Genomic DNA, 144,179 nt, shown 5'->3' with positions numbered 1-144,179 from the left:
AATTAAGCACAATTATCACAGAATGGTTCCATGTGACATATAGTCCAAGTGTTCTGGTGTAAAACAGAGTTGGTGAAACATAAACATAAACTGAATGTATTTAAAAAATACACAAATCTAGACCTTGGCTGATTGTCTTCTTAAAATTTGAGTAGCTCTGATTACATTCAAATACGATAAATCAAAATAAATAAAACATGAAACACAACACCTACAAATATTTATCTAAGAAATCAAAATACATGCGTTTTGGATATATTGTGTCACACTGATATTCATTTTGATTTTCATTTACTTTTTCCTAGAACGTCTGAGTGATCTGCTGTGCTACTAACAGAGTATCAAAAACTCAAGACTTTTATTTGTTAAATAATACATTACATTTTAGTTTGTTTTCCACCAAACCAAATCATAAGGGGATTATTTTGTGATACTTCTAGGTCCTTTAAAAAAGCTGTTTGCTATTCACTGCCACAATATGAATGAGGAAAAGTAGGACACTGAATTTTTCCTTTTCTGTAGTAAAAAGAAAAGAAGGGCATACAGCACTAGAGCGACCCCGGGATTAGTTAAAGCTGACTCAACATTTATTTTTGGATGAATTTTCATTTTAATTCAAGATAAGCAAAATCCACCCAAGTTCTCCCCATTAACATGAGCCAATTGGCCTCTCATAAATTAAACAGACATCAATTACATCAATCATTTACAATAACATGCATATTCAAACTGTACTGCCACCCACTCTAATATCTATATTCAAAGAGCACTGAGTACCTTTTAAATTTTCACAGGGGATCAGAGGAATTAAATTGCTATGCATTGCATCCAGTTCCAGGCACGTTAGCTGGTGTTGATTTTAATATCAAAGCCTCTTCGCCATCAAGAGCAGTGCTCGAGGTCTCATTACCGGGCCCTGATAGAGGAGAGGCAGAGCCCACCTGCTCACAGACCCTCTGAGGGACAGCGGAGACGAGCAAAGCCTCTCTACTGGAGGCTTGTAACCTGTTTGTGAGGAAAAACTAAAACAAACGCAAAATGCACATCATAAAATGCTATTAAGCATATGGATGTGCAATGATGAATACTAGAAATAAAAAAGATGAAACCTTTTCTCATATTGATTGATGTGGGTGTCAAAGAAAAATGTCCAAACCAACTGTGCTATGCTATTTTGTCATCAAATGGATATTTCCTCTCAACCTTTGCAGGGCTCGAAATTAATTTTTTTACTTGGTAGCACCGGTGCTCCCAACTTCAAATATTTAGGAGCACCAAAAAAAAATTTAGGAGCACCCACCAAAATGAATGAGCACCGCTGCAAATAGTTTTTTAAGGTATTTATTGTATTTTAAAACAACATCAATAGGACTAACAAAAACCAGAAACAACTATCTAACTAATGCTGTGATGACTTGATATTTGTGTGCAATAATTCCAAAATGAATGTCTGATAATTATAGAATATTAATGATAATAAAAATGACAATAATAGTAACAATGAACTGCCTTGAACGTGCATGAATATCTGCTATAAAAAGTCTGTTACTTTATGAAAAATAAATGTATAGTTTGCATCAAACAAAAATGAAGCATTGCAGTAAGAAATATTTATTTTGTACTGCTGTTTTATATGAATGTCAATTTAATAAATCATTCAATTCAATGCTGAAAGCTGCAAAGCAGTCATCAGTAAATAAATAAAAAATAATATACACCTCAAAAAAGAATAGACGAAAAAAAAAGTAAGTAAAGTCTCACTTCTATCACTCTTTAAAAGTTTTGGTTTCAGTTTGTGTCAATTTAAAGGTTCAGTCTGAGCTGATCTTCATTTTTCTGTTAGTGGAAAGCAGGCGATTCAGCTGACCCAATTTATGAGCAGGTTGAGCAGGATTCTTGCTGTAACCACCGGCGCAAAACCGCTGTTTGTTATGATGAGCCGCAGTTTCAGTGTAAACTTAGTAAAGGCGAGCTTCTTTGGCGATGATATGTACAGTATTAGATTTGACTTTTAGCGGACATTTGCGCTGAACACGCAGTGAAAGCAACGCATCGAGATTCGGGCGCTTTCTCCGAAAAGCACATACTCGATTGATCTCAGCTGGCAGATATCCATCACGTGTCATGATCGCTCTCATCTGCGCCTCAACTTTAGGTGGAGTTTTCGAACCTGTGTGCTTTAAGTTTTTACTCTTCAGCCGTTTGCATTTCCCGTGGTCATAAAAGCTCCTTCCCTGTCATCTGACAGCGGAATACCTTGAGTGATTGACAGCTAATATGAACCAATATAGCGGCAGGGAAGAGCGATTCAGCACGTTTTTACAAAAAATCAAAACAGGTCGCACTACAACCATTATCTGCAGTCGCACTAATGCGCCAAAATATATTATGAGGTCGCATAGATTAATTTTCGGGCGCATATGCGACCAAAATGGTCGCAATTTCGAGCCCTGCTTTGAAAAAACTACATAGCAAGATGATTTTCACGCTTTCAGCATGATATTAATAAAGGGTAAATATAGCAAATGAAAAGAAACTTCAACAATAAATTAAAGAGTTCATCCAAAAGTTAAAATTTTGTCATCATTTGGTCACTCATCACTTGATAAATACCAGGTTGAGTTTCTCACTTGTGTTGAACACAAAAGTCAATATTTTGAAAAATGTTCACCACTATAAGAATCATAAGAACCACTAGTTATTGACTTCCACAGTATTATGCAACTATAGCCATAAATTAATACTGACTTCCAACATTCTTTAAAATATATATTTGCATTAAACAGAACAAAAAATTGTAAAGTCATGGAATCACTCGATGGCGTGTGATTTTTTTTCCGATCACTGTTTTTTCAGTAAATATAAAGGCATTATATGAATTAATACAATATTTAAAAATGAATAAAGTGTTTGATTTAAAATACTTCCAGTATTCCTATCACTCTCAATAAACTTATTAGAGAAGTTGTATGTTGGTATCCACCTCACAGAATGCATATTAAATACAAGCCTTCTATAATCTTTCTTAAAAACTAAGTAAAAATAAAATGTCAAGATAAATGTCAAAATGTCATTCAGAGTAACATTTACATATATGTAGTTATTCTGACCTGTACTGAGTAAAATATATAAAAATTTAAGTGGATTTGCTAAAATTTAAAATAATTTTGAAATAAAAATGAAAATTATTACATATTATAATTCCAGCTTTATGGATGTGACATTTGCAGTAAAAACTCAAAACATAAATTCACATAGAAAGCATATTTTAACATTATATTGAAACTTTTGTTTATATTTTCCCAAACAACTGAATACAGAGTTATGGGAGCAGAAAATATCAATCTGTAAACATGTTTTATGCTTTAATGTGGAAAATAAACATGATTTGATGTGACAAAAAAGTTTGCGAGATTACAGTATACAGCAAACTTTGCAGAATTTATGTGATATGAACTGCACAACCCAAAACAAACAATGCTAATCAAAACGATAAGAGTTTGCTCTCGATAGAAAAAAAATATGGATGTAGGATGTGACACATTTCCGTTATGGATATGAAATATGAAATTGTCATATTTCATATTTTGAAATTGTATATATATGTGTGTGTGTGTGTGTGTGTGTGTGTGTGTTATAAGTTGTATTTGTTTTAATCCAGGTAGAATACAAGCAGTTTTATTTTTATTTATTTTTTTATTATTCAAGGTCAATCATCAGATTTTGCACTCCTATTGGTTCTTGGATTGACGCTCATCGCAGCTGTTGTCACACTGCAGGAAAGTGTCTGAAATCTTCTGACACTAGCAGAACTTCATCGGAGGGAAAATCTGATTGCAACAGGCAATAAGTGGCTGTCTGTGAACATGTCAAACCAATAATTAAAGACCACAGATTTTAGCCTAGGATTTTAGGAATCTTTTAGGATTTCCAAAATTTGTTTCAGATAAAAAATTTGTGGCTGAAATCTTAGTTTGAGCAGGGCTTAACTTACTCAACTTTTTAAGTTAGTTTTACAAACTAATTTCGAGAGGAGCACGTGATTTGATTGATCATGGCTGGTGTCTTATCAGTAATCAGCAATAATCCAACTTGATTGATCCACGCCTACAATAAAAAGACCACTGCCTTATCTTCGTTTTGGAAGAATCCCTGCTACCACCCTATCTCCTTTTCAACCTCCTTTTACAAGGGGGAGCTCTCGAGACCTACCTGATCTCAGACCCCCTCATATGCTTATGGACCAGGCAGGAGCCCTGAGCTCAACTTTCTCGTGTATATGTATGTGCATATAATGTATATAGCGGAACATGTTTTTATCAAAGAAAGAAGTCAAGTCATTCAAAGAAAAGATGCCCTTGACTTTGATCTTCCTCTCAGGTTGAGATAAACAGTCTCACTTAATGAGTGCAACTTTTCTTTCAATATTGCATATATGATTAACACCAGGGGCTCAATTTGGCTAGGTGTCATGATTTGCCATGGACCAGCAATGTCTTTGAGGCATGTGGTCACTGCTGATGAGAGAGAGGCAGATTAAGCCTGTTAAAATAATTAACATAAAAAAGCAAAACGGCATTAAAAGCGAAAGACATTCCAACCCTCCTTTACCCTTGACATTCCCTCAGTCGGGCGCAAGATGAGTTGCAAAAGGATTTAATTTGAAAAATTACAAAACAGCAGGACTCTGGAGCCCCACAGGTAGCGCAGACTCAATCTCTCCCTTGCCAATTTAAAACATACACGTTAAACAAAGAGGGTGTGAGCCTTGAAGGGATAATTCAGTCTTGCGCTGCGCCTACAATGGGATTTGGTTCAGCGTTCTATTTGGCTTCCTGCGGAGGGTTTTCGAATGAAAGGACACCACCATGTGCCTTTGCAAAAAATCAGAGTCTTATTTTACACAAGGATCGGCCTCATCAACACATCAAAGCCTGCTTAATGCATTAGCATTCGACAGAAGTGAGCTGCAGATTCTGCCGCACTACACGGACGCAAACAAATGATCACCAGTTAATGGCCCCAGCTAGACAGACAAACACATGAAGCCGTGCTGAAAAGCCTCCAGCCAATAGTTCATAAACCGTTGGATGTTCTGATATAAATCTAGCAATTATGCAGAATCTGCAGAGCTTCTTGCAAATTCCAAAGGATCGCAACAATGTAAAACTCCTGAGAAAATCTTCCATCTTGCTTTGGTGGCTGAGACAAGAAATTCAAGGTGAAGTTTCTCATTTTATCCATTCCTATGCTGGCTAAAACTGAAGAGACGAATGTAAGTAGGGCATTATGGCTTGAATGTTGCATATATGAGTATTGTCGTTTGTTCTTTGCTCCAAACTAAAAACGCTGTTTAGAAATTAGCATTTAGATTGTTGGTGTGGCTGGGGTTTTAACAACCAATTTTAAGGGCTAATTCAAAAAGCATTACAGAGCCAAAAAAAAAACCTAATGAAATAAATAAATTAATTCAATAAATATTTAAAAATATCAAACATATTCTGAAAATTACACATGTAATATGCTTGATAATCTGATATAAGTTTAGGCCTCTAATTTAGGGTGACTAGATGTCCTTTTATATTTTTATTTGGACTTCAAAGCAACACAGAGCAATGCAAAAAGCAACAACTATTACGACAGAAAAGAAAAAAGGTAAACAAAACAAAAAGAAAAGAAAAGACAAAAGACAGAAAAAATTACATAATGTTATGTATAAACAATGTTATACATATATTTCTAGGCCTGTGCACAAGCAATATGGTGATCATGCAAACAATGACAGGGTCATACTTTCAAACTGTTTTACTTGACATTTGACAGATAATTGAAAAAGGGTTTCCAGGTGGCTTCGAAGCCAACAATGCTACAAACCCATTGTTGTCTTGTCCCAGACTGGAGCTGTTAAAATATTTATTTTTTTCTTTATTTATTTTTATTAAAAATAAAGATATACAAAACATATTGTGCCTAATTTTTAAACTCTCTGATAACTAGGCATGGGACAATAAACCACAAGTCAAAAAAGTTATAAAACTGCCAAATTTTTCTGTTCTGTAAGATATTTTATTTATTTATTTTTTTGTTTTTTTTAGGACAACAGTATCTCCACCAAAAAAGATATCCAAAGATGCCATTTTAAATTGTAATGAAATCTTTGTTTTTAAAACTAAAAAAGACAGCAGAAGTCAACGATTTATTTTAACAATTTAGCCTAACCTGTTTTCTGTTCCAAAATATTATAAGAGTTTATAAATATGTTCAAAGGGGGAAAAAAGTTTTATAGTTTTTTTACCCAGACATTTAAAAAGAACATATATTAGAGCAGCAATCACGATACCAAGAAACTGTGATATTTTTATCCAAGGTTATCATACCGTCAGAAGCTTATACCGGCCCATGCCAACTGATAACCATCGGTGAGAATTTAAAGCTACATATTTTTGCATCTTAAAAAGAAATCTAGTGACCATACAATACAACAGCTGGTTATATTTTTAACTTTCTTTTTCTCATTCAAATTAGAAAAAAAATAGCCATGGACCAAATTAAAAGTAAATTAGCAGTTTTCCATATTGTCCATATTGTCCATATCATCCATATCGATGAATTTGCTCTTCAGTGTTTGGACTCTCAATAATGACTTCAAACCAAACTGAACTGAGCTAAACTGAACTGAACTTAAACACTAAAGACTGAACTACCCTGATCCAGTTACTAGGACCATTTATGTGAAGCAGCTTTGACACAATATACATTGTAAAAGCGCTATACAAATAAAGCTGAATTGAATTGAATTTAATATTTTTTCATTTTTATATTTTATGTTTCCCTGTTTATTTGTGCATTTGAAATGCACTGTGGAACCTTGATCTTTCTTCCGACAACGTTTAACCTTAAAAAGTTTGAAAAAGTGACTTTATTAACATTTCTAATAGTTTAAAGTAATATATTATCCAAGTTGATGTTGTATATCACAGTACAAATTCCTTGTAATAAACTGATATAATAAATAATAAACTGTAATAAACTGTTATTTTACAATTTTCTTTCTTTATATATTACTTTTTATACATTATATAGAGCTTTTTTCACATTTACAAGTTGATCAGTAGCAGCAGGCGTCATAGAGTGCAGTGAATGGGAGTGCACAGCAAATACAGTTTTTACTACTGTATTTTCTGAAATAATAAAAGAAAAACTTCACAATGGTGTTATCAAGACTTTTAGAAAAAGGAAAATAATTGTGTGAGACTGATGACGACCTTACTCTCAGCCCCATAGACGCTGCATTACAAACATCTCGCATAAGCAATAATTTATTTTTTTGATGCAAAGATGATATGATAAATTAACTAATATAATATAAATAAATTTATATAATGAATAAATGTTCATACATTTAAAAAAAATCTAAATATTAAAAACTTTCAAAGATTTAAGATTATGATGACCGTTAAACACGTCATAACAGGTTTGTGAAGAGGGTCCATTATTTCAAGCAACCAAAATGTCAATAAAAGTCAAAGTTTGTTAAACTGTTGAATTTTCAAAAATCAAAAGTCGACAGAGCAGAGATCAAGATCCCATCATGCAATTCACAACCGTAAATAAACAGAAAACAATTGTGCATCACAAAATACAGAAACTGTTAATTAACAGATATTTTCTACAGAATTTGAGAGGGATCTCAACATTACAAATAAATAATACAAGTATAGTTCAAAACAATTTGATAGATTTGTGATTTTTGATTTTTTGATGTTTGCCTCAGGCTACAGTAAGCAGGACAGGATCACATGCACCAAATAGATTTAAATAAATAAATACAAATAAAAATTATTCCTCTGCATCCCCTCAATAACCCTTCTTCTCCACTTCTCCTCCCTTTGTTTACCACAGCTACAATGTGTCTTGGGTTTGCAGAAGGACTGCTATGCTCACTACTTCAAATAAAAAATACAGTTCTGGAGTCCTGCACTGGCACCTATTACCAGTCTCATTAGGAAGCAGAAGCTGTGGCTCAATTTATTTCTCAGTCATTAAAACAGATACGTTGAGGAATCGATTTGACCAGTGAAAGAACTGAGACTCAATAATGCCATTCTTATTTTACATACGCACTAGTGAGAGTATTGACACGGGTGCAAAAAGCAAAGACAGCACATGCCTTAAACAACACACCAGATTGTTCTGCAGATGATCAATCAAAGAAACCTGAAAATATATATTCAGTGCTCAGCATATACAAGTTCAACACTTACAAATCTGTTAAATTCATATGCTTAATAGGAAGCTATACTAAATTATATTTGTGCCTATACATTAGATTAAACAGTACTGAAGCTAAATCTAGTACTTATCTAAATAATTGATAATAATACAACAAAATGACTTAGGACCCGGATGCAACCTTGAGTACATCCAAGTCATGGTCTTAGGAGAAAAAGAAAAGTCAAATTGTAATAAACAGGCAAAATGAGGCCATAATTACAAACATATTGTTTATTTGATGTTGTAATTATTTTTTGCAGCACCTGTGTCTTTACTATTATGTTAGGGTTAGATTTTTTTACTACATTGTAAAAACAAATCAGCAATTTATAGTTAATATTTATCAAAAAATTTTATAAAAAGAAATAAGAAAGATGGTGTACTCATTTATGCAGGGCACTGTAGATTTCAAATCTATTTGTTAATACAACCCAATGTGCCATGTTTTTAGCTCTGTGCAGGAGATCGCTGGCCTGTTAAATGGTTAAATGGCTGCACTGAGCGGGTTTAATCTCTGAGAGCATGAGTACCGCACGACAGACCCCCGGAGGCCGATCCACGTGTATCGATTAACCTGCATGTGGATGCAGAGGAGACGATTAACCTCTGCGGTCATTTTACAGTCTGCTTCCCTGCATTGCCAAATGCAACACACCCCTGCTCATTCTGCTCCGCGATAATACCAAAATCCCACTCTCTGGCCCTCTCCACAACGCTGAGCCCAGAAAATTACTCCATTTCTCCGGCACAGGCTGATCGATACGCTGCATATCTCACCAAGTATGGCAAGCCATTTTAGCTTTAATCTATTCAGTTTATGGATTTCTGGCAGCAACAATTCAATTTTAGTAGTTCAATTTCAACTGCTAATTCTATTCTTTTTTTAACCAGGATTGAGATTTTTGTGCAGACAGTTACTGATATGAAGAGTTATATTTACACTGGGCTTTAGAATTTACAGGAACAATTGGTCTCAAAGATTTGGAAGAGTCTCCTAACACTTTTGGCAATATTTCTTTTATCAATAAATACATTGTTACTATTAAATGCAAATTCCAGATACACTGAAACATATGATTCAAAAATTATTCTTTGTATTTACATTTTTTTTACTTTAAGTTGCTGTAAACAATTTATTTGGGTTTAATTCAAACAAACAAATTAAGTTAAACATTACTAAATTTAATTTGTTTGTTTAAATTGAACACATATGAGTTTTTTTGCAACAATTTTGCAGAGATCATTTTATTCAGAGTGTCGAGAATTCACTTGTCATTTTTTGAAAGGTTAATTATTGATAACTATTTTTTTTCATCATAGCAACTTCAGATATCTAAAATGGCTTGTTAACAATATTTCTATGTAATATTCACTTTTATCGTACCAGAAATGAACACTAGTACTGATATAAAAAAATGAAATTCTTTGTAGCAATTCTATTGCTGATATTGAAAATTGCACTACACTGTAAAAATTTTAGAATTTTTACAAATTTACGTGGATTGAACATAAAACAATTAAGTTGTCCTAAAAATACCCTTAAGAATTGTATTGTGTCAACTCACTTTAAATGAGTAGTTCAAACAAGCAGCAAATATATTTTTTGAGTGTAGTAAGCACATATTTGCTGACATTACAAAACAGGTTTATACTAATAGGGATTGTACTTCTGATATGGCCATTGTTTGCTTAGATCCCCATCCCCTACTCTTCATTGGGTCCGATGAATAAAAAGACAAATTCACATTAAATCGTAACATTCGAAATCAATATCAAAACTAAAAGACACATTTACATTAAACTAAAACAATCAAAACCAATACCAAACCCAAATAACAAAGGCAAATTAACATTAACCCATGACAACAGACACTAATACCACAGCCAAATAAAAAGTTCATTCATTCTGATTACTTTGGCTTAGTCCTTATTTATTAATTGGGAAACATCCATTCACACTCATACACTACGGACAATTTAGCCTACCCAATTCACCTGTACCGCATGTCTTTGGACTTGTGGGGGATACCGGAGCCCCTAGAGGAAACCCACGTGAACGCGGGGAGAACATGCAAACTCCACAGAGAAGCTAACTGATCCAGCCAAGGCTTGAACCAGCAACCTTCTTGCTGTGAACGCAACAGCACTACCTACCGTGCCACCGCGTCACCAAAGACAAATTCATATCAAAGAAAAACAGCATGTCGGTATCTTGATTTCAAAGTCATAGACACCAAACAAAACCAGGTCATTTGTAAGAGCTGTCACAGAATTGTTGCCACAGAACAAGGAAATGCAACAACCAGCACCCAAAAAAGCACCACAAGTGGATATGAGGAGCATCTTGCTATAAAGTCAACAAAAAGTATCGGCAGTGACACTCACTGCATTTTAGCAGTAAAAAAGTTACAATACAGACTATTGAGCTGAAGCTTGACTACACAAATAAATCGCAAATCAAATCAAAATCGCAATGTCTGTCAAAAAAAAAAAATTGCAATTAGATATTTTCCCCAAATCGCACAGCCATACAGAAAACTCTCAATGAATAAAAGTCAAAACGGCTTGCCATAACCCCTCAGATTCAAGTCCAGCACATCTTCATTCCACAGAGGCCTGACGAAACTTCTCAATTCTGACCCGCAGACGCTTTCACACTGCAAACACGAGGGTTCACAGAGGGTCAGTGCTGAAGAGGCTGCAAATAGGTTATCATGCTCGGAATAAAGCTCACCGCTGGGTATGTTTGGCAGGGAATTCTCCTGAAAATATTCCCTAATGGCAAAAGAGAATCATGGCTGAATAGCTCAGAGGAGGAATGTTGAAAGCAATCTCCAGGGAGAAAATATGCCCACGAACGCTGGCATCGATCACATTGAAGATGACACAGCAGTACGAAAATGAGACAAAACTCAATTCCAACAGTTCATATTCCATTTTTCTCCTTCGCAGCTGAGGACTAAAAGGGCAATTACCTAGCACTTCAGAAATGCCTCTTTCTTTACAAAGAGATAAAGAGAGCCGTAGCTCCGGCTTGTTGTTTTATTCTGCGGGGATTTGTCATATCTGGGACATTTAGCCATTTTCTCAACTGTCAACTCATCCTTTCAGTCAGCTCCATCATTCTGCGGGGACATTTATCATATCCAGATATCAGCGGGATCGTGGCAAGGTATTTGGACTTTTACTAATTTGCAGGATTGCAGGTCTTTATAACAAGGATATAAAGGATTCTTTATATCAGGAAACTGATTTTTGCTAGTTATCAGCAGTATCATTACAACTAATAAACACTTTCATTCTTGATACTAGTAATGAGGTCATCACTCAGAGAAAGTGAATTATTAATATCAGGAATTTCATTTCAATTATTAAAAATACATCACTAATATATATCAAGCAAAATGTCATGGAAATCATATCGATAATTAATTTTGCATAACTTTGGTTTCTAAACTGATTTTTACTTATTACTTGATATTTCAGGAGATTTTCAGATATAAACAGGTGCGCTTCTGGCCAGTACAGGCCCTATGACAACATTTCAGGGGTGTCGGGATGAAAGGGAAGAGGGGGTTATGAGCCGGAGAGGTATTGCAAACGAAATTGAAAGGGCTAGGAGGTAAAGTCGAAGACAAAAGTGAAGAGAGTGGGGGTGGGGTTGATTGTGGCATCTGATGGCCCACTAATACTATCTCTTGGGGCCCCAAAATGATGTAGACCCTTAGGGCCTACTCACTTGGCAGGCCCTGGCCCAGTTGGAAAAAGTGTGCATGGTTTACTTGGGCTTTGGCACGGTACGCTTGTGTGTGAGTGCAAAACGTGCCTGAGCCCGAAACTGAAAGCGAGACATGACTTTTAAGCCACTGCTTGATCCGGATTAATTAATAATTTTTACTGTTCAATGAACGCAAACTGTCGTAGTTTATTAAAGAAGCAAACCCCTCACTGCACGACAGCTGCGCACCTTCAGCAAACCGTCAAAAGGGGCTGATCTGTTCAGTGAAATATTTAACTGCGTGTCACTGCATCTCATTCATTTTCTTTTCGGCTTAGTCCCTTTATTAAACCAGAGTCGCCACAGCAGAATGAACCGCCAACTTATCCAGCATATTTTTACGCATTTTTACTTTCAGCTGCAACCCATCTCTGGGAAACATCCACACACACTCATTCACACACACACACTACAGATAATTTAGGCGTCCCAATTCACCTGTACCGCATGTCTTTGGACTGTGGGGAAAACCGGAGCACCCAGAGGAAACCCACACAAACGCAGGGAGAACATGCAAACTCCACACAGAAACGCCAACTGAACTAACCCAGCCGAGGCTCAAACCAGCAACCTTCTTGCTGTGTGTGAGGTGACACCACTACCTACTGCACAACTGTGTCGCCTGTCACTGCATCTCAAACGACATAAACGATCAAACTAGAGAAATCTCCACTGTGCTGAGCGAGAGCGCTTCTGACCAGCGCATCATCGATGATGTAATCGTGCCCGAATGTAATGTGAGTGCGGGCCGTCGGAGGAGACAGGAGGGGGGACAACCGTGCTTTAGCCCGGTTTAAGGCAACTGTACATAGTGTGAGTACGCCCTTAAAATCGTCCTAACTTCCAAAATACAAGACCAATTTTTCACGATCATTCCCGAGGGCAGGGATGGGCACACTTGATTGGCACACCAGGGCCGGTGTCCTGCATAGCTTTGCTCCAACCCTAATCAAACACACCTGCCTGTAGTTTTCTAGTGATCTTGAAGACACTGATTAATGTTCAGGTGTGTTTGATTAGCATTGGAGCAAAACTCTGCAGGGACACCAGCCCTCCAGGCTCAAGTCTGCTCATCCCTGCTCTAGAGCATTGTTTAAGAACTTTTTGTTTTGTTTTTAAAAGAGGGACATAGGAGAGATTAACACTTCTTATTTTGATGGGTTATCTCTGTTTTTCTAGAGTATCATTTTATTTGTTTCTTTGGTAGGTTAATTATATAAATTTATTTCTAGATCTGTGTGTTTATTATTTGCAGTTGTCTCTGTAAATTAGTACTGGGTAAATCGAGGCTTCATGAAACACTGAAACAGTCGAAGCAAATGTGTCGAAGCTTTGAAATGTTTCGCAACCTGTCTCTACCGTGACACCTAGTAAGCATTTTTTTATGTATTGCTCTGGAACAGCAAAAAAAGCTAAGTAAAAAGAGGAGTTAAACCCCATGTTGTAGATTTGAGGTTTCAAGTGATTTAGTGAAGTGGTGAGTTCCTGACTAGTGTGCTAAGACAATGGGTTCGAATGCAGAGTGATGCATAGACATTAGTTTTTAAATGCTCTGTTCTTGAAATTTAATTTTTTACATCAGTCTGAAATCCGAAAAAACTTTGCTTTGGTCATAAAAAAGTAACATTACCAAAATACATCAGGTCATAAATTCAAAGTATTTGTACAAGTCGGGGTTCGAACACAGGATAATTGCAGCACACTTACTCTGTGTGCACACACAGTCCATTAGGCTACATGAGATTTCTGATCCTGCCAGTCAATCGTAGATTTGCCAGGTCTCGAAATGCTTCTGAAATGACCCAGACTCAACTTTATTATCCCATTTAGGAAACTAAAATTGCAGCAAGATGCCATGACACAGGTGAAGTTCCATGTACACATTCCCAAAATAGTCACACAACATACAACACATCACTTTTTAGATGCATCTCCCTCCCCACTAGACTCATTTAATGACCTAAGGGCCACAATTAAAAAATAATTTCTAAATAATTTCTTGGTTTGACGGCTTAACATAATTTTAATGTTTAATTATTACATTATTTTATTGCGTGTCACTACAAGTAGATACAATAATTATTAAATTTTTATTCGATTTTATTAAAACTGGAAATGTGATCCCTGATATCAAAAACTGTCATTGCTACTACAGTAGAAATTCAATTCCTCAATTCAAGAATCATCATTTCAACTAGTGAAAAATCTACTGCTGACATCAAGAAATCATATCCTTCAAATGAATAAAAGCCAAAGTGGCTTGCCAAAGCAGGTCGGAATGTGTGTGTGTGTGTGTGTGTGAAAAACACTCAATCTGATGTGCTATATTTAACGCGGATTCCTGCTCTCACCTCCTTGAGTTTAGTATTCCACTGTAAATCTGCAAAAAAAAGGACAGTAAAAGTGCAAACGCCAGTCTTGCATGTTTTGGAGTAGGAGCGGAGTGGCAGGGTGAGGGGTAGGTCACAGTAGAGGTTAGTGCTGAATTACGGACTGTCAGTGGTGGGACAGGGAGCGCAGACGCCCCAGGGACCCTGTCACTGCTTCAGGCTGACAGACATAGTGTCCAGACGAAGAACAAACCAGAGTCAGACTGGACGTTCTTTCTGGAAAACTGTATTTGACTTTGACTTTCCTGCTGTCACTGATGGACACAAGGCAGCTTTATATAAATTGCGCTTGTTACCAATACAAAGTTTAGTGTAAGCATATTTGGACTATTAGATCTTTAATCCAGGGACATCATGTCAGATTACTGTTTCTTACACCTGAACTAGGGCTGGGCGATATGGCAAAAATGCTATCTCAATTAATTATTCTCCATATTGAACGATAACGATGTATATTTCCATATCAGTTTTTAATGCTTACAGATTTAGGAGTATCCCAACAATGACTGAAGCCACAAAATAAGAGGGTCCATTAAATAGCATAACCTATTTTCGGTGGCTGAAAATTTGGTGCATCTCTAATACCAACACATTTCTACATTCCCATTGTACATTTCTGCTGTGTGATTTGGCTCTTAGATCAATATATCAGCGTTCAACAATAGCCGCGTTTCCACTATCGCGCCTAAAGCGGACGAGCCAGGGCGAGCCAAGGCTACTGGCGTTTCCACTGTCACTTCCGGGGCCTAATCGGGCCAAAGCGGGGCTTTCTTGGGGCCAGCGGCCGGCCTTTTTCGGCCCGCCGAATACCTTGGGCCAAGGAGGGCCAGCTGCCTGTATGTGTGTGTAAGACCGGGCAAGAGCAGTCCCTTCACAACTCTGTTGATGCCGCGAGCGGGCAGATTTTGAGATAATACACAATATAAATACAACAGAAAGACATAAAACTTAAATTACATGCCCACTTTCGTAGACTTTAAACAATATAGTGTCATATCTTGATAAAATAGCCTAAGCTGTATTGAAATTAAAGAATTACAAATATCGGATATATATAAAATCGCATTAAATAAATAAACCAATATAAAATAAACAAAAGCTAGCTATAACAATGTAGGTAGCCTATATACAATACATAAATCAAACCGTTTTAAAGCCACTTATAGCCTAACTTTCATTTTACAAAGACCTAGGCCCTGTCTGAAAAAAAAAGATTTTAGATATTTTCTAAAAACAATAAACACCGGAGAAGGTTTGAAATATTATTTATAAAGTATTTGGATACGATGATATTAATCAAATCGCGCAAACAGAGCATTATTTGGGTGAGTGAATGCAGAATCTAGCCAACCTTTTTTTCTGTCACTCAGTCCTGCGCAGCACTCGCTTTAACGCATTGGGGGAAAGCCCAAACACAAAATGTGTTCTATATCCTCAAACAAGAGTTTATGTTGTTATATGATGTGGTAAAATTTATAAATGAAACTTTAAATGAAGAGCTTTAGTGAATAGCTGCCGAGCGAAACAAATATGGCTATATTTTATTAGGCTACTCGCTCTTATGCCGGAAACACTTAACACGACGTCTATCAAAACGAGGATGTTATAAAATACATGCCATATCGAGTTATAAAGGAAAATAAAATTTCAAATTTAAAATATAAAAAAAATATAATTATATTATTATTTTATATTAGAAATTTTATATTAGAAATATAAAATTTCTGTGGCTTTATATTATGGACGGGTGCGTTCTCTGACAGTGGAAACGCGACATGATTTCGGCCTCATTTCTCAACCTCCTGGGCTATTGGCCCGGCCCGGCCCGATTAAAGCCCTGGCTCGCACTGGCCCGATAGTGGAACTGCGGCTAATAAGGACTGCCCGATGGCCCAGGGCCAATGTGCGAGACCCTCAGTAGACAAGATCGTTACAGGCCCGATCAGACTAATGCTGCCTTGTCACTTAAGTTTTTTTGTTTGTCTGTAACTATTTGTCAATTGCGTGCAAATACAGTGTTAGAATCAATAACAGTTTGTGCTTTTAAGCCTTTAAATACCATCTTCTCTGTAAAGTAATAATCCCCATCGCAAGAAGGTCGCTGGTTCAAGCCTCAGCTGGGTCAGTTGGCATTTCTGTGTGGCATTTCATTTAGTGAGTTTCACTGGTTTTACAGTGCAGTTATCCGTGGTAGCGGGGGTTTCCTCCAGGTGCTCCGGTTTCCCCCACAGTCCAAAGACATGCGGTTTAAGTAAATTGAATAAACTAAATAGGCCATAGTTTATGTGTGTGAATGATTGTGTATGGTTGTTTCCCAGTACTGGGTTGCAGCGGGAATGGCATCGCTGCATAAAATATATGCTGGATAAGTTGGCGGTTCATTCCGATGTGGCAACCCTGATTAATAAAGGGACTAAGCCGAAAAGAAAATGAATGAATGAATAAATATGTCTCCTTTGTTTATTTATGTAGTATATTACACAACAAGTCATATAAATGTAATTATAAAGTATGCTACAATATAAAATACTAGCTAGCCTAATGTAATATAATACAAATAACATGAAGAGTGATTGCCTTTTACTTGCAGGAATACTAAACGATATCCAGAATATTTCTTTTCAAGGTGACCGGGGTGTTAATATGGTAATTCAGGTAATTCATTAAGTCTGATTAGCTCACTATTCGCGGCCCCCTGATAACGGCCTCACAAACACACACACACAGATGAAGAGAATTGAAAGAATGTTATATTACCTCAGGGGGTCCCGTTGGACCGGTCATCTGCGTGTCCCTGTTTGAGCAAACTTAAAAGGTAAAGATGCTGATGCTCTTCAGCTTCAACTTCACACTTTTTCCCCAGGAGTGAGGGCTTTTTCAGCAGGCCTCGTGCCGCTTCACACACCTCCGAGCCCTGACTCCACATCCTTTCAAAATCCACACTTTCATCACATTTCCAACACTTCGGAGAGATACTTCCTGCTTTCTTTCGTCCACAAGGACCCGCCGGTTTGTTAAAGTTGTCGTCTGTAAGTTTTGCTTGTTTGTCACCACCTTTGTGTTAAAACCTGAAATTGAATTTATACTGAAATAATAGGATTACAAAGACTCGGCGCGGCTCCTCACCTCAGGAAATGTTAGGAGGAACAGGTGTGGCTGTTGGTGAATAGGATGTATATTCGAACATGTAAGTAAAATGTCTGCCGCTTCTGTTCTGACCCACCGAGAGAACAACAAAACGTTGCCAGTGGTGATTACATTTACATAACTGCTTTGATAATATAGGCTACCGTCAAATCATTCAAATTATTATCATTGTTAAAGTTTGTTCTCAATATTTATATTTTAACATCATTGCAGCAGCAGCATTGTGACTTTGTATTACCCTACAAATGTGTAATGTTGCCCTAATGTTAGTTGGTAATTTTTTTAAAGAATCCAAATTAAGACCCCCGACATTAACACGGTAATTAAAGATTAAATGTAATTGATATTTACTATTCATAATCTTTAATGTTTTTAACAATGTGCTCAAACTAATATTTGACAACAAAGCTATAATCAGGATTATGCATTTGTTTCTAATATAAGAACAAAGTTACTTTATAATAACTTTTTATTTATGCATTACCAGCTAAATTACATTTTGCTTTCATGTGCATTTGTCCCTCTGTGTTCGGTTGTTCTGTCATAGGTTAGTGTTTTTTTATGTATTGTATTTTATATGTATTACTATTGTATTGTATTTCTATATTTTGTTGTAATTTTGTTGTAGTTTTGTTGTTTTATAAAATGCAAAAAGCACATAAATAAACATTTAAAAAATAATCCAATTTCAATAACTTTATTTAATGCTATTTTTAGGTTTTATTTTTGACTATTAATTTATTTATTTGGCAATAGCTTATACACCTTATAGTTCCTTTTAGATTATTTTTGCAACCATAAAACAGCATAACCAGAACGTTGCTAGATGGTTATTTTAAATAACATACAAATAACCTATCCAGGGCAACCATAAAAAAAGGAATCAGAGCTTTGCAGAAACAAAAATGTTTCTAATTGTCATCCTATTTAAATTTCACATAAACAAATGAAAAAGTTTAATTATCCCAGCTGCTATGAGAGGAGGTTATAAATGATCCTATTTATAACCTTACTAATTTACACAGACATTACATATGCAAAGAATAGTGGCAAGCAAGCACATATTTCCCACCAAAACCGACCAGACCCCTCAAATGATTATTATTACAAGCTTATCATAGAGTATCATGCATAAAGGTAAACCAATTTGAACACTTTTGACTCCCTTTTAACCAAAACAAGGAACAGGCTGCATCTTTAAGTTGAATAAACAATTGAGCGAGACAAGCTAAGAAATGATAGTAATGCTAAACCCAATAACACTCCTGACCTGTACTTTTTAATCTGATCGTAATAAAGCCCATTACAGTTATCTGATATGTTCCTAATACCTCTTAGCAAGATGACATGCATAAGGAGTCATATCATTACAGGGGAACTTTTGTTTTTCCGCTGATGCCATCAAGAGCAATGGGCCAGGCAGCAGGAAGGTATATAAGCAGCACAATTCAGGCCCAATCCTGGCCACTCTTCACAGACTCTGCTCACTCAGGAAAAGGTAAGTGGGAAAACAGACAGGTCTGGGCTGCTTTTTTAAATGATAATGAGATAACAAAGGAAGCAGGAAACTAATGTTAGGTGTTTTTATTCTGTTTAAATGATGATGGTCGTTTTACATTTATATGTAGAGCACTTTTCACAATACACATTTACAGTCTGCTGTGTTAATGGTTATAAAAACAATTGTAATAATGATAACAAGTACAAACTTTCTTCGAATATTTGGTGCAGTTTATTTACAAGAGTACAAGGGTTTTCGTTTAAAAAAAGAACACGATATTTTCATTTTATAAAAGAGAATTCAAAAATTTACTTGACTGTTTAATTCTAATGCTGTTTTAATAAAGTTAATAATATTTAATTGTTATTTTGATTATACATTTTATATAAAACTTAATATTTTATATATGTATATATTCATTTTATAAAATATCAAGAACATAATAATAATAATAATAGGAATAATATTGTATTTAAATAATTTATTCTAACTGGAATTATTGATGTTACAAAGCATATCAAATCTTGAATTGCAGGGTGTGCATGTCCTCAGTCTGTGTCCACCATGGTCCTGTTGCTGCAGGCGTCAGTATTAATCCTGCTGCTGGCGTCTCTGCCTGGATCACAGTCTTCTCCATCCCAGCATCTGTGTGGTTCAAGCCTGGTGGATGCGCTTTACCTAGTGTGTGGGCCTAGAGGTTTCTTCTACACAAACAGAGGCAGGAGAGACCTGGAGACCTTGCTGGGTGAGCAACGTCTCCAACTTATACGTGCACAGTAGGACACTTTAACCATGAAACCGACGATTTGAAGATTTTATAGTAATTTTTTAAAAATAAATAAATAAATAAATATATATATATATATATATATATATATATATATATATATATATATATATATAATAAAGCAGTGGCTCAAACTGGATTCCTAGAGGGCCGCAGCTCTGCAGTTTACCTCAAAACTCACACCTGCTTAATAGTCCCTAGTAGTCTTGAACACCTTGATTAGCTGCATCAGCTGTATTTGATTAGGGCTGGAGCAAAACAGAGTGTAGAGTTGCGGCCCTCCAGGAATCCAGTTTGAGATGGAAGGAGAGCATTCAAAATACACAAAGTCATAGGTCTCCAACTGGATTCCTGGAGGGCCGAAGCTCTACAGTTTTGCTCCAACCCTCATCAAACACAGCTGATCCAACTAATCAAGGTGTTCAAGACTACTAGAGACTATTAAGCAGGTGTGAGATGGAGCTGGTTGGAGCTGAACTATGCAGAGCTGCAGCCCTCCCGGACTTGACTTTGAGGCCATTGCACCAAGTGTTTCTTTAAGCACTTCCAGTTTTTCTCTAAAAGTTTTATTTTACAAAACATTTAAGCGGTATTCTGCACTGCACTGAGCTGTAAATTCTCCTCTCCTCTAAGCAGCTCATACACCAAACTTTAGTTGTGTGTATCTGGATTCTGTAGGTTATTACAAAAAGAGATATATTCTTCTTATAATAATAATAATAATAAAGTCCCACCATTTTTTTCTGAATTGTGAAGTAAAACACACAACCCCTCTGTAAAAACAATTGACTCTTATACTCAAGCTAAGAAGCCAGGATTTTAGACTTCTGAACAGGATTTTGAAGATTTTAGATATATAAATGTATGCAAATTAGCACATATTTGATTAAATAATGTCTCACTTGCATATTTAATGATAATATATTAGATCTATGATACAAAAATATTTACTTAAGAGTTAGTTCACCCAAAAAAAAACTGTTATTAATGTTCAAGTTAAAGTTCAGAAAGGACTATTAAAATAATATTAAAAAGCCACGCTTAACACAACATTTCAGTCTGGACTGAGGAACTAAAAGAAGATTTTGATCACTTGATTTAAGAGATCGTACGGGAGTGTGAAAATGCAGCAGCTCTGAGGGATAGGTTGGGGCTAGATTATGAAGGGATTTACATACCAGTAAAAGCACTTTAAAAGCCAATGGAGACCCCTTAGAAGAGGGGTAATGTGGTCAAGTCTCCTACTATTACAAATGAATCCAGCATTAGCATTTTGGACCAACTGAAGGAGAGAAATTTGTGTTTTTTGGAAAAAGATTTTTAATTACACATGTCGTTTCAAGCTCTGAAGACCCCTGTTCATCTTCAGAGCACAAATGTTTTTTTTGGATGCACACTCTTATCCTCTTTAGACAACAAACTCCAGAAAAGGAACCAAAAACATTATCAACATTACACAGGACTGCAGTGGTTCTACTGTAATCATACGAATTCAATGAAAATAGTTGTGCAAATAAATAATAATAAATAACTATGTCTTTGTCAAGGTGGGCATTTACTATTTGCTTTGCCAGACGAGCAAACAAACTTGTTTTGCATTTTTTTTGGTGCACAAAATTGTTCATGGTCACAGTTGAACCACTGAAAACACATGGAATGCTTTTGGTTCCTTTGAATGTCTCTGGAGCATTGCGGTCTACAGAGGGCCGGAAAGCTCTAAAATATCTTTATTTGTGTTCCGAATAACAAAGGTCTCAGGGAATTGAAATGACATGAGGGTGAGTAATTGACAACGATTTACATTACTGGGTGAACTGACCTTTCAATGTAATCAATCAACTGGTGATAAATGATAATTAATTGTTTGCCCATTTTCACCTTAATGGTCTCGTCTTAACTAACTCCTTCCTCTTCTCCTCCCAGCTTTGCTCTCAAATTTAGCAGGTTATGAGGCAGCAGATGCGGATCCGCTGAAAGAGAAGGTGATGAAGATGAAGAGGGGGATTGTGGAGCAATGCTGCCACAGGCCCTGCACCATCTACCACCTGGAGGACTACTGCAGCTGAACAGCCAGCGCAAAGCATGTTCAGCTTAGCAATAAATGACCATTACACGCAAGAAAAGTCATTGTTTGCTTGACATTTCAAATGGAAGCTTGTAGTAAAGATCCACCGAAAGCAACAAATAAATTGACTGAAATACATGGTGCTTTTCCTTGGCTTGTAGCACCATCTGCTGGAACATTTGATCTTTAACAGATGAGAAATCGTGATCAATGAATAAAATATCAGTGTTATGATGAGATTGGAATAAGGGAGAAAAATCAATTATTTTATTTAAAAACAAGTCAAATGATACTTTCATACAAAGACAAAATGAATGGTGCAACATACTGTTAATTGGAAAACTAAAACAAATATGTAACAAACAGTGGGCTAACTTTTGAAATTAAGGAAAGTTAAGACAAAAGCTGAACAAAACCAGTAAACAGAAAATACTAAGTGATGCCAAGCCCTTATATTTACATTTTCACCAATAAAGTCAAATCCAAACCAACATCTAAAAAGAACAGGTTGTCCCATAATATACATTAACAACACTATTAAATTCATGTGCACACACAAAAAAACAGAACATACATAAATAATATCCACAATTTGACATATAGTGGAGCCACAGTTAAGACGTTTGAGTGTCAGACAATCACCTGTCAGTGTCCATGTTGACCAGTCACCCAGAAGCCTGGGTTATTCCACAAAACAAGTCCACCAATGGCTGCTCAATGCGGATATCGGTTGCCTTTAAAAAGAAGAGTTAAATAAGAAACAAAATCAAAGATAATGAGACAACATATTGTTCATAGTTTGCATAAAATGCATCTTTTCTTCTCATCTGCTCTCAGATACTGTAGCAGTGGTTTCGTAAACATTTTACATTGTCCAAAATGATATATCCCCAGTAGGCATGGAACAGTATGATAACCTTGGATAAAATACCATAGTTTCACAGTTCACGAAAATGAACTATGTGAAAGTAGTGGAAGACTGCTGCCATCTACTGGAAAATAATTAGCCTCAGTCTAAAGATGGATGAAGATTATAAATATTTTTCCTTTTTTTCCAAAATTCATCTATTCACATTTTAAATGTAGAATTATACATCAAGAACAATTTTAAAAGAACAAAAGATTTTTTCGTTATTGTTGTATCAGTCAAACCTGCAGGTTATGTTTAGGGTGTTATACGTGTATGTTTGTATTTGCTACTGTATTATTAGTTTAGAATTATTTTTATTCTGATAATACAGACCATGTAATGTCAATGTCTGTATGTAAGATCATTAAAAACTACTGGCATAAAAAAGCAATATTAAATCATGTCAGGCCTAGTCTACTGTGTGCTGTTCTCCTGGCCTCTCGTTAACTCACCTTGTGTAAGAGCAGAGCTGGGCTTTTGATTCTCTTTAAGCTCGTGTTTGAAAGCCTTGCTGGGGTCGAACCTCCGTGTTGTCTTGCTGGACTTAAGTCGATCCAGCTCTTGCTTCTGTTTCCCAACTTGTGACCTTAGTTTAGACACTTCCTACAGAACATGTGGACAAGGTCAGCTGTGCACCTGCAAACGTTGACAGCTTACTTATGATTAATTAATCCCTTACTTGTTTGAGCTCCAAGTTCTCCTCTTTGAGTTTGACCATGTGTTTGATCTTCTGCCGCTGGTTTTGATGGCCCATCAGATTGGCGTAGGCATCGGCTAACTTGTTCAGCTCGGCCTGTGTGGCTCCCTTCTCATTCAACAAAGCGCTTCTCTCTGCTGCAAAACGGTCCAGCTGTTCCTGAGGACCAGAACAAGCAGACAAACAAGATTATAGACCATTTCAATATGCTTATGTCATTGGCTCATGAACATTTCCTGCTTCTTATCATGCTATTTTATAACCGTAACCAGCAGCAATTCAATCATATCTTCACGTTAAAACAGCTGTCATAACATCATCAATTTATGGACCGTTTTGGATTATCAAAAGCTATCAGAATGAAAAATGTAAAAAAGGGAAATACAATAGAACCATTGTTATGGTTTACAGTCCTCAAAATGGTCTATAGTAGCATATTTACTATTCAACTCTTATCCATTTAGAAGAAATCTCTACAATTTTGTATATGTATACAAAAAATAAATCAATAAATCTGCTCATCCTTTACAATGCCTGTAAATTGAGGCCGGTGTTTCTATGTATTAATTATTATTTTAAAAAGTGCTGTTAGGTATTTAATAGATGAGCCTTAATTTTTTTATACAAATGATGATTTGTACATGATGATTCTGTGTACAAAAAATGAGTTTATAAATCCAAATAACAATTGGACAACAATAAAAATAGATGTTAATATGTTTTGAAATGTAAAGGTTTTTCACTTAAAACCCCGTCCAAAAGTAATCAAAAACTCACTCAGCTGGACTGCTGTCATTGTGTAAATGCTCATATGTACATTGGCTAAGAGAGCTTAACATGCTGCAGTTTAAGGAAACGCATGCGATTACAAAAAAATAAAAAAAAATAAAAAATTACAGCCAAGTAAGAGGAAAATCTTCATCTGTTTGACAGCACGTGCTTTAAATTCACACAACGCAAACACATTTTTAAAAATGTGGTGCATTTTCTCACAATGTAAACAGTTTAAGAAAGCGCACTAAATTCTCACAACACTTTCAAACAGCATGGAATGTTAAAGGAAAGAGGATCCTAAAATGTGACAGATCCATCAATTTAGGTTATGGTTATTTAGGCTAATAAAATACAAAAGACAAGGAAATCAGGATGTTAAACATACTAAATATGTTTACAAAATACAATATATAATATGAATACAAAATATGCATACAAAATAAATAAAAATAAAAAAACTCACCTTTCAAGGATCATTTACAATTTCACGGAGCACGTTTTTGGGTCCACTTGTTTTGATGTTTTTGAAAGTATTGTGAGAAAATACAGATAATTTTCGTAAATTGTTTTGTTGTGAGAAAATGTAGCACGTTTTTTCAATTTGTTTACGTTGTGGGAAAATGCAGTGTTTTTTTTTTTTAAATGCGTTTACGTTGTAAAGATTTACAGCACGTGTACGGTAAAATAAATGAAGAGCTTTTCTTAATTTGCAGGTATTTTTTTTTAACTGCCTGTGTCTTAAATTGTAGCACGTTAAGCTCTCTCTGCCACCATGCATATGCCCAAATGCATTAAATCAAAGTTGCAGCAAACCAGAAGAATGACACTAAAATATATTGATCAACCCCTGATGGCTGACAGCAGTATAGTAAGTAAATAAAACAAACAAGAAAAAGCATATTACATTTAAAATAAAAATAATAAGTTTTGGAAGTGGAATTTGTCTGCATACACACACGCACACATACTGGGTTTGAAAAAAAAAAAAAAAAAAGTAATAAAACTCAGATGCAAATCACGTGCGTTTCCATTAAATTGTCAAAGTAGCCGACTATAGTATTGGGAATCTAGTAACCAACAGTAATGTTCACCAAGTCCTAGTTACTTCCATCTATCATAATTCACAATCCTTTCACACAAGTCTGAAACCACCTAAAGAAGCATAAAAACCTTATTGGAAATTAATTTTTTGGATTTTAAAATTAAAAATTTGGCATTTCCACCACTGGTTTCTCATGTGATACTCAAAATGTGGATCAACACAGAGAATGAGAGTGATGGGAACTGCTAAAAACTACTGTCTGTGGTTTGATCAGAAAAGACTACTTCCTCTCTGCCAAAACAGAAACAAAAATTATTCATATTTGTGTTTTACACAACCTCAAATTTTAGTATTTTTTTTTGTACAACAGAAAAAAGGCTGAAATCACACAAGTAAAATATGTTAGTTAGCTCTTTGTCCCTCCCCAAAAATTCTGTTTTAGATTACCTGAAATGGTTTAACTTTAGCATAGAGCTCCTCATACAAGTTTCTCCAGTGTTCAGTCTCAGAATCACTTGTGCTGGGTGTAAATGAATAAAAAGACGAATTAAACACAACAACAAAAGACAAACTGATACACACACAAAGTATGCTGCATGACAGACTCTATGATAGGAACCACACACCCGTTGAGTGCATTCATACTCTCTCACCTCTGCAGTCGAGCCTCAGCCAGTTGCCTGTGGAGGTCTTGTCTTTCCTCCTCAATCTGTGTGCATAGCTGTTGTTTCTCCTGCTGCCACTCCACAGTGTGATGTTTAGCTGCATCTCTTTCCTCCTGCATCAGCCTGCGCAGCTTGGAAACTTCATCTTCCAACTCCTCCACATGGCTTCTCAGCCTGCTGGCTTCTGCAGAACGGCCCTCCACCGACTGTCTCCTCTTGTGCTCTTTCCCCAGCTGGGTCTGAGCACGCTCTTTCTCTCCTCTCTCCTGCTCTACATCCATCTGCAAGCATCTCAGCTCCTCGCTATGAGTCTCTGCTGCTCGCTTCAATTCTTCCTCTCTCTGAGCAAGCTTAGTCTGAACTTCTAAAAGCATCCTGAAACACACCAGTACCACCAACAGTGTGTTGCACAATAGCTGTCATTCACTTTAACAGACAGTTAAGGGATAGTTCACACTAAAATAATTTCCACACACTCAAGTGGTTCTAAACTTTGATAGAAAAAAATAGTCTATCATAGTTAGAAAAAATATATACTATGGAAGTCAATGAGTGTTTTTTGTCCCCCGACAACCTTCAGTATGTCAACCTTCAGATAGGATTGGAACAAGTTGAAGATGACAGAATTTTTATTTTTTTATTTTTGGTTGAACCATCCCTTTAATGTCAGTGTATATTCTGAAGTACTACGAGCTGAAATATGAGCTGATGTTTACAGGCGTAATACTGACCTAGCTTGTTCCTCTTGCTTTTGATCCTGAATTTCTTGCTGGCTTAAGAGCTTCTGCTGGTCCTGCTGTAGCTGTTGCTTTAGTTGGTTGATCTCTTCCACCAGCTGATGGACTTGGGCCTTTGCATGGTCTTTCTGCTCACCCAGAGCTTGCCTTGTCCTTTAGGAATTAAATTAAAATGTGACAGACAATAAAAGGCTGACTTGTGAGGTTTAAGATAATGATACTCTATATTTAATATAAGCTATATTTAATACATCTAAAGTGTGCTATTAATCATGCGTTAACTCGTGGCTGTCATGTTTAAATTGATTGACAGGCCGAAAATAAAACAAAAGAACACTATTACTAAAATTAATACCATTATCATCTGTGTAAACTAAAAAAAACTGATCTCATGTACATGCATATCACATTCACACGTTTAGTCTATTGACTTTATTCTGTAATGAGGAAGTGCACTTATTTTTGCGATCGTTTTAGATTTTCATTTACTTTATTTACTTCATGTGGGCTGGGCAATAAAACCAATATTGATATTTATTGACCGAACACCACTGTTAATAACGATAAAAAAATGTTTGGTATGAAGGCTATGGTTTTATTTAAATGTGGCTGCTGAGCGGGCGCCCTGGAAGGAATGCCAATAAGCTTAGGCTGTAAGTTTGTCAACAACACGGACATGATAGCGACGTGCACATGACGCGCGCATTTTCCAGGTACACCTAGTAGAAAAAACATCTTAACTTTCCTGAATACTGAATGATTCATGCTAGTAGAAATAACCAATCTGCTTCACACTTTGTATGGAATGTAGAAATATAAATTTATTAATCGACAGTAATGCAAAGTGTTAGTTTCACAGCATGGCAGTGTAACCTGTTTTTCTCTTTTCGGTCAACTAGTTAGACGGTTTCTGTCTCTATAACATGATTAGACCACAACACTTCACTTGCATCTGACCCCACCTACATGCTGTAAAATAAATAAATGTATAGTGGTTTGCTGTGCAGTTTGCTTTCGATGACGCCACGCTGAGTTTTTCTTATTAAAAAGGATTCTGCTTTGAAGACAACCGAAAGATTCTCCGTTTTTTTTGGGCTCTTAGAAGTTTACAACAGGAATATACACATTAATTATGTTTTTTTTTTTTACTTTTCTCCATAAACTTGTATTTGAGCTGCAGCAATGGTTTATCTGTTTGTCATCCTCTGAGAAAATGGTTGATGGGCACCTAGTTACCAGAGACGCCAGGAGAGCTAAGCCCATTGTAAATGGTCAAGGAATCCACACACTCGCACTTGTCATTTCGTGTCAGAATAACAACACTTGCAAAAATGAGTGCCATGGCTAGCAGCAGTAAGGAGATTGTAAATAAATAAAATATTTTTAAAAAAGAATGCAATGATGTCACCAAAGTGGCTTTTTGGATAATGTAGCCATTCAACAATTTGTAAAATTGCGATACGCATTTGATTGATGGCTGGTTTCTTTACTTGAAAGCTCAGATTTGATTATCATAATTTGTGTTGTATACAGAGTTGGAGGTTTACTGTATCCTTATTGTTCACACCTTATGTTGATCTACTTTTACCATTGCACACACTTTGTAACATTTTATTTAAATTTAAGAATGTCTTCAACACTTATGTTTACTTTATTATGAGGAGATGAGATACTGTTTAAATAGTTGTTTTTGACTATTAAAACTGTCTACTATTAATAATGTTGGTAAATTTAAAAAAGTGGTTAAATAACAAAACACCCTAATATTCCTAAATGTATTGTTAAAAAATATTCAATAATTATCAATACTGAATGATATAAAACATAATATTGTGATACTGTTTTGCAATATCGCCAAGCCCTTTACAAACAAGATTGTTCATGACCAAATACATAAAAAGTATAAAACTATATTAAGAAATTATCAGTTAGAAACATCAAGCAGCATACTTAGCTGCTATTAACATCTAAAAAATTTTTTTTTAAATCAATGGAGGTGAATGAGACTGGAAGTCTCTAGCCAAAAAGATTCCAATGTCTGCAACCACTCATACATTAAGTATAAGATCAAAAAGAATATGTGCTTAAATTTAGCATTCTTTATTTTAGGTGGATCTGTGTTAACAGGAGTAGACCCTTTTCACATTTCCGGGTATCTCAGTAGCAGAAATCGTCATAGGTGAGTAAATTTTTAGCGCAATGAATGGGAGAATACAACAAATAATTATTTACAATCCTATTTGCTGAAATAAAAGAAGAAAAATGCCACGATGGTGTTATCAAGACTTTCAAAAAAAAAAAAAAGTGAGACTGATGACGCCTGCCAGAGGAGAGAATAACATCAAATTTACTCTCAGCCCCATAGATGTTGCATTACAAACACCTCACATAAGCAGTAATTCTTTTTTTGTCATTTGACGCAAAGATGATATAATACATTCATAAATGCATATAAATGTTCATACACTTAAAAAAAAAAACAATTTAAATATTAAAAACTCAAGGATTTAAGATTATGATGACCGTTAAACACGTCATAACAGTCTTGTGAAAATGTCCACTGTGGTAAATGTTGTCATTTCTGTTTGAAAATGGTAAAAACAAATTACTTTTTTTTGTATGTTGCTGTTGTGCAAATGCACCCTAATATTTTATAAAAATCTGTATCAGCATAAAATTTGCATGATGTAAACATCTTCGGAATGCTACACTTGTACACTTACTGCTGACTTTTTGTAATCATACGTACTACATACAAAGTCTACAAAGATTTGAAAGTATCCTCGTTTTTACAACAAAGTAATGTGGGTTAAACTTGTGGTACAAAACAGGTGCACAGGAGGAATCCTATAGGCCAGCATATATTGAGAGTTATCATACTGCATGTGCAATGAAACATTTGTGGATACATACCAGACAACTGAAGTACAGTATACATTGAAAGGTTGTGCATTCAACTGTTTGCTTTGTATGGAAGCATACTTTGGGCTTTATGTTTAAACAAATAGGTGTTTTAAGTAATACCTCTCAAAGTCAGTTGTTACATCTCCCAGCTTTGCGAGACAACTGGTGTGATCCTCTTCTAGCTTTTTGATCGCCCTCACGTGAGCTTCTTCTAAAGCTTGCATTTCAGCACAAGTCCTGCCATAAGAAATAACAAAAACTGCTTACTATTTTACCAAACAAAATGTGATCCATCTCAGCTTAACTACAAGTCATCATTAGTGCTCACTTTTGCAACTCCGCACAGGATTTCTTCAGCTCTTGTTCCAGTGTCTGGTTGTTCAGTGTGAGCTGCTGGATGGCCTCTCCACTGCATTGCTCCTGCTTCTCCAGCTCCACCAGCTCCTCAAGCGCGTCCTCCAACTCCTCGCCAAGCTGTCTCCTCTCCGCCTCGGTGTCATCTCTCAGTCGCTCAAGCATGCTAGCCAGGGAGCCGCTGTGAGTCTACAGCAACACACATTAGAGGAGCTTAAGAGACATTAGCCTAATCCACAAAGTCGATCAGGGAGACTTTGACTTCCTGATTCAGACACGATGCAGTACAACCTGCTTAAAGTCTATTAAGATGCACTCTTCACTTAATTGTCCCACTCAAACTGGTATAAATCACATTACACTTATATTCACTATTGATTTTTTCCTCTAAAAGTAGCACAACAAATCACAATGGCATTCTAGCAAAACTGTTTTCCCATTTGAGTCCAAAGACACAGACACTTAGTCAAGCTAATGAAATAGGTTCCAGTTTCTGAAAGTCAGCCACAGAAAAGGTCAGAAACAACAACAACAACAACAACAAATACATAAAAACTAATCTCAAATGGCTTGTGTATGAATATCATTAGAATTAGTAGGAGTGTATGTATTTATATATAGGACAAAGTTTGACTGATAATACTGTAATTGTTTTAATCATGTCAAAGCTAAAAGTTGCACATTTTTTGCAAAATATACACTCTTGAGCAATGAAGTATATTAGCAGGCCTGTAGCCAGGGGGGTTCGGGTGGTTCGAAACACACACCACACACTGACAAAGATCCAGAATTTGCCCCATACATGAGCTCATTTGTCTTATTTTGACTGCTATGCCATCTAAAATAGTAAAAATAATCCCTTGAAAAAAGCTTTAGGACCAAGCAGAATCCTCTGTTGGCTGTCGCTTCATTGTGACTTCACCTAATCTGTTTTGGCCAATGCTAACAAATATTTCTCATGAACATCCAGCTGTGCAAGAAAACATACAATCTGATGTAAGTGAAGTAATCTTTCGCTACTGTATTGTTTTTAAATAGAGAAAATATTTTACAAGAAACCTTTAATTCTAACCTAACCTATTCTTCAAAGCACCAAAAGCTGGCCATAATAAAATGAATTTGAAAACTAATTTGGCTATTGTTGTCATTCATCAATTTTCAAATGTACTTTTTTTACAAGAGAAGCTAGAAAATCACTAAGCTCTACTACTTTATTACTATTATTAGTAATATGTTTAGTATTATTTTTTTATCATTAAAATTGCCAATTTCTGACCTTGGAAAGTTGAAAGCCAGTTTGTTGTTTGCCTAATAAAAACAAATAGGCCACGGTTTTTAATTTAAAACTTCAGATTTTTTTTTTCTAAAGATATATGATGTAAAAAATTTCAAAATAATAATTTATGCCATATTTATTTATTGTAAATCTATAGGAAATATTTTTGGTACATAAAAGTGTGGTTATGATGACATCCAACAGGCTGATTCAGCTAAAAATTGTGTTTAAAATGTATTTAAACCTCATAGTTTAAAAATAAAAAAATAAATGGAGAAAAACTGAGCAAAAAGAACCACCCTTTCACCAGGCTGGTTACGGGCCTGATTAGATGCCGTTAGGATGGCCAATTATGTAGCTTATGAAAAAAATAATAATAATAAATCTTTTTTTTTTAAATATACATTTACTTTATTTATTTGCTGCTCTCCACTATTTCAGCAACACAAGCTTTGTTCATGACAAACTCAAAGGTATTAATTACTATATATATATATATATATATATATATATATATATATATATATATATATATATATATATATATATATATATATATATATATATATATATATATATATATACACACACATATATACATACATACATTTCGGTTCATTTAAGACTAGTTAAACACTTAAAAAAAACTAAATATTTTGAAGAATGTTGGCCGTGAGTCATCGGTTTACAACTCGTCAGAATGCAAAATACGGATTATACATTGATTCCGCAGCACCCCAAAGAGGAATAAGGTCAGGTCCAAATATAGTCAAAACTGTGCTTTTCATTCTTGGGGAAATTCTTCTAGTTATACACATGCATATAAATACATTTCCGAAGATTTTTTACCTACATAAGCCACATACCTACTATGTAAATATCAAAGAACAATTTCATACATTAAATCAATGCACTCTATGGATACTTTAATGCAAGAATTCCAGTAATAAACATTATATTTCAGTTTCTTCTATAAAGCGGCTCTTCAGGCCAGGTTAATTACCAGCTAATGTTCATGTTTCAGTGAACAATCCCTTTAGTACAAGTGTAAACTTCACCTAAATATCTGTTCTCTTGATTACCTTTTCCTCCTCCAGTTGTTTGGTTACTGCACAGTGCTCCTCCTTCAGCTTTTCGTATGCCTCCGTCTCAGTCTTTCTGCTCTCCTCCAACGAGCAGAGTTCTGCCTTGAGCTCCTCTACCTGTCGCAGACCCTCCTCTTGCATCTTTGCTGCATACAATCACATATAAACAAGCCCGTCAAATCAAATAGAATACACAATATCTACATAATCAAGGTTTCTGCAGGTCTCACCAAATTAAATTTAAGACTAAGAACTGAAGGCCACTGTGAAGGAAATTTAAGACCTGTATCACAATGTTGCTTCTATTTGTAGTTATACTAGTTATACAGTTGCAATACTGGCAGATTAATTTTGAACTAGTGAAAGAAAGCTACACCACAACACATTTTAAAGTATGCTTTGGTAGCTTTTAAATCAGTTTAAGAGGTACCATTAGTGGTACAAAGGAGGACCTAGAGTAGAACACAATTATTAAATGAGACTTTTTAGACTTTAAATAAAGATTTTTACATTTTTTTTTTTTTTTAATAAATTTACCTCTTTCATCCTCCAGCAGCGAGCACCGTTCCCCCATGAGTGCCACACGCTGATCCAGCTCTTCCTCAGTCCTTCTCAAGACTTCCTTTACACGGGCCAGCTCCTGCTCCTGCTGCCTTACCAAGCTCCAGGATTCCTCAAGATCCCGATCCCCCTGCTTCATCCGTTCCTCCAACTCTTTTAGCGAGCTCTGAGATTCCTGCAGGTCCTGCGCATGCTGCTCTATCTCTTTCTCCTTCTCTTCTAGGGCGTTCTGGGAGTCCCGCAGCTCCTGCTTAGACCTCTGCACCTCATCTTCCTTTACTTTCAGTGCCTCCTGACACTCCTGCAGCTCAGCGGTACATTTCTCCAACTTCTGCTCCACTTCACTGCACAGAGCCGAATAAAGACGGATGAAGATGTGTACACTGATACCATGAAAACAACAATAATAAAATGCACGCAGCTCTAACCTGAGGTTTTCCTGAGCATCAGACACCCGGCGCTCCATGGTGGATTTGTCCTGGAGCTTAATCCGCAAATCCTTTGACATTGGAGAGTGAGACAGACAGCTTATCTCAAACCAAGCAGCACTTCAAAGACTGATGATTCAACTTAAGGGTGAATAAATGTCAACTGGCTTAGGAGAGTCAAATTCTGTTGACCAAAACCAATACCTGAATCTCTTCATTCGCTGAGTCCAAGTAACTCTGCAGAGCTTTGATCTCCTCCCTCAGTTCCTGGATTATGTCTTCATTTGCAGAAGTAAAAAAAGGAGTAAAAAAGCAATGTAATATTATAAAAACCAATATAAGATGCAGAATATAAATATATAAACAATATAACATTATAAAACAAACACAGGTCCTAGCATGCAAACTTACTATGCAATTTGTCCATTTCATTTTCAAGCAGCTCATTTTGGGCTCTTGTTTCCTGATGTAGGTCCTCTGAAAAAATTTTTAGTAATAAGAAAAATTGTCAGATTGTCATCATTAATTATACATGCTTTAAAGTAATCATTTATTAGTAATCATTGAAAACAATAAATAAATGTTTTTAAAACCAGTTGACTGGAAAATCAGAAATCAAATGTCACTGTATTGCTCCAACATTACTGTGATTTTTTTTTTTACAAATTAAACAAACAGAAATAACAATATAAAAATCTAATATTCAGTTATCTTTATCTTTTGGCCAAAGTGGCTGTATATTTTAAAACTTAACATTTAAAATATAATAATAATAATAATATATTTTCAGTTTATTAATTCAAATTAGTATGCTCATAACTTAAACCAATAGGGTATGTGCAGAAGGACTTTTAATTTGTCAGTAACTTGGGTCAAACACTTCCAGTGAACTGTATGTGATTAAAAAACTGTAACGTTTAAGGTGCGTTTTCTTTAAAAATCAACAATCTTCACTGCCTAAATGATATATAACTCTGATAAGGGTCTCAGAATGTACAAGAAGCACTGCATTAAAGGACACTTTCCTGCACCATGTCTTTTAAATATTCAAATTAATTTTACTCCAGTATTTTCATCTCAGTTTACGCTTCTACAACTAAATCAATGCCAAAGTCTATTTAACTGATTATATTTTAGATTCACCACAGCATCGATGCTGCAAAAGGAACTGTATAAAATAAAGTCACATTAACTGATCACCAGAAGTTTATCGGTATGGGAAGAAACACTAGCTGTGCATTTACCCTATTTGCTGCTCAAGTAACATTTCTTAGTGCTATTGATGTAACATTCATGATCAAAACTTGTTCAAAACAACAAAGACACAATTCAACGAAAAATATCTTGTACTACTTGAAAAGCTATTTATTTTTAATGATTAAAAGCATTAAACGAATATTTAACCCAAATATGAAAATGATGTCACCATTTACTTGTTCCAAACCTGTTGTTTTTTTAGGTTAAACACCAAAAAATTTATTTTGAAGAAAGTTGGAAACCTGTAATCATCAACTTCCATAGTTGGAAAAACAAATACTATGAAAGTCAATGGTTACAGTTTTTCAGCTCTTTTCCAAACATCTTGTTTCTTGTTTAACAGAAAATAAAACTGAAAGGTTTTGGATATACTTTTGGGAGAGTAAATGAGGCGTAAACTTTCATTTTTTTGGTGTGAACTACCCTTTTAATTTCACGAATATTCCAAAAATAATACATTTGAACATTGGTGTTCAAAATAAGTAACTTCATTTCCTGCTTCCTTTTGCTCAGCATGACAAGCCTTTGAAAAAAAAGTTTGAAAAAATTTGTACACTGGCTTTTTTTTTTTTCCTTTTGTGTTTGAGGCCAAAAATCTGTTGACTAGTTTTGGATATCAGACATAACTGATATTTTAAGCTATTTGACAAAAAGACAGTCAAATGTTCCTGGTTCATCTGACAAAAATAACATTTTGCTACTGACAGCCAACAACTTCAAACAATAAATAAAATAAATACATCTGACAGGGTCTTCAGAGAACACTTCTGAGAGACTCACTGTATCAGTTTTTTGGAGAAGCCTGAAAAATTCAGGTCAGACAAATAATAAATCTGGATGTTGTGAAAAGCTCTTATTTTTGCTAAATTTCTGTGTGCATTAATAACTACATAGATTGAGTATAAGGGGACCAAATTTAGAGTCCTGAGAGAGCACAAAATGTATTTTCAACATTACATTTAAATCTCAAATGAAAATGCATTGTGATCAGATCATATAATATTATCATTTGTTTTTAAAGTTGCTGTTAGCAATTTTCAGATATATTATAAATAGTGGTTTTATTTACATATATACAATATCATACAAGCAGCTCCTCAAAGAGACTCACCAAGGTCTTTATTCCGGTCTTGCAGAACTCGAAACGTTGTTTTTGCAGTCTCCAGATCAGTTTCCAAGACCTTTACCTTTCCTTCCGAGCTTATCTGTAGGAAGCTCAGCTCCTGTTTAACAAAGACCAAGATTACACTGAGAACCATAAAACACACACACGCACTTCTTCAACATGTCTAAAGTGACTGAGATTACTCGCCTTGTCTTTGGCATCCAGTTTATTTTTAGCTTCGATGAGCTCCATGGAAAGAGCGTTGATCTTTTTCTTGGTGATATCTGCAGAGACCTGTGAAAATCCAAGACATTCCTCTTTACCTGAAGGGGTCTACAAAACAAAACAGATCCCAAAGCACACAGGTACAGAAAGACTAGTCACCTTGGTCTTCAGGAATTCATTAGCTTTCTTTAACTCTGCTAGCTGCCTCTCGAGAGATATTACATTCGCTGCCAGGCCAGTCTTCTCTCTGACTGCCACAAGCAATTTAGACTCCAGTTTCTTCAGTTCTTCCTCCAGGGCCAGCAGCCTGCGGTCCTGCTCTCCTCTATGCTGCACCAAGGAACGGATCTATAATCCAAGCATTAGCAATGATGGTTGAAATTAGGAAAAAAAGGGCAAATAAACTGATCAGGCCTCAAAGCAATAAATGGTCATCCAAGAAACATTTAAAATGTTTTGTACAAACAGATGTACCTCTTTCTCTAGTAGTCTCTGATGTTTCATTTCAAGAGTGAAACTACTCTTGTCTTTTTTGGAGCTTAATGCATCAGCCTAAAATGGAGAAAAACAATATGAGCACATTTTTAAAACAGTGTGGTCAACATTTAAAAAGAAAAAATGTGAAAGAAATGACATCTGTTCTTCGACATTTAGAATTCTGAAAATAAAAAGACTAAAATTAAACCTTTTATTCAGTTATTTTTCCTAAGAATTCAAATAACAATAATAGTTCACCATACATGACTTTAAATCCTGTTTTAGATTATATCAAAGGCTTACCCTCAGTTGGTATCCAATACACACTAAATAACTGGTGAGAGGAAATATTGACTACTTAGAGTAACTTTTCTTTTCTTTAATCTTTTATTATAAACTTGTTACATTTTTTTTTTTACTTTTACTTTTTAAAATTTGTTTATATTTCATCTTCCAGAGGATGTTTGTTTATAACTTTATATACAACTAAGGGGATATTCATTCATTCATTTTCTTTTCAGCTTAGTCCTTTTATTAATCAGGGGTTGCCACAGCGGCATGAACCGCCAACTCACCCAGCGTACGTTTTACGCAGCGGATGCCCTTCCAGCTCCAAAAAAAAAAATCACTGGGAAACATTCATATAAACCCATTCACACACATACCCTAAAAACAATTTAGAATTCACCTATACTACATGTCCCTTAACTTGTGGAGAAAACTGGAGCACCCGGAGGAAACCAACGAGAACACGCAGAGAACATGCAAACTCCACACAGAATTGCCAACTTATCCAGCTGAGGCTCAAACCAGCAACCTTCTTACTGTGGGGAGATTGTGCTACCCACTGCACCACCGTGACACCCATTTTGAGGGGATAGTGGGAATACAAGAAAACTAAGACTATGTAATTTTGACTATATTGTATTGTATACTACCATGTATGGTCTTGTTAAAAACCAATAAAAAAAATAAAAGTAATAGTTCACCCAAACAAAGTATCAAAACATTTGTCAAACAGCATGTTGTATTCAGGATAATATAATTGTTTTAAATATCTGGTCTAAAGAAAAAAAAACATGGTCTGAATTTCAGAATGGAATCAATCATATATTATTTTATTTACGATGTCCTTGGTTTAGAGAAGTAAATCTCCTTTACTACTACCTAATTGCAAATCAGACCTACAGCTCGGAACAATAAAATGCAAAAAGGTTTTATTAAGGAGTCTGCATTTTTGTGTGCAAAAATGGTGTCAGTTTGCTGTGTTTAGTTAATAGTCATTAGTTGTGTGTGCATCTATTAAATGATTAACTGAAGTATCATCAGCCACTAGCAAACAGATGACATAAAAAGCTCTTACCAAACCATCAACAGACATGGTCCTGCGAACTGGAGACATGAGGACATCTTTTGAAGGAGATGGCAGGGGTACATCTGCTGATTAAAATCAATAAAAACAGTTTAAAATATTATCGCTTCATAAAACACGGTTTAAAATATTACATTTAGTAATATTACTACTATTTAAAGTAACATGTTTTTGTTTTTTTTACTTTTGGGAGCAGTTTTGAAGCGCTCAGCTTTATGAAATGATGCAGCTCCCTTTAGGTCTCCAGACTTCACGTCATATGTGCCAGGTGGAGGAGCACAACCTAAAGATGCGCATAAATATTAAATAGACATAATCAAACGTGTGTGAATAAGAATGTTTCCTAAGGATTCAGCTTTCAGGATATGCATGTCACACAGTCAATAAGACATGACCAGCATATAACGTTGCTAAATGTTAATTTATATATATTTACAGATAACAAGAACAATACCAATGAGCCCATATAAAAACCGACAGAGCATATTGCAAATTTACATTTAACCTTACGTATTGTTAAATAAGTTGAGCTCAGTGTTGTTTGGATATTCGTCGCAGCTACAATGAAAAGCTATAAACTCTTTAAATACGTTTTTACTTCATGAGAACCAACCATACGTTACAAATACATTAAAATATATGATTATAACGTTAAATGCGCTTGAAGTGTTTCATTCACTTCGTAACGTTAAATTTGAACTGAGGAGACGCTGAAACTTACCGACATGTTCGTTAAATCTCTTCAACGGAGCTCTTGAGAAAGACATGACCGATAAGAGAGGTCGAAAGCCTAAAGATTGTGGGAAAATAATTTAAAATAAGAATGTTTGTTTAAAACTAAGTGTTAAAACTTCAATACACTCCTCAAGCGTCAACCACTTGTTCACACCCCGCTGGAAATTTGAAATATAAACCCCGCCCAATAACAACGACGGAATCAATTTAGCCAATGAAATTAAGGTGTTTGTGACGAACAGACGTTTTAACCAATTGATTAAGACGCAATGCTTTACGTCATATCTAGTTACGCAGCGCCAGCGTTGTTGTTCTGAAATTCAAACAGACACGTCCAAGTAAAAATCTTTCTTATGTGAATGTATGTATTGTTAGTATAACCTTTTAGATTTATTATTTTTTTATTCTAAAATGTTGTGAGATGTTTGTATATATTTGCATCATCAAAATAATAAAACAATTTAAACCACACGTGTATGCATTATTAGCAGTTAAAGGTCCTGTGAAAATGTCACTGTTTAGCTGTAAGTATTTAACATTTGTCATTATGTAAGTCTTAAGCTTCTCTATAATAGTGTGCCCCAAAACTGAGAAAGTTTGGTTTTAGAAGCTGCTTATTGGCTGAGACCGGCAAATTATACTTTGATCTCTATCTTTTGTTGTTTCTAATGTAGACTAATACCTGCCTTTGTTGTATACCTTATACTTTTATATTCCCGTTGAGATAGGTAATTGTACAAATCATTGCCTATTTTTATTTATTTAGATTTGCATGCAAAGAAAAAAAAAAAACCTTTGTAAAAGCATAATATGAAATAGAATAATTAAATGTTTCAAATGATTAATTTGGATGTGCATGTTTTTTTTTTATTCTTTCTTAATTTAAAGTCTACATTTGTGGTAAATGACTTATTTTTTTCAAAGGATTAAATATGATTTTGAGCTCACTACACTTGAAATCTTAAGATTATGCAATTTTATTGAGTAGAAACATATGTCCATATATATGCCAGAAACATATATGTCCCCTACATGTATTGCACATAAATGCCCCATATATGTTAGAAATATACATATCCACATATATCAGAAACATACATGCCCCCTAATGTTTAACACATATGTCCCATGTATGCCAGAAACATGTCCCCTACATGTATATTTCCCATATATGCCAGAAACATATATGCCCACTGTAGGGATTACTTGCTGTTTTAACCCAAAGAATGACCAGTCTGTCAGATGAAAAAGAGCCGGAGTCAGTGATTAAAATAAATAAATAAAGTTTACTGAAGATAGTTTGCAGTTTCATCAGCAAAAGCCAGCTTCAACACTCGCGATGAGTTCCTAGGCCTCTCTGCCTTACAGTGCAACAATGCAGCAATTATACTCCTTACACAAGTTTAGAAAAGGTGGGATCCAGTTAAACAGTTCTCATTGGTTACAGCAAAAATAGTCAATTCTAAATGTGTGCGTCAATGAAGAATTGTATCTAACCCCAGATATGGATGGCGGCATGGTTCTTGGTGTTCAGGCTGACCCTAAACTATTAAGAGCTGATCTCCGACCTGTAAAAATCTGAACCATGGAGGCATACATAGAGACAGTCTAATAATCTGAGACAATCTGTTGTGAAAACTCAAGGTTTTTTCTTGTACGTTCAGCTGTTTTATCAAATTGGTTTAAAAACTGGTTTAATCAACATTCGGCTACAATATCTTCACTACACACAAAGTCTATCTAGCATAAAAAGGAATTACTCTAAAAAGAATTAACAAAAAAAAAATAGCTAAATTACTGTAGACAATATCATGACAATAGAAACAGTTGATCCCCCTCCTCAGCATCAGTAATTCTACTCAAAAGACGGAGAGAGGGAGGTCTCGATGACCTATGACCTGGTTTGTGTGTCTCCTGGAAACAAAGTTAAAATAGACAGATAAAGAGAGGAGCAACTACACTGAACATTCTTACAGTACATAAAGCAGTGTGTTAACTTATTCCTTGGTTAAAATCAATTTAAAGTTAAATACTCATTGAAATAATCCAATAATTATATTTAGTAAAAATAAGAAAAACAGGATGATGAGAAAAGGATAAACGTTGATCCATGCTGAGACCGGTTGGAAGGTAGAAATCCGAATCCTTCACCTCATATATGCTAGAAACATGAAACTGCTATTGCGTTAGCTGCACAGATGAAGTCTGACAAAAAAGCATTGCGTGGTAAAAGACCAAATCTAGAGAAACACATCTTGAAATACCTTGCAGAAAAGGAGGACATTGAGGAGTACATGAAATATATCCATAATCCCCTAAAACCCTTCAAACAATTCATAAAGAATGTAAACAATGGGAAAAGGAGGTCCTGAATATGCCAACCGGAGCATCAACCCTGACAAATCTGAGCTGCCCTACTGGAAGTGGTTTGTGTGCAGATTCCAGAAAGATCTGGAAACGTACTACAATAAAACCTTTCAGGGAAGTGGTGAGATTCCAGCTGATGGAGAAAGTACACAAAAAGTGGTGCTTTGGAGAGGGTGGATAAATATGGACAAGGAAGTGCAAAAAATAAAAGAAAGTGGCATTTTGTTAGCTCTCAGTTCACATAATTTATAACACTGTATAAATATAGCAGGACCAACTCCATCCGAATCAGCAGCTTGGCCAACCCTGTTTATAAAGACAGTTGGGCACACCATATTATTATTGAAACCAGAAGTTTCCATACACTTTAAAAAAAGAAACATAACCATTTTGTAAAAAATGTCTGATGATAAATCATACTATTGTAAATGTTTACTCTTTTAGGTGCGTTAAGTTCCAGAATAATTTTTTTTGAGAATTTATTAATTTCTACACAGTCAAAAGTTTACATACATTTCACCAGTCCCTCCTGCAGCAAAAAAGCCCCACAACATGATGCTGCCGCCCCCATAGTTCAGTTAGGATGGTGTTCCTAGGCTTGTAAGCTTTCCCCTTTGTCCTCCAAATGTAACAGTGGTCCTTATGGCCAAACAGTTCAATCTTAGCTCAATCAGATAACAGGACATGTCTCCAAAATTATTCTTTTTCCCAGTGTAATTTAGCAAATTGTAATCTGGGTTTTTTGTTGTTTATTCTGACTTGTTGATTTTCCCATGTTGTCACACAAGAAAGCAGTGTGTTTGAGGTTTTCGTTAATTACTATTCTACAGTTGTGCATCTAATTAACTCAAATATTGTTAATAAGCCAATCAGAAACTCCCAAAACATTGACACCATCATCTGAGCTTTTTCAGGGGCATAATAATCTTATTATATGTAAACTTGACTTTCAAGAAAGCTATAATCATTTCTCAAAATATCTCTCTCATTATTCTGCTATTAAACATAACAGTAACAAATCTGATAATCCGAACTTATCTAAAAGAGAAGGGGGGGGATAAAGGGGCTAATGATATTGTCCCCAGCGATTTTAAATTGTTTATGAGAATACTTTTTGTTTTTATTCCGCCCAAACTAAATAAAAGTTTTTTGTTTTTTTTTCCCAGAAGAAATATAAAATAGGAAATACTGTGGAAAAATGTCCTTGCTCTATTAATTGTAAATATTTGCAAAAGAATTTAAATTTCACAGGTGTGCTTAATATTTTGTCTTCAATTATAGCTGCTATGCGTTGTAAAACATATGCTGGAATAGTTGGTGGTTCATTCCACTGTGGATGATCCCTGATGAATGAATAAATGAATGAATGAAAAGCCATAACAGATTTTGCAATTTAAAGATGTAAAAATAAATAAATACTTAAAAAGGGGGAAAAGCAACTTTCAGAATCGCATTATCTGATTCCCCAAACATTTGTGTAATTTATTTAATTATTTATCTGCCCGCACTAAATTATATATTTATTTCTGCAGCAATTTATATATATATATATATATATATATATATATATATATATATATATATATATATATATACAGTATATATATATATATAAATTATTATTATTATTTATCTATTTGGGTATTCATTTATTTATTATATATGCTGGAATTTGTGGATTTTTTTAATCATTTCTTTATTTATTGTTTTGATGATGCTGAAATCTGTAAATTTATTTAATTATTTATGTATTTATTTTCATATTTATTTATTATTTTGCAGGTTTTTTCCATAAACTTGGTAACATTTTGCAAAGGAAAAACAATTTCAAAAAAGGGCTTAACAATTTGTCTTCAATTGCATCTATACTTAATTAATTGAACTTAAAAATTGCATTTAAAACTTAAATTTAAAGCTTTTGTAGCATGTCATTATTTAAATTTATTCAGCTCATATTTGATTTTATGTAATATCAAAGTCCCTTTAAGTGTTTTCTATAGTCTTTGGTAATATGCAATTATCTTTCACTTTTAAAACATTGCAAAGAACACTTTTAGAACATTTCTAATCTCATGATGCGTAGAACATTTAGAATCTCTACATGACACTGCAGCACAAACACAGTTAACATTGTTGGTTTACAGTAGCAAGAATGATCGCTGATTCCATCCGAGTAACAAACTGTGCTTATATGGTAAAAGATGAACTGAGTATGGAGAATACGAGTACAACTGTGATGGATAAGCATCACAAAAAAGAAAACCCGGCTCTTAAAACTGCCCTCTTGTCTGAAAACTTCCAAGAAAAACAAGATCTTCCGAAGGCAGATAGAGATGCAGCTCAAGCAAATCCCTGACAGTGGCAATGCTTGTAAGTCATATTTCATTTTGTGAAATGAGTAGGAGTTTCTTTGATTAACGTATAGAGATTACTAAGCGCCATTTCCTTCAATTTCTTCCTGACATCTGGCCCAAAACATTTGTAATTATTTTGGATGAATAAGGCCTATATGGCATAGTTTATATCTGTACAAACATTTAAAAAAGGCGTTTTTAGATGTATAAAAAGAACAAAATTACAACATAACATTTTAATTTACGTTTAAGATTTTATTTAAAACTTCCTGTATATATTTGTATATGCACATTCAAAATTGTGGATTTTAATTTTAGTATTGTTTTCCTGAATGCAAACGTGATAATTATTTATATTTGTTTAGTAGGCTTTTGAATAGTAAAATATTGTTAGAATTTATTTATGTTTATATTTATGTTATAATTTCAATTACTGTGCTACAAAGTTAACTTGATTACTGTTGCATTCAGGTTCATGTGTCTAAGTAAAATGATTCTGTACAGTAATGTGGCAGCCCATTTTCAGCGTTTCTGATACCTCTTTAGGGCCCTATCATATACCCCGCGCAATAAGGCACAAGACATGTTTGAAACAATGAGTTGCTATTTTCAGATCAGCGCAACCCTAGATTTCAGGTTTCGCACCACTTTGTTTAAATAATAAATCCATTTGCGCCACTTTGGGGACTCATGGGTGTTCTGGTCTAGAAATGAGGTGTGTTAAGGCGCATTGCTATTTTGAGGAACTAAAATAGACTGCTAAAATAGACTGGTCTAAAGTCCAGCACAGAGTGTGTTAGTTGTGCGCCTTAAACGCGCACACTGCCTTATACACACAGAATGTACAGCAACACACAAAAATCTTTTTAAGTGAAAAAAAATTAAAGGATTAAAATGTTACAAAAAGGAGGCTCGTTCTTTGGCTTCGCGATGCAGATAGTCTGTTTAACTGTTTTCTAGTGAAGCATTTAGTTTTCCACTAACAAAGTCGCCATGTAAATTGTAGTTGCACCATGGTGTGATGCAACTGACTCTTAAAGGGAATGGGAGATGAGCCTCTAATAGGTTTAATGCACAATGTGCTCAAAACACACCCCTAATTCATTAAGAGAATAAGCACTACTGTATTTTTCCGTCCTTAAAATAGCAAAAGTGGATTTGAACACGCCCTTTGTGCCGAAATTGTTACCATATAGCCCTTAGTCCTTAGTCTCCCATTTTTTTAAAACAACTTATTATCACACAAATCCAGCAAAAAATGACCATTTCTGTAGCCACAGTTTTATTACAAATACCATGGATAAACTATGTTAAATGTAGCAAAACCATGGTTAATTTGTTGTAATAAAGGCTTATAGCCATGTGCTTTTTATATTGGTTTAATCTGTTGTAAAACTATGGTAAATGTTTATAAGGAATGATCTAAAAATAGTGTAAACTATAATCATTTCTCTTAATAGATGAAGTGGAGGAGGATGAGGGAACGACGCAGAGGAAAAAAGAGTAAAGTGGCAAATTTCCTCAAAGCTGTCAGAAAACTCTTCAGGATGTCCTGCTTTGGTCAGACTGAGGAGCAGCTCTCTGTTTCTGCAGACTCTGAAGGTAAATAATCATATTTCTTGCTAGATTTTTTTTTACCAATTATTAAATAGTCTTTTTAATTCCCCTTCACCCAAAATTAACATCACCTTGAGAATGACTGTATGTATAAATGCAATCATTTCTCTATTGACAGATTACATCCTAAACCCATCCGAGTCTGGCCAGAGTCTGGAGGTTGCTCTTGTCATCATTCATAATGATGAAGCGAGTTGTGTGAATGACAACCTAAAGGTGAGTATAAAGATGTTTTGATGCATGTTCTCCTGATGCTTTTACTAATATATCAAGAGTCTGTTTTAGGATCATTGAGAGGAATGATATCTGCTCACATGTGAACTCACCTGAGTTTGGGTTTGTTCTGCAGGTGGATGAGAAAGATAATGTGAAGACACACAACACAGAGTATGTCAGAAAAGAGGAGGAGTTGGAGGAGATGGGAATGATTGATGAGAAAGACAAAGAGGAAAAGATTAAGAAGAGGAGGAGGAGAAAGAGAAATTGTGAAATGAAGGAGAAGAAGGAAGAGGAGGAGGTGGTGAAAGAAGAGATGAAGATAGAGGAGAGTTTGAAAGAAAATAAAGAGGAGGTGGATAAGAATGACAAAGCAATGAAGGTAAATGAGGAGAAGATGAGAGAGGAGGAGGAGGAAAAGAACGAGGAAGAGATGAACATAAAAGAGAGGATACAAGAAAATGAGGAGGATAAGGAAAACATGAAAAAGAGAACGAGGAGAAGGAGGAGAAAAGGAAATAGCGGGATGAAGGAGGAGGAGAAGAACGAGGAGAGGGTGATGGAGAAGGAGATGAAGATAAAGGAGGGGATGAAAGAAAATGAAGAGAAAGAGAAGGATAAGAATGAAGAGGACAAAGGAGGAAGAAACAAAGGAGGAGGAAGAAGATATCGAAAAGACAAAGGAGGAGAAAAATGAGAAGAGAAAGAGAAACAAGAAAAGAAACAGCAGGAAAAGCAGAAGGATTATGAGGAGGAGAAGCAAAAGGAGAAGGATGAGGAGAGCATGAATGAGAAGGAGACAGAGATGCAATAAAAATGTTTAAAAAAAAAATGGCCTAAAATATTATTGTGCAAAAATAAAAAAATAAATACAATAAAATAAAACAGTGCCAACCTAAAAATTACATCCACAACACTATCATTTTCACCTACAAAACTTAAAGTCCAAAAAAGAAATGTGTTGTATGCAAAAGGTTTAAGCACAACACAAAGTTTTACATAAATAAATGTGCAAAATACTTGAACAACACTAACTTGTACATGTTAAAAGGTAATTGCAAAAAATGTGTTGCATAAACCCTTTTCATTTATTCATTGATTTCTCCTTTGGCTTAGTCTCTGATTTATCAAGGTCGCCACAGTGTAATGAACCGCTAACTATTCCAGAATACAGCGGATGCCCTTCCAGCCATAACCCAGTACTGGGAAACCCATACACACTCACACACACTCATACACTATGACCAATTTAGTTTGCAAAATTCACCTATAGTGCATTTCTTTGGACCAGCAACCTTCTCGCTGTGAGATGACAGTACTAACCACTGAGCCACCATACCGCCCCAATTATTGATATTACTTATTATTTGCATAGCAGATTTTTTATTATTTACCTAGAGTTTGGTTAATTTGTTGCATCTATCAATTACTGAAGCATTATAATTCAATGGGAATGTTTTCAGACATTTGGTTTGTGCACCACCATCTGCGGGATTATGACTGAACACCTCTTAGTCAGAATCCCGCCGAAAGGCAAGGATACCGATCTCCAAAGGGCCCGAGGCAGGCGGCCCGAGAGCCACCCATGACTGCAACTGGGACACAGCCAAAACGAGCGCCGCCCCTTCTTACAAAGATGTACCGCACCTTGTTTGTGGGGAACCCGGTGCTTAAATTAATAGTAGATGACCTGATTCCTCCCATAATGGGATTTTTGTTCTGTTTTTTTCCCACAAAGTGTTCATTCCAATTACTCAAAAATATTCTGGTTATCCGTTTTAAACAACTCTTTCCTTTTGTATCTATTTGCAGAGATATATGGAATAAAAATATGATTTTTGTGAGAAAACTGTAAAATTGTACACATTTTCAGTGATAATGTCATAAACCAAATGTAAGTCCAATTGCATATATTTGATACTTTTTTTTAAGAGGAACGTCTGAACACCATATAGCCTAATGTTGAAACTAGAGATGTTTCTCATTTCCCCCTGTAATTCGGCAAATTTTGGAAACTTTGTTTGGGCCAAAAAGTTAGTGTGCAAAGAGATTGTGCAAAGAGAAATGTGAGAAAAAACCTGCAAACACCAACTTTGCTTGGGACAATAAGTTAGTGTACACACACACAAAAGTGTGTATTGTGCAAAGAGAAAATTACAAAAAGCTCCACAACACTTAATTTGAGCCCAGGAGTTATTGTGCAGCTATGCACACACACAAAAAGGTTAGTGTTGGGCAAAGACAAATGTGCAAAAACCACAACATTAACTTTGTTGGGGTCAAAAAGAAGAAGAAAAAAACGTACAGTAAGCATCGTCATCAACATCATCATCATCATTCCTTTCATCTTTTATTCTCATACTTTCTCCTTTTTATCTTAATAGAGGTTAAATGGTTGTGTATTTGTTAATATTCACCTACTTTACAAACTTTGAAAAAAATTAAGACTACAATTGTTTTGACTACAGAGTTTTATTTTTTCAAACCACCTGTCACGATACCTAGACAGAGAGGATCCAATTGCGAGTACTTTTATGAAAAATAAATTAGTGTATCAAAGAATACAACTGGATGTTTAGGAGACAAAAAAATTTTCAAAACAAAAGAAAGCCACAGGCCACAACGAAGACATCAACTGACGAAACAGACTGCGAAGAATTCTGAGGAACAACAGACAGGAACATGGACAAACAACTGACTGATAACCAGCAGTAACCACATGCTGAAATATATAGTCAGTAAACAAGGTTCAGTTGGAGGATGATTAAGTCAGCTGATAAGTCAGCTGAATCGAAAGCATGCCGTCAACACAAGCGGTAGACAATCACACACCTTCGCACACGACAACACAAGGCATGACACATAACATACAGAAGAACACACAAACCCATCCACCGTGACACCACCAGACAGTTAAAACCATATTATTTACAATGTCCACGATACAAATATATCCAATATATATCCAGTGAATATTAAACCACGCTGAACTGAACTAAACTGAACTTTAACTCTGAAAACTGAACTGACAGTTTCAATTTACTAGAACTTTTATGTTAAGCTGCTTTGACACAATTTACATTGTAAAAGTGCTATAGAAATAAAGATTAATTGAATTGAAAAACACAATGAATACAGCTGTAATTTGAGTTATGTTTAATAATTGTACATAGGCTCTTTCTGTACTACAATTGTGTTGCTATTTTTTTACATGCTAACTACTTTTGTACAAACGGATGGATAGCGACTGGATGGCTTTCCTGAAGTAACGTTAGCCTAAATAGTATGTGACATTTCAAACTCTAATTTCTTTTATAGTCTTTCTTACCTTCAAATGGTAATTCGTGTGTTTATTTATTGTAATAATTAATTACTTTTAGGAAAAGATCAATATTAAAGCTCATATACTCATATACTCACAAATGTATTGATGCATCTCTGGCACAGCTTTCATTTATCATCAATGTTGTGCAAAGTAGGACTAAAAAATAGGTCCATACTTGACCTGAGATCAGATGTGGATGCAAAGTGACTGCAGATCAGCCTCAGCCTTTAACAGATAGGGGTCACGTAAATCCACACGCGGTAGGGAAAATAACTGAAATAAATCGTACTGAAAAAACTAAATACATTATAGGTCCTGAATGTTGATTTCGAATACTTTAATTAATCGCCCAGCCCTACATAAAACCGTGACCCTTTGTACTAAAATGCTATAATCTTTATCACAAACTAGCTGAATTAATATTATTATCTGGAAGACAATTCAGTTAAGTATAAATGGTAAGTGATGCATACAGAACACCCTATATACATGAATACATGAAATCAAATCACACTTGAATAAATAAAAATCTTCTATATGACAAAGACATCTAAAATTATCAATAGAATAATCATTCATTCATTCATTCATTCATTCATTCATTTTCCCCTTGGCTTAGTCCCCACAGCACTACCTACTGCGCCACTGCGTCGCTATAGAATAATCAATAAAACTTATTATTTATACATTAAAGTGTGTGTATTAGAGTTTTATATGACATTTTAGTTAATTTAGCTAACCTTAATAATAACTGAGAGAGACCAGAGTTTGTGGTTGTTTCAACTCTCTCAACTGCCACTCAGAATTTAGAAGACATATAAAAATATATAAAAAATTATTTACTTTTTGACCCAAACTATATGTGGGATGGTCATAACAAAATCATTTGGACTTTTGCAAAAATTCAACAATACACTCTGGGACTACCCAGTTATGTTCGTGGCTGTTTTTACCCCATTGACATTTATTAGTCATGAAATCATACAAGCTTAAATTCTCAATTGTTGGTGGTTGGTTTTCCCTGTTTGGGAGAGGTCAAATTTGTCATTTGTACTGCTGATCATCAGTCACAGTGCAAAAAAAAAGCTCTTATATGAAGTATAGTGTGAGCGTGTAAAATAGGCCTTTGAACATTTACCTTGACATGTTTGAGAAAATAAAATAATAAACTCTGCTCTCAGAGCATAGTAAGTGTATTTATGCAGGCACACTATAATCTGCTGTTTTACTCCATAGAGCTCCATATAAAAGCCAGAAACGTTTTGCACAGGCCTATCTAAAGGGTTAATGGTGCCAACTGATGATCAACAGTAAAATGACACATTTTACCTTTTTTCACCGACATGGAAAACCATCAACAATAAAATTGGCTGATTATATGGCGTTGCAATCAAACACCCATGAACATAATGGAAAGAAAGTCAATTTGAACAGAACATAAGGATTAAAAAGGAACATTGTTACAAGTTATCTAAATGTAAAACATAGCCTAAGCCCTGTCAGGCCACATGTGTTACATTTAGATAACTTGTAACCATTGTTTTGTTTTGATAAAATAATAATAAATACATGGTTTTTGTAGTTAAATCATGGTAACCTTAATTTACTGGTTGTGTTTGCTACACAGTGATTTTTACCATGGTATTTCTTGTAAAACTGTGATTGATTGCAATCATATGGCTGAATGGGAGTACTACACTTTACTATGATAATACCATCTTAAAGTGATGTGAAATTAGTTTACTTCAGTATTTATTTTTGTTTCTTTATTATAGCAATTCAGGTGAATCCTGTGGCCAAAAGAGAGTCTACTATGAGCGATGTCTGTGGCAAAATCTTTGATTCATCAGTTTGTACATCAATGCCAATTAAGCGACAGAGACGGAAAGACATTAGTTTTAGCCCCTTTTCATCTCCAGCCAGCTCAAGTTCCACACAGCCAGATTCAACCTTTCTGCCAGATGACACTGGAAAGACTACTATGTTGCATTCTGACAGGTGTGTAAAATTGTTCATTATTATAAATAAAAAAGCAAACAGTTTATATTAAATTGACACTTGTGTTCTGAAGCCCCTATCCTTAGTAAAAAAAATTTTTTGAAGACAGCTTGCTCCAGTTGTTTAAATCTGGTACTGTGTGTACACATGAATGCAGACTGGAAATATGTTAGTGGAACCTTCCAGCAAGTGATAATTGAATTTCTTGAGTTTTTCTTAAGTTATTCATCGGTCAGTGTTGACAATTTTTGATTTACATTTTGAAAATATGTTAACTGCACTGCACTGACTTTTGAGCCATGTGGCTTGATTCTGACTTGATTTATTTTTTATGAAAAAACTTATAAAAAGATACCTGTACTTTGTTCAAATATAATTTGTTAAATTAAAAAAAAAAAAAAATTTTAACATCAATGTTGTGCTCAATGTTATTCTATATTTTTTGTTTATTTTTTAGATTGACAGACATCAGCACCTCCAAATCCTGATTCTGTTTCAGCACTGGTCAGTTCTCAATACAGTCTTGAAAAATGCTGAAAGTATGTTCAGCCGAGAATAGGACACAGAAGAGAAGAGAAAACAGTCTACACTTCAGCTTTTATAAACAATTTGATTTCACTTTGAGGGTGCGCTCACACTATGCTATCTGAACCGTGCCCAGTCGCATTTCCCAGTTCATTTGACAAGTGTGAGGGCTTCGAATCAGGCGCAGACGTGGTTCAGTTGGTCAGCACTGGCCCGGTAGGAAGAGGTATGCCAGAGCGTGGTTCGGTTGGACTTTGGGGTGGGACGCTTGTAGTGTGAGTGCAAAGCACCCCTGAGCCTGAAACTGAAGATCTGATGTGACTTTTAAGGGACTGTTTCATATGGATTTATTAATAATTCTTACTCTTTAATGAACACAAACTGTTGTAGTTTATTAAAGGCGTAAACCCCTCGCTGCACGACAGCTGCACCTTCAGCAAGCCTCCAAATATGTGCAGCAAAAGGACTTTATGAACATTTGAGTGTCAAAAGTTGTGGATCTGTTCGGCTAAATACTTAACTGAATGTCACTGCATCCCAAACGACTAAAACAATAAAGTGAAAGCAATCTCCACTGTGCTGAGCGAGAGCACTTGTCTTGCTGTTAAACTGAACAGTTGCATCAACAAGCGTGTTCAGGCTCGGAAGGTAAAGATGCAGTGTGAGTGCAGGCCATCAGGGGAGAGGGGACAACTGTGATTCGGCACAGTTCAAAGCAACCGTGCCGAGTGAGAGTATGCTCTGACAGTTAAAAGCATCACAGCTTCTCACAACTTTACACTACAATGACTGCCAGTGTCCTAACCACACTTCCCAGTGTCTGCCAGTGACCCTCACCATGCCCAGTGTCCCTTACCATTCCCAATCTTTGCCGTTGGCCCTCACCACACCAAGTGTCTCCTGGGACTCAGTGATTTTTTTTTTTTTCAAAAGCCATCTCTGGTCTACCGTCTTTAATTGTCTACCATTAGGCCTCCACTCCTGCAGAGGTCGGTTTAATCTGTATCATTGCGATATGGAAAAATGTGAAAAACAAAATGAACCAACCCACTCCTCATGTAAATCAACCAGATCAGCCTTATGCTATTTATTATATTCATACTTTAAATTTTTTTGTATACATGTGTTTTACATGTGCATTTCTCCAGAAACCTCATCTTTTCTTTAGTTGGCCAAATTTGATCTGGAAAAATGACAGATAAACAACAAAAACTGAGTTTTAGCTAACCCTTTATCATTTTGAGTGTTGTATGTGTGCTTGGTGTAAATGCAAGCATTTGAGTAACCACTGTTAGTTAGCTAATAACGTAGACAGACGTGTGTGTGTGTGTGTGTGTGTGTGTTCAGCGTGTATACTTGAGTTCTGTGAGTGGCAGATGTTGGACACTCTTTATTTGTCATCTTCCTCTTATCATATAATAAACAGTTTTCAATCTCTAATGTACATATACTCACTCCCAGGGCCGTTTTACATTGAAGTTGGTGTTTCGTAACATCTAATTTTTACTTGGTTGGTTGTTAGCCCAACACTCAACCCCCATCCTGGAGGACCAGGACATACACCACGAACACTTTAGATTATTTAATTCACCTATGGCATGTCTTTGAACTGTGGGGGATACTGTTGCTCTTTTATCAGCTCGAAACATTGGCATCAACAAGGCATTTGCGCCCACAGAACTGCCGCTCACTGGATATTTTCTCTTTTTTAGACTAATCTCTCTAAACCCTAGAGATGGTTGTGCGTGAAAATCCCAGTAGATCAGCAGTTTCTGAAATACTCAGACCAGCCCGTCTGACACCAACAACCATGCCACATTCAAAGTCACTTAAGTCACTTTTCTTCTCCATTCTGATGCTCGGTTTGAACTGCACCAGATCGTCTTGACTATGTCTACATGCCTAAATGCATTTGGTTGCTGCCATGTGATTGGCAGATTAGAAATTTGCACCAGTTGGACAGGTGTACCTAATAAAGTGGCCTGCGAGTGTATAGTCTCAATAATCCTATTATCAGTGTGAATTTCATGAATAAAAGTAGCTTGATAGTTCATGTGTGAATGAGTGTATGGATATTTCCCAGTGATGGGTTGCTGCTGGGAAGGCATCCATTGCAAAAAAAAACATATCCTGGATAAGTTGGTGGTTCATTCTGCTGTGGCAACCCCTGATTAATAAAGGGACTAAACCAAAAAGAAATGAATGAATGAAAAATAGCTTGACAAATCTAAATCGGCAGGTCTGCCACAACTTGCTAATGCGTGCAGTCAAATCTGCATAGTTAAAAAAATAATATAATAAAATACAATAAAAAAAAAATGTTTCCGTTGTTTCATAATTTTAAATGATTTAACCATAAACTTTATATTAATTGGACTTGCAGTGTTAATAAAAGCAGAAAAAAGAATCATCTAAAGGCTCAACTTTGGGGAAAAAGTGGCAAAATAAAAATAGAAAGTGGCATTTGAAATGAAGTGGCATTTGAAATGAAGTGGCATATGTTTGTCCTCATGGCCGCAATTGTGTTTAAATCTATAAAAAAATTTAATTTAAGCCAAAAAAAATCTTAAATGAACAAAACACACAAATAAAAAATGTACAACGATGTCCCAATGAATGCACAAGGTTTTGACTTAATTATAGTAAATAAATACAACGATCAACGTTTCAAAACTGTTTTTTTTTCCTTTAAAATGCTAAATATGTCCAAGTATTTTATGTACATCACTTAATGATAGGGCTGCGCAATATTAATGTAACATTGCAATATTTTTATTCTGTGATATGAATCTAATTTAACTAGATGTGTTGAAGACTTTATTATTTTATATTGACTGGGATGATTCTGTAGGATTGTGCATATGCTAGGCTATTGCAGATGATAAGATTGCGATATCGATGCTGAAACGATATGTTGACCAACACTTCTGTATGATACTCTACAAGAGTTTCAAAGCTGAGCTTTTCGACGTTCCTCGTTAGTAAGTGACCCGAGGAATCACTTAAAATCCACACAAACACAAGAGAATGATTTGTTTACTTTTATTTAAAAACTTACTGTCTCCAGACAGATACAAATCAGAAACATTACAGTGGATAACAGAGGACAGGGAAACGGTTATGTATGAGTTTATATCTCTGAACAGGGAAAAAGTGATAATATGTTTTAAAATGTTAACAGAAAAAAAAAAGCACTAGAAAAATTAAGCTTTACGTTTAAATGCATGTATATTTACACAATCTATTCAGCAGTTTAATTCATGTAGTGGTGAGGAACAGAAGACAGTTCAAGCCGAAGGGCATTTACTTTCAGAAGCTCAAAATCTGCCTGCACACCGTCTTTTTAAATAATTACACTCATGCCGTTCCAGAAATGCACCGTTCCTTTTCTGATGCGAAAGGAATCCAATGTACCTCACATAAAAGTTTCAACATGGAAGATTTATGTTCTTCTTTTCCTTTTTAAAACAAGGATGTTTTAAGGCCAAGGCATGGAATGGTTAAAAAGTATACCCCAGACAAAATAAAAATGCACGTCTGCAATATAAGTTAATGTATTAGTTAAGCTTCGGAGAGCTGCCCAATGCGATGCTGTAACATTTAGGATCTCACAGGATGTTACTATGTTACAATTCAAATATCTCATATTGGGAAAAAATAAACAAACTTAGAGCTGAATAAAATAGTTCTGTCCGTGAATTGCAACCAAACTAAATTTACAATCAGGAAAATAAAAATAAAAGGTGAAAACCTACAAACCTCTTATGACTGACAAAAAAAAAAAAAATAATCCAAAACAACACACACACACACACACACACACACACACACACACACACACACACACACACACACACACACACACACACACACACACACACACACACACAAAAAGAAGAAAAATATATAAAACATCTCAAAACTTGCTGCATGGCTACACACTTTCATGTTTAGACATGTTCTTATACATCTCAAAACCTTGAACTCTAAGTTGGAGTTTTTAAAAACAAGGAGAACAAAAAAAAAAAAGACCCTAAAAGCACAATTATAAAATCAGCACCAATTTATATATTTATATATAACTTTATTTAAATGTAGATGTCTACATAGCTCTAATCAGGGAGACGAAAATCTCCACCAGACATACTACATACACTAAGTTCTGTTTTATTAGAGACAACACAATGGCACTACTGGAGAGATTTCCTCTTTTTTGCTTGATCTTACGTTTTAGAGGGACGCGTGAGCAGATCTGATCTTTGGATAGCAATAATAGTCTCCGCAGACTGGCTGGGACACAGATTTAGAGCAGTTGGCACATAAAAACAGCCCAGCAAGCATTCGTTTGACTGAAATAAGGCTAAATATGGGCTGTCAGTGAACATCTAATAGACCTATAAAGAACATCCCCAAAATAGACTCATCGTCTGAAGCCTGTTTAATCTGCATATTTGATGATTAATCTAATTTTGGGCTATTTTTAGACATTTATTATATTTTCACTGATCATTAGCCTCGTTTCAGTAAAGACATCCATTCTAGACGTCTAATAGATGTCTATTAAACATAAAATTGCTTGCTGACTGTTTTTAGTGAATGAATATATTCAGCGATCACTGAAATGGCCTCAAACTGCACACACATGCACCAAAGGCAGAAAAACAAAATCATCTAAGAGTTTTTTGATTTAGGTTTCGTGTCGTATGTCATGATTTATTTTTAAGAGTGGAAGAAAAGGAAACTAAACACTAGATATAAAGACCTGGAGTTTTTTTTTTTTTTTTTTTTTTTTAAGTTTTTCTCTCTTTCTCCTCCGTTTCACATATTAGATAAGAAGAATAAAATATATCAATACTCACTATGATGAGCAAAAACCTGCTTATAAATTACTACTTTACACCGGATTACTCACTATTACAAAAGGGCTATACATAACAAAGTTGTCTTTAAGTTAAAAAAAGATGCATTCACCCCCGGTTTCAAGAAATACCACAACTTTTAGAGATCTCACACGTGTTCCTTCAGACATGTTGACGTCCAACTGTGAAATATATATACTTTAATATATATATTTATATATTTGATATCATATACTCATATATTTATATATATGGCTAAGGACAGTCCGAGATTCCAAGGCGCTCAGTATCTACTGCCGCTGTTTTGCACAATCAGGGAAAGCCCACACAATGATTGCAAAGACTTTGAATTGCTCCTTTATCCTTTCTGTGTTTTAGTAAGTGTCAATGGTACGAGCTGATTTGGATGCCAATCACTCCATTGAATTTAATTCTCTTTAGAGAATCAATGTGAATTCACACAAAATGTCTCTTCTCTTCACACTCCTCCAATTCTAACCTTAAAACATGGGCACTCCCAGGACCTACAAGAGAAAATGTTCAAATTCAGTTCAGCGTTTAGAGTTACCAAAACATTCAATCATCAGTCCAGATGGGTCTGATTAGTATTTAGAATAGTGAGATGCTCTTCCCCCTCTCTGTACGTTTGTTTTTCTTTCTCTTTTTGCACAAGGGCAATTCAAACTATCTGAAATCACTCCTGCTAGTGCCATCTAGTGGTGATCTCTCTTTCACGTCCTTAGTGTGGGAATGAACCAGTCCCCCATTACCGCTGAAAAGCATCATAACCCAGGAAGTGAGTGCTTCTTACAGACTCGTCCATGATGGAGGCGGGGTCGAAAAAGTCTGGCTTCAGTTCTGATCGCTCTCGTCGATTCTTCGATGGAGGCTGCGATACACAAAAACAGCACAATATACATGAGAGGTGAATGCATAAGTGTCAGCAACTCAATTTCAGCAAGCATGTTTCGTGCGTCTAAAAGATGACTAATAGATGTTTAAACATAGATGGATACATTTGGGCTGTGTCTAGTATTCTAATAGAAGTACAATAGTCTGGTTTTATCAAATAGACAGATTAGACATGTAGACATTCATATCAGTCTATTTGATGACTATTTTATGAATAATGGCTTGGTGGGATACTATTACAGTTCAATTAGTCTAATAAGCTTTATTCAGTAAACAGATCACACGTGGTAACAAAAATGAACTAAATAAAAGTTTCTTTTTTATAAAAGACAACAACTTTTTTTTTCTTTCTGTCGATTATATTAAAGAGTTCTGGAAAAATAAGCCAGAGCTCAAAATTAACCTTTTTGCTCAAGCACTGGTGCTTATAACTTTCTAAATTTAGGAGCACAAGCCAAAATGTAGCCGCACACACCAAAATTAAGAGCACCGCTTTTTTTTTTTTCAAGTTTTATATTAACAGATTTATTGCATTTGAAATCAACACTAATCAAAACCAGGGTTCTTACACCTTTTCCAACTTCAAATTCCAGCACTTTTCAAGCACTTTCAAGGTGCAATTTAGGCTTTTCCAGCACCTAACAACCATGGTGAATTACATTTATATATGCTGTATGTACTTTTTCACATTTAAACTGACTGTGCTATTTTAAATTAAAAAAACAAAAACAATAATAAGACATTTCAATTAAAATTATTGAATATTTTGGAGCACAGAAAAAAAAAAAAAGTTCTTGGATGAAATATCTTTTTTAGGTTTGGTCTCTTCCTACCTAAAGTTGACATCTCAAAAAATTAGCTTACAGTCAGACTTTGTTTGGGTGTAGTAGCAAGTTGACATGTCTGTTTTTACATTACTCCTGAGCACTTCGTTTGGCAATTTTAGGTGCAAATATGCATTCTGTGTGAATATCTGCTACATATGCACATGCTGTGAACATTTTGCAGTGAAAACTGGTAAAACAACTATTTTATGCACTTGCACAAATGCTCCCAAATATATATTTTAGCTCGCATAGATAAAATTTTGGGTACATATGCAACCAAAACAGTTGCAAGTTTGAGTCCTACAATTTCAAATTCAAGCAGGTTCAAAATCCAAAAACTTTCCTAACCTTGAAAACACTTTCCAGCACTCATACATGCGCTCACCGGCGCTGCACTCTCTGCTTGACATGAATAGGATCAAGGGAGTTAACAATAACAACTGTGCTGTTCTGATATTGCACAAATTATATTAAATTATAACTTATTATTTGCATACGTCATCTTTATAGTAATAACGGTCTTTTCATTAGCTGCAATATTAGTGAATGCATGCTCTTTTGCGATGGTGTATGAGCTGCCAGTTAAACGACTGACAGCCTCGTGATGATTAAATGAAAGATTAAACAACGTTTGGACACCTGGGGCCTCATGTATCAACGCTGCGTATGCACAAAAACTTTGCGTACGCCAGGTTTCACGCTCAGAATCGCTCATGTTTGGATTTACTAACAATGAACTGAACGTGGGAATGTGCGCAGCTTCACGGAAGCTTTCTGGCAGGCGTACGCACATTTTTTGTGCGTGTCTGTTTTATTTCCATTGGCGACTCCTAGAGGCAGTTGTGTTAAATTCCTCTCTACAAAGTGTCTTTGAGCCTTGCAATGGCAGCTGTATGAGACTGGTTCATCTAGCAGGTATATAAGGTTTCCATACCATACAGTTGACCAGCTAAACATTAAAGCACAATTTGCAGCAGTCGCCTGTTTTCCCAATGTAATCTGAGCGATCTACCGCACGCACATTGCTATAAAGACACTATCTGAAGATGAATTTGCATACGTGAATCAGAAACATTTCCATTCAATAGATGTGCAAATAAAATATGATGCACAAACTTATTAATGATTCCTACTTGTCTTTCTCGTGATAAATAGTTGGCAAAATCTGATATGTAGCGGGGGAAAAAAGAAGAAAGAGTTCATCAGACGCTGGATTCGAACCGAGTTCATGCTCGAACGTGTCAAAATATGTTGGCATGTGTCTTACAAGCTGCGCCACTGAGACTGTTACGGGTGCCGCAACATTTTACATTTATAAACCACACTATTTCTTCTTTAATTCACTCAGTGCGATGTTCAGACCCCACTGTGTTAACCGCATCAGCTAAACTCTCCCACTCTATTTTTTTCTTTTGTTGTTAATTCCGGAGAACAAACTTGCAAATAACACCGCTTTTCTCCGGTCTATCTCCGAAAGCAGCACCTCCAATTCACACTCTGTTCAAAGTTTATCTTTTTGCTTGCTTTTGCCATTGCTTTTTCGTTGGGTTTTACCATTACATAGTCATTAGCATATTCATACGGGGGAGGAGGCAGGGAGGGGTTTTGCGCTTGTGCATGTTGCGCTCAGTTTCACGTTCATTCATTCGGATGTACAAAAGAATATGCGTGAGATTCGGCGTACGCAGTGTTTCATACATCTGAATTTTTTTCTGCGTACGCACATTTACAGCTTTGTGCGTATGCAATGTTTTAGTATGATTTCCACGCAAGTCTTCGTAACATGAGGCCCCTGGTGCTTAAAATGTGTAGATGTGGAAAATACCGTTACCTGAAAACTCTGTGCTACAGACTTTACAGTGAATGGCTTTAGTCATTTTCATAGCAGACTTAAACCCACTGGAAGTCTATCTCTTGCAAAAGTGTAAATGGTAGATTGACATTCACATAATCACTGATAGGATGTGCTATTATTTGTAACCTTAGGTGGTTTCTAAAACAAAATATGTCATTTTTGTTTGCATTCTTTCGTATAAAGACCTTTACAATTTTGTGGCTGTAGCTCTCTGTCATCTAAACTGAGTGATTGACAGCTGATAACCAATCCATCGCATTCAGTTTAAGAGCAATGGGCCAATAAGAAGACCTTGAAGGCAGCAAAATCGTTGTGGAATTCAAGGGCGTAGAATTAGCATAAACGGAGGGGACGTATCCCAACCAATATCTACCAATTAATGGAATATCACCACCAATAATTTAATTGATTTCAAAATAAAATTAAAGCTGCAAGCAGCGATGATAGGGACCTTGCACCCAGGCTCACCGCCACCCGGTGGCCTCAGGATGACGGAGAACAGCGAACAATATTATTTAAGCCGATATATATATAAAGAACTTGAGAAAAATCACAAAATTATGCCAAACTTCCTCCTTTCAGCAGGTGGCGCTATAACTGTGGCTCAAGATTGGCATGTAGATGCCTTCAGTAGCGGAATCTTATCAACCATGTAAATTTTCAGGCAGATCGGACATTGTTTAGCTGAATAATAAGTAATTCCTGTTGCCAGCAGGTGGCGCCATGACTGACTCAATATTGTTATGTGGATGTGTTCAGGGGAGGACTTTTATCCACCATGTGAAGTTTCAGGCAGATCGGACATTGTGTGGTTGAGTTATAACTAAGCACTTCCTGTTCAACGGCAAATCGGTGAGGTTTGTCATGCCGCCACAGACACGCCCCTCTGCAAAAACTCTAGATCCTTACAATATATCATCACTAGAGCTTTCAAATAACACCACCCAAATTTGGTGCTAATACGATAAAATTTGTGGGAGGAGTTTTTTACAGTGTAAAACATGTCATTTCCTGTGGCTAGCAGGTGGCGCTATAACTGCATCAAGAACATGCACAAAGACAAGTTTGCTACGAGTTCACCATTAACCAAGGCTGTGCAATTAATCAAAATTCAGTTTGGATTTTAGCCTCAATCTTCTTCTTTTGCCTTAGTCCCGTATGGTTGCGGGGTCGGCTCTTTAGAACAAGTCCTCCATTTAGACTTGTCCATAGGATAAAGACTTTTTCACACATTCCGGCAGGCCTGTCCTCTGGGCCTGTCACCCTCATACACTACGGACAATTTAGCCGACACAATTCACCTCCAGCATGTCTTTGGACTGTGGGGGAAACTGGAGCACCCAAGCGAACGCAGGGAGAACATGCTAACTCCTCAACTGAGCAGAGGTTCGAACCAGCGACCCAGCGACCCTCTTGCTGTGAGGCGACAGCACTACCTACTGCACCGCTGCTTCGCCCTTGGATTTTAGCCTCAATCATTATGAAAAACAATAATCGGGATTAAACAGTTAAATTGCGTCACAAGCCTCACTAAATTTCTCTACGTTCATACCTCCTCAAAGCCTGACTGCAATAAATTATGTAAATTGACCTTTGTAGGATGAGGCGTGATTGTTATTTGTATTATTAAGTGTTTATCTAATATTATTAAGTACTTTATTCATGTTTTTAAAAGTGCGAAACAAAATTTTTGATGTTCAATGCATGCGCTCTGGGGATGTATGTCCCCACCAATGTCAAGAGCAGATCTACGCCCTTGGTGGCATTTGTTTACTGCAGCAAGTTGACATGACAACAGTTTTAAACCATTCCTGAGTGCTGCGTTTCAGGTGCAAAAATACATTCTGCCTGATGTCTCCTAAATCTGTGCATGCAGTGAACATTTTACAGTGAAAACTAGTGGCACGGCAACAATTTTATACACTCACACAAATGCTCTAAAATACATTTTGAGGTAACATGGCTAAAATTGAGGGCATATGCAACCTAAATGGTCACAATTTCAAGCCATGTTAGTATAGTTTACAGAAAAAAATATTAAACAGATAATAAAAATAATAAGCACCAAATCAGCACAGAATCAAAATGATGACTTATAACTGCTGACAATGAGTTTTCCATGATGGGAAAACCTTTTCAAATACTGCAAATATGAGAATAATACACAAACAGCTCATATTAGTGTAAGCTTATTACCAGATCAATATCCATGGTGTCAAAGTCCATGCCTTCATTGAGATCCTCAATTCGGCCTTCCGATGACATCATTACATCTTCCACAATGGGCTCCTCGTCATCCTCCATTAGGCCTGTTCCCCGACGACTGCAAATGTTGACAAACCAATGACATCATTCGTCTCAGCATTTTCTGTCATTCTAAAAATGCGATGTTTGATGGGGATTTTCCTTACATGGCATGCTGAAGGTTGCTCCTTAATTTGGCGTAATTCATCGCTCTCTCCTGCTGCTGTCTAGCCACCTCTTCTTGCTGCTGTCTCTGTGCGAGCATCCAGGTGACTTGTGTGCTGGAAAACAGTACACATCAAACCCTCACTAAACCCAATAACACACTAATGGGCAAACATGAATGAATTTGTTTTATCTGAAACAGATGACATGGTGCATTCTAAGCAATATCTTCTCATTTCATACTTATTTATAGTATTGAACACACTGATAAATGCTATCAATTAGCATTGCATCGTAAATATACAATATTCTTATGAAAAATAGATAGTTTGAAGAACAAAAATTAACTTTTTACTGCCACAATGGGTTTATGAATGCTATAACACATCCAGCTTTTTTTAGCCAAGTAAATAGATGGAAATGCTAAAACTAGCGCTGTCAAACAATTAATTGTGATCAAACTGCATTCATAATAAAAGGGTGGATTTACAGGGTATATACAGGAATCAGATAGTGAAACCGAATACCTTTTAAGGACTTTAAAATGTACTTTCCATGCATTAAGACCTCACAGACATTTTATCTTACAAGAGACAGTGGAAAAATAAATAAATAAAAAAAACAGTTGCAGCCTTTGATTCATGTGGACTTTACATTTCTCCAAATTGATTAATCAACTTTACTATTTGTTAAGACCCTGCTTAATAGTGTCCTATATGCAGAGTTTACACTCCTAAGCCAAATGCTAAATTCCCTGACTTTCAATGACTATAAAGCTGATTTTCCATAACCTATAATGGAAAACTGGCAGATATTGTGTTGAGAAGTCTCTCCAGAATATGTTTGATTCCGCAATTGCTGAATTTAATGCAAAAATCAAGCAAAAGGAGCTTGCCTTTTTAAAAAACAAATTGCGGCAGATTTTGGAAAACCAGGACGGTTAAAAATTCCTTCTATGACATCTGCATTGTTTTATATCAAATAACATTATATTTGCATATAGAAAGTGCTCATTTGATGAGTTGTTAAACAGACATGGCACATTGTTGTGCGTCTTCTTAGGTGTGTGTGACCCATTATTGCATTGTGACACTATTGCAATGCCCATTTAGCCAAAGACTAACTGAATATTCTTCATATTGATTGCTAAAAAAAATTAACATGATTTTTCTAATGTTATTGACCAAGAGATCCTAAAAGTTGTGTTTATTTTGATTATTTAGAGCAGAGATCACCAAACCAGTTCCTGGAGGTCCGGTGTCCTGCAGATTTTAGCTCCAACCCTAATCAAACACACCTGAACAAGCTAATCAAGGTCTTACTAGGTATACTCGAAACATGCAGGCAGGTGTGAAGAGCCAAGGACCTGCAGGGCACAGGACCTCCAGAAACAAGATTGGTGCCCCCTGATTTAGTGTCATTAAGTAGGCTTTATGTTTAAGAGGTAAACACTTTGTTTATGATTAACCATTTGTCAGCACTAGTCACTTTAATAGTTAATTCTAAGAGCTTTTTACCTCTCCATGAATGCATACCCTCATTGATTGCTATCATTTTCGCAATAAATATTAGAAAATTTCATGATGTATTTTTATATGGCTCATCCCTAATTCTTACTTGTAGTCCATGGGTGTTTGGTGGTGTTGTGGCTGAGGGGTGTGAGGGTGTGTGTGCTGCTGTTGCTGATCGGGGGTCATTGTGTACACCCCCATGTAGCTCTCCTCAGGACGCAAGCGTTTGGGTTCTCTCATGATGGTGGAGGTGAGATGGGGCGATGGCATCATGACGGGTGTCTGCATGCTCTGCTCACGGCTCATCCATACCTCACTGCTGCTGCTGCTCTCCTCTGCACACACACACAAACAAACAAACAAACAAACAAGGTTTAAAAAAGGGACACGGGCTGCATTTAGAGCAGTGGTTCTCAAACTGTGGTACATGTACCACCAGTGGTACGCAGGCTTCCTTCTAGTGGTACGTGGAGGAATGAAATATGTCATGTACATGCTGGGCCTACTACGCTACTGTATTTCAATACTGCTCATTTTTGGTGGTACTTGGAGAGACAATTTTTTTCTGAGGAGGTACTTGATGAAAAAAGTTTGAGAACCACTGATTTAGAGAACTGGTTGGTAAACTTAAAAATGGGGAAAGACTCAAGAATCTCCACATTATTTTCTCATTCTTGTTAGTACTGTAAACTTGGACACATCATATGCAAGTGCTTTCATACTTGATGAAGTTGCATATATTATTAATGCATATTTGGATGCAAAGTGCTTGTGTCTGATGTGCCAGTTTCAACAAAAAAAAAACATAAATGATGCACTGCAGAGGTGTCTGATTGCACACCAAGCTGAACATTCAACAAAAGACCTTAATGCATTAGTTTCACTGACTGACACCCAGCCAAACTGTTTGCAGAGTAGACATGGGTTGATAACCGGTTTCAAGGTTTACCACGGTTTGGAAAAGTCAAGGTTTTTCTGTTATACCGTGCATAAGGTATATGTAAGGGGGGTTTATTATATGGTTTTTTAATGTGTTGTAAAGATGTCTGTGTTTTTTTTTTTAAACTAATATAGCAGAAGTCAATGATTTACTTTAATTATTTAGCCTGACATGTTTACTGTTCCAAAATATTTACAATATTTCCTAAAATAAAATATATTGAGTTCAATGAGGGAAAAAGTAGCTTTTTTTAACCCAGCAATTAAAAAGAATATATTTTAGACACTTCGATATTATAATGCAAGATTATCTTACTGTCAGAAACTTAAACCTGATTTATAGTTCTGTGTCAAGTGATCGGCTCAACCCATGGCACAAGCCTTTCGCGTAGCCGTGCATTTATACTTCTTTCTGTTGCTCTGCAATACACTTCCGAAATGCTAGCTGGCAGTAGGTGTTTATGTTTCTCTGTGTTGCTGGTGTTTTGTTTTTTCTAAATGCTTCCTTAATGTACAAGTGGCTCAAATTTGCTCATTTTGAAACAGGAACCGGTGGACGTGCAACAACTTTAATCATAAGGTAAACACAAAACGGCAGTCTCCATCCGGAGCTCCTTCACAGGACTCCACACTTGTAAGCACTCGCTGCTTCACGCTCGCACGGCTCTCACCTCCGCCCACACTTGTCAGCACTACAAAGCTGACCAATCACAGAGCTTGAGCGACGCGTACGCGTTACATTTTTTGAGAGGTGTGCATCAGCGACGCCGACGGCCACGGGCTATGCGTCAACTCGTAGGCTGCGCCGTAGCATACCCGTGTACTAGGCGCAGAAGTATAAATCAGCCTTTATACAGGGCCTGGAAAAAAAAAATTATTCATTCTCTCTTCGCTTTTTGTGATCTGTTTAACCACCACCACCACCACTATTCCCCTGCATCCTTCTCTCACATCCTAAACACGGAAACAGATGTACAGACATCAATAAAAATCACCAGAGTTGCATTCGGACATATTTTTATACCTTCCGGTAATTTCCTCTTGGCAGTGGCAGGCTTCGCTTTTTTACTTCTGACAGAAGAGCCTCGGCTGCTGATGCCACTGACTACAGACATGGTGTCATCATCACCGCCAGCCTGCAGTGAGTTCCTGTAGGAGATGAGTGGCAGCCAGCAATCCTCTCTCTGCAGAGCCATCTGAAATGTCATAAAGCGCTCCAAATACATGTGCCTAAGAGGAAACAGAAAGAAAAAGAAAAAAAAAACTTAACATCTGACAGCCAATGAACGATCCACAAATGTAATATGAACACAAATCTAAGATAAACAAATGTTCGCTTACACAGTCCTCTTGTCCTGACGCATGAGTTTGGATGAGAACTCGCTGAGAATGTCCAGAAAAGCCAGGTTGAGGGGAGGATGTCCATCCCCTTGAGGATTGGCTTCTTTGAAGGCAAACTCAATACCATCCCTTTAAACAGAGCAAAATGGAGTGTAAATGAAATGCATAACGGTTTTATCCCATCAAATATATATATTTATATATGGACTAATGTACTTGTGGAAAATAAAATTTAAAAATGCAAAAAGGTAGTCGACACAATACAAGATCCTCAACCACAGATACACACACACAAACACACACACACTACTTATTTTAGTTATAGATTAAAACTGTTCAAATATCATTTGTGTTGAAAATGCAAGCCAGAAATATGCATCTCTACATTATAATTAACTTCTGTTAAATGGTTTTGGACAGATGTTTTATGATGTTGGTGCCTTTCAAAAATAAACCAAAGGTTTCACACTGCTGGTCTGTGGGCCATTTGCGGCCCACCTCCTCCTCCCTCTGGCCCGCAACTGACGTCAAAAATATATGTTCAGGTTACTTTCGGTTTCTTTCAGTGTGCGGTCAAGAGGAACGCACATGCAGTTTATTTCTAGGGCCGATTTAAACGCTGAAATATGTCCTTAAGTGCTATTTTTACTAAAGCTTTTTTTTTTTAAATATTCAAGGGTCATTTGATTATAATTAGTTTTATACTACCTGTATAGTGTTGTACAAACACATCTCCATGGCTTACAAGTAATGCTGGTGGTTTTAATATGATCATTTTGCTTTTAATATTTGATTTAAATGGTCTCATTTAAAAGACTTTCCTTTGCATATTAAGATTTGTAAAAAAAAAAAATGCATCTAACTAAAATCTAACTCTAACCCTCTTATGAACTGTAAGTCACTGATATGGCCATCTGACAATTTGAGTTTAGGACCCCTGGCATAAACTAACACACAAATACCGGATGCATCAAAACATGTATTTTCTGTTATTGAGGTTGGGAGGGACTACAATATCTTGCACCATTATTTAAGACAAAGAAAAACACTGGAAGCAAAAATGAATGGGGTGAAAATTGCATCAAATGAATCCATGTCAGTAGAGTAAACATGAACAGACATTATGTTGGGATGAGTTCTTGAAGCATATAATGTTTGTTTTATTTTCCCTTTCATGAATTTTTGTACTTCTCTTTCTCTAAGAATTTTTTTAACACTTTAGATTTACCCCATTCCATAAAGTTATGCAAGTTGTACTCAAAAAGCTGATTGTATAGTTTATAATCATATCTGCATATGTTACCAACATTTCAAAAATTTAAAAAGTAATTCAGTTAAAAAATAAAATAAAGAACCATGAGGTAGCTTACTTGTGTAACATGGCGATGGCCTCTCTGGTCTTGAGCTGATCCAGACCAAAAGTCAGAGAGAAGCGCCGAGCGAGCTCTTTAATGCCGCAGAAAGCTGAAGATGAGCGGTCAAAGCTAGGGCCGAGCTCTGACAGCATCTCATTGAACAGCTGCACACATCAGAGTCAGAAAAAAAGATGTCAAAACCAGCAAGCAAAACTCACTTTGACAGAGGACACAAAACCTTATAACCACTGACCTGCTGTAAGCTCAGAATGAGTGTCTTTGCGCACTGGATTTTGTCGATCTGTCTTGTCTTGCTCATAGTTTCCTTGATGATGTCGCCATAATCGTTGTAATACTGCAGGGAAGACAAAACGAGAGTAATAATGAGCGATCAAGTAAACCACCATTTTTAAGGGGATTAGATGTAGAATGTTCTGACTCTTGTTTTGCAGAGTGAATAACATATAACATAGAAAAACCTGCACACATTTGGATTAATGAGAAGTAAGGGAGAGAGAGGCATGGGAGTAATTATACAGTTAATATCCCACATGTTAATAAGTTTGTGCTTACATTCAAATACATGTTAAAATATACAATACATATTTTGATATGTATTATATTACGATATGATTCAAATAATTTAGTTTGTTTTATACTTTTTAATAGTACTACATTTTTTGTTTTATTTTCCTGTTATGAATTCTGCAAAATTTAGTAAAAAATGAATAATAATCAAAATAAAAGATTGTAATGTGTATAAAAATTAGTTGGTATAACTTGAGAATAATGGTCAATCAGTAAACTTTATTATTAATCATAGCATTTATTAATCATAGTTCAATATTAACTGATGCCAAAAGGTGTGCTTGTTAACATTGGTTAATGCACAGAGAGTTAACCTGAACTAACATTATTAAACCTAAATAACATTAACTAACGTGAATAAATACCATAATAAATGCAATACTAACATTTAATGTTAATAAATCCATTAACTAACACTAACAAATGGACCATTATTTTTAAGTGTTACCCATTCATTTTATTAATATTATTTCTATATGAAATTAAATGTATGTGTTTGTTTTCTTATCTTAATACATTTCATCATTATCTTATTTTGCAAAAAACACTGTAAAACACAGATTTGAAAAAGAAGAGGACTCACCCTCATGTATTGCTTGAAAATATCTGCACCAGTGCTCATCTCAACTACATTGTAAATAATCAGTTTGCAGTATGCGGCCAGCAGATTTCGCCTCTTGTGCAAAGCTTCGATTTTTCCAGCTTCATCATCCTGCTGTCCATCTGTTCCAAAGATAAAGCGAAACGCGTTCAAATGCTGCACCTGACTTCAACAAGCCCAAACTGGAAAACAGCTGCCCTCTAGTGGTCACCCTTCAAACACATCTACCTGAAACTCAAGTTGATGTTTTAAACTAGTCAGTTTACTTGACCTCAAGCTCAGTGCACAACAGGATTAAGTGTTGCTAGCAGCTCTAATCTCTTAATCAATTAAACGCTTCTAAAGCCAATTTTCTTTGTGTTGTCTTAGTGTTAGCATTCAACATTAAACAGCCAGGGGTGCCAAATCCATTGCAAAAAGCCTGTTAGCTTTAACTGAAAGTAATTATGCCATTAGCAGTGATAGACCTGTGCTGTTGCTGTCTTCATCCTGGTCAATGAAGACGTGGTCCAGGATGAAATTTAGAAGCTCGGACTGCAGGGATGCTTCAGGTGTGTATACTAAAGGTTCGAGAGCTTCTCTTCCTCCTGAGATGATCTGATGACTGAAGATCAGCAGCAGGTCACAGAGGATGGTGAAGGCCTGAGGGAGAACATACGGTAAGTTTATGGCATGAAGCAGGAATTTTGGGAACAATTTCCTTGTTCTTGCAGCCTAAAGGTTATTGCACACTGAATCAGAAATTTTCGCACATTAAGAAAATGAATTCAACCTCATGTTGTGTCAATCGTATTAAAACACTGCCTATGAAACATTCATCCGTCATAAAAAATGACATTTTTTCTACTTTTCGCATCCGAAAAAGCACTTTGAGAGGTGTTTTGACAGTTCAGAGCCACCGTATAAAATAACTTTATAACAAATACAGTGCATAAAATAAAGATAAAATGTGGCAGACAACTGAGAACCCTTATATGCTGGATTCAGTGACTGGCGCACCTCTGCTGCTGTTTGGTGTGTGTGTGTGTGTGTGTGTGGCTGTGTGTGTGTTCATTGGACGTGCTGCCCATAGACATTATAATAGCAAAAACTAACAGAGATATTTTTGAGTATTTTAAAGCACTGTAAAATACTTGCTTACACAAAAAACACAGAAAATATTTCAATATTTTGGCGAAAACTTAATTTCGTTTATGGCAAGGTTGACATTTGAATGGAATTGCTCTAGTCTAAATGATCACAATAAGCAAAACTCTGTTGAATAATCTCTTCTGCTTTGGTAAAATCAGACTAAGATTGTGCTAAAATATATTTATTAGGTGTATGGTTGCATTCATTGCATTGTGTTTTGCTTATCACAGTTAATATTACGTCTTATGCAAGTAGTCTGCCTGGTTACTACATCAGTGAAAATGATAACATTTTGTAGTCATAAATAGCAAGGGCAGAAAACTTTTTTTGCTCAGTTTGAGTAGCTGAGTAAAACTCAACTTTTCATGTATGATATCATAAGCCTGGTCATTTCTTACGGCTTGATATATCAGGCTTTCGTGTATGACAGATCAACAGCTATTTGAACACTGCTAGAAACTGAGAAGTGCTGTCAGAAACAAAGAAAGTAAAGTTTCCCACTGTCAGAGATGGTGTGTGTGTGTGCTGAGTTTGGGATTAACAGGGAGTGACATAAATATTTGAAGCAAGCAGAAGTTAAGCAATCGATTAAATGGACATAGCCTACTTCAAGTGGGCTTTGGCTTAATGCAAGTTACTATAACATTAGATGGCAAGTCTAAGGGCCAATTTATACTTCTGCACCAAGTACACATGTTGAATCTGGCGTAGCCTTCACAAAGTTGTATACCCGGACACTCACCTTTTAAAAAGTGTAACAACACATTGCAACAACACAGAGTGCAAGATCTGTGATTGTTCGGCTTACAGTCTAGTGATTATTAGTGGGTTAGGCTGAAGTTGTTTAACAAGGAGGAGCTCCGGATGCATGTTTACACTTTTTTTTGTTTATTTCAATAAAGTTGTTGAACATTTGTCAGTTTCCGGCTCTATCTAGATTTAATGAGTGCAAGTTTGAGCTACTTCTACAGTAGCACTACACACATTTCCAAAGAAATTCAACACAGTGGAATATAGAACCTTCACTGCCATCTAAAATTTTTGTAAGTGTTATTGCCAGAGCAGCACAGACAAAGTAGAGGTTTAAATGTTCACAATGGTATCGGCTATTTGCAAGGTATCCACTAGAGTAGAGCAATCACTCTATACAAAAGTAAATCAGGTTTAAGATCGCCCCAAATTCTCATTATTAAATACATTTAAGTGTGCCTCTGAATTTTGCCACATTTGTTCGATTCATCAGACTGATGTGGGATAATCAGCTGTTGTGACCTTTGCTACGAACCTGCTCTTTGACGGCTGTGTTGACGCTGGTTAGGTAACGCTGGCACATTAGACAAAACGCCCTCATCTGCTTCCTCAGTGTCAACATGTCCTCCTACAGAGACAGAACGCATTGTTGACATCCAACAAACAGTAAATAAGTGGGAAGAAAGAACGAATACAAATCCTATGAATGGGAGCTACCTTTTTATAGCAGCCCTCGGAGACCTTTGCTAAGCTCCACAGGATGACGTAATGTGTACACTGCAGCGCGTGAACAACAATCTGAAAAGTCCAGAGAGAAAGTACTGTTAACCAACAATCATGAGGCAGAAGTGAAAATTTTGTTCAATTTAACATGTTGCTTCTACTCAAAGTTGTTAACACCTCTAAAATGTCACCCGAGTAAAATGAATTAATTTAAATCCAAAACATTAAATCACACTGTTCTTACTGCAATCAAGTTCTCATTGCGAAATATATTGCACATTAATAACTCTCTTAAAATTATGTGAAAACGGTTTAAGCCACAAAACACAAAAGTTTATTTTTCATATTCATAGCTTTTTATCTACAAATTTTGACAATATTATTTAAACAAGTGAAAAAAAATTAAACAATAACTTTGCTTTATATTTATTACTTAAAACACTCAGAGCAAAAACTAAAACAGCAAAACCTTCTGGTAAAACTAAAACACATTTCAAACACTATTAAAGACCAGTCAGTATTGACAAGACATACACTAAAATCTGTAGTAAAATGAATACCTGCTCGGGCATGTCTCCATTTTCAATACCAGTGTTCAGTAACTTGTAGTTGCTGGTGAAGAGGTCCCATTTGGATAAGTCATGGGCGCTATAACATAGTGTGGAACCAATGTTAGAAAAGTAAGGCATTCTTTGCTTATAAAGACAGTTTGTTAAAAATAACTAGGGATGCCCTGACCATGATTTTTACTGGCCGATATGGAGTACCGACTCCTTGTCATTGTGATCAGCCAATATCAAGTCCTGATTCTGATGCTTCAAGCCTTATATAACTTTTCTATTACACAAGAACATTTTCTCTCTATGTATGAGATCTCGCCTTAAGAGAATAAATTAATGATGTTTCATACATGAAATGGTCAGAAACAGCTTTACAAAAAAATAATAGATAAAACAGAAAAATTACTATTGACTATTAATATTGAAAAAACATTGCTCATGTGCTGTAGCACTGTGGCTGTATAACCGAAGTTGTAAGCTCATAAACAAACACTTGCAATGGGTTCATGACATCGACCAGATCAGAGAGTACCGATCGAATCGTGAAATGTGATTATCGCACGATATCGATCTCCGGCTGATCGATCGGAGCATCCCTAGATAAAACATTATAGAATGCTCAAGAAGGTGAAACAGGTAAGTCTTACTTATAAAAAGCTGAGATCCTCTTCAGTGTGGACAGAACTTGATAAGCATCATCTTCATCTGGATCTTCACCCTTTGAAGAAAAGAAACTCCTTTCTGAGAAACACTGACAGCATTCACAGGAGAATAGTTTGGACTGATATTAACTATACTGATCATTGAAACTATATTAAAGAGAAAGTCCTGAACATTTAAAAGCATTAGGGTCATCACGTGCATCTGATTAGGTTAATTTCTTAGAGGTGTTCACTACTAGTAGTCTTGAAATCAACTTTTGTTTCATGTCTCCATTTTAAAGAGGTTTTTGCTCAGTGTATTGCACGTGTTTTGCTTGAAAAAATACACAAGCAAACTGAAAGTCTACACCAAAATGGGATTAATTATTTATAACACAAAAAAACACTGGTCTAAATGACCTAATTTGAATGCAGACATTAATTATCTAACCAAATGTCAAATGTCCACACCACATTTTAAAAATACCAGCAATTGTGGAGACACTAAACATTTTGCGTTACCAAAAGTTTGAGTGTACAAGTTTTAGATGCCTTGGAATTTGAAACTTGGGGCATTGCATTTTGACACGTGGTTGAGGTGTTTGCCCAATCACAACACACTGGGATAGTGGTTCAATCAGAACACAAGAAAAGCGCTTCATTTCTTCTAGTAGCCTGCTAAAATCTAGAACTTCTAAAATACCACCTTGTGGCCTATAATACACCTATAATACAGTTGTGCTCAAAAGTTTACCTACCCCTTGAAGTTGTGGATAATTGAGAGACACAAAATGCACTATATTTTTTTATTTAGTACAGTAGGCAAGTATTCTATTTGCAAGCACTGTATTTTGTACAGTAGACAAAAATCTAGCAGTAATTATTAAATAACCTCCTGCTAAAGTTGATATATTCTTGGTTTTCAAAATTGTGTGTGGGTTCCTGATGATCTACGAGTGCTTAATCTGCTCTGTGATGGAAGTCACTTGATTGTTCTGAACAATTAAACTGACTGGCGTTCTTTAGAAAAATCCTCCATGAAACCAAACAAAGTATTGAAAGGAGTGTGTAAACTTTTGCTGGGGGTTCTTTTAATAAAAACAGCTAGTTTTGTGTCTAATGAACTATATAAAAACATCTTTTATGTAAAATATCTTACTCAGAACTGTACTAAATAAAAAATAATGTGCATTTTGTTTGATCTCTCTGATTCTGTTAAAATCCTTTCCATTAACAAATTCTTCAAGGGGTATGTAAACTTGAGCATAACTGTTTATGAAATCTACCGTCATTTTGTAGTTTTCTACAGCAGAATTTTACCACAAACAAATATTCAGCAAAAATATTATTTAGAGCTTTAGAGAATGACTGCTAACAAACATTCATTTAAAATGTAGACCAAATAAACTTCAATCAGTTGAAGATGGAAACCTCAAAATTAAAAAAGACATTCCCTTTTGTAATAGAAAAACTTAAATATTCTCTCAAATTTTGCTCTGGTATAATAATAGAACAAACGCTGTCCTGACCTCCTGCAGAAAGTCCTCCAAAAGTTTGTTGAACTTGTCCACTTGCTCATCCAAGAGCTGGCTGCGAGCGATATCCACCCGGTTAAAGATGGTGAACTCCTCGTTGCACAAGGAGTGGTAGGTTTTGGAGCAAGCTTCAAGTACGTCTGTGTCCGTGTGCTTCTCCACAATCTCTCTGATTTGTCTTAACAATGAATCTAGATGCTGCAAGTCAACAGAGAAGAAGGCTTTTATTAACGTTCTATACAATATGTCCAATGAGAAAAATCATTCAGTGTATTTGTTGTTTGCTCAAACCTTTTCTAAACGCCCTGTGGTGTAGATCTCCAGATCAAAAAACTGAGGCAGTTGCAGCAGATTTGTCACTTTCTCTGCATCCACAGAGTACTGCATGAAGAAAAAAATGATGTTAAAAAAAAAAAATTCTTTTTTGCTAAAAGAATTTGTGCACATGTTTTAAATGTCCAAATCAGCATCTAGCATAAACAAATTATTAAAAGGAAACAAATGACTTGTTCTGATATCAGGACTTATTTAAAGGGATAGTTCACCCAAACATGAAAATTATCTCACTTTATTCTCTTGTAGCATTTTAAACCTTTATGAATTTCTTTCTTCTGTTGAACACAAAATAAGACATTTTGACAAGATACTGCTTGCTGGGATCTAACCGATTCTATAGCTGTGTCTCATTTCAGAGGCTGCATCCTCCGAGTCTGAAGGATGCATTCGAAGGCGTGACGAAGGCTGTCTCATTTCAAAAACATTCAAATGCAGCCTCAAAATGCGGTCTTCGTTTTCTAGGTAATGAAGGATACAACCGGTGGACATCCCAAGATTCATTGCACGCTGATAAAAGCAGGACGTTTTTAAAAGGAAACTTTGAATTAAATGTATGAATTAGATTTATTTTACTTGGATATGTAAAAAAAAAAAAAAAAAAAAAAAAAAAAAAAGACTATGACATGTTTTACTAAAAAAGTGGTTTTTAGACAGTTTACATTTTTGTGTGCACATGTATGGATCAAAGGAAATATATTTCTAGCTTTTGTAAACTTTGTTCTGCCTTCAGATCGCTTATTATAAGAAAAAAAAAAAGTCATTACAAATTTTATTACTGCTTATTAAAGGCTTATTAGTGACGGACCTGTGAAGTTTGCATAATTCGAAGGATGCAGCAACTGAAAAAAGACACAGATCGTAATAAAAAACATTAGCAACCAGCATTTTTCAAAGGATCTTCTTTTGTGTTCCAAAGTTTAACCAGTAAACGAGGAATAAATTATATTAGAATTGATGTGAACCAATTTAAGCGGTTTTATTCTTTCACGTTCAATGCTCAGTAAATAGAGGTGTGAACCTATACTGGTCTCACGGTTCGGTTACGATTATCATGCCTTCGATTCGGTTCAATTCGATATTTCGGTGCATCACGGTGCATTGACGATGCTTTCCATATACAGTGTTATATTTTAGAGGAGAGGCTATAACAAGCTGTCTGTAAACACACAGAGACACAGCACCACACTGTCTCTCAATTAAACACAAACATAGACAGCACCAAAGAAACAAACACACACACACACACACACACACACACACACACACACACACACACACACACACACACACACACACACTTAAGCCCTCGCAACAGGGAGAGCTCGCGAAGAGCGGAGCAGAAAAACGAAAAAAAGAAGAACTTTTCCGACGGTCCCTTGCTAAGAGCTCCTCTCAGCGCGAGCTATCCCGGCTAAACACATATTGCGAGGGCTCAAACAGAGCAGTGCTCGTAGTGTGGAGCGAAAAAAATAAGACAGCTGTGAAACATAACCAGCTTTGTCTTTTTGTAGGAAACACACTTTAGATCTTTTTAGGGTAAGAGGTTTTTGAGTTATTGCCGTCTGTAACTGAATGTGTGTCAAGAATATTGAAAACAAAACCAACTGAACCGCGCTCATTTCTGGCGCCCTCCTGGATATACAGCACCCTTAGCATTTGCCTATGGTGCCTATGCCACGGGCCGGCCCTGCGTTGGCTGAGTGTTGAAAATATTCGCGCTCACCTCCCTCGCGACAGAGCGCATAAGAGATAAATGACATCAGTACATAATAACCGGTTATGATTATTACTGAACCGATACCGAATTGTCCGCGTCTGCATCGCGGTGCACCAAAGAAACAATTAATTTTGACACCCCTATCAGTACACACCAACTTCGTTTTAGTTTTGACTTTTAAAGGACTTTTAACCTTTGCAAGTAAAGCTGGCAGTGCTATAGCAAAGAGCTCCGTCATTCTCGTCCGGTCGTCAAGCTGAGTCTTCTTCTCCTTCGCTGTCAGAACCTAAAACGAGATCAAGTGAGAATTGAGAACAGCGTGTAACAGGTAACACGTGAAAGCAGGGATCCGTTATCAAGGGCTGGTCGATACGTGTGGCATTGAGTCTTACCCTTTTGCCCGTGCCTCTGCCCACAGGAGGATGGCACTCTGCAGCCTGACGGATGGTGCACAGCAAGATCTCGATCAGAGCCGTCTCCTGTCTGTCCGTCAGAGCTGAAAGACACATGCAGAGGTAATTAATCTCTCGCTCCCTTTGGAGCAAGTCAAAGTCAATGCTGTATGATCTGGTGATGGGTCACAGGGTCAGACCTTCCTCTCCAGGCAGTGGCTCATCCAGCAACAAGCTGATCATGCATTCCCAGTCCTTCAGGAGCTCTGCTGCACAGTCCCACATGCTGTCCACTAGATAGGCCGCATGCTCGTGAAGCTAAGGACCAAAATATAACATGTTAAAACATATCAGATAATAGAGGGACATTTTATAGCTAGCTGAAACAATGGAGACACATTCAATTTTTAGTTTTTGTGAATTTATAACAAATAGGTGAAAATTTTAGTTAAATTACTGGTGGCATTTAAGCCCCCTGTCGGGTCCAACTTTATATTAGCCTTAGTTACCCTAACTAATATGTACTTACACTCAAATTATTAATTTGTTACAATGTACTTATTGTGAATACATATGTTTTACATTGTACTTATGATTGATTAAATGCCTGCATGTAATCGCATCTGTTGTTACTTTCTGTAACTACACTGTTGACCGTCTCTTAAACCAACCCATACCACCAAACCTGTCCTTAACCCTACCCGTATCCTACCTCAAGAGCATCAGAAGTGTTCTGCAATACATTATGAACACAGTAAGTACACTGTAAGCACATAGTAGTTAAGGCCACCTAATATTGCAAGAATTAAATACTATGTTCCCAGTGAGGAGTAGCTTATTCATGCTTTTATCACCAGCAGAGTGGATTAGCGAAATAGACTCTTCATTGGCCTTCCCAAAAAGACAGACAGTTGCAGCTCATCCAGAACGCTGTGGCCAGGATTCTGACCAAAACCAAAAAGTCCAAGCACATCACACCTTTTCTCAGGTCTTAACAATGGCTCCCAGTTACATTAAGAAAAGATTTTAAAGTATTTCTACTTGTCTATAATTCACTGAATGGCCTAGGACCTCAATACATTACCGAAATGCTCACTGAATACAAACCTAACAGATCACTCATAACATTAGGATCAAATAAATGAGAAGTTCCAAGAGGTAAAGCAGGGTGAATCGGCCTTCAGCTACTACATCCCCTGCTGTAAGAATCAGCTTCCATATTTGATAAGATGTGCTCCAACATTAGGTACAGTCAAATCTAGACCTAAAACGCATCAGTTTAGCTGTGCCTTTAATGAATGATTACTGTGTTACGTCAGACAAAATCGCACTATTGTGTCTATGTTCTTTTTCATTATTTTAAAATCAATTTTAACGCATTTTAAACCTGTTTTTAATATTTTTTTCATTAATCATTTTTATTTTCTCTTTTATTCTTGTTTATGTAAAGAACAGTGAATTATCATTGTTTATGAAATGTGCTATATAAATAAACTTGCCTATCCTAATATAAAGTGGCACCCAATGTGTTCATTCAGAGCATTTTGCTAGCATAAAATGCTCTTATTTATTGACAGAAAAAACAACACCAATGTTTTGACTTGAGAAGAGTTATGAATTTAGCATTTAGTGGAATAACCCTGATTTTCAAATCACAACAAATGAAAACCTTTTAATAATGCTAAAAATAAATAAATCTCCAAGTTAAGACATTCAAGACCTTTTAGAAAAACAACGTCTAAGAAAACAAGCTTAGTACAAACAGGATTTTAGACTTTTAATAAAGAAAGCTTCAGCATTGCATTGCATTTAACTTAAATGAAGTAGAAATGAAGAAAAAAAGAACCTTTATATTACACAATATTTTGAGGTGTTAGGAAACCTGTTTGCAAATACATCATTTATTAGCTATTGTATATTTTTGCCATTCAGACAGCACTGATTGGATTTACCATCATTTGCTTTCTTAATGTTGCTGATATCAGCTCACCTCACTCTCCAGGAAGAAAAAGACAGTGGTTTTGATGAGGTTGGCGTTCACACTCTGTCTGCCTCGTCTCTTAGGCATGCTGTCATCTTCAGGGTCTCGATGACTGAACAGTCTGCAAAAACAAAAATCAACAAGTTAAGCCATTGCTGAGTGAATCTGATATGGTCCATCCACCAAATGTACTCGTATACAAGTCTCCGCTTAGTCTAGATTAAGTAGAAAATGAGTTAACAGTAACAGAAAAGCCGATAAGACGAAACTCACTTCTTAAAGAGGAACTCTCCTGCTGCTACAGCGACAGGCCGGTGGGCTGAATACACTAGGTGGTACACACTCTCACAGTCTTCTGCAGTCAGAACTTCATCACTGCTACTGTAATCCAAAACAACACAATATGAGCATCTTGCTATACTGAAATTGTATATACAATGCTTCCTACAATATATTATTTGATCATTTAGGTAATTTTGAGTGATTCCTTAGTCTTCCTGGCCTAAAGATCTAGTCTTATTAAACATTTGTGCAGTAAACTATATTCATTCATTCATTCATTCATTCGTCCATCCATTCATTCATTCATAACTTAATATTAAGCAGCCATTACTCCAGTTTAATATGCTACCTTAGTGCTCAAAAGTACATCTTAACAATGTTGTGCTACTTAATATTTCACAATGTATGGAAAGCATGACTATTATTACTCTCTTTCAGGATTTTGTGACAAACAAAGTTCAAAAGTGCATTATTTATTTGCAGCATTCTCTCAAATAAAGTATTACATCTTCACGAAAATGTTTAATTAAAGACTTAATGCATTGGATAACAACTTTTATTTAAACTCATTTTGTTCAATTCAAAAACCAAAATACAAGTAAAATAAATTCGTAAAAATAATAAGTAAATTAATAAGCAATAATGTGCAACACAGTAGGAAGTGTATTTAAGATCTGTTTTTACGTACTGTAACACCAGCGTGAGCAGTTTTATTGCTTGCACTGCAACATCATACTCCTTGTCCAACGTCATAGATACAATACGGTCCTGTTAGAGACCAAAAAAAAAAAAAAAACATCACTTTACCGTTCAACCGATCGACAGTGGAAAAAGCAAAGCAGCTTATTTTAATCCACCAGATTTACTTCAATAAATTCTCAGTTCCACAGAGAACTATTTTTGATGACTAATTTCTGCTTTATTTTGGAAGAGTAGCTTTCCCAGATGGTTGTCTCACCTTGAAGCGGCTGGTGAAGAGCTCCAGCTTGGCATTGAGCTCGCGGTTATGGTACAGACCCTGCAGAGCCGTGAGACACTTCAGACGCACCTCACCTTGCTGAGAGAGAAAGATGAAGAGAGTTACAGTTCCGTTCCAACTCCAGCAATGTGTCGTGACTAACTCCATCTGACACTATATTTAGGGTTTTTAAAAAAAAGGAGAAAAAGCATTCTCACCTTGTCATGCATAGTCCAGCCCACATACTTCAGATAGCTGTCGTTAAGAAAAGCGTCGCTGTACATCTTCATCCACACGCCGATCTCTTCGATGCAGATCGCCCGGATCTCTGCTATTGCATCACTGAGGAGGAATAACAGAAGCAGTTACCCACAGTCACCCACAGGACCACATCTGAGTATTATTGAGCAATCACTTGAGTGCTGATTGAAGTGCTGGGAGAAAAATCTACATTTATGAGTGGCATACCGATATCGGTGAACAAAGACTCCTTTGAAAATGGCGTTCATCATGTTTTCAATTTCATCCTGATTTTCTTGTAACTGTATTGGGGGAAAAAAAAAGTTCATTAAAATCCCTGCTGCAAGAAGGGCATGACAGTAATCAACAGGAATACTAGTCAAAAGTATGCAAATAAATACAAATAAAAACTTTTTTAGACTTTTTAAAGACTGCGAAGAATGAAATTTCAGACTTACATAGGGCTAAACGCTAAGGATTTTTTTAATGGCCAGGAAAAAAAATCTAATTAGTAATTTTTTTGGCCATTTATTTTAAATGATGCATCAAAACAAGCAGACCTTAGTTGTATACACAAATTTTTGTTTAACATAACTTAAAAGAAACTCTAAAAACTAAATGCTTGCACATTAGACTACAGTGATAATATTAGCTCTGAATATTTTTGCAAAAAATGATCAAATTATGTTGTTGGTGATTGGACGTGTTTTGAATTGATTGGGTAGCTTTACATAAACATTGGAAAATTAAAAGCTGTTTAACATTAAGACCCACAGGTAATGATTTCAGTGAATATAAGACTTTTTGTAGGGTTTCTGCAGGTTTCAAGTCAAATTTAATACTTTAAAAATAAATACTTAAAACAAATTAAATGTATGCACAACAAACTGTTACAGTATTAATTATAAATAGAGTTTTGTTAAAAATTTTATTAAAGATGTGTTGTTGGTGATTGGATATATGTTGAATCGATACGGTAGCTTTACATGAACAAAGGAAAATTAAGACCCGTTTAAAATGATTAAGACCTATAAAACTTTTTTAGGCCTAAAATTTAGTTTTTGAAATTTAAGACATTAAGAACCCACAGACACCCTGCATTTAATTCATCGTCTTGATTTTCTATCTTGTTGAATACCTCTGATGTCTCCATCTCTATCTTTTCATAGTCCTGAGTTTGCCAAGACACGCTTGCTTTATTTATTAATGTGGCTATCATAATTTTGGAATTCAGAAACTTCATTTTAATTAAAAGGAAAGTAAATTAATAATTATATATATTTTTAATGACGACAAAGTCCCCTTATAGTGAGTTTACTCAAATTTACTCACTATTTACTCATCCCCAAGTGGTTCCAAAACTTGATCAGTATCTTCTGTCTGCCGTTTCTTTTATTTAAAAAACATAGCTGAAAACCTGTAACCATCAACTTCCATAGTAGGAGAAATAAAAACAATGGAAGCCAGTAGATACAGGTTTTCAGCTTTCTTCAAATTATCTTCTTTTGTCCTCAACAGAATAGAGAAACTCAAAGAGGTTTGGTGGAGGTTAAGGAAATAACAGAAATTTCAGCTTTTTAACTATTAATTTAATGGGTTTTGTACGGCTAATCAAATTGAAAATCTAAACTGATCTCTGCCATTGTTATTCATAACTGCAGAAAGAGTGTTTACGGAGTAACAAAAGCAGAAAAGCACAGGCAATTCTAACAATGCACTCAGATTGATCAGAATACTTCACATACACAAGTTGGCTCGCAAGCAGGCTTGCGATCAACCTATTCAGTGAATCTGAAGCTCATATGAAATCCAAAATTTTCTAATTCCTTAATTTTCTCAATTCCTATAATTTTCTCCACTTTAATTTAATAAAAAAAGCCTCTGTCTTTTGCCAAAGACAGTGAAAAAAATATTTAAAAAAAAGAGCACTGACTGTTTCTATACAATGGTTTCTAACTGTATTGCTCTACTGACCTGCAAATATTTAGTTCTGCATCTGCTGCATATAAATTATCAACAGACCAAAAGCATCCCTTTAACAACATCCCAACCCAAGTCATTTGTGTGTGTCCACGTGGTTTAACTCAATACTATCAAGACATCAATAAAACGTCACACTCACAAACACACACTCACAGATGGCATAACAGCAGGGTCTGTTATTACATAACCCAGTTAATTTACAGTGCCAGCTAAACACAGCTTTCATACACACTGCCATTCAGGCGAGCTCAAACCCCACGGGTGCTGACAGAGCGCTTGACCCGACAGTTCACAATAACACAGAGTTCTCATTAGGGCAGAATCCATTTTTAATTACTTCATCCATATTTACTCAGCTTTAAAGTAGAGGGAATGAGAATGGATGAAACGTGCTGAGTGTTGGTTGGTGGTGTGCTTCGTGGCCATTTGCCAACAGAGGCGTAGGTGCTTGGAAGTAAAGCAACAAACACTGCAGTGACCTGGCAGCTTCACGCAAAGGGAAGTGTGTCTCCATAGGGAAGAGTGTAATGTATCCTCAGTTCCTCAGAAGGAATCGTTTATTCACTCTGCCCCTTTTACTTTCAGCTTTTACAGTTACTAAAAGACAACTCTGAGCAGCATCAGTTCATGAAAAATAATGTGAAAAGTGGAATTAGCTGTATAATGTTAAATATAACAGAATGTTGCAGATTTGGATGAAAAATCTAATCTAGTGGTGTACAAAATCAAACAACAATATGAATAATCGTCTGTGAATAATAAAACTGTAAGAGATTGTGTAAATATGAGATCTGCATGTCAGTTCATATAAACACATGAACTTTGTGTCCAGAGCTGATTTGATCATCAATTCATGAGTATTTCATTTTATTATGTGAGAAGACAGCATATTCAGGACAGCACATCTAAATAATGACTTGGTTTCATTTTAGTTTTTAGTTTCAACTGAGAAAAACCTAAAATATTTTCTAAGGTTCCTAAAACTAACATTTAGATAATTGCTTAATAAAAAGTTGTTAACTTTAATTAGGAATCATGATTTTTATTATTAGGAAATGGTTTTTGACTACTGAATTTTATTTTTAAAATCGAACGAAGGAGAGTTTAGAAGTATAAAAGTGAATTTGGGAAAAAAACATCAGAGTCCTAACGATAGCAGAGAGCGTTTGTTTTATCACAGCTCTGCCAGTGAGAGTGGTTGAGCACAAGCACATCAAATGTATAACATCTTGAAGAGGCGGGACATATCAGATACTTGAGAGCAGTTAATTGGTCATGGTTTGATGAGAAACTGAGGTGACGTGTATAAAAAACACATTGATCCATTTAGGCGGAAGTGACAAGCTACAAGCTTTACCATGCTTCTTATTGTTTTATATCTACTAAATGCAAATTGTGTTCCTGTTTTGGTGGACACTAGCTTATAGATATCCTATGAACTAACAATACTGTCACTAACGTCTAAAACACTTTATTTAAATTTCATGGGAGCTTTAAAGGAAACTCACCTCCTTTCGTTTCTGAAGCAGGAGCTCTAGTCTGTCGTTGGCCCTCTTGCCAATCATCTTGTTTCTCTCTGCTTCATACTGCCGCTGAGTGTTGTCCATGTTGATGCTGAGGTTCAGCGCTACATTCACGAGAGCTGTCATCAGCTTCATAGCTATAGGGAAAAATCAAATCAAAACATAGCATTGTGACGCATATATTCAAATCAAGCAAAACAAAAAGTTCACACATATATATATATATATATATATATATATAAACATAAGAGCAGAGACACTGACCTGCCAGTGTGCTGGTGTGTCTAAAGGCTCGGACTTGCGAATCAGAAAGTCCGGTGAGCAATGAGATGACCGTGTCCATCATGTACTCATCATAGATGATGCTGTACTGACACTGCCGCACCAACACGCCAATAAACTCACAGAAACTAGACTTGAACTTCTTCCACTGTGGCCCTGTCATGGTGAGTGGGTAATCGCCGCTGTCCTGTAATAAGATCAACTCTTTACTTGTGTGCGCACACAGTAATTCATAAAAGTAATTCAGCAGTAAGTGAGTGGGGATATTGGCTCTTGTGTTTGAAAGTACATTTTTACCTCATCAAACTCTTCCGTCATCTTCCTGATAATCTCTGAGTTTTGCATGTTGCGAAACATCTCACCAGACACAACACCTGCAAGAGTCACATCATTTTAAGAATTATGCATATCAAGGAGCACAGTGTTTTTAAAACTGTAAAACAGTGTTTTTAAAGCTGAAATATATTGCAGCACAACAAAATATTGCAATGTCAGATTTTTCCAATACTGTGCATCCCTATTTAAAACCTTATAGGTAGGGCCAGACAGAATCTGCAGACATTTTTTTCTATTTCTGCACAAAATTTAGTAAAACATCTGCGGTAACTAAAACCTCAATATATTAAACAAAACCTTTTTATCTTTTATTTAATGTTTACAATGCAAATGAAATTAGATCAACTTATACTTACAAACTGTATTGTAAATAAATCACATGACCATTTTCATATTAGTCAATAATATTACTGACATTAATTTACAAACTGAATAAATATAAATTTACAAACATTTACACAAGTTAACAGACTTAATGATAGGATAAAAATCTGTAGAAATCTACGAATTTCCAGGCATGTAGATTCCATGAGGGCCCCCATTAAACATTTTATCAAACACCCTCACAATTTATGAATTTTTAAGAAAAGTTTGTAATGAACAATGAGTCGAGTTAGATTTTGCTCTGAGACTTACTTTAATGATGGTTTTGAGTCTTTTTTTATAACCCGAACGATTCCCTTTCATTTTATTAAGAGCAACTTAAACATTCTTTAAAATGCCTTATTTTAAATTCAATGACAAATTCAATGCAACAAAAATTAAGGTGAGCAAAAGATTTTTTTATCTTATGATAAACGACACCAGTTACCATCTTGATTATGTCACATGACATTTACAATCTACAATCTCAACCCAGATAACACGAGAAATGCCATTCAAACCTTTGCAGCCGGAGCACTGGATGAAGAAATTGATCAAGTCGAGGAGTGCGACGTCTCGGTCATGTTTATAAGACTCGATCCAGTCATCGACGACCGACTGCAAAACAGAGAGCAGAAATTTCTCAAAGGTCAAAATCTGCTGGACTACCCAGCGGTACAGCTGTCTGCATATTCTCCTGCCAAAGCTCCGGTCCCTCCAGAAGCCCCAAAACCCACATGAGAGAATTTAAGATGTGAATGCCAGAGCGAGACAGAGGGTAGTGTAAAAGCTGGTAATATGCTCACTGACCTGCATGGCACTCTTCCCCAGCCTGACCACTTCAAAAAGCATGACATTTTCCATGCCGTTTTCCTGGTGGTGACCGTTCATGCGTCCAACTCCTTTACCCATCCCTTTTCCCTTCTCTCCAGGGCCCTTCTTTCCTTTCTTCGCCTGAAGCAGAGTTACATCACAGGTCAACAGAAAAGAACTGGATCAAACTCTCAGCAAGTGAAAAAAAACAGTCAGCGAATGGAGGACAGGATGTCTTCCATAACAAATAAGGTTCCCAAGCTACAAGTATCATTTATATGTGTAACTGACTGGTAGGAGTCATTTCGTAATTTATTTATTAAAATATTCCCACTAAAGCGTCACAAGAAGCTAAATCAGAGCAATTTGGCAAAAAAATAAATTAACAAAAATCTGATCACTTGGCTGACTTGATAACTATTTATATATTTTTTTCTTGTATGTTTAACTAGTCAACCTAAAAATGCAACTTCAACATGATTAGGTCTGTCACAATAATCTATATATTGACTTATCGCACAATACATGGCCATGACCGCAATCATTTTTGGTGACGCAATATATATCGCCCATACATGACCGCAATCATTTTTGGTGACGCAATATATATCGCCCATACATGAAAACAATTCTTGCCACATTTTAGCTGGTGGTGAAACATCTTTATCTCTATTAGAGGTGTCAATAACTAGAAAATTGATTAAGTAGTGGAAAATCTTCTCTCGTTTACCCGTTTCGTTCTGTGTGCGCGAGAACTGTCACCACTCCCACAGACAGTCTTATGTGCTCACAGAGACGTGCATTGAGACTAAAAAATTAGCCTGGCTGGAGTGTCTAAATCTTCTAAAATGTCCAGGATTTTGATTTTGCTTTCTAAAGCTTTGGTTAATAATATGTGTTTTTGTATTACCTTTTTATTTAAGCCTACTTTCGCTAGAGTGAAAAAAAAAAAAAACATTAAATAATTTATTCTTTAATCTAAATGACACAAAGAAACTTTACTATATCCTCAGAGAGGATGAAATTACTGGTTTAAACTGGCTGCAAAATATATGTACACCATTAATAATGGTTAATATACGCATTTCATTCATTAATTTTCTTTTTCGGCCTTGTCCCTTTATTAATCTGGGGTGGCCTCAGTGGCCGCCAACTTATCCAGCATATGTTTTACGCAGCGATTGCCCTTCCAGCTGCAACCCATCACTGGGAAAAATCCATACACACTCATTCACACACATACACTACGTACAATTTAGCCTACCCAATTCACCTGTATCACGTTTTTGAACTTGTTGGGGACACCGGAGCACCTGGAGGAAACTTCACACAGACATGCCAACTAACCCAGCCAGAGCTCGAACCAGCAACCTTCTTGCGATTGTCAATTATTAATCTACGCATATGCCTTAATTAAATAATCAACAGGTTTTAATCTTGTTTTAAAATTATGATAATTTGTAGAGTTATTGTCTGTTTTTATTCCTTTTTCTGTAATTTATTTCTTATTTACAGTATATTTTATTAATTTGATGATGTCAGTATATTACATAGGCTATTTTATATACATATCTAAAATGCTTAGGCATTAAAATTTGCTTTGAACTTGAGAAAAAAAAGCTGATTTTACCTGTCAGTGGGAGAACATGGCTCCTGAATGGTAAAAAGTTCTTATTTCAAGTCTTTTTTTACTTTTCTCCATTGAAAAGAAACAGGGTATAACAGTGTCAAACTAAATTATTGTTAAAAACTGAAGATGTTTTGTTTGTCGCATTTAGTCAACTATTTGTGTGTGGGTTTCAATCTAGCTAAAAATGCTATACTTGGGAAGCAGTGTATTGTATTGTCATGCTGGCATAAAATGGTCTTAAAATGACAATAATATTGTTTAATTGCAATATATTTTGGTGCAATTTATTGCATAACAAAAAAAAAATCATGACAGGCCTAAACATGATTCAAGAAGCGTTCTCTTTATTAAAAACATACAAAAACATCACGTTAAACTACGAAGGCCAAAAGTGTAAAAGCAAAATAAATTCACTTATTGAACATCTATGCAGAAAATATATGTGAAATGTAAAGGCAAATATTGTGAATAACATATTTCGAAGGAACATAAAATGAACAAAGTGCTAAATATTTTTGAACGAAAAGGTAGATGTTCACTCTTAAATCCAACCTAAAATAGCATTTGTAGCGGGCTATTATTTGATTATTTCGAATGGTCTGTTTATTTATTTTTTTCTTAAAGGAATGATAGCTGCTGATCTGCAAAATTCTTTCCAGCTAAAATTTTTTAACAATGTTTTTCTGGGGGAAAAAAGTCACAACGTGAATTAATTAACATCAAATTGTTTGCTAAACTAACCCATTAAAACAATCTGAAAAATCAGCCAGTTCAACAAGCTGCTTGTACTTTTATAAAGATGATAAATTTAATTAATTTACACTAAAACACTGAATTAATAACTCGTTTGTTTAATGACAAGTCACACAGAATACTACGTCATCATTGAGCTGACATGTTCTCAATGCCTAGCCAATTATTAGCTCCAAATCAATTTACGTGCAAAAAAGGGGGTAAAAGGCCACCTTGTGAAATCTTCTAAACACTTTCTGATAATCAAAAATGTCAAGAGTCCACTCATACCTTCCCCTTCCCGATGATGGCATTTCTCCCATCAGGATCATCGAAATCAGTGTCTGATGAGAATCGGGTGTCAGTGTCCCTGCACACACAAACAGATCAATGTCATCAGACAGAGGGAGAACAGGTGACCGCATGCATACACACGATCGGTTATTCATTAGTCCTGTGTGTTTGTGCGCTTACTGAGGGTAATGAAACTCTGTTTGTAATTCCGGTGCGGCTATCATTTCTTTAACATCTTCTGGTCCACATCAACTTGGCAAAGGCTTTGTCTTCATACACACAGGCCAACAGCGAGGACGTTTGTCTCATAAACCTAAAATATGCACACACATAATAAGAAATAAAGATTAGTTTGTCTCATTTCATTAGCATGTTAAAAACAAGTACACTGAAATCAGTTTGATCTCTTGCTTAAATCGTGATCCTTATTTATATGCACTAGCAGGGCGTTGAATTGCACATTAGTTTCGTGTTCTCAGGCCACAAGGGGTGCATTTTAATGCAGACTGAATGTCAGAACATACAGTGCTAACAAAAAGTTTTATCTGGTGAATTAGATTACAAAATCTGATCAAAGCTGAAGACAAAACATCAATACTACCATTTTTTGATAGTTACTTATTTGTGATTGGCCAAGACATTTTCATCACTTCATTGTGTTTAATGGTATTATCTAATAACTACTATCAATAATCATAATTGTTTTGTACAAATGTGTGGAGTACTACAAAAAAACAGCTTCAAAGCATTCATAATAATCTCAGTTTAGTAGGTGTACAGTATGTACGGGCTGCCAGTACAGTGAAACTGAACAAACGCAATTGTATTGTAGCCACATGGGGGCAGTGTGACTCCACATCTGCACTCCTGGGCTGATCAGACAGATTTCATTCTGACTGAACTGAAGGAAACTGAGCTAAGGCTGCAGGACACAGCATTCTCTTAAATATTTCTAGCAAAGTACCATTAAAAAATTAGTAGCAAACAGTTTAGGGCTGAGTGCTATGGCAAAAATGCAATCTCAATAACAATTTTCCATAATGAAGATAACAATATATATATATATATATATATATATATATATATATATATATATATATATATATATATATATATATATATATATAAATAAATACACACACATATATATAAAAATACACACACACATATATATATATATATATATATATATATATATATATATATATATATATTTATATATATATATATATATATATATATATATATATATATATATATATATATATATATATATATATATATATATATATATATATATATAAAATACAAGTTGTTAATGCTTCCAGATTTAAAAGAGTACCCCAACAAAAAAAAAAAAAAAAATCACAAAAAGTCACAAAACAGAGGGCCCATTAAATGGCATAACATTTTCGGGCGATAAATGTACGGTGGTCCATAAATTTAGTACATCTCTAATATCAACACACTTATCGATTCCCATTGTTGTACATTTCTGCTGTGTGATTCCCTCCTAGATCAATTTAGAGTAAAAATCAAGAGCTTATTAATGCTATTGACAAATTTTATCGTGATTCAATATAATATCGTTTATCGGCTCAGCTATAATTCAGTTGCATTCAGACATCAAATCTAAGTTGGTCTTCACTAAGTTCCTTATTTAAACACTTACGCTACAAGAAAATGACAGATTTGTTTGTTTTCCACGCATAATAACCTCAAACAGAACAGATTATCTTGACAATGTTAAAAGTGACAATTCAATCCAAATGAACAGACTTGTCATTGTTTAGATCCCCTCAATTCAATCACCAAAACACTACTTTCATCTAAAACTTGCTATCATTATTTTTGCTTTTGTGTTGTGATGTAAATAAAAAAAAGTGTATTAAAAAAATTGTGAATGTTTTTTTTTTATGCCGACACGTAAAACAGATGTCCTTTGCCGATCCTACCCCTCTATAAATAATATTTCTTGCAGAATTTTCTTATTGTTATTTTTATTAATTAATGACAATAATATTCATCGTCACTGTACTGTTATTGTTGTTTCTATTATTATTTTTTCATATCCATCACATTTTCCCAAATTGTGCAGCCCTGTAAACAAAAACCGAATTGATTTCGCAATCTTTACCAAAAACTCTAAAGAATTTAAATACAAATGTAAATCAGTGGCTAACAATCTTCAAAAACATCTATAATGTTTCAAGCCATAAAGGTGTGGAATGCGATTAGTGTGATTAAAAGATTGCCAGAATTTAATTTTAGGGTAAACTAATTTCTTTATTAATTAAAAATGATATCTACAGTAGGGCTGCATGATATTGGCCAAAAACCTGTGATATACATATGAATACTGTTGTGCTGATCAACTGTGATCCCAATTTGACATTGCAGATTCTGCAATGAGACTAATGCAGATTCAAACATTGTGATATCGATGCTGAAATGATAAATTGTGCAGCCCTAATCTAAAGCAAGCGAAATCAGAGCAATGTTACAGCATCAGCCCATAAAGGGACCACAGCTCTACAGGCAAAGTCACAACCACCTGTTCATGCACAACACCACCACACTGTATAAGAGATAATCTATGCAATATAACACGCACTCAATGAAGGAGCACTAAATTACCCTCAATCATACCTCACAAAATGGCTATTTCCTACTGAAACAGGATGTTGGGGCTTGTAAATACAAGACAAGAGTCAACAATCAACAGCTTTCAGTGTACAGCAAAGCCAAAAACATTTGCTACAGTTTGTCAAACGCAGGTGGTATTAGAGAATGGTTTCTCATTTTGAAGACCATTTAGATCAGGGGTGCTCAACCCTGTTCCTGGAGATCTACCTTCCTACAGAGTTTAGCTCCAATCCTAATCAAACACACCTGAACCAATTAATTAGGACCTGAACAGCACTTGATCATTACAAACAGGTGTGTTTGATAAGGGTTGCAACTGAAATCTGCAGGAAGGTAGATCTCCAGGAACAGGGTTGAGCAGCCCTGATTTAGATGAACAAAAATCTGGATACATAATCAGTGCAGAATAAGCTCACATTTCCTGTACGCAACTGTTTATCTGCCTGCACTGAAACAAACACTGTCCCACCCTAAACTAACTTGCTTCCTTGAGTTGTTTCAGAGATGCTGAGCATTAGAGCCAATCAAGCAACTTGCTTATTTTTGACTCTCAATATGGGATGGGCCTAGGAATGAATAATGTCAAAACATTATCGATACTGTGATAATAGTATGCGCATTATTCATATCACAGAGAGGTGAGAATTTACATTTAAAATACTACTTATGTCGGCGCAATAGCCTAGTGGTTAGCGCATCGACATATGGTGCAGTTGCACGTCAGGGCGTCCAGTGTTCAAATCCCAGCTCGAGGACATTTCCCTACCCTACCCACCTCTCTCTCTCTCCAACTTCGCTTCCTGTTTAAGTACTGTCCTATCTAATAAAGGCATAAAGCCCAAAAAAATAATAAAAAATAAAAAAATACTACTTAGGGGGATTAGACCCAAAGGTCAAGACAGGTCAACAGCAACAAAATAAAAATAAATTATATATATATATATATATATATATATATATATATATATATATATATATATATATATATAGATATATATATATCAGCAGATGTTTTTGGTCATTCATGTTTTCATATTCAAGTCTAAATGCTTTGCACCTTGACAGATCTTATTATTTCTTTTCCATTTAGCCTGAATTACAAATAATTAAATCAGAAAATGTCTATTACCCGTTAATTTTAATATGATCTTTAAATAAATGACTTTTTAAAAATGTAATTTTTAAGGTAATGTAGCTATATCACATGAATTATATTTATCCCAATACTCAACGAGAATATTGTATATTTTCCCAGCGTCACAGTCCTAGGATCATATTATTTTACCCACTTACAATTTTTTATCATTTATCCTGAATTACAATAATTTAGATTAGAAAATATCTATTACCTGATAATTTTAGTATGATTATTAAATAAATGACTTTTTATTTAAAAAAAAAGTTACATCACAAGAATTATATTTATCACAATACTCCACAAAAATATTGTATTTTTCCCAGTATCTAGCGAATCATATTCATTTTTCCACTTCACAATGCACTTTTTACTTCATTTGAACAGTAACAGACTTGGTAAAGGTTCTGGTACCCCCAATGTTGTTGAATGTAGTCAGGAAAAAAAGACAAATAAAAGTAATTTATTTGAAAAAATTTTTATTTAAGATGTATGTTTTTGATTTTCTGCCAGTTTTAATGTAAAAACCTGTTTTGGAAAATAATATATAAATGTTATATCATAATTTGTGCATTCATCAAAACAATGAGGTTAAACTTTTTTAAAGAGTTTCTACTTTTGGCAATAATCTGACTTAAAAAAAATAAAGATCAAACTTGATTCAAGATTTTAGTCTAAAAACTAAAACTAAAGAGCAGGTGTCATCATCTGTGCTGTCACAAAAGACTTTTATAAAATAATTAGCAGTTTAGGAATTTATTATAAAAGGCACTTATTTCTTCAATCAACACTGTGTTAAAAAAACATAAAAAAACGCAATTCTAAAGGAAAATAAAAGAGCTAAACTGACACGAACTACAGATGCACGAAAGTGTCACACGGGCTCCTCTGAGCTGTGCGCTGAAGATCCGCTCGCCGTTCAGAATGAAAACAAGAGGGCGTGGCTCGCCGAGTCTGTCATCTCGCACTGCTTGGCAATTGGCTAACCAGATTCCACCGTTTCCAGGAAACATCTCCGAGACCCAGAGCTTCAAGTCTAACACTGTGCCCATATAAAGAAGTAACACATCCGCCCTCCTTTTACCGCATCCAACCAGAGGCCGGCTGTAACATTTGTGGACGTAAACATGAACAGGGAGAGGAGAAAGCCGGCCACCGCTGTAAAAATGACGCAGTAGACACTGCCCATTATATTAAACACAGATTTTAGCTTGTTTTATGCGTTTTACTAAGAAATACTCTCTTATAAAACATTTTTTTAATATAAAGCACGTATTTTATAGTGCTTATTGTTACCCGTTGTAGTCATATGTGTGCACAGAGGTGTGGCTTTTATTACTCAAATGCGTGCAATAAAAAGCTTTAAAAAGCACTAGCTTGTACATTATGCGCAATAAAAGATATGACATATAGCACGGTCCTAACATTATCTGTACCGAATGCAAAGCGAATCGTGCGATGAGAACGTGAGATAACAGTTATGTAATACGCAGCATGTAACAATAAGCACGCATTTATGCGCATGCACAAACGCAATAAACGCAGGTTTCTTTGCTGAATAATTCTCGATAAGGCGGGAATTCAAAAGCGATTGCATCAACATCGTCGATAATGAGTTCGAAAGAAAAGTGGCGCCAAATCACGCTTCTTCCATGCACAGCCATTGTGACTTGCTGAACGCACACGGATGACACTGACAGCCAAAACTAATACTGCACCATTATTCAATGCTTTACAGTTCCTGCTCGCTTTCAACATGTGTACATCTGTCAAAATATATCTGGGCTCTACATAAAACAAAATTGAATCGAAATATTCTCCCGCTTCGGCGTTTATCATATTACAAGCACATATCTGATCTAAAACAACTGCTTTTAATACTGAACGCCAAGCCAAGCACGTTACACTAAACACCCTGAAAACAATATTGCAATGACCCCGGAGATCAGGTAATATGCAGATAGCATGGCATAGAATGATTAGGAAAAAGTAAAACTAACACGTCGATGTAATAATTATAATATAGACCGCTTTACTAAGTGACAGATGAATTTGCGCCAAAATCCAGTAAAGTGTGATTGGACGCACTGCTTCTGACGTCAGGAACAAAAGATATGGGAAGTGTCTTTTCCTCCTTTTAAAAGTTGATCAGCATTTGTAATGTAGCTTTTCTACACAGGCACAGTTACACTGTTTCATTTTAAACTAATTTAGTATCCCATCAAAACAAAAGCGAGTCCTGATTTTTTGGGTCACGACCCTACTGGTTAGAGAAGTGAGAAATAATGGGATCTGCTAATGTATGGAGCTAGTCTGAAGTTGAGTGCTGAGATCAGGCGGACGCTCGCAAACTCCTCCTCGTCGCACTTCTTACCACGATATTACTACATTACACGCAGTGTTTCACGCACAACGCATAATAACAGCGTTAAACGATAAGCTTATGTGAACTACATCGAGAAATCCCACAACAGGCAGATAGTAAGAATAAAAACACGATCAGAAAGGGGGAAAAAATCTCCATCTTGAAGTCAATCCAGCACAGCTGTTTTCGGGATTCTCCATTTTGGCTCCGCTCGCTTCCAGTCATTATGCACGCGCACCGATCACACGCGTACATATAACGCGTAAAAATGAACAGCGAGGGCGTTTAATATTGATAACGTGGCGATATTAGCATATTAAGTGCGACATCAGCTTTTCCATCTCGGAAAGAGGGGGGAAAACATCGCGTCCTCGTCCTCCATCTTGCCTCTCAATTTGTGTTCCTGACTGTGCAGGGTAAGGTTAGCCCGCTAGCTAACTGTTTACCAATGAAACGTCACACAATACATTAACTACACTCGTTCCTGAAACCACAACAAGCTTTTATAAATTCCCACGGAGAGCAGCGAGGTGATTTTTAGGATTTAAACACGGCAACGGAAGCACGGCGGCTCGTTTCGGATCCTGTCCCTCGCTTATCACGCTAGCACGGCTAACACATCATCCAAATAACCCTAAAGCCACTAATTTCTATAAATCTCTCCGCCATTTTACCACTTACCCGATCGTCAGGGTCGATTCCGGATTGTTTATAAGGTGTTCTTGTAGAGCTGGATGACCTCCGGTGGCTTTAAAGTGCGCGTTCGCGGCTATTTCATGGATGTAGTTTGAAAGTGGCGGTCAGAGGCGGTTTTGGACACGCTCTTACCCCGCTTGCTCCGTTCGGTTTGTTGTTCCGATCACTCAGAGAGAAACCGCTGGTGTTGAGCTGCCACCTGGTGCTCAGTGGAAGCATTTCACCGAGCTCTACACTGACGTTTAGCGGCCGGGAACCTCAGGTGCAAAAAAAAAAAGATCACAGATTATAATCCAAGAAATAGGTTTACTAATACTAAATTAAAATATTTGTCACGTATACCATATTTGTCCATTTATTTTCATTCAAAACACACATTTTTAAATTAGTGTCAAATATAAAGGTATAGTAAATGAACTATAGTGCATTTGCAAGAATTACTTATTAAATGTTTAAACAGTCTGACAGCTAGGTGTCACTACAGTGTTTCAGAATAACTCAGTGTTGCTCAACCAAGTTCCTGGAGGACCACCAGCTCTGCACATTTTTCAGGTCTCTTAACCAAACACACCTGATTTAGATCATCAGCTCATTAACAGAGACTGAAAGATGTGACAAAGGAGACATCCAAAACATACAGTGTTGGTGGTCCTCCGGAGAACATGGTTGAGAAACACCGTTAAATGCATATAATATAACATAATATACTAAAATGAGTCAATCAATTAAATGTACACTTCAAAAGTCACTAAATTTGCTAGATTTATTGTGTTTCTTGATTTAAAATGCTTTATTTTATATAATTATAATTTAATAACATTTCTTTCAAATTACACATTTATTATGTCATTTACAGTTTTTTTAGTGACATTTGGTTGACGAATGGTTTTGAGTTAATCAATTGATATTGTGTCTAAAAATGAATAAAAATTTATGTAAACAGGCCACATTTCTCACCATAAAGCCAAGCAAAGTTCTATAAAACATTTATTTTAAAATTAGAAGTAATGGCAAAAGTAGTTTACAATATAGAACCAACATTGTTTTAATCAAACATATTAGGTGAACATTTTCAATCTTTTCCTTAATTATTGTTTATTTATTTTTTTATAGCTGTGTAATTCAATTCAAGTTTATTGGTATAGCACTTTTAGAATTAAACTATTAGCTTTTAACAGTTAAAGTTCTTCAACATAAAAATAGTTAACCTGTAGTTATATAGCATATATGCAATGTCTGTGTGTACATTTTTTATTAATTGTATTTGCGTATTAAGTGCATGTGTTGTCCTCAAAGGTTGGCATCATCTCATCACTGTTGATGGATCTCATAAAAAGGCGCTGCACAATCTCTAGAGCAGTGGTTCTCAAACTGTTTTACATGTACCACAAGTGGTACACAAGCTTCCTTCTAGTGGTACGTGGAGGAATCGCTGAATAATTCAAGTAACAAAAAATTAACTCTTTTAATTTTAATAGGCTAAACTTTCTATTTTATTTTAATTTTGCTAATGTTTGTTATGTATTCCATCACTTGAGGTTATTTTCCTCCCCATACTTGTAACGGTTGTTGGGGGCATATCTCGTAGGCTACATTTTTATCCGTGTTGACAGGTATAGTTTAATCACTTGCTTCTCTGACACACATAGCCTACTCTAACGAGCAGTAAGCTGCAACTAGTTTTTATTAATTTAAATATATAAATCCAACTCATTTGTATATTTTTTAAATGTAAATGTTAATTTGTATTGTAAATGTATAAGTCATATATACATGCAACATATATATTTTTAAAATTGATCAAATATGTATATAACCTTACAGACGAGTCTTCGCATAGATCCTGTGGGCCACTTTGAACACTCGCTGGTGACCTGCCCACACCTGCAGTCTCTCCACAATGGACGTCCAGTATTCTCCAACCTCCTAGACTGCAGCTCTACACGAGAAGTTTGGCCAGAGGAGAAATGATCGTGCCCAACAGAGCCTGGTTTCTCTCAAGGTTTTTTCCTTTACTTTTTGATGAAGTTCTGCTCCTTGCTGTCGCCACCGGCTTGCTTGGTTTGGGACTAGTGGAACTGCTCATTGATGGATTTGCTCTCCAGTGCTTGGACTATCAGCAGTGAAAATTAAACCACACTAAACTGATTTAAACTGATCTTCAACTCCAAAAAACTGGACTGACAGTTTCAATCTACTAGAACTTCTATGTTAAGCTGCTTTGACACAATCTACATTGTAAAAGCGCTATTTAAATAAACATAAATTAAAAAGATGAACTGAACGTGATGCTTTACTAAAAACATAGGTCTTTAAAGTGGTTTTTGGATTGAGAGCGCTTCTGAGCATCGGACAATATCAGGAAGGCTATTCCAAAGTTTAGAAGCCACATACAAGAAGACTCAACCTTCTTTAGTGGAGTTCGCTATTCTGGGTCATACCAGAAAGAATGTAGCGAGACAGAAGATTGGATGGATAGATTACTTAGATTACTTAATGCTTTATATTAAATATATAAAATAAGCAATATTTTATGATCAATATGGAACTTAACAGGCAGCCAAAACAATAATTCAAGATTATTGTTTTACTGTTGTGAGCATCTTTTAGCCTCACATTTCTAGTGTATTTAAAACAGAAACAAAAGATCCATGGAGAATTCTACTTTTAATATAATCATAGTGATAAAACAAAACATTATTCAAAATGATACAGAAAGATCAAGAGAGAGAAAAAAACGTGGACTGGTGAAGTTTAATCAACTTGGAACATGATTAAAAGTCTTAAGCAATATTAAAGAAATAAAAGCAAACACAAGGTACATGATTATGTCAATTAAACAAACTGTATAATATTCATATTAAGTCTACATAAAGGCACTATGGTTATTAACCTCAATCAGAGTGTGTGAAGTGGTCAAATAAAAATAATTTTCTCAATATATTACAAGTTAAATATTAATGTAGTGTGTCCCTTCCTTGATCAAACAGACACAAATGTACAGCTTAATATTATTAGGTCTGAATGAAAAAATAAAACAATATATATATTTTATAAGAATTTAGTACATCAACACATATATACAAACACACACCTTAAATCAAATTTTACACATGTGCAATTGTAGGAATGAGGATTACATTTTGCCATTTTCAGTGAACTTCAGGGATTCGTACAGAAGGCGGGTTTCTTTGTCATTTAGGCATTGTAAGTCTTTATCTTCTGTGTGATGGTAGCACAGCAGATGGGACACTTGTCTAGAGACGCTGAACATTTTTGACAGGTGACCAGGTGTCCGCAGGGTATGAAGACGATGCCGATGTCACCGTCCATGCAGACCTTGCAGAGCTTCTCCCTCTGGAGTTTCTCAAGTTCTGTCATTGGGTCATCTGCAGCAGAGAATAAATATATTTAAGAAACAAACAAAATGATTAAAGTAAAATATAATAATAATGACAACAACAATTATACTAATAATTAGTGATGGCAAACATTAATCGCATTCAAAAAAAAAAGTGCCTTGACAATAAATGTGTGCATATTATATTTGTTATGTATATGTGATACACATATACATACAAACAATTGTTAAATGGATATTTCTATATCATTTGTATCATAATAAAAATATTAATAGGCATTTACCCAAATATATGCATACATGTGAGTATATATTCATTCATTTTGATTTGGCTTAGTCACTTTATTCATCAGGGGTCATCACAGCTGAATGAACCGCCAACTTATCCAGCTTACGTTTTACATAGTGGATGCCCTTCCAGTACAGGGAAACATCCAAACACACTCATTCACAACCATACACTGTGGCCAATTTGGCTTATTCAATTCACCTATAGTGCATGTCTTTGGACTTTGGGGAAAACCGGATATGCCAGTATGCTGATACAATCCCAGTTGAATTTAATGTGACTAACCAAAATGGCATAACAATGATGAAAGCCTAAAAGGGGCAGTTTCAAAGAGTCATAAAACATTACTTATGAGGTATTTTGAGCTGAAACATCACATGCAAACTGTAGAGACATCAAAGACTTAGTTTAGATCTTGTAAAAAGGGGCATTATATGTCCCTATAAGACTTTTACAATCTTTTTAAAACAATTATGAATTATATTTCAGATTTGTACAGGACTAAACGCTAAGGATTTTTTTCTACCATTCCAATTGGGCTAGTCAGTGGAAAAGATTTATGCTTGCCTCATCAAAAATATTCTAATTGTTTATTTTTTTAGCCCCAGATTTTAAACAATGTGCTAAAACAATCAAACTTTAGTTATATACAGTACATACCATACACTTACTTACAATTTATTTTAAAGCTTTAAAAACTATAATAAACTAAAGGTATGCAGAACAGTCTGTAGAGGTCAGTGTCCTCACCATATATGGTCTATGTTCCATATATCGAGAGAACTTTTAAACAAATGGTTTTTGCAAGGAAGATAAGTAAACCATATTGGTAAACAGATTTATAAATATAGATTTGTTAAAATTAGTTTATGTGAAATAATACTGAAATTCACTTGGGCCCTTTGTACACATGGAAGACTTAAAGTCTGAAAAGAAAGACTTAAAGAAGAAAAAGTCTGTAGAAATCTACAGAAAAGAAGCACTTGCCGGCTTTCTCAAACATGTCACTGGAGCCGTGAATTAATGCCTGGGCTGAAGAACCGCTCTCATGACTTAAAAAGCCATTCTGAGTTGGCCTCTGTAAGAGAAAAAAACAAATATTTACATGAGATAATATATATGAAAAAATCACAATATTTATTAATGGAATAAAAATGAATTTGTAAAGAGCTATGAATTCTCGGTTACACTTTATTTTAAAGGCTCCTTAGTACTATACACTAAATGCACTCATGTTTAGGGTTATGATGAAGGTATGATGCATGTATCTTGGTATATTAACTAATAAAAATTCTGTTATTTCTACAATTAAGTAAATGGAACAAGGAGATGGAACATAATGTGTTACCGAATTCTCTTTAGTTAGGACAGTACAAGTGTTGGTGTAGGTAAGGACTCACTTTTGGATATCTCAGTTGAACACTGCTGACATATTCTTCTCCTTTTTCTGCCAGAAGGAAACTGCAACTGGAGTTCAATGACAATAATTTCAGAATTAGTAATCAGACTGTTTTTGGACTTCAGGACTTTAGATCTAGATCTAATATATACAATAAACTATACATTTACCTAAAATGCATTCAATTTATTTTATCGACTATAAAATAGTAATGATTTTTCCATTTTATTCATTCAGCCATAAGAATAATTTTTATCATCAGACAGAATTTGTATTATAATCCAATCCTAATTGTGTTGTTGTTTTGGAGCATTTAAATGTTTTTACAGTAATCAAAAGAACACATTGGACAGCAAGTTCATTAAAATCTAGCCATTTATTAATGTATTTACTTACTTAAAAACAAACATCTTTTCGAAACTCTTTTTTTTGGGTCAGCTATTTTATTACAAGCAAATGTCTTAAAAATATGAGAAAGTAATTCACCCTGGATAGTGTCTGGCATGTTCCTCCCAAGGGTCTTCATCAGGCATCCATGCCTTCACTCCTCCTCCACATCTGAAGCACATCACACGGTCTTGTTCACCTGTAAGACCAAACAGCAGGACAGGTTGTTCAGCATTTTCCAAAACAGTGCTGCTTGACATATATTTCTATAGCAAATATACATTTTATATCAAAACACTGAAATAAAGTCGGTAGGAACTTTTCACTTTAACACTTCTGGCTCCACTGTTGTAGAGTAAAATTGTTTTTCTAAATGTATTTTTAATTAAATGGTTAAAATTAAATCTGTGGTTTATAGAAGCTCAAGATAATTGCAACTACAAGGTTATATCATATTTTATGCTCCTAAGTAGGTTAAGATCGTAATCTTGAGGCAAAATTACTATAAAAGATGCTACAAAATTTAAGGCATAAAATTATGGTAATATATTGATATAAATGAGATGAAAAATTAGAATCTAAACTGCAAGATAAAATACTCAGTCATCAAAAATGAATGTTCCCATTATGAATTTTTCCCTTAGGATTGCGAGTTTATATATCTGGCAATTTTTTATTCAGTATTTTGAGCTATGTTTTGCTGGTCTGTAAATTTATAATATCTAAAAAATAAATGCATGAAAATAAATTGTGAGAACAAAGCATAAATTCTAAGTTTATATTTCATTTCTGAGAGAAAAAAAAAACATGCAAGAAAAGATAATAAAAACTAGGGTTGGGCGATGTCGACCAATTTGGCATCGTACAATGTCTAATGTGAAACATTGCAATGAACGATAGCATTGTCGTCGTAGACAGCAGTAACTTAATTATTTATTAAAAATTCGTAACAAATTCATTATTAATACTTCATAACAAATCAATTATTTGTAGCCTACCGTTTCAACAACCTGACCCGCATGGTCTTTGTTTTACCCATAACCAACATACATTTACATTTCTCAACATACATTTAAATAAAGATAAGTTACACACAAATTGCCATCCGTCAATCACTTTTTTCTTTGGACTTTGGCATGAATAGGCAGAGTGATCTGTGGTTATAATGGGGTCGACAAATTTAAAATCAAAAAGGTGTACAGCTAACAGAAACCAACCACCAGTATCTGAGGTTTTCCCTAAAATTACTAAGTATAAGCGTGAAAGCAAAAGATTTAAGCAGTGTACTGACGCTGTGACATTACCTGATAGATTCAAAAGACCAAAGAGTCGTTAGAAAGAGACAAAATTAATTAAATATCATGTTCAACAACTATAGTGAGATGCGATCCAGTAGTACATCCTTTATATAGTGCCCAATGTGCACTGCTCTCTGGGGTTTTATGCTCAGAGCCTCCTCTGACTGTGTGGAAGTGGATATTTTTGGTCTAAAATCGCCATTTTAAAACTAAGACATATTAGTGTAAACGGGGCAGTGTATATTTTTTGCAAGCGGGTTTCTGTTGCGATGGGGGCGGGGTAGAGAATAGCGATGCTGGCTTAGCACCGAGATGTCTATTGGCCGTCGGCGACGTATGATGGCATTGTCTATCGACCCAACCCTAATAAAAACACAACTTTTACATTTTAATAATTTTATTAAAATGCGATTAAAAACAGGCTTAAATTAAAACATTTATTTATTTATTTATTTATGCTGTGAAAACTGGCAACAAACAGCTAACAAGTCCAAGTACAGAGATGGTCAGAGATTAAACATGGTCACATGAAAGGCTTTTTTGAGCCAATTATGTAACTTGATTTTGCTATTTGATGGAAAACCATTTAACTTGATAGGACAAAAGACACTACAACCATAAAAAAGTGCCTTAAGTCAGTATTTTGGCTTCATTCATTTATTCATTTTCTTTTTGGCTTAGTCCGTTTATTAATCCGGTATTGCCACAGCGGAATGTACCATCAACTGATCCAGCACATGTTTTTATGCAGTGGATGCCCTTTCAGCTGCAACCCATGCCGGAACCCAAACCGGAGCACCCGGAGGAAACCCATGCAAACGCAGGGAGAACATGCAAACTCCACACAGAAACGCCAACTGATCCAGCCGAGGCTCGAACCAGCAACTAGTGACGGGTCGTTCATTTTGAACGAATCTTCAATATGACTCGGGAACTACGAGTCCTCTCAGGGAGTGATTCGTTCATCCGTGTGTGCGCACATTTGTGCAGGTAGTATCAGTAATTTCAAGTCTTCATCACATTGGCAGAAGCCAATTATATGCGTTTAGAGCCGGAAAAAGAATTGATCCGCTCACCTCTCCAGTCCTCTATCGGGTCTGAGTCACTCGTTCCTCACGGGCCAATCATAAGCGTTTAGAGCCGGAAAAAGAATTGAATCGTTCATCTCTCGAGTCCTCGGGTTTGAGTCATTCTGTCACATGATGAACGAACGATCATGGCTCCTATCGGCTTAGACTGTGCATTATAAGATTATATGTGACTGTCAGTGTAACGTGAATGAACCACTGACATTTAAAGACATGAAGAGGTGAGCTGAGCAAAGAGACAAAAATGCCTTCACAGACAAAAGAGCAGGTAAATATTGAGTTATTATTTTCTCCTTCTTATATTCTATTTATGACTTATTTGTCGTGCAATCAACCTTTTGGGCTAGTTGTAGATGTGTTTGGAGGCAATTCGTAACATTTTAATAATATTTTGGCAAATTGAACCAAATGAACGAAATGACTCGAAAAAAGATTTGTTCATCTTCATGAACGAGACTCAAAGATCTGAGTCAGTAAAATGATCCGAACTTCCCTTCACTACCAGCGACTTTCTTGCTGTGAGGTGACAACACTACTTACTGTGCCACTGGGTCGACCCTATTTTGGCTTCAAAATTTAAAACTATGTAGGACAACTAAATGTATGTTAATTTTCAGAATAATCCAAATTCTATTGACCTTTTTAATCAATATCATTCATATCCAGGTTGGCCTACAAAAATTCATCATTACCTCAGTGCTCTATTGTCCACCAACATAATGCAATAAAAATACAACTAACATAGAAAAAAACTCCTCCAAGGAAAACAAAAGTTACCTGTGCTGTAGAAACCAGCTCTGGCCAATCTCTCAGGGTCAATGGGATGCTGTCTGCCTTTGAAGCTATCAAGACGCCCCTCAAAAGTGTCTGTAGGGTGGACATTAGCCCTTGGCCTAGGTGTTGTCAGGGGGACGTTGCCCACATTGTGGCCCAAGAAGAAGAAGCAGTTTGAGTAGTACTTCGCATGTTCACTCCAAGGATCGTCGCCTTGCTCCCATCCACTCAGACCCCCTCCGCAACAGAAGCACTGCACATTGTCGTCTATCCCAATGTAATACATCCCTGCTTCTGCCAGGTCTTCAGGCCGAACTGGAGAGTCTGCTGGCCAGTTGTTGAAAGTACTCAGTCGCGCTTCTTCACTCTTCATGTGCGGTACAACAGGATACATGGACTCGTCCACCACCTCTCCCGTGCGGAGGAGGAACTCTCTATTCTCGGCCTCTTCATCGTAATCAGGACTCTGGATCGAACTAGAGTTTCTCATACCATGAGCACAGCTGAGGAACCTGCAGTCCGGAGATGCCAGTTGATGTCTCTCCAATGGGGTGTCACCTCTGTTCCAGTTCTGCACAGTGGCACTGCAGCTGAAACATTGCACCCTGTCCCCCTCGCCTGTGAAGTAAAAGCCTGCTCGGGCCAGCCGCTGTGCTGAAATGTCTTCAGAATATGGAAAACGTTGAAAAGAGTTCACCCGATTCTTCATGACTGACCAATCAGCTGCCACATTGTCAGATTCCAATTCGCCATTATGAGTTGATTGTGCCATATTTGTAGTAACTAAATTTCTGTAAAAAAAAAACGAGAAGAAAATAATAATAAAAATAGGAAAAATAAATAAATAAAAAAATCTGTCAAAAACAGATATAAATAAATGCATTTGTTAAAAAATAAATAAATAAGTAAAAAAACATAGTACAACCAGCAGTGTTGTGAAATTTTACAACTGGGGTGGGAATCTTTAGGGACTTCACGATCCGATCCCAAGATCACGATATGATTCCAAAATCATTTTTAACCTACATTTTTCCCATTTCTTCTGCTGTACATTTTTATCCTTACAACTTCACATTTGAACCAAAATAAGAGTCTTTATGCTTCTGTTAATCATTGGAATCTCTCTAAGATAGTACTGGCATCATTAAAAATGAATTAAAAAAAAAAAAAAAAAAAAAAATATATATATATATATATATATATATATATATATATATATATATATATATATAATAATATTTGTTTTCAACTCTGGATTAATTAGCTTTGAATGTAAAAGTGGCACATTACAAAGAGCAATTATGAAGAACAAACTTTCATATAAAAATACCAAATACAGGTGAAAGATTTTTATTTGTTTATAACTCTAACAAATTGTTAAACAAAGAATATATGTGTATGCCTTTTTTGAATAAGATTCTGAACATTTAAGAATTGATTTAGAATCTTAAGACAAAAAAAAAATATTTAAAAAACGTGATGCATTAATTTTCCCCTCAAACTCCAATTATAACAGCTCATGCTAATTTTTGTGATAACTTATTTTTAAAAACTGCTGCTTTTCTTGAGAAAAAAGTTTTATTGAACAGTATTTCTTTTATTTCAGATCTTCTGTAATAATTTTTAACTTTCTTATATAATTTTGTAACATTTCAATGTCTTTGATAAAGTTTTTTGTCTTAAGCTTTTAAATGACAATGTAGTACTGCATGTTTCACAGTTTTCACAAAAATATTAAGTAGTAAAACTTGTTAAAATACTTTTACATTTTTGTTGATTATTAGAAATAAATTAGCACATTAGAATAGTTTCTAAAGAGAAAAATTATAATTATAAATTACGTTTTGTGCATTTTACACTTCATAATATTAAGTGCTTTGGATTATATATACAATATACTTTATCTACTTCAGAAATCTACACATATTTTGTTGGTTGAGTATTGACTGATAGACTTTCAGAGTGAAAAAGACAAAATATGTGGTTGCTTAAGTCAATAATTCAGGCAAGACTGAGCAAAAGTATTGATCTTTACAAAGAAGTTTTCAAAATAATTGCCTTAATCAGATACACCAGTGACGTCACATGCCATTTGTGACAACTGTACGATATCAAATTGAGTCACTGGGAACGGCGTGAACATTAAGGGCTGAACAGAATGTTCCAAACTTTGCGGAAGTGCCTTTGTGCTGCTTATACATTGTTTGCACATTATTCATATCCACCAGTACTTCACTGACACATGATACTGAATGAATTCCTACAGCTGCAGCTGACCTAAAGCAATCTTAAAAACTTGTGTCAAAAGATAAGATTATTTTAGACATTTTAAAATATAAAGAATCAAGGGGAATTTTTAAGGTTGCTGTCACTTTAAGAGTAAGAGGCGTTGTCAGTCACATGTGAACAGCGCCTCCAGCATGTGTAGGAGACTCAAATATAACATCCTCCCTGTTCTCAAAGAGAATTTCAGAAATGCTTGCACAGGCCACTCTACACTGACATGTACATTACCCAATCATCCTTACATCATATAACTGTACATAATGAACATGATGATTCAAAGGTCTAAATTCACATTTATTAAAACAAGTGGAATGACTTAAAGACTTATATCATCAATTGCTGACATGGGCATGACAATTAGTAACATTATCTCACCTCATTGTGTGTCATAATAACAAGCTACTCCCATAAAGGAAAATATGGCAGTTTATTAAACAATTCCCAGAAACTTTTTTTTTTTTTAACTATTATTGTTATTATTATAGTAATGACCAAGGATGCTCTGATCTAATCACATTTTATGATACAATTAGTCCTGACTAATCTGGCCGACCACATAAACTGATAGCAAGTGTTCTTTTACGAGTTTACAAGCAGAGGAAGATCCATTTTAACTTCATGTGCATCAAATATGCTCTCAAAACTTTTTCTTTATTGAAACATGTTGAATTACTCTTTCATCATTTGCAATGTTTCCAAATTGCTTTGTTAGTCATTTTTCAGGTCCACACTAAATTGTTAAAAGAGACATGTTTAAGGGATTATATGCAACATCCTTCACATATTCTCTTAGCCAAGGAGAGATTTCCACTTAAGTATCATACTTAGAAGGAAAATGTGCTTTATGCAATGTTAAAGTTAAATAAAGCTTGAAGCATCAGAATTGGTAATCAATATTGACCGATAACCATGATGAGGAATCTGTACACGGTATCGGCTCCAAAAATCCTGAACGGAGCATCTCTAGTGATGACCGTCAGTAAATAACACCAAAATAAGTACTGGAATCATTTATGTGTACATCTAATGTGGAAGATTGGAAGATATAAACAGTGAGGCAAATGTATATGATATACATTCAATATACAATATAATCTTTGGTAGCTTAAATGCTAGGTACTAGCTTACAGTAAAGACATTCTTGTTTTATTGTGTAAAATAATTACATTTCTGAAAAATCAAAACATTGACATATGCCATTTAAATATTATAAATACAATTCATTCATGTAAAACACATAAATGCATATACAAACTGCGTGCAAGGTAGTGGTAACTTAGTGACAACTTTAATCTATTATCGATGTACAATAATTATATGTACAACTGTCAGTCACAGGTTGACCAGGTTCCAAAACCCAACTGGACCACCATAAACTAGTATGGCCAGCTTGTCCAGCTGGTCTACCAGATAGAAACTGGTTCGTAAACAGCTTATTTAAACAGGATAAACTTATGAAGCAAGACTTTACCTTACTAATTACAAATATCTGTTTGTGCAACCTCATGGCACACGACGGTGAAACAGGGCATAAAGTTGTTTCGGTTATGACAGTTAAGGTTAGTGGTCTCAGATCAGATATCTTACACTTTTCTTTTGTTATCAAATTAAAAACAGCACGAAGAAGACAGGCAAAACATTAAAGATGAGAGCAGATCACAGAGCAACTGACCAGCTAACGTTACACTTCGACCTTTACACTGACAACCAGACTGTTAAGGTTAAGTACAAAGCACTAGCGTTAGCATTAGCTAACATTCGTGCTACAATCAACATCAATGTCTGCTTACCTTCGGTCAGGAAACACGATATCCAGTGCAGTTCTTCAAAAAAGGAAAGCTGTACTTTATTCTGTTCTTGGTCGAAGGCAAGTAACGATTACAAGACAGCGCAGCGCAGAGGGATGGATGCGTAAATGGTGACAACCCAAACAGGAATTTACTGTGGTGAGTGTTAGCAACGTGACGTTCGTGCTATCCCAGTGACTGGCAGAGCCACAGAGAGACGATTGGGGGCTCTGCACTAGGATTTCCAAGCAACGTCAAATCGACACTACCTTTTTCAGTAGAAGGATTAAATTAATAAACAAAAATAAAAACAACTATAGTAAATTTAAATGAAATGTTTAACGTTACGGAAGTAGAGTATGAGACGTCACAATTCACCCAAGTGGGCAGTGGTGGGAAATTTGGCAAGACGCCTTCTGTCAAAAGGGACTTTTGTATCGTTTTACCAGAAAACCAACCACATCATTTTCATTTCATTTTTTTTTCATTACGTTTGGAAAATACCATACGTTACTTTATACAGTTAACAAAGACAGGTTATACAGTGGTGGTTTTTGAGTACACAAAAACAAGTAGGCCTGAGTAAATAAGATACCATATCAGCAGATACGCTAATACTTAAAAGTATTTACATGTAAGCTTTTATACAACGGAAATTTACAAAAAAGAGGAACAAAAGTCATTAAAATTGCAGTAGAACAATATGCAATATTTTATCAAAATATGAGGAATATTATAAATGATACATTTCTAGTTATTTATTCTAATGCAATGCACAAATTTAATAGGACAGTACGTGGAAGATATTTTATTTTACATATAAATTTTTCTTCCAAATATGCCATAATCATGACTTGTGTTTGCAATCATAAACATACAACATAAAATATACATGAAGAAAAATCTATTTTACCAATAAGGAGACAAATATCTAATGTTGTACATTAGCAGCTTTAATTATCTTATATTTTATTTTGCAAATGTATTATTTTAATGTTTTAATGAGCTTTTTATATACATAAAATCTCCTAAATTCAGATGGTTGTACACAAACATGGAATTTCATATACTGTAGACGTAAACAGCTCCTCATTTTACAGCAGATTTACATCAGAAACCACTGATAGCCAAAATTTAATTTACAATAATAAATCCCAAAATTTAATGTATTTTCCAGTTTCTGCATACTGTCTTTTTACAGTTTATACTTTAAAGGATGATCTTTTGTTCTTTATGTTGTGTTCTCTTACCCGTTTTGCTGTGTTCCTGTTTTTTATTGACTTACATAGTTACTGGTTTGGTTTTCTAAGTTGTTGATTAAATTAGATTATCATCTAGCTTCCTTTGTTTGCTCTGTGTATTTAAGACATGGCAATGCAGATGAAGAGCTTAAAATCTGCATGAAAAAGGTTATCACCATACTTCGCCTGTTGATTGACTACATTAAGATTGGCATTTTTTAAAATTAGAATATTATGTATTTTTAAAAAAAAAAACAATTCAATTTAATTAGAGGTCATGTTAAAGCAAAAATGTTTAAACACATCTCTATGTAAAAACCTTCAGAGTAAATATGAATAAATCTGATCTTTTACTGTAAGTGCTGCTGAAGTGGCAAAAAGTATAGCTCAGCAAAGGAGAGAAAAAAAAATACTTCATTTGCGGAAACTGCTTTAAAAATATGTATTAAATCTACATATACGATTTTTGTTTGTTTGTTTTGATTTCTCTTGTGTTCCTGATTTTTTGACTAAATACTGCATTTGTTATTTTCCTATTATTGTGTTGCTTCACAATGTGAAGCAACATAATGAAGATGTAAAAGTTTCACAAAATGAAAATACTTGAATAACAAACAAATACATGCAAATAACACATTAAAAATAGGATGAAATACTCAATTACTATCCACCGTGTTGTTTATATGTGGTACTATAATATGTTTACTGACGTCAGGCATGTAAGATTAGGACATAAAACCACATTCTTGTCAAAGCTATTTAGATATCAGTTTCGTTGGGAACGCAGATCCAACCATTTCATTCTTCGAATATATATCATACCCAGTACACACTGTACACTGTCAAAAATGTGTGGCCCAAAAAAAAAAAAAAAGAGCAGGATAACACGCCATGTCAAAAAGCGCAAATCATCTCAGACTGGCTTCTTGAACATGACAATGAGTTCACTGTACTCAAATGGCCGTCACAGTGACCAGATCTCAATCCAATAGAGCACCTTTGGGATGTGGTGGAACGGGAGATTCGCATCATGGATGTGCAGCCGACAAATCTGCAGCAACTGTGTGATGGTATCATGTTAAAATCGACCAAAATCACTAACGAATTTTCCAGTACCTTGTTGAATTTATGTCACAAAGTATTAAGGCAGGTCTGAAGGCAAAAGAGGGTCCAACATGATAGTGGTAAGGTGTACCTAATAAAGTGGCCGGTGAGTATATAGTTGGGCATTTACACAGTGTGTGAATTCTAGCTGTACAGAGATAAATATTATCTATACTTATAGAGAAGGTACTGAAATATGCATTCCCCAGTCATGTGGGATCTGGGTTATGTATGTAAAAGTTCAGTTGCATAATATTGCAGTGTGACAATGCATTTTACATGTTTAATAAGATAGTTCACCCGAAATTGAAAATTTTATTTATTTACCCACACAAGTGATTCTAAACATGATGAATTTCTTACTTCTGTTGAACACAAAACAAGATAATCTGATGTTGAAAAAAAAACACCATTGACTTCCATATTACTAGCCTACAGTATATACTTTAATTGTAAAATAGGCACAATAATACTGAAGTCCTATGTATCAATACTACCGCTATACTATGCAGTCAATAGCTCATTTTTTTCCTGACATTCATCAGTATATATTCTTCCTTTAAGTTCAACAAAAGAAAGAAACTCAAGGGAGGATGAGTAAATGAAGACAGACGTTTCATTTTTCTGGTGAACTTGCTATAGGATGTTTCTGCATGGTACTTTTGAACTGACAAAACCAGTTATTAGTAGAAGCTGCCATAAAAATGATTGGAATTTGATTCTTGAGCAAAAATTTTAAAAAGAAGCTTAATCAATGAAATTTTATTTATCAATGAAAAATACACATTGTTCAGGCTGATGGAACCTGTGAGGGTGAAACTGATATCTGCAGTTATGGCTTGAGGGACTTTTGTATTCATGAAAGGGATTTTCTTGTGTTTTAGAGTGTTCAGGTATGGAATATCACCACGGAATCGTGCCAAGCAGATTTGCATTTGGGGAAGTTACTGACCACTACTGTTTTTGAAGAGTTATGCTTTCGCTGACAGAATGGAATCTGGAACTGGCACCCACAACACATGCCTTTATAAGGGTTTTCTGAATGTATGTGGTCAGCAGTTGCTTTATGATGATCTAATAAATATTATTTTACAGAACTGATGTAGGAGGAAGTCTACCTGAATCCACTCATTAATATATATTTTTTTTTTATGAAAAGGAGAACTAGAACTTGTAAAAGCCACATGCCGAGTGTGTTAAAGCAAAAACTGAATGACTGACGGTAAAAGTGTATCTCACAATTCTCTACACTACCATTCACAATCCATTAACAACTCACATTATCATTACAAAGACTGCATTTTTTTTATCAAAATATTGAAAAAACAGAAAAACTGCTACAAAATATATTGGAAGTAAACTGTTAAGCTAAATTTTTAGTTATTACAGCATCATGTCTTTAATAAAAGCTGAATATTGTATTTAAAAGAATAGACAGACAGACAGATAGATAGTTAGATAGAATAGACAGACAGTAGAATGACACCTCATACATGCACACCGGAGTTATGGTTGGTCTCCAAAGAAATCCAAATATGCAAAAAATAAATTAAATAAAACAAAAAAACTTTTAAATATATATATATATATATATATATATATATATATATATATATATATATATATATATATATATATATATATATATATATATAAAAAATTAGTTTTCAAATTAAGTTATGTGTATTAAAATGAAATGAAACAGGGAAAACTATTGAACACATGAAGAAAGGGAAGTGTAGAAAGGCAGTGAAAGCCCAGAAATCTATTAGTGGTTATTCAGCAACCCTCTGCATTTCCTCATTGTAAATTACTATTAGGTGCTTCAGTCCAACATCTGATGTCTGTGAAAAACTCACACCTGAACAATGCATGTGACTTCATTCTCCAAAATAGGCATCTTTAAGCTGTCATCACCAAAAAGTATTGAATACGTTTCATTAGTTCTGTTCTTTCTCCTTGTGTTATTCTATTGTAAATACACATACATTTTTTTTTTTTTTTTTACAGATTTTTGTTTTGTTTTGTTTGTAATGTTTGGATTTTTACAAAAATCTGGTTTAATTCCATGTCAACAGCTCCTTTAGAAAAATTATTCCTAGGAAAAAAAACATGACATGTTCAACGCTTATTTTCACCGCTGTACATGAATAAAAAGTGAATTTTTGCAAGATATCAGACCTTTATAGAATAAACAAACATATTTTCCATAATCAGATGAAATACTACAACAATCAACTGTATTTAATTACAATTTATTTTCATTATTAAAAAACAAGCATCAAGATGGAAAACAGTTTTGTTGTGATCTTTTCAGAGTGATACAAAATTAGAAATAACTTTTTACATTTACACTAACAAAGACAAACCAAGCTGTAGATTTAACAGAAATAAAGTATCTATGGCAGAAAAAAACACATAATATTCAGAATGTTATTTTTAAGCCTTAAACTCTGACAAGCATTCATTATTGACCAGCAGCTTATAAAAACAGCTTTAAGTGCATTCCTAAATTTCTGGTCAGGGTTCATCAACCCTCCACTATGCGTTTCAACACAGAGCCCAGCCCACCTTTAGCCACCTGCAGAGGAGTCATCTTTTCCTTGTTTTCAATGTAGATGCTGGCACCATGCTCCACCAGGAGTTTTGCAGCCTCTGCTCGCTCCTCGTCACATGCAAGATGACTGGAAATAAAATAAAACAATAATCAAATTTTATATATAACATTTTCTTCAGTTGAATACAAAAGAAGATATTTTTAAGAACGTTTGTAGAATGCCACGCGGTTTTGAAGAATGTTGGTAAAAACACAATTTCCATGCTGATTTTCAATTGCAACGGTTAAAACGGTTTTGTTACTAACATCATAACACTTTATAAAAACTACACACTAGGAACCATTTATTGAGCATTAGCAAATAGTGAATTGATTATTTGTTAATCATGAACTCTACATTAATAAACATTAGTAAGCAGTTTATAACTGCAAATACAAATGCTGTATTCTTAACTTATAAGCACATGTAAAATGTGCTTCATGATTGTGTTTTCGAACTTTGTTAATGGTTATTTTTTTATGACTAAATTAAGTATTGCATCTTTTACAGACTATTTCAATTTAAGAGTAGCTGGAGGTTTTTAGAATCATTAGTTAGTAAATAATTAATAAACTATTCAAATAAGCATTTATATATTTTATTATTCTGGCATATACTAATAGTTACTATTTTATGTATGTTAATAAATGCTTTATTAACTCAACTTGATCTAGTTTTGTGACCTAATCTAAAGTGAGGACTATTTATGCTTTCCCTAATAAATGACGATTAAAGGCTTGGTATCAACTGAACAATAAATGTTTGCAATCTTATCTAAAAAATAAAATTACTGTAAACTTTAAACATTGTCGATTAACAGGAGAGTCAAAATACAATTAAAAAGAAATTCAATTAAATAAAGTTGGATAAAACAAAAAACAATATAACATGGTATGTGTAATATGTTTATTAACATATTACACACAATAATATAACATAGAGATGCAACATTTCAATGTCATTTAGGGATGTCTAAACTGTATAGTAATTCTATTTTAGTTAAGATTGCAAAAAATTATATTTTTCATTTAATACAACTTCATTTGTTTATTTTCTTTTTCCCTGTCAACAATATAACTATAAGTCTTTAATTGTCATTTATAAGGGATTTATAAAGCATAAACAGGCCTCACTTTAGGCCAAAAAAACTGCATGAAGTTCAGTTAATAAAGCGTTTTTAACATTCAAATCAACTATTAGTATATGCCTGAATAATAAGATATATAAATGCTCATTTTAATAGTTTATTAATAATTTACTTAAGCATTCTGAATGTTCTTAAAACAGCACTAACTATTCTTAAACTAGTTTGTAAATAATGTCAAACTTAAGTAATGAAAGCATAATTATTAACAAAGTATAAAAATATACAATCATTAAGCACATTGTACAAGTGCTTATGTGTCAATAATACAGCATTTGTAGCTGTATTTTTATAACTACTTATTAACGTCTATTAATGTAAAGTTAATACTTAACAGATAATGAATTCACGGTTTACTAATGCTTAACAAATGTTTGTAGTGTGTAGTTATTATAAATTTAGAAACTTACTAGGTTAATCAGGTTAACTAGGCAAGCCAACTTAAAAACAGTAAAAAAATCTTAATGAGGTTAACAAAAGTGTTTAAAAATAATGAAAAAAAAAAAGATTTTAATCCAACAAAACCACCTTTTCCAGAAGAAAACAATATTATAGGAAATACTTTTAGAAAATTTCACAGAAGGGCTAATAATTTTGCCTTCAACAGTATCTCTCTCTCTCTCTCTCTCTCTCTCTCTCTCTCTCTCTCTCTCTCTCTCTCTCTCTCTATATATATATATATATATATATATATATATATATATATATATATATATATATATATATATATGACATTGTGACATGAAACCACATTATGTTTCAGTTTCATGGTACCTATTCTGTTTCAGCCCAGCAACCAAGAGACCTCCAATTCTTACAATCCTTGTATGTGGTAAGGAATGTGTTTGGGAGTTTCTATAGGTTTGTAGCAAATATGTAGGCAATAATAGGCATGTAAAAATACACAAAACAGACAGTAGATATAACCAAGCGCAGACAACAAGCAGCACTATTAGACGGTGGTTCTTTACAAACTTACAGTGGTGTGTTTCCTTCGGAGTCTTGAATGTTGGTAGAAGCGCTCTCTTTCAACAGAAGCTGAATGAGGCGGTAGTTGCCCTTAGCAGATGCTCTGTGCAGTGGTGTGGACTGCAGTTTATCTGTTGCATTAGGATCTGCGCCATTTTCCAGCAAAATCTGGGCTATCTTAAAAACAATGATAAGAACACTTTAAATGAACAGGTTTTTAATTGCATATCTAAATAAATAAATAAAAATATACACATTTTTATCAGTAAAAGAAAATCACTAAGGATTTGAACTGTAAGTTTTTATGATTACAATGAAAGTGAATGTAGCAATGACTACTTTAATAAGAGGGGACAAATGAGTGTTTTAATTGTAAAAAAATCTAGCTTCATTTTAATTAAATTTTGCCTTAAATAATAATGGCAATATTTACTGAATAAAACTCTGCGTAATGTGATTTAATAATGGCCATTCTATCTATATTAAAATTAAGCTGGGTGAAAATCAATTTACGTTTTGTTTACTGTATATATTTATTATGTATATATAAATACACACATGCCAGGATATACCAGAGAAAATGTTTATTTATATTATAAAAATTGTATATAAATTAAAATATCTAACAAACAAAATTGTTTAGTATGGTTTTTCCAAGTATGTGTGCATCACATATTTATAATAAATACATAACACAAACACATTTAACACAACAAATATATATATATATAAAATCCAAAAACAAACTTTTTATATTGGATGCAACTAATCATTGCCCAGAACTGATTAAAAAATGATGCTTTATACATAAAATCAAGGGGTTTATAAAAAAGGGGTTAATCTTGCTTATTTATATATTGAAAGGGGAATTTCTCCTGAGCTGATGCATTCAACATCTTATGTCATTTCTATTATGAAAACAATTATTTTCTTTAATAATACACCTCATATAATTTATTTTGATTGCACAACCCTTTATTCCATTCACAATTAATCATCAGATGCTGTTTTTCTAAATGCTTTATCTGCCTAATCACTGCCCTGCTTCAGACACACGACCTGCTTATTTTGATCCATCCGTGTCTAACATACAGTACAACAGAGTGAAAGAAACAGAGAGAAAATAACAATCTAATGTCAAGTAGTGAAGTCTGTGTAACCCTCTGATTGAAACATAGACGCTACCTCGTATAGGTTTTTAGATGCTGCATAGTGTAACGGCGTACAACCATTCTGGTTAACAGAGTTCAGCTGAGCTCCTTTGGATATTAGAGATCTGACGATTTCTTCTCTCCCAGCAGATGCTGCTATATGAAGAGGAGTCCAACAAGCCTGAAATCACATAAAAAAGGTAAAGATCTCCACCAAGAGGATATGAAGTGCATAACAATGGTGTCTGCTCTGCTACTGTCTACACATTTAGACACACAATACTGTTGTCATTTATGAACTGTAGGGCTGTAACGATACACGATATAAAATCGAAATCGCGACACTCAGATCTACGATCCTGTGTCGCGGTGTGATAAGGGAGAATCGCGACACACCCACCCCGTCATACCTTTCCAATAACGTCACGCGTGCCTGCAAAAGTTGAGCTAATTAACACTTTTTTTCGTTCGACATTACAAGCACTGCTCCGTTTAAGCCCTCGCAATATTTAGCCGGGAGAGCTCGCACGGAGCTCTTAGTAAGGGGCCGTCTGAATGTGTCAAGAATATCAAAAACAAAACCAACTTAACCCCGCTTGAAAGCCGACAACGCCAGAAACATTGCCAATGCTGTCAAAGCGGCCGGATTTTCAGCGCATATACGATGATTTGCTCACACTGTTAATGTGGCTGCGCAGAGAGGGATAGGCGTTCACCAGATGTCAGGTAACAGCCAAACTTTTCTGTAACCGTGCAGTGCGCTTTCTGTTTGAACCTTTGGGAGTGCTGACTGACAGGTGCGTGCGGTCAGAAAACACGACAAAGCTTTCAGTTAAAATAAACACAGTTTCTATAGTTATAGCCTACTTTATTTAGAGATAAAGGTATATGGCTCTGCATATAATCACTCAATCTTGCTGGAGTTTATAGCCGTTTCGCTTTACTTCAGGACGCATTAACACCGCTCTGAAGGTCTAATCGTTGTTTTAAGTTATCCAGAGCTGTATGAATATACAAATCTTGAATATAACAATAGTATTAAATATTACAATTGTAACAAGACAGACAGCAACACTTTTGCACAATCGATACCCAGCTGATTCAGTCGTTTATAAGAGGACCGCGCCTCTTCTTTTTTCCTTGTCAACATAAAGGCAGTAAAGTGCGCCTTGTTTTCGGCCACTTGTTTAACTGCAAGGCATACTTAATTTGCGGGATGATAACGTATAACCCGTGCCTACAGACACATTTGCTAAAGAAGCCAAATGGAAGAAGAATATTGCTGTTTGATAGCCTACAGACCTGTTGATACTAAACCAGCGCTTATGTTGACCTGGATCTGCGTAATAAACGCAACAAATAGGCTTTACTTTTTATTTTACAGCTTAAAGCATGTACGCAGATTAATGCAATATCATATTTAAACAAACTGTTTACAAAAAGTCAACATATGCGCGCGTGTTGTTGTCTTTTCATCAGGCAGCGCGCGCACTTGAACCGCGAGGGAGAGAGAGGAAACCTCAGGACATAATCTTTAAAATAAGTATTTCTATTAAAATGTAAAAGGTTTTGTGATTATAATAATAACAGCGGGGCATTAAATAAATGCATATTTTCCGTGGAGCAAGCAATTTGAGGAAGTCTGCGATTTTTATTTGACGGAAGAAATAAACATATGAAGCGGAAAAAAAGCCTATGCCGGTTATTAAAAAGAATCAGTCAGTATTTTCGTTTTGTAAAATAAATTAATTATTTAAGTGAAAATAATTTAGGGCAGTCCTATTTATTTTATTCATTTTATTTAGATTATTCTGCTCTTCTGTGCTAAACACTGCAGGTGCGTGAAGATGCTCTGTTGTTCTGTTCCGCTATTAATATATAAAAATAAATCAGTATTTTAAAATGCAATATTTAATGTGTCATACACAAAATAGACACGTCAATTTGTTTAATATAAAATTAATAGTAATCTGACCAGTTAACCGTTAATAACCGATTAATGAGCGGCGGTTGTCGGTTAGCAAAATTAAGGAAATGAGCATCCCTAGCTATTTAATTTACTTTTTCTATGCAAGAGAACTTGATTGAAAAATAATTTTCAACATGCTTGAACCATCTAAACAATGGAGTTTAGTTTGGTTTTTCAACAGTATTTTGTTACAAAGAAAACAGAAGTGATATAGCTTTGCCTATTTATTTATTTTATATATGGCTATTTATATTGTTAATAATTTGCATAGTTAATATTGTTCTTTGATGTTTAGTTTATAAAGATTTTTCAAATTTTATTTAATTAAAAATAGTTTTAAAAACCTTTTTTTTCCCACCCCACACGAAAAAAATAAAATAAAAAATCGTGATACGAATCGAATCGTGGGTCAAAAATCGTGATACGAACCGAATCGTGGGTTTGGTGTATCGTTACAGCCCTAATGAACTGCATACTTTTGTATGCATTTGAAACAAAATAAATACTTAGCAACACGTCTGATTAAATAAAATAACGTTTAGTGATGCAGTACAAGGCTTTAGGACTGAATTCTGACACAATGCTGACTCACATCATCTTTAAGATCCACTTCTACTCCAAGGTCCAACAGAAACTGCGCGATATTCACGTGTCCAGCTGAACAAGCCCAGTGCAGAGCTGTCCTGCTGTCCTGTACAAAACGAAAACATGCAAAGCACTTTCACACACCTCTGAGCAATCTTTAATAAATGGAAAGACTCCATCATAGCAACATGCTAACCAGCACACATGTGCAGCAACTGCTTACACTTACCTGGTCTGTTTTCGCCGCTAGTGAACTGTCAGACAAAACGCATTTCTTTAATTCTTCAAACTTTCCGCCGTAAGCTAAATTACAGACTTCAACATTTGAAACTCTCGCCTCCATCTCACAATTCTTTGGTGAGCAGCACCAGTATGACAATTCAATCTAGATAGCCCCGCCCAAAACAGGAAAGCAGCAATCTCATTGGATAAAACAGTTGGCTTAGGTGCCGCTAAACAGTGCCTGAATAATTATATAAAATGCCAGAAAGTACCTAAAATAAAGGTGTATAAAAACCCCTAAAAATCGGGAAATCTATTCAGTTGAGTTGACTTGCTTTAGTTTTCTGATAGATAGGAAAAACTAAACTTAAAAAATAACATTTAATTTTTTTTTTTTTTTTTTTTTTTTTTACATTTAATGATAATAATTTAATATAATTTCTGAAACATACAGCGGATGACTGTGAAAAGTCTTAAAATTTAGATTTAATTTTTACTTTTAGCTTCACAGATCATGCAGAGTTAAAATACTGTCGCCAACACTTTAAACAACAAATACTATAATACTAAAACCCATAGAAACTATTGTAAAAATATGTTGGAGTTATCTTCAGTGACTAGCGTAGAAACTTACATTATCTGGGTTGGTGTTGTATTACGGTATAAGTAAACAAAACAATATAAAGAATATAGTAAACGAATACCATCCTTCATCACAGGATATGGTACACTAAACAATATCTGTTAACAGTTTTCCGCATTTTATGATTTATAAGTGTTTTCCGTTTATTATTCACGCTAGTGAATTCCATTATAGGACCTTAATCTGTACTCTGTCGACTTTTGATGTTCAACAAACTGACTTTTCCTGACATTTTAGTAATTTGAAATAATGTACAATGTATAAGAAATAATATTTAGAGACATAATGTGTCCGTTTATTACAAGGTTTTTGCAACAACGCCAACTACAAAAAAGACGGAACTTAAGAAAACGGTGCAGTTTCCAGTGGGAACAAAATATCGTGGACACACATTTGGGCACATTTTTGACGGATGCTGGATTTGTTTTTAAAGGGTGAGATAGTACGAGTCTATTATTGCTACACAAATTATAATTTCATTCAATGTGTATATAAATTATAATTTACTGTTTTATTATTAAATACAGTCATTTTAAGTCGCACCATTGGTTTCATTTGGCTCCTAACGTTACATTCGTCCGTTTTTTCATTCCATGTTTTTTAGTTTACATATCAAGCACAAAGACAAACAACAGACGGAAGACCAGTCATGTCTTTAACTGTGGTAAGTCTCTTCATTGGCACAATTATTTTTTTCTCATAAAAACGTGCGTTATATCATTAGATTATATTATATAATAAATATCTATTTGCTATTGATCAGGATTTCAGGACTCAAGTTGACCAGTCGTGTAGATATTCAGAGGAGTTCATCAATATCTATTACGAGTGCATGGATAAGAAAAGACGGGTAACGTTAAGCTCATCGTATGGTTTAATTTAACCGTCAATAGCCTATATGCTTATCTTTTATGTAAAGTATCTTGACATTTAGAGCGTTTAAAGTGAATGGTTGATTACAGAATTTGAAGAGGCTGTATCTGGACAAAGCAACGCTGGTGTGGAATGGAAACGCAGTCACTGGTCAAGAAGCTCTCGGTGAATTCTTCGAGTCTCTTCCATCCAGTGAGTTTCAAGTGCAAACTCTTGACTGCCAGCCTGTACACGGTATGTAAAAGTACAAATACAAATACCTTTATATATATGACAAAAAGGCAAAATCAAGACTGTGGTTAACTTATTGCTCTTAAAGGGATAGTTCACCCCATCACCCATTGTTTGGGTAGCTTTTTAGAATGATGGTCCTTTAGTTTATGTCAGTTAATTTATTTACTACAAAAGTCTTAAGAGGCCGTGCATTGAAATACTGTTCTTTATATTTAGCTCTTGTTTTGTCGTGGCCATGACTTAATTTTCTTGTGATCTCGACATAAATAATTTTCTTGGGATCTTGACAAAACAAAAAGTTGTTTTCTTGTGATTAAAAAAGAAAGTAATTTTATTTATCTAATAATTGATTGTATTATTATTATTATTATTATTATTAGGCTATTTGTATCTGCTGAATGTATTATTGGCCTACCGAAAATATTTTAGATGTACACTCCAGCCTTTAAAACAAGATGTTCTACATGTAATTTTATTGTGTTTGATGAAGGTGTAACAACAGTGTTTTTTGTCTACAGTAGCAGATTCTAAATTTGTGCAACACATTAAGGGCATTCAGAACAGCCATAATAATATGAGCGTAATGTACATTTATGATTATATCCACATATAGGACTATCGATGATTATTTACAATAATATTGCAACTCTCTACTAGCTGGGCTTCCAGCTAACTCTATCAAGCCTCTTCCGCTGCTCCAGAACGCAGCAGCACGAGTGGTCTTTAATGAACCTAAAAGAGCACGTCACTCCGCTGCTCATCCGTTTGCACTGGCTGCCAGTTGCTGCTCGCATCAAATTCAAAGCTCTGATGTTTGCCTACAAAGCGACTTCTGGCTTTGCTCTTTCTTATCTGCTCTCACTTCTGCAGATCTGTGTGCCCTCCAGAAAATTGCGTTCTGTGAATGAACGTCGCCTCGTGTATCCATCCCAAAGAGGGAAGAAATCACTTTCCCAAACTCTCGCATTCAATCTGCTCAGTTGGTGGAATGAACTCCCTAACTGCATTAGAACAGCAGAGTCGCTTGCTGTTTTCAAGAAACGACTAAAAACTCAACTATTTAATCTCCACTTCACTTCCTAATCTGCAATTGCCTCTCTGGATATTACACTAACTGTACTCAAAAAAAATACTAATGCTTTCTTTCTTAGACTTTACAGACCTGAAACTTGCCTATAGCACTTATTCATTGTTGCTCTTATAGTTGTGTAAATTGCTTCCTTGTCCTCATTTGTAAGTCGCTTTGGATAAAAGCGTCTGCTAAATGACTAAATGTAAATGTAAATATTTTAAAGCATAGGTTCAAGGCTCAAAATAAATTGTTACATGTGTGAATTAGATTATGAACAATTATGAAGATCCTGGTTTTGCTTTAATGCATCTTTTCTGCATGTTATTTACAATTACTTTAAAAAGTGTCTCCCTGTAAATAATACGATATCAAGCTACTGTATGCGTGTCTAGGATATCCTCTTAGAAAAAGCAGAAAGCATGGCTAGTAAACCTGAGAAGTCAACTTTTTGTTATGTCAGGATAACCAGACAATAGTCGCGATAAGGAGAAACCAACTTTTGATATGGCGATATCACGAAAAAATTAAGTCATGATCTTGAGAAAACAATAAAGAAATGGAATAACCCATGGCCTCTAACTAAGTTTGAAAAGTTTTGTAAAGTAAAACATTTACTAATGCGTTATTAAAATCCAAAGTTGTGCTTGTTAACATTTGTTAATGCACTGTGATTTTAATTAAATAACATTAAATAAATATGTTATTGTTTGTTGATGTTAGTAGATACATTAACTAATGGACCATTATTTTAAAGTTTTACTGAATGAGTCTAGTAGCCATTGATTTCCATAGTAGGAAAAATATTATGGGTCACATTTATTCAAAATATCTTTTTGTGTTCATCAGAAGAAAGTCAAACATGTTTGAAACATGTGGAGGGTCATTGATGACAGAATTTTAATTTTAGATGAACTTTCCTTTTAAATATTTGGCTTTAAATATTAAAATAAATAAATGTTTCTTTCAACTTTTGTGGTGTGATAGTTATAAAATTAACACTATTCAATAAAATATCAAAGAAACTGGTTTATTTGATGTTTTTTTTTATGATACTACTACTACTGTTAATGTTAAGTAGGTTCATAGGTTCTCACCTGTGATATAACGTTAAAGGAATCGTTCATCCCAAAAAGAATGTTTGCTCATCTCTAAACAGGGTGTTAGCAGGGTCTTAAAAAGCCTTAAAATGTCTTTAATTTCAGAAACAAATTTTTAGACCTTTAATGTTAAAAATAAGTTGTAGGTTGAAAAAATTCTAATTATTATTACAAGCCAATGTAAAGCTACCCAATCGGGCCAACACCCTTCCAATCAACAACAATCCATCTCAATAAAATTTTTAACAAATGTGTCCTTGATTAACTCTATTTACTATATTAACTTCATAACATTTGTTTAGAAGTTCTCCATGTATTTTTGTACCTGTTGTGCATGAATTCATTTTATCAGTTTCAAAAACTTATACTTAAAAAAAAGTGTGTGTGTGTGTATATATACCTAGAACATTTTTACACATTTAAAACTTTTGGCTAAGAAATATGTAAATGAGTAATGTTTAGTAATTAATTAGCAATTTTATTTGACAAGGTATTAAATTTAGTATGCTAAAGTTTGCCTGAATTTAGTCTTTGAATATTGGGATGCTGTGTAGTTTATAAAATCCAAAAAATCTGTCTGGATTTGACATCACACGGCTTTGTTCACTGCAATGACCAGGGTTATTCCTGCTGTTGTAAAGGCACCACCTGCTGGATTAGCATTTTTATTAAGAATATTTATAATGTTTTAGTTTAGGATTGGTTCCCTACTGTCAGTATTTAGTAATTATACTGCAAGTTAAAATGTCAACAATGTTACTGGTTGAAATGTAAATTGGTGACGAGGTCTTAAAATTTAAAAAGGGGTCTTAAATGGTATTAAATTTCAATCTCTGATGCCTGTATTTACCCTGAAAAAGGTTTTTACCTTTGTTTTCTTCTGTAAAATGAAGAGATATGTAAAAATAATGTTAGAAACCTGCAACCATTGGCTTCCACAATAGGAAATTCAAATACTATGGAGGTCAGTGGTTACAGATTTCCAAACATTTTTCAAAGTAACTTTTTAAACAGAAGAAAGAAACTCAAACAGGTTTGTGACAAGTGAAGGGTGAATAAAATGTTCAGTTTTGGTTGAACTATCGCTTTAAGTAGAAGCTTCATCATTCAGTGTAAAAAAATATTTTTGAAAGTCCATTATCATCTTTGACCCATTTATATATTTTAAAATGTCCTTCTAATGCTAAAAAGACAAATGATTTCTAATAATTTCTTTTCTCCTTTACACACAGAACAAGCAACTCAAGGCCAGACAACATTGTTAGTGGTTGCAGCGGGCTCTGTGAAGTTTGAGGGAAACAAACAGAGATTCTTTAACCAGAATTTCTTACTAACAGCTCAAGCCTCTCCAAACAGTGACCAGCCTGTATGGAAAATCGCAAGTGACTGTTTTCGGTTTCAAGACTGGGCAAACTGAGCTTCAGCTGGCTTTTTTTTTTTTTTTTTTGTAAACTACTTATTAAAATGTGTTCTGTAAATAATAATAATAAAAAAAGCAATGTTTGTTGAACCAAAAATAAAATGCCACATCATTTGAGTACAAAATGATTTTACTTGTCCTCAGCACATAATACATACAGCAACACACAATAAAAATAATAAATAAGCATCATAGAACATTCTACAAGCAAATTCACAATTTCTCAACGCAAACACTTGACTGCTGTATATTCTTGCTTATGGTGACGGTAACCCTGAGGGTCGTGAGGGGAAAATATCTGCTGAATTGGTTGAATTTGATGGCTGTTAATTTAACAATGGCTAAAAATCCCTGAACACAAATAATAGTGCAAATGACAAAATCATCATAAATAAAACGCACATCCCAGAATGAAACATTTGGTAATCCAAAATGTAAGAAATTACAGTGTTTATACAGATCACACCCCTTTAGAATCAAATAAATTAAACAAGGGTTCAAATGAAATGTAGTTTTGACCAAATAAATTAAAATACAGTATACAATATAAACTGACGGACAAAAGCTCAACCTCACTTCCTTTACATTTATAGAGGGAGAAAAATTCATTTTCTAATGTTTCTTTTTTCAAACAATTACTTTTTTTTTCCTGTCTTTTCAACTTCATACACAAAGCATTGCAATCTGACATGTTGACGTATTACCAAATATTATTAAAAGCCTGCAAAAGTGGAATATTCAACATAAAAAAAGCTTGTGACAATCGCTAAACTGAGTGGTTTTTAAAAAAGATCAGACGTGAAGAGATTAGACAGATGTAATACAAACTTTACATCTGTGGCTTAAGAAGGAATTTGTTCATAAAAAAATGTTCCCTTCATTCAATTTCAATCTAACTAACATCAAAAATACTAGCAAACAAACCACCTGCCAGTCATCTGAAACATCCTGAGTCACTCCATGAGTAAGAGTAAGACTGACTAGTAAATGTGTGAATTCCTAAAACTAGAACTCAGAACATTGTAGTTCAGTGAGAAAAACTTGCTTTAAAAAGAAATCTCAAGTAAATAACGACTATTAATGCACTGCATGGGTGAAGCACAGTAATCTACTTCTAACTTATAGTCAGTAGGGAATTAACGTTTAATACAGTGACCAATCAGAAGGCACAGAAACATCACTATATATTAGTTTTGCAGTGCAAAGACTTCACCTCGGCTAGCGGATTCAGTGTACAAATGCTATCAAACAAAGCAAGTGAACGAAAGATTCACACGTATTGAAATGAGCGCAGGTGATGGCAGTACATCGCTGTTGTATGGTTGAAGTTCTTTTTACAAGAGTGTGCTAAAAGGAGAAACGACTCATTAAAATCATCCCTTACCCAACAACATCCCCATCTAATCAGCTACAACTTTAATTGTAAACTATTTCACAGCAGAGAGACTACGAAGCCCACAATGCTCAGGAGTAAAAAATGTACACAGATCAACAGCAATTGAGAGCTGTGTGCGTCACTAAGCAGTGGGCGGTGGTGAAAATTGTGGCAAATGTTTGTTTTACATTTATTGATATACAGCAATGTTGCATGGTGAGGAGCTGATGAAGATGTCTTTGGCTGCTGTTATAGAGGTCCTACTTGTGGCCATACATTCTTTCGATGTCGTTGAGATAGTGGTTCTTTAGCTCTTTCCTCTTCAGTTTGAATGCATCTGTCACCAGGCCGGTTTCAGGTGTCCACGGCTCCGGACTCAAATGGACCATAACAGGAATCTCGAAGCGCTGGAGTTTAACTGAGGGATGGAAAGATGGGTCAATCATATGCTTTGTGCTCAGGATATTTTGTTTTTGTGATTATAAATATAAACTTTTAGCAATATTATTAGTCTTCAGTTTGACATAATGCTGAAGAAATAATTAGTATATACTATATTGGTGAACACAAAAGATTTCTTTAGAATATTTTTTTCTTGTGATTAAAAGATACATTTTCTGGATTAGTCAGGGTTTCCAGGGTTTTTTTTTTTTTTTTGGACACAAGGACTTGAATCATTAATAATTTTAAATCAAGCACCTCTGTGTATCACACCCCAGCATATATAGCACCATGAAAATCCTTCCTGTTCCTAACATTTCATTTACACGTAATACTGTATCAGTAAAACATAAGACTTTTAAAAGACATTTAGACCATCATGAATGAAATTCTAGACTTAAACAGGTCTAAATGCTAAAGTTTTTTTTTCAAATATCCCAGAAGAAAAGATTTTCAATTGCTCTATCAAAAAATGATTAAAATGTAATAATACAATAATAACAAATTAGTTTAAATATTATTTTAGTCATTTTCAAATATCCATTTACAAACCCTATTACCCTGACCAAGAATAGAACAAAACAGCTGTCAACTAATTCAGTCTACAATAATAATAATAATAAAAAATATAGGTCAGGTCAATATCCATAGAAATACATAAATGGAGAACTTTTAAACAAATATTGCAGTAAGAAATACAGTTTACAGTTTAAATAAAAAGTTAAAAGCTTTAAGACGAAATGTTGGCCATTGTATGGGTATTAAGGGCCTGAGTTAGTAGCTATACATGAACAAAGGAAAATTAAGACCTGTTAAAGAATATTTAACACCTACAACACAACATTTAAGTAGATTTTAGTATATTTTTAAGGACCAAAATGTAGTTTTTGGGATTTAGGACTAAGACCCAGCTGATACCCTGTGTATTTACATAACAATTTCATAATGAGGATGTTTTGAATGTGTCATTTTCAAGCATCCATTTTAAAGTCAAGTTCACAGAACTTTCATACGATTAGTTGAACTCAACACTGGCAATGCTGAAATTTGGTTTCTGAAGTATTGATATAATGCATTATTTGTCATAGCTCATGTAAAAGATTTAAATTTAAGATGTTTAAATTGACTTTTTGTTTAGTTTTTGATAGCAGCACTGTACAATTGCTGAAATAACAGCATAAACTTTAAATTCTTGCACTTTTAACGACGTGCTTGTTAAGTACTTTCCTTGAATTCAAATGTCTAAAATTAAAATAATTTCTAGAAGGGTGGGAACCCTAATTATTACTCTAATTAGTCAGCATTATTAGTCTTTAGTCTGACATAATCCTAAAGAAATCATATGTATATGCTAAATTAGTGAACAAGAAAGATTTCTTAAGATCAATTTTGTATATTAATAAACTTTTTTTCTGACAAACATTTTCAGTGAAAAGACAGATAGGGTCATTACATGATGCTTTTGAGGGACAATGATTTATATGGTATTCTGTAGAATTATAAATATTTAACTTTTAATCAATAAAATGCACACAAGCTGACTAAAAAGTATATCCAAACCAAATGAAGAAAAAACAAAAACGAAAACATCTGCAAGCTATTTTTTGTACCTAAATGCATTGCCCCAGGGATTAAACTATATTTTACCAAGTATGTTTGTGTGCCTTGCCTGGTTTAGGCCTGTTGTGGATAAATAAAATGACAACAAAACTGTCTTAAAGAGTAATTAACAGAATCGGTTTTTAAATGATTCCTCAAAACAAATGAAAGCGACTGTGTTCATGAATGGGTCATTGAATCATTTTTTTCAGTCAATGGTTTATTCAAAAATAAATTAATTCTGGAATGAAACACCACAGTGTTGTTCACAGATGCACCAATTTTCTGCTCCGGTTTTAACTGGAAAATTTTCATTGGTGAAACAGAAAAAACATTGTTAAACCTATAACGAGACAACATTACCTCTAACACTCAATATTAACCTTCCTTTAATTGAATATTAGAAGTATAATAGTACTTATAACAGGAAATATACCATTGTAATATATAGTCTATATTTAGTATTATCATCATATAAATATAAAACAGTTTTTTGCCTTCATGACCTGATTTACAGGGTTATTGTAACTTTCGAATAGGCTCCATCATATAGTCAATGACTTATGACTTACAATGCGTTTTTGGTCGATTTTTACAAAGTGGGTGACTTGATTATATCCGGCCCTAAATCATTAAAACAAATGCTTCAATTGACAAAAAAAACAATCTGAATATATTCTAAACTACTTTATGAAAAAAGCATTGTAATATAAAAACAACCTGTGTGGTTTTCATGCTGAAAATGTAAACTGGTTAAGCCAGTCTTCACAGAATCTCAATCTGAGTGAATTTCCTAATGAAGTGTACACGTTTTGATCTTTACACCTTGTCAGTCACACCTATAAACACTGTAACTGATACTTACTTGAATTTGCGACTTCTTTAATTTCTCTCAGAACTTCCCTTTCCATAACTGGGTGGTTACAGATTTCTTCCCACGTGCCTTCAATGCCTTTCTGATTGGCAAGAGCTGTCAGTTTCTTCTGATTAGGAACAATGAAGCTGATAACGTAGTTCTGGTCACTGGTGGGCAGAGAGAGAGAGAGAGAGAAAAGAGGTCAGTATACAGCGCATCTGCTGTTCTGAAGAGAGGAGCCTTTGTTAGGGTCAGTATCATCCCATAAGCATCAGACAAAGCCGAGTGTGCAAACCTGTTTGCGTAAGCGCAGATGTTGTCAACGAAAGAGCAGTTCTTCAGCGCTGACTCAACTTTGCCCAAAGAGACGTACTCTCCAGCTTGAAGTTTTACAAGATCCTTCTTGCGGTCTAGAGGTTACAGATCAAATAAAACAAAGGGTTGAATATCAATAGATCATACAAACATATGATTTTAATTCAAACAAAACTTCCACTGTATTGAATATATTTGACCATCAATACATTCAGTAATCCTTTAATTCGATACACCTTATCGGTGGTCAATTAAGCATCAATGTCATGAACATACACATTTTTGAGGTGCTCGTTACTTTTGCACAACATCAACAACAAATACAGCAGATGCAAGGAAAATACAAAGCCATGAGTATCTATGAGTTTAATAAAAAAGGAGTACTAATGTATGAGTGTATGGTCTAGTGTTGTTGTGTTGCACCACATCAGCATTATCAGATAGTTAATTATGTCAGCGATATATTCATAATTTCCTAAACCCATTTGGGAAGAAAATAACATGCTTACAGTAACAAACATCATTTGCTCAGATGGATACACACATGCACAGTGTTAACATCCAAGTCAGCACGTCCAGTCTCAATCACTTCCATTGATTTTTAATGTAAAAAACAGCTTGTTATGCTGCTAGATGTTTCAAACATGTATTTTCATATTATATTATTTATTAGTATTGTATTGCCATCAACACATTTGTTTGTAGGGCAAGTAATTTACTGCAAGTTATTATTCCTTATCATTTCCCCTATAATCGGCATTTGTAAAAACAATCCCAGAGAAGAGCTTACTTCCGCATTGCACAATAAAGTCAATATACTATGTTTAGATTTGGAGTGTCATGTTGGTCAGTATGTGCAACTAAAATAGACATCCTGTATTATTAAGGCTAATGATTTATCCATTAATTCATAGTTAACGTTAACAACTGATCATGGGATGTTGTGAAATGTGACATGCCTAAAATCTAGACATACCAACAATCTGTAGACAGCCGTCAGCATGCATCTCTCCGATATCGCCAGTGCAGAACCACCGCTGGCCATTCTGATCGACAAAGAAGTCGTCATTATTACAGCCTTCAGTCCTGTAGTAGCCCATAGTCACATTAGGGCCACCGATGAGGATCTCGCCACGCGGATGAGGCTTGTCACGCTTTGTATAACCACCTGAAGGAAAGCATATAATGAGTTATAACCCAATGTTCACACTTTGCAAGCATGGGTTGGTTTAAAAAAACTTTATTCTATTGCTCTGGTAATGCTGTCACCTGAACCTTGGTGTGTACCAAGACCAAAAAATGGGTGTCAGACGACTGAAATATAAACGCAACATGCACTAAAGGCATCTAAGCTAATCAAAAAAAGAATGGGAGGTCACAAATGGTGATGCTACAAAAAAACAAAAGATTTCATGACAAAAAGAGTTGTGTGTCCAAAGCTCCATGATCATTAGAGGACCTATGTTATCCATGAATCAGTCCAGATGCCAGAACAGCTGTTTCTGGAATTCTCGGCACTGTTTTGAGTGCTAAACATTTGATGAGCTCTTACTGAGTTCTCAGCTGGTAAAAATAAAAACATGTACATGGATACAATGAGTACATTCACCCCAGGACACAGCGCCGTTTTGGATGTTCAGTTAAGTTCCACCATTAAATATAAATCACTAAATCATACTGAAAACCTGTAGCCATTTTAAAACATTAATATTGGAAAACTTTGTTAAATAAATTCAATATTAATGGCTTATGAAAACATCCAAGATTGTACCATAGTCTTCTTTTTAGGAGTATGACATTTAGGGTGGTCAACATGTATTAATGTTCTATAGCAACAGTTGTGTAATGATTCCACAGAACAAAATAACAGCATTTAGATTTGTAGGAAGCATAATAGAATATAATTTATAGTGAACTACTTTAAGGCTTAAGATATGCACAAGATATGTACAAGTAGGAGCTAAATGGAAAATGTGTACTAGTATTATTGACCCACCTTCTGCCCAGTCTTTGAGTTTGACCTCACAGCAGATCAGAGGAGCTCCTACTCGTCCTGTGCTGTAGTCTGCAACTGCACAACAAAGACACAAATGTCATCTTAACTAATTTGATAACAAAAAGAGTGTAAAGCTGCATGATTCTGGAGACATTAAGAAACTGTTTAAAATAGAGGTCACAGTTCTCCCACAATTCTCAATAGACACCATAAATATGAATAATAATAACAATTTAATAAAAGGTATGGAAGCGTGGTTTTGTTTTGTTACGACATTTTGCACATATAATTAAAATGAATATATATTTTAGATACTTAATCTAAAAGATTTAATAGAAAAACTTCACATGTTTCATTACTGGATGAAGCAGCATTTTTAAAGAATCTCTTGAATGATTTCTTTAGTGAAAAGTACATTGTTAATGGTTGTAAATGTAACACTACCAATTTAAACACACAACTTGAAGCTTTAAGATAGATTTAAATGGTGCTTTTTATCACTACTGTAGTCATCACTATTTATATTTCTATATGCTGTAAATCATGGGTCTCAAACTCAATTCCTGGAGGGCCGCAGGGACCCATGCTGTAAATTGTACATAGATAATTTATCAGTAACTTTGTTAATTGATGGCATCACATAAATTATGGGACATTCTACCAGTATCATACATTTTCACTTATAAATAATGTGACAGGGCCTGACCTTTAGGTTGTCGTCCTCAAAATAAATCATACAAAACAAGCATAAAAATCATACAATTCAATGATAGAACACAATCTTGATCACGTTCAGCTTCTCCATCAAATAACGTCATTTCTGAATCATAGCCTTGTTATGTTAAATTTAATGCAAATGTGACAGGAATGACAAAAAATATGGGGACAATTGTACATGTATTTGTATCATATTTTTGTAGTATTTAATTATAATTTTATGTTTTTAATCAATTGATGTGAATGATTACAACTTAAACTTGTTATTTATGAACTTTTTTCCCTAAATATCAGTTTTTGGCACAAAAAAACTATTAAAGCTGTAGGTTCAATTGGGCTGAGTACAAGGACAATGACAGGGTTTGAACATTTGCAAAGTGTTTTTAATAAAGAAATAAAAAATCTGAGAACCAAAATAAATGACATATTCCTACAGAACAACTCACAGAAATCAACCATCAGTCCATTTTAAAAACATTTGGAATGAAATACTTTTTATTCACTGTATTTATGTTATGTGTATTTATGTTATCAGTGACAGATAATGTACATTTCTGGTAGAAAGTCCATTATAATGGGATATATGTACAGGGAATTTTAATTTTCAACAAACTAACTCAACCGCTTCCAGTAAACAGTCAGGCCATTATAAAATTTCAGCATTTATAAATCTTTAAAAAGTCTCTCTCACAGTTTACACTTCTGACTGGGACCGTCAGGATGCGATAAAAGACATTTTAAACTTAAAATAAAAAAACTATACTTTTAAAAAGAACTAGAAAGTGGGCCAGTTTGTCTAAGTGCTATTAGTATACAAGTACACTAGTATACTTTTATACTTGACCATTGACCGAGTGTGCACACGAGAGAGACCGAGTCCAACATCCACAGGTTATGCAACGTCAACGTAATCTTGTCAAAACAATGTTGTTATTGCTGTAAGATGGCATTTTGTCAGACTATAAGTAAAGTTTCACAAACTGATTTTGAGAGGAGCATGTGATATGACTGATTGCAGCTGATCTCTTATGTTTAATCATTAGTAAGCCAATCAGATCATTCCAAACTCACTATAAATAGCCCGACTAGCATTGAGCTGCAGTCACGCTAGAGTTTGAGCTTGCGAAATTCTGTAGTACGGTGCTGTGAAAAGGGGCCGGATTAAACAAGATGATTAGACATTAACAAAAGCGAGCGATTGGTCCATGTTTTAAATTTCTGTCCAGAGTGGTAATGTTTTTATCCCCGATTGGTCTCACGCAGCCAAGAGATGTGATTTCGCAGGTCAGAGCTCACCAAGCTTGAGCCATGCGACGCAGCAAACTGCGAAACTTGAAAGTCTATGGGCAAAAAGGCCAGTGTGACCGCAGCTATACTCCCTCATCTTTGTTTTTTGAAGAATCCCACCATCCACCCCAACTCCTCCTTTCCTCCATTACCAGGAGGAGCTCTCGGGATTTTCCTAATCTTGAACCCCTTCACATGCTCATTGACTAGGTGGGAGCCCTGGGCTCAATTATCTCCGAGCTCAGGGTTCTCTCCCGGGACAGCATGCCAAACCTGCTATTATTACTAAGCAACATTTAAGTGTTAACTCTTTAATTTTTAAAATTTTTTTTTCAAGAATTAAGCGACCATTGGGAAATTAAAGTGATTCACTTCTGAGAATGTATCGGTCCTGTCAGATGTGGCATGCACTCTCATTCCCATAGAGCAGAGAGTGGCTGCATGGAACTCCACCGTGTGTGATTCAGAGAGCAGAAATTTGTAAACGTGCGACCATGTAGAGACAGAAATGACATGCCTGTGTGTAAATAAGATATTGCATATGGCTATTAAGCTTATTTATTTGAAGAAGTTGTGATCTGGCGCTATATCAAAATTACAATTAATTTGACTTAAAGGGGTGGCGGGGAAAGCCATTGGGAGGGTGGGGCGCCACCCTAAAATAGTGGTAAGTGAAACACTGGTTTTATATTTTAATGAAATTACATTAGTGATGTTGTAAAAGGAACTGTATGAAACTGAAAATAGTCACTTTCACTGGAAGTTTATTGGTGACTGAAACACTTGCCGTGCATATAGTGTTTCAAAACATGCGTGACTACTGTTCTTTGTGGGTCAAACACAAATTTGAATGCCCCATAGCGATCGTCCAAAGTTGAACAAAAACATGCAAATCATGTCGATTAAGATCTGATGGGTGTTTGAATTGAGATCGTGATCGTTTGACCATGAATCATACAGCTCTACAGAACAGCTTTAAGAAAAGATTCCTCACCTTCGGTGATAGTGCCTGCTCCACAGGTCTCCGTTAAACCATATCCCTGACCAACAGGACAGCAGAAACAGATGTTCATGAAGCGCTGAGTAGCAGGAGACAGAGGAGCTCCTCCAGACAACATCATTCGCACATTTCCACCCAGCAGAGCTCGGACTTTCTTAAACAAGCTGAACACATCAGGGAACGACGAGGATTAAATCTCCAGACTCATTAACAAGAGCACATGTGATTAACTGAAGCCCATTTTCTTACATATTGCAGAGCGGCGCATCGTAACCCTTCTTGATCTGCTCGAGCTTATAGTCGTAGGCCAGCTTGAACAAGGTTCTCTGCACACAGCTCATCTCTTGCACTTTACTCATCACGTTTTTATTGATGCGGTCCATAATTTCCTGATGGAACAAGCAAAAGGTGTGAGACTTTCAACAACAGAATTGATGTGAATGAAAGGAGAAGAAAATGTTAATGGAGTCTGACTTACAGGTACAGCGGCCATAAGGGAAGGTTTCAGTACGCTGCAGTCCCCTTTACTTCCCTTTTTAATTTTGGTTGACTGTAAGGAAAAGCGAGCAATTCAATCATCACACAGAGATTAATTTAATTTGATAATTTGGCAAAAAGCTCACAAATCTGTGTGAATATGTTGCTATATTTATCTGATGCTGTAAAAGGTGCAGTACCTGATCAGACAGGGTTTGTGGTGAAGAATAGCCGATTCTGCAGCCGTATGTCACACATGAGATCTCAGCCGTCATTTCCAGCACATGAGCAAGAGGAAGATAAGCAATATATGTATCCTTCGGTCTGTGGAAGCATACAGGCATACTGATAAAGACCACAATCGAAATTCACTCAGACATTGTTGGATTATTGGTGTAAATCTACTGTATTTAGTTTTCTCTATAGTGTATTTTTTACCCATCCGTCATATTGCAACTCTTCATTTTTCTAACGTAGACACATTTGGGCATGAATGTCTCAGGTTTGATCATTTTTCAAAGAAATGTCTTAAATTAGATATCAATTTATATACATTTTTAGATTTTTTGATTTTTTATTAAAAATTTTATTAGCAAAATAAACATTTTTTATTTGATTTAAATACCACTAAATGTACCATATTTTTATGTAAAATATTCATGATATATGTTCCAGTTAATATTTATTTTCTATGTTTATTTTTCACCACTACTTTAATTATTCCAGTAAGTTCCAACATTATCTGTTCTGTATATAATTTGTTGGGCTAATTTAAAATGCTTTTATTCAAATTGGTCACAAAAAAGAAAAGAAAAACATTTGACAATTGTTTCTTCATTTCTCTGGATTTACTAGATTTATTAGATATAGGCTTCACAAATTAATAGTTTTACTCAAAACATATGCTTATTAATGGAAAATACAGAGAACCTATACAGGGTTTCTGCAGGTTTCACAGAGTTAAATTTAAGACTTTAAGATGTTTTTAAGACCATTATGAATGGAATTTTAGACCCACAAAGGGCTAAAGGCTAAGGAATTCTTCAAATGGCCCTGATGGAAAAAAAGATTTTTGTTTACCTATCAAAAAAATATCATAATTTAATACATTTAATAATACAACAATACATAAAAAAATAAAACAATAAAATGTTTTAGATTTTATTTCCTAGCTAAATACTTTAAATATTGTGTAAAACAAGCAAGATCTACTTAAATAATAATAAAAAAATGAACAAATGTTTTAAAAGTTTAAAAAAATATAATAAATTAAATCAACAATCTGTCCAGGTCGGTGTTCCCAGCAGTAAATACATGGATAACATTAAAACAAATGTTACTGTAAGGAAAATAATTAAAGCATTATGATAAACAAAGTTAGATATTACCTTTTTAAATAGAAAGTTTTACTGAGATGATTGTTGGTGATTGTATGGGTTTTGGCCAGATCTGGTAGCAATACATGAACAAAGAAAAATTAAGACCCGTTTAAAAAAAGATTTAAGACCTACAACACGATTTCGGTAAATTTAAGACTTTTAAAGGCCTAAAATTAAAATTTTGAGATTTAAGACATTTTAAGAATTTTTAAGACCCTGGAGAAACCCTGCCAGAACAGCTGGGAAGTCTCTTATTTTTATTTATTTCCAGAGCTATACATACATGTTTTTGTAATCATAATAAAAAAGTATGGATAAGCATACTTAATTATATTTGGCAATGCTTCATTGGAGTTCATTGTGCTGAATGACGTCATCTACAGTAGGAAAAGAACTACAAACTGTGTGTCTTGGCTGATATTTTTTCCGTCTCTTTTTTAAAAAACAACTGAATGCTAAAACTGCTTATATAACCATGACCGCTGAAAATAAAAAGGTAATATTGCACTCTATTATACACACCCCAACCCAGGTATCCTCTCACACTGGCCTGCCATGCCTCCAATCAGGTTACTGTGGATGATCATCACCCCTTTAGGTCTCCCGGTGGAGCCGCTGGTGTACATAATAACAGCAAGATCTGATGGGACGGGCTTCACTATTGGTCTATTCACTGAAAAACAAAACAATTGTTGTTTATTTCTCTGCTGATGGAGACGAATCCATTACAGTGCAAATTTTGATTCAAATCAATATTGTGTGGTGGTTGAACATTGGATAAACTAGAGAGAATGTTAATTAGCATATAAATAAAATGTCAACTGTGAAGTTGGTGCTTTTAAAGACTTAACGGTACTTACAGTTTTCTGGCTTGGCTCCCAGCTCTTCAACTGAGTGCATGCTGTGGATCTGGATGCCCTGTGGAAATCCTGCTGTGTTCATGCTCTTATTGTCCACGTAGATGATGTGCTTTAAATTGGGAATTTGAAGAAGAACACTCTACATGGGAATAAAAATGTGAATAAACAAATTTATATAAAAAAACAGAACTTTTAAATAAATACATACATTTTTAAAGCCGGCTGGCACTAGCTTTAGCTTTTGACTGTCAATTTGTTGAACTCCAACATTAGAAAGATAAAAGCAAAAGATTTTGTGAAAAACCAGGCCCGTTCAAAAATTAAAGAGAAAGTTCAACCATAAAGTAAAAAATTCCTAACGATTTACTCAATTCCTCAAATGGTTTAAAAAATTTCTCAATGCAAAAAAGACATTTTAAACAACTTCGGAAACCAGCCAATGGTTCACACCAAGGTTATTTTAGTTTTTAACTAAAGCTAAAACTTTGTTAAAAAACATTTTTGTTAATTGAAAATAACAAAGAAAAAAAAAGAAAAACTAAAACTAACCACAGTTACTAAAAAAAACTAACTAAATAAAATGATTTTTTGCTTCAGTTGAATTTGTTTGGTTTTAGGTTCAGCTAATTTAAAAATATTATTAAAAAAAAGCTAATTTAAAAATGCAAAACTATAATAACCTTGGTCCACATTCACTTCCACAGTAAAAATAAATATGGAAGTCAAATGGGAACCATCAATTAGTTACCAACATTCTTTACAATCTTTTTTTTTCAATAAAGGAAAGAAACTCATGAAGTCCAAATGTTTGCATTTCCATAGTTTTTGCTTACCAAACATGATTAATAAATGTCTGTTCACATAAAGGTTGACAACTATAACAAAATGGATAAAGGCAGAGCCCACAGCTGTAATAACAGCTGAGAGGAACAATATTGTTGGGAAAAGATAAATAAATAAATCGCTTGGTGTGGTTTTGTTTTTTCAGATGATAAAAACATTCACAGCAAATCAGAATGCAACAATGCATATAAAGCAGCAGGCAACAAATCATAATAAACAAACGTTAATGTGCATTAATGTGGGTAATAATATAGTTAATATAGTGTTAGCTGTCGTCAGTGTTCCTTGACATTGTATTGATTCAGAACCTACTGTACATTTAAGAAAATATCAACATTTTAACCGAGTTAGTTATGAGTGAATAAGCCAGATGTGAGTAAGCCAGACTTTTGTCAGATTCAGTATGGGTTTTATCTCAAATTTATATTGATGATGTGTGTCTATCCATCTATTCATTCATCTATCATCTGCAGTTTTTGAGTGTAGCAAAGATAATGCAACTGAAAAATGTGCTGTTTTGACATTGATTTGTGCCAGTCATTCTAACCTATTCCTTTTAACCCATGTGTATTGTTCAAATTGACAACCCTTTCATTATGTTTGTGGCTGTTTTTGGCCCATTGACCTCTATTATAACTACATTTTTTGATTGCAAAGCCATGACATCAAATAATGCATTCTTGACTGCTGGTGGTTTTCCCTGTTGGGAAACTGTTTAATTTTGACTTTGTCAATAGGGACAAAACAGCCATGAACATAACGAAAGAGTAGTGCATTTTGAGTGTATTGCTGAGCTTTTGTAAAATTTCAATTTTGGATTTTTCCAAAATGTGTGTCAACTTAAGATTTGTCACCAAAAATAGTCAATTTGCTGAAACACAGAGAAAGTTGTGGCCAAATTAAGCCTTGAAAAAAAATAAAATAATCTCAGCGTGAATGAAAACACCCCCAACAGCACAAAAGGGTTAACCTAGTTAACAGCTTGACAGAAACTCACATATTGTAATAAGCACTACAGAAATAAAGGTGACTTGACAGGATCTGCACTAAAAATAGCACACAGGATCAACAACTTTTCTTTGTCCAAACAATAACACGCTGAAAGAAAAGGTCGGTTTCTTAAATAAAAGCTCACCTTTAGTTTTGTTTCCAGCAATTCTATACTGGTGACCAGGTGTGTAACTCCAGACTCATTCAATCCATAAGCCACTGCGTCTTCTCCAAGAGTCGCATAAAAGGTGACCACTGCAAAAATAAATGAATAAAACACATGAAACAGATTAACAAAAGAGGATTAAGATGAAAGCATATTCATTACATTTTGGGATGTCACAAAAGCATCCGAATCATCGGCAAGCATTAAACCTATGACTATTTTTTTTTTAGGGATAAAGGAAAGTGTGGTAGATGAGAGTACAAATAATCTGGTTTCCTTACAGGGGAAGTTGCGTCTGAAGCAGGCTTGAGCGGTGATCATCCATTCAGCCCGCGTCTCACAGAAAATGGCAATGGTGCTTTTTGGCTGTTGTCCTAGTGCTGCCAGTCCGCTCCCAAAATGACTGACTTCAATGTCTAACTCCTCATAGGACTTCCATTTATATTCACCAAGAATCAACTGGCAATCAAAAGCAGTCACACACACACACACACACACACACATACGCGCACACACTTTTATATTAATAAACATTTTACCCTGGTGAATTTTTTCATCTTCATTACCAAATGAAAAGCTTTACAATTCATTTCTGCAGTATTTTTAAAAAACAAATTCAGAAAGTTCCAATTGTTTAACTTTTATATAAACTTTTAATATGTGCAATAAAAAAATCTATTTGTTTTTATATTAATTACCATTTATAAATCCATTACAAATAAAATATTAATGTAGAAGATTACATTCTATCCATCTATATATGTTTGTCAAACAATCTTTAAAGAAGAGTTGAGCACAAACTCAGTAATAATGACATTAATAATGACAAAATATGATTTCTGAAGAATCATGTGACAATGAAGACTGCAAAAAATTCTGCTTTTCCACTACAGCACATTTCACATTTTACTACTACTGGTTTTACTGTATTTGTGGTCAGATATAAATTTAGTAGAGAGCATGATCATTTCAAAAATTTTAAAAAGTCTTTCCATCCCTACATTTTTGAACATTAGTGTACATTTATGAATAAAATATGTTTTTAACTCTTTGACATTAGTCTTTTGTTCAGACCAGCGAGTTCAGTCTAAACTGAGAAAGGTCATGTGAATAACATAACTAAATTGGATTTGAAGCAGAAAACTGAAATTAAGCAATTTAGCATTGCAGCATTATATGAATGAGCATGTCAGAAAATGTACCTTTTTGAAGACTTTTCCATTTGGCTGAGTCTCATTGTCTTCACTCAGAACTTCTCGGGTTCCAAGGCAGTCTAATTTACCAAAACGCTCTACTGCATAGTCAAACAGCTTATCAAGGGTGTCTTTTCCAGGGAAGTCCACTGTGACCAGGGACTCGAAGCGATCCGTGGAGCGATATGGTCCATCCGGTTGATCGCTGGTTGACTTGGATTTGAGCCTCTTTGCCAAGGCTTTCTTTTCCTGGGCTCCTGTCAGAAAGTACCATGGCAGAAAGCTCAAGAGGGAGTAGAGCCACACTACTGCATGTACTGGAAACAAGAGAACGGCACTGAGGTCCATGTTCAGACGCACGTCTGCTGAGAAGCTGGAGGGGACTGAAGGATGAAGGGTCAGGCAGAGCCTGAGATACACTAAGATTGTTGCCTTGGGTCAAAGTTCAAAAAGATTCTAGAAGTGTCTAATATGCGACTCCAAAATGTGCAACCTGATGAGAATGACAATAACAAAAAGAGGAAATAAATTTCCATTAGATGCGCGCAACAACAAAATAACACATTATGAGAAATTACTACAAGAAAGAGCAAGTAAGATGCTTCAAGCAGAACAGCTTCAGATACTATTCAGATACTTTAATGAGACAAGTGAGGCTAATTTGAGGCCAGTCACATGTGCCACGAAAAAGACACATTCCAGGCCAGTGAATAGTGCGTCTCTCATAGTAATTTAGTAACACTAGTATGAAGTCACAATTTCCTCACAAATATTCTGCGGTGCCTGCTTTAGTCTAAAAACAGGGTAGAATGACGAACAAACCAACGACATGATATTAAAGCACAAGGTTGAAACACTAGCTTTTGCCTATTATTGTAGGCACATTTGATACACTTCTATTATGTGTTCTAGTTCCTGGTACAGCATGGCAGAAATGCCAAGGCCACTGGTTAGTCTAGATTTCAAGGAAGCACTATATAATATTGTAACAGCTAATCTTTTTCCTTGAGTTATCTCCCTCATTAGCCACGTAGGTGAACTCTGGCTTATAATCATTTCAACTCAGGGAGATAAGGTCAACTCCTGATCACACGACTGCTGTCAGATTAAGGAAGAAACAATAATAAGCTCTAAAGACGGATTCAACAGAAACAAATTCAAATGAACACCACTTTTACAACCTGTAAACAAAGACCTTGTAACATTTACATAGATTTGCATCACCCTGACACTGTGCTCAGTACTGTCCATGAAATAAGACCCTCTCTGATGGTGTGACCAGCTGTAGAGCTGTTGCAGTGGCATAAGCAAAAGGCAAAAGGTTATGATAGGACATAGTCCACTGACTCAGATAACCAAACCCTTCTTACTTCAACAATTAAGCAATCAGTCTGTTTGTTTTTAGGCTGACAACATTTTGGTGAACAGAGACCAAGTCACGATATTATCAATCCTGGTAAACCAGCATGTGATGTTGACACAACCCTAAGCCTATATTGGCTAGGGGCAAAATAATATCTGCTGCTTCAATGAAAAAACAAAAACAACAACAACAAATTAGGTATGATACAGAGATATTAAATGTTTTGAAGAAACAAATTAAATAATTGTTATGTTATTATGTACTTTAAATGCAGAATTGATCTTTAATTCTAAATGTAAATCTTTAATTCTAAAACGTTGTGTTTTGTTTACATAATACTCCAAGTTAAAAATTAACCCTTTTTAAGTCAGTAAACGAAGACAATTGCTGACAATGTGCAATTATAATGTGAAGGACATTAATTTTATAAATGTTAAAAAATTATTCAAATTAAATTCATTTAAATTTTAGTTACAAGTGACCATTAGATGACAGAAAATCTTACATTTAACACTAAAAACGTTATCTACAATTAAACGCCCCAATATTTAAAATCTTCACATACATGAAAGAAATATCACACCCGAAATTAATAAATGCTCTGTGTTTCTAATTCAAAGTTAATTACATTAACCATCAACAAATTAACTTCTAAAGAAACCAACTGTGTTAATGCTGACTGATGCAATTTCTTAATCTGCCCGGACGACCTAAAGCCAGTACAAAGGTTATACTCAATGAGAACCCTTAAATCCTGGTGAGAGTGGTCAGCGAGCGGAGACAGCCAATGATATCATTCCCTTCAGCTCACCCCACTCACGGACCAGATCCTCAGCAGGTGGACATACAGCGGACTGGAATAGAAGACTGGATGCTGGATCTGATCCCATTATCTGTGCAACACTTGCTATCATGCCTGCCCTTTACCAAGTGACCTCCGTTAAATAAAAGGACACATTCTGACAAGCTGACCTGAATGTACACTTTCAAAGTACACATCAATTGTGCTTTGAGTGGCTGTGATTACAGTCCTTTCACAAATATTAGCATAACCCATTGAAGACGCGGTCATGTCAAGTCTATCTTTCTGTAAACATAACATACAATGACGTGTAGTTGTAAAAAGATAGTTCAACCAAAAAAAAAAATCACGCTCAAACCATTCAGATTTAAGTGACTTTTGTTCTTCAGCAGAACATATACAGGTATGTTTATATATAATATCTAAACTAAATAATACACTAGCAAGAATTGCTTAGGTCTTATGAAAGGAAATGACAGGTATGTGCAATAAACTTTACATTATTTAAATATAAATTTTGAAGCCACAAACTCATTTCTGAGCATGTCCACTAAAGTTTGAGAGCATTCTGTCACAGTTTAAAATAGAAAAGAATGATGAATTAGTTATTGGTCGAAATTAAGTATGCTTAATTTACATACACAATGTCAGTCTGGAAGATGAACTGTTCAGATTCCTAATGTTAGATAGACATCATTATATGACAGGAAGCTCACAGTCCAGATTGTTTTAAACATGCTGGGGATTGTTTGCCAAGGCAGTAGATAAAATGTAATATTGTTGTAGCTTAAATAACTTTCTTTTTTTTCATTGATCAAATATTTTACTTGCATAATAAGACCTTAATGTAATGTAAAATATATATATATATATATATATATATATATATATATATATATATATATATATATATATATATATATATATACATACATACATAAACACACTCAAAAGTTTGGGGTCAGTATGATGATTTTTAAATGTTAAAAGAAAAGCTTATCCTGCTCACCAAGGCTGCATTTACTTCATCAAAAATACAGTAGAAAAATAGTGAAATGTTATTGCACTATAAAATAACTGTTCAAAAGTTGTTTATAATTTAATTTATTCCAGTGATTTAAAGATGAATTTTCAGCTTCATTACTCCAGTCTTCAGGGACACACAATCTTTCAGAAATCACTCGAATATTAATTATTATTGTTATTATTATTATTATTATTAGCATTATTATTAATGATAACAGTATTAAAAGCAATAATGACTGGAGCAATAACTTCATTTGAAACTATATTCAATAAGAAAAATAGTTATTTAAACTAAAAAAATAATAATTTAACCTTTTTTTACATTTAATAAATAGCTTGATGAACAATACTTTTCTTTAAAAACATTATATAAAAATGTTTATATAGTATGAATATACATTATGAATATACATTATGAATAACATTTATTATTATTATTTTCTATTTATGGGTAAACAATCCCTTTGATATCTACATTTACAAATGTTCAAGTAACACCATCAACAAATAGGGATTTACCTAATAACCGAAAATACCGTTACATATTTCAATCAAAAAAGCTGTGCCTATAAAGCTACCTAAAGTTATGATTCATTTGCATTTATTTTGGGCGCGACCTCATTATGTTCAAACTGCCGTCAGTTCTACGCAGATGCACGTGTTCCGTCCATCACCGTGGAAACGGTTCAGTTTGATAAATGAAACACGTTCCATTTCAACCACATCTCTATAAATAACGAAATCCGGTAACGTTATAGCTCTTTTATTCCGCCTGGTCTGATCATTGAATGTGAATATGATGACGACGGCTCTCTTCGTGGGATGCCAAACGTCAAACGCAGCATCATCATCATCACCATGAGAGCATGGAGGATGCCAAGACAAGATTTTCCCATCACATAGCCTCATTTCAAACAATTCTGAACCAAAACTCAATTTACACAGTTCAATCGCCATTCAGACATTGGAATGACGTATGGTTTTCATATCTGGTAGACCCAGTGGTTAGCAAAGCTAGCGTTTCCTTTATCGTTCAGCCATCTATCGTTATTAAAAAGTTGTCGCAGTAAACAGAGAAAAAAGAAGAAAACAGTCCTTTCGTCAAGCATAACCGAGCTCTAACGATTATAGTAGTGTTGTGGAGCTGGCTAGAAAGTGATGCTTGTTAAATCTTACCGGCTTTTAGTCTCTTTCCTCCTCAGCCGGATCGGGCATTCGTGTCTCTGCTTGCCAAGCGCAATGACCGACAGTTACCTCGTTCAGCGCGTGTTGTTAGCGTTACACCCGGAAATATTGCGTCATCTGACTCCATATTTTTCAGCCAATAGTAGTCTAGACAATGCGAAAAAAGCGCATCACTGACTTCCTGTTGCTGTTGGTGCACTTCAGGTCACCGCTGTAATAATGGTTCTAGTGATATTAGTCTTGCTAAATAAGGAAGACTAATTTCTTGTTTTGTATGGTTATGAAAAAATAGCCGGTAGGTCCAGATCAAATTGTACAGCGTTTTTTTTTTTTTTACAAGAATTATTAACAAATATGAATATTAACAAATCTTACTGATGCTCTATGCTGTTTTTGCAACAATAAAAATAATCCATAAAACATTTAATTTATAAAATGAAAATCAAACATTTTATGAAACATCTATTAGGATAAAAAAACACTGAAATAAAGAACATTATTTTACACAAAAAATTATTTTAATAAATGATTCTAATAAATAGCTTAAATACTATATATATATATATATATATATATATATATATATATATATATATATATATATAATTTTTTTTGATTAATTTTAATTTACTTAATTATATATATATATATATATATATATATATATATATATATATATATATATATATATATATATATATATATATATAATGAATACATTACTATAATACAAAAAGACAAAAAAAAAAATTCCCAAATAATATTTTAGCTCATTATATTATTTGTTTTCACATGAATTGGCTCTTTCCATAGGAAGCTATTTAGTATACCAATTAGGTTGAGCATATAAATAATAGGCAATTAGGCTCTAAACCAAAGGTGCGCAAACTTTTTCCTTTAAAGAGGTAAACTTGACTGAAGGCTGTGGACCGAATATTTACCCAAACCGTATTACATTAAATTTGCCAAGGGGAATTTCCTCATTTATTCTGTAATATTTAAAAACTAGAAAACGTTGCTTTAAATCATATTTAATATCTAATGCAGTATCATTTTAATATTTTATAATGAACCTATTACTGTAAAAACAAACAATTCCATTTATAACACAATAAAGTTCAGTGCTGAAT

General features: G+C 35.0%; 10 protein-coding genes across 19 annotated transcripts in view; 4 read left to right on the top strand and 6 right to left on the bottom strand.

Annotated features, from left to right (window-relative positions):
• Positions 1 to 17,592, bottom strand: part of tenm2a (teneurin transmembrane protein 2a) — a 1,361,633-nt gene extending 1,344,041 nt beyond the window's left edge. Inside the window, exon 1 of the mRNA XM_073921891.1 lies at positions 17,200 to 17,592. The gene's annotated coding sequence lies outside the window, so the exon portion shown is untranslated. The remainder of the gene's footprint in view (positions 1 to 17,199) is intronic.
• Positions 17,172 to 22,178, top strand: insb (preproinsulin b). Of its 5 annotated transcripts, none has more exons than XM_068213231.2 (5): positions 17,172 to 17,451; positions 17,540 to 17,629; positions 18,963 to 19,087; positions 19,626 to 19,835; positions 21,801 to 22,178. In XM_068213231.2, coding segments are annotated over exons 2-5 (480 nt in total). In that variant the 5' UTR covers positions 17,172 to 17,451; positions 17,540 to 17,627; the 3' UTR covers positions 21,944 to 22,178.
• Positions 22,179 to 22,187: 9 nt separating this feature from the next.
• Positions 22,188 to 38,708, bottom strand: hmmr (hyaluronan-mediated motility receptor (RHAMM)). Of its 4 annotated transcripts, none has more exon segments than NM_199580.2 (20): positions 22,188 to 22,676; positions 23,305 to 23,455; positions 23,532 to 23,708; positions 25,813 to 25,885; positions 26,019 to 26,405; positions 26,762 to 26,920; positions 29,792 to 29,908; positions 30,000 to 30,214; positions 32,384 to 32,532; positions 32,924 to 33,291; positions 33,376 to 33,446; positions 33,580 to 33,653; positions 33,787 to 33,852; positions 35,744 to 35,855; positions 35,945 to 36,031; positions 36,122 to 36,310; positions 36,437 to 36,514; positions 37,803 to 37,876; positions 37,996 to 38,094; positions 38,533 to 38,708. In NM_199580.2, coding segments are annotated over 20 exon segments (2,712 nt in total). In that variant the 5' UTR covers positions 38,579 to 38,708; the 3' UTR covers positions 22,188 to 22,656.
• A 6,025-nt stretch (positions 38,709 to 44,733) lies between these two features.
• On the top strand, positions 44,734 to 47,375 carry LOC141377530 (uncharacterized). The gene is made up of 3 exons (XM_073921889.1): positions 44,734 to 44,869; positions 45,003 to 45,100; positions 45,234 to 47,375. The coding sequence occupies exons 1-3, from the start codon at positions 44,743 to 44,745 to the stop codon at positions 45,795 to 45,797; spliced, it is 789 nt and encodes a 262-aa protein (XP_073777990.1). The 5' UTR covers positions 44,734 to 44,742; the 3' UTR covers positions 45,798 to 47,375.
• A 2,820-nt stretch (positions 47,376 to 50,195) lies between these two features.
• Positions 50,196 to 51,263, top strand: zgc:113364 (the record flags this gene model as incomplete). The annotated part of the gene is given in 2 exon segments (NM_001017543.2): positions 50,196 to 50,423; positions 50,881 to 51,263. Coding segments are annotated over 2 exon segments (259 nt in total), but the record flags the coding sequence as incomplete, so codon positions are not given.
• Positions 51,264 to 56,179: 4,916 nt separating this feature from the next.
• stag2b (STAG2 cohesin complex component b) lies at positions 56,180 to 94,342 on the bottom strand. 2 transcript variants are annotated; one of them, XM_021472791.3, is made up of 34 exons: positions 94,175 to 94,342; positions 87,528 to 87,660; positions 87,345 to 87,423; positions 84,689 to 84,832; positions 84,400 to 84,496; positions 83,477 to 83,553; positions 83,162 to 83,366; positions 82,883 to 83,034; positions 79,620 to 79,693; positions 79,370 to 79,493; positions 79,152 to 79,250; positions 78,882 to 78,961; positions 78,185 to 78,292; positions 77,921 to 78,032; positions 76,131 to 76,248; positions 75,931 to 76,034; positions 75,732 to 75,824; positions 73,777 to 73,866; positions 73,480 to 73,683; positions 71,957 to 72,027; positions 71,310 to 71,397; positions 70,744 to 70,824; positions 70,562 to 70,654; positions 68,613 to 68,787; positions 68,128 to 68,267; positions 67,210 to 67,311; positions 66,972 to 67,120; positions 65,602 to 65,730; positions 65,285 to 65,490; positions 63,428 to 63,656; positions 61,813 to 61,926; positions 61,598 to 61,724; positions 56,619 to 56,696; positions 56,180 to 56,331 (listed from the first exon to the last, which is right to left on the bottom strand). In XM_021472791.3, exons 2-34 carry the CDS (start codon positions 87,569 to 87,571, stop codon positions 56,308 to 56,310), a joined length of 3,810 nt encoding a protein of 1,269 aa, XP_021328466.1. In that variant the 5' UTR covers positions 87,572 to 87,660; positions 94,175 to 94,342; the 3' UTR covers positions 56,180 to 56,307. The 2 variants fall into 2 exon arrangements, with proteins under 2 accessions (XP_021328466.1, XP_021328465.1); XM_021472790.3 differs by having other exon boundaries at positions 56,180 to 56,696.
• A 2,587-nt stretch (positions 94,343 to 96,929) lies between these two features.
• On the bottom strand, positions 96,930 to 107,266 carry xiap (X-linked inhibitor of apoptosis). Its single transcript, NM_194396.2, is given in 6 exon segments — positions 96,930 to 97,578; positions 98,827 to 98,917; positions 99,240 to 99,306; positions 99,725 to 99,824; positions 102,789 to 103,576; positions 106,862 to 107,266. Coding segments are annotated over 5 exon segments (1,218 nt in total). The 5' UTR covers positions 103,558 to 103,576; positions 106,862 to 107,266; the 3' UTR covers positions 96,930 to 97,387.
• nxt2 (nuclear transport factor 2-like export factor 2) lies at positions 106,806 to 123,299 on the top strand. The gene is given in 7 exon segments (NM_001312912.1): positions 106,806 to 107,017; positions 115,212 to 115,264; positions 118,789 to 118,917; positions 119,088 to 119,147; positions 119,247 to 119,333; positions 119,446 to 119,590; positions 122,992 to 123,299. Coding segments are annotated over 4 exon segments (432 nt in total). The 5' UTR covers positions 106,806 to 107,017; positions 115,212 to 115,264; positions 118,789 to 118,917; positions 119,088 to 119,132; the 3' UTR covers positions 123,177 to 123,299.
• On the bottom strand, positions 111,446 to 118,008 carry psmd10 (proteasome 26S subunit, non-ATPase 10). Its single transcript, NM_205754.1, is given in 5 exon segments — positions 111,446 to 111,887; positions 113,924 to 114,090; positions 115,099 to 115,245; positions 117,626 to 117,724; positions 117,848 to 118,008. Coding segments are annotated over 5 exon segments (681 nt in total). The 5' UTR covers positions 117,962 to 118,008; the 3' UTR covers positions 111,446 to 111,733.
• On the bottom strand, positions 123,292 to 143,109 carry acsl4a (acyl-CoA synthetase long chain family member 4a). Of its 2 annotated transcripts, none has more exons than XR_012389408.1 (15): positions 143,041 to 143,109; positions 138,683 to 139,166; positions 137,762 to 137,939; positions 137,460 to 137,569; positions 135,482 to 135,620; positions 135,144 to 135,294; positions 133,443 to 133,566; positions 133,244 to 133,315; positions 133,015 to 133,154; positions 132,027 to 132,929; positions 129,762 to 131,984; positions 128,742 to 128,933; positions 127,746 to 127,860; positions 127,460 to 127,617; positions 123,292 to 124,972 (listed from the first exon to the last, which is right to left on the bottom strand). XR_012389408.1 is itself a non-coding variant. In NM_200649.1 (15 exon segments), coding segments are annotated over 14 exon segments (2,121 nt in total). In that variant the 5' UTR covers positions 139,022 to 139,166; positions 143,041 to 143,105; the 3' UTR covers positions 123,292 to 124,814.
• Positions 143,110 to 144,179: the final 1,070 nt, after the last annotated feature.

This window comes from Danio rerio, chromosome 14, assembly GCF_049306965.1.
Source record: "Danio rerio strain Tuebingen ecotype United States chromosome 14, GRCz12tu, whole genome shotgun sequence".
Lineage (NCBI taxonomy): Eukaryota > Metazoa > Chordata > Actinopteri > Cypriniformes > Danionidae > Danio > Danio rerio.
This window is presented reverse-complemented; position numbering and strand designations above follow the sequence as displayed.

Coding starts and splice junctions, on each gene's coding strand:
- insb (XM_068213231.2), top strand. Junction 19,088..19,625: donor CTCTGCTCACTCAGGAAAAG/GTAAGTGGGAAA, acceptor CTTGAATTGCAG/GGTGTGCATGTCCTCAGTCT. Junction 19,836..21,800: donor AGACCTGGAGACCTTGCTGG/GTGAGCAACGTC, acceptor TTCTCCTCCCAG/CTTTGCTCTCAAATTTAGCA.
- hmmr (XM_073921175.1), bottom strand. CDS start 38,578: ATGTCTTTCTCAAGAGCTCCGTTGAAGAGATTTAACGAACATGTCG. Junction 38,095..38,532: donor GAGATTTAACGAACATGTCG/GTAAGTTTCAGC, acceptor GCGCATCTTTAG/GTTGTGCTCCTCCACCTGGC. Junction 36,515..37,802: donor CCATGTCTGTTGATGGTTTG/GTAAGAGCTTTT, acceptor TCTCCATTTTAG/GCTGATGCATTAAGCTCCAA.
- LOC141377530 (XM_073921889.1), top strand. CDS start 44,743: ATGAGGGAACGACGCAGAGGAAAAAAGAGTAAAGTGGCAAATTTCCTC. Junction 44,870..45,002: donor TGTTTCTGCAGACTCTGAAG/GTAAATAATCAT, acceptor CTCTATTGACAG/ATTACATCCTAAACCCATCC. Junction 45,101..45,233: donor GTGTGAATGACAACCTAAAG/GTGAGTATAAAG, acceptor TTTGTTCTGCAG/GTGGATGAGAAAGATAATGT.
- stag2b (XM_021472790.3), bottom strand. CDS start 87,571: ATGATAGCCGCACCGGAATTACAAACAGAGTTTCATTACCCTCA. Junction 70,825..71,309: donor ATGGAGACATGCCCGAGCAG/GTATTCATTTTA, acceptor TGGACTTTTCAG/ATTGTTGTTCACGCGCTGCA. Junction 68,788..70,561: donor ACACAGCCGTCAAAGAGCAG/GTTCGTAGCAAA, acceptor GTTCTCCCTCAG/GCCTTCACCATCCTCTGTGA.